The sequence below is a fragment of the Hyperolius riggenbachi genome, chromosome 11 (assembly GCF_040937935.1).
Source record: "Hyperolius riggenbachi isolate aHypRig1 chromosome 11, aHypRig1.pri, whole genome shotgun sequence".
NCBI lineage: Eukaryota > Metazoa > Chordata > Amphibia > Anura > Hyperoliidae > Hyperolius > Hyperolius riggenbachi.
In genome coordinates, this window is record NC_090656.1 from 188373656 (window position 1) to 188517834 (window position 144179).

Here is a 144179-nt window from a genome sequence, read left to right on the forward strand (position 1 = left end):
GTGCACCCTACTCTCCACCCACAGGCTACTTCCTCCCACCCATGTGCACCCTACTCTCCACCCACAGGCATCTTCCTCCCACCCAGTGGCACCCTCCTCCCTACCCATGGACACCCTACTCTGCACCCATAGGCACCCTCCTCCCCACCCAATGGCACCCACCTCCCCACCCACAATGGCACCCTCCTCCCCATCCATGGGCACCCTCCTCTCCACCTACTGGCACCCTCCTCCCCACCCAGTGGCACCCCCCCCCCACGGGCACCTTCCTCCCCCCCAGTGGCACCCTTCTCCCAACCCACTGGCACCCTCCTCCCTCCCATTGTCACGATCCTGCAAAAGCAGGGGTGCGGCTTAAGGCCGCACAGGGGGCGTGGCTTAAGTGTCCCTCTTTGGCATTTCCAAAAGTTGGGAGGTATGCCTAACCTGACTGCTGAGGAGGAGCAGGAGGAGCAGAGCGCCGCTGGCGTTGTACGGGGATGGCGGGTTGGGGAGGATGCCATGGCACAGGAAGAGGACAGGTATGTGATATGGGAGAACAAGGATGATAAAGATGTTGTTGCAAATGCCCACTTGTTCCCCATGCGTGTGCACATGTTGCGCTGCCTTCGCAGGGACCCCGGGTGATCCAGATGCCTTCAAGGGAGGACATCTGGATCATCTTGATGCTGGACCCACGTCTGAAGGGGAAGCTGGGAGAGTTCATGACACCATCCACCACCGAGCAACGCACAAGGGAGTTGCAGGAGTCTCTTGTGCGCAGACTACTGGAAGCATTCCCCCAGCCTTCCACCCCAACTGTAACTGCTCTGCCAACCCAGCAACAGGTGCCTGACACCGCCACCAGCAGCACAACAAACACCACCACCAGCAGCAGCAGCAACTGGTGCCCCGGGGACCTAAAGAGCCTAAGCAAGAGCCTGTTGGCAGTCCAGCAGCCCAGAGCAGAGGTGCCAGCCACAGTATCCACATCCAACCAGCACCAGCAGCAACTGACCAGCATGGTGGCTGACTACATGGGGTCATTCAGCGGGCTCAATGACACCGACAGCCCCGTGGACCCCTTAGAGTACTAGGTCAAGAGACTGGACATCTAGAGGGAGCTTGCCCAGTACACCCTGGAACTCCTGTCCTGCCGCCCTTCCAGTGTCCTCTCTGAGAGATGCTTCAGTGCGGCCAGTGGCGTGGTCACCGAGAAGCGCTCTCGGCTCTTCCACGCCTCTGTGGACAAACTCGCCTTCCTGAAAATCAACCAGGCTTGGGTGGAAGGTGAGTTCCTGGCCCCTATTGTTGGACACGGGGAAATTAAGTGGCTGCTAAAAGTTACAACAACCTACCTGCCTTGGTTCATTTTTGGGCTGTGGTACTACCAGTGAGTTGCCATGGTCCTTCTGTGCTGCCAAACTGACCGGCCGCTTTTTCCTCCTGACTCAGTCGCTTCTACACTGTACGTTCACACTGCCCGGGTCACTACCAACTCTGCTGTCATGTCAGCTGTCTGACTCTGCCCATTGGAGATCAGTCAGTGTGAGGCAGAGCTAGGAAGAGGATCTCTAGCAGAGCCCCTGCAGCTTCCAGTTGTTGGAGAACCTTCTCTGGATTCTACGTGGGACTTGGGGCAGTGTCAAGGCTGAGGACGTAAGAATGGGAGTAAGACTTTGTTTTGGTGGTTTTAGGCTCCCCTGAGCTGGAAGGCTCTGGGGGGCCTGAGCCAGAAGAGGCATCCCTGTCCTCCAGAATGGAGGCTCGTGAAGTTAGGGGAAATGGTTCCAGTATTGGTGGAATAGTGTTTTCATCTGTAGGTGAAACTGTAAGCAAGACTGTTGAATGGCATAAGAGCATTAAAGAAACTCAAGAAGCCTTAAGTGCTTTACAGTATGATCTTAAAAAACGTATTAGAAGTATGGGCAATCTTGCAAGCCGTCTTTTCTGAAAAGTAATATGCAGTTGGTTAAATTGCAAAAGCAAATAGAGGAGAAGAGTGTGTTGCTTAAGGAGATGAAAGAGAAATGTGGTGCTCTTGCTGAAAATATGGAGCACAAGCAGAGACTTTCTCAAGCAAATGGTACTTTTAGTGGAGGAATGGTTTCTGGAAACCAAGGAGAGTCTGCTTCTGGCAAACTGTTTTCGCAGAAAGTTTCGTCTGCTTTAAATATGAGTCAGTGTGTGGAGGATTCAGCAAGAAATGTTGTTCCAGTACAGACAGTACAATCAATGCAAGGAATGCAAAATGGATTGCAACAATATGCAAATAATTTACCGTATGGATCGCATATGCAACAATTTTCAGGACAATTTCAGAATAGTCCATATGGTGGATACAATGGAATGCAAAATATGTCTTATATACTGTATCTATATGGGCTTTAAGGAGGTGGATTTTTACGCCATTTTGGCTCCTGAAAATCCCCTCTCTTTTTTTGATGTCAGCTTTTTGTCCCCGACTGGTCTGGAAACTTTCTGGGAGAAATATGAAAAAATATGGAAAATGAGTAGTGAATAGAAGGGGCTGTCTCCCCAGACTGTGTCCAGACAGTCTTTGGAAAAAAAGATGACGATCGTGGTACCGAATTAGTCCATTCCGGTACATGATTTGTTGGTTTGGCTAAAAAAATTATGGAGTACCGTTAACTACTCCAGCGACGGTAATGGACAAATTCGGGAGCTGATGTTGAGATTGGATAGGGTGGGGAATGTTTAAAACATATCCCCACTTCTGTTTTCCTTCTCAATGTTGATAGAAAGATTCTGGCTAAAATAATTTTTTGCCATCTGAGTCAAGTGGCAAATGAGATGCTTTCTCACCAGCAGCACTGTTCTGTCCAGGGGAGAAGTACTTTTTCAGCCATATTAAATGTCCGGGAGATCTTGTAGAAGTGCAGGGCTGCTGGTTGGGGAAAGTATATATACTGGCGTTGGATCACGCAAAAGGTTTTGATCGTGTCAATCATGAGTATCTGTGGATGTTCCTTAGTAAGTATGGTCTGCCGGGGAGGTTTATTAATTGGCTTAAGATTTTGTATAAAGGTGCCGAGAGTTTCCCACTTGTTAATGGTTGGGTTGGACAAACCTTTGAGGTTATATCTGGGGTGCGCCAGGGGTGTCCTTTGAGTCCCCTGCTATATGTCTTTGCTATAGATCCTTTTATAAGAAGGATTGAAGGTGGAGCTTTGTGTGGGGTGCCCTCGGGCATAACTGGTGTACCTCCTCTCAAGGTGGTTGCATATGCTGATGATGACTGTGGTAATCTCAGGGCAAGAGGAGGCAGAAGGAGTTTGTTCTGAGATTGGCATCAGGTTCCAAGGTGAATCAGGACAAGTGTGAGGCTTTCTGGATGGGTAGGGAAAATGAGAACTTCGCGCTTCCAGTCTCTTTTCCAGCACCAAAAAAAAAATTTAAATCCTTTGCATAGAATTTGGTCCTGGTGATTATGGTCACCAAAATTGGGTAAGCAGACTAGAGTGTGCTGAGGCTACGGAGGTCCGCTGGAAAGGTGTGCAGTTGACTTTCAGAGAAAGGATTGACATTATCAAAACGTATTTGATTCCAATTATGTTATATGTCAGTTTTGTGTGTATTTTGCCAGTCTCTCTTCATACAAGAATCTACAGCTTGTTTTTCCAAATGCTTTGGGGAAATAAGATGAACCATGTAAAGAGGAACATCACTTATCGATCCAGGCAAGAGGGTGGCTTAGGAATGATTAACACAGTGGTTTTTTTTCTCCTTGTTATTTATTAAGAACAATTTTGGTAAAATGTATGTGGAGAAACTTCCTGGATGGATGGATGGGTATTTTCCAGTCTTGGTTTAAGCCTTTTCTCAGATGCTGAGAAGAGGGTGGTTTAGTGAAAAGATCGAGGGCTAGTAGTGATTATCTCCCGGCCTATGTTGCACCGTGTCTGAAAGTTCTTAGGCAATGGGAATTGATGAGGGAAGATATCATCTCGACCCCTAGGAAAGTCCTGGTGGAGAGAGTGATTGAAACCTTATTTCAAGATCCATTGGCTTTGGGAGATTGCCCAAGCCGATTATGTGCAAGGGATTGCGATTGCTGTGTGCTAATAAGATTCCTAACAAATTAAGGGATTTGGCTTACCTCTCGTTTCATGGCAGACTCTTTGTTAGGGGAAATTTGAAGGTCATAGGAGATCGGGATCGTGGTTGTCCTCATGAGGAGTGTGGTGGTGTGGAGGAGACCATGGACTATTTTCTGTTGGACTGTTCCTTTAGCAAAGAAGTCTATAAACAGGTGGGTAGGGCTCTGGGTATTCCTTTCCTTGAGTGGCTTAGTTATGCGGAGTGGTCATATGGAGCTTTCAATAACCGGGGGTCATTTAATTTGGACACTTTATTTTTAGTTAGTTTAGTCATTCGGTTTTACACTTGGAATGCACGGTGTCAAATTACGATTTATAAAAAAGTTCTCCCTGTTCAGGTGGTGGTGCATGACATCTTGGGTGAGGTTGGGAGAATTCGGGGTCTTGAGGAGGGGAGGTTGAGTCGGGAGGAATGGTGTCTGTGAACATCAGGCCTCCTTGATTTGGCTGAACCTTCTTATGGGTGAGCTAACTATTTCTTTTCACTTTAGTTAGATGATTCAAATTTGAAGAATGGCTTGCAAGCAAGAGAGGTGAGTGATTGTTTAGTCTTTCTTATATTGTTATTGTATAATGTAATATTGTATTTAGTGTATATCAGGGGCATCGCTAGCCCTATTTTGGGGGGTACGTGCCCCCAATCTGTCCTGGGGTGCCCCGGCACTGCCGCTGTCCCCTCCTGGCTGCCGCTGCAGCCCCCCCCCCCCCCCCCCGGCTGTCCCCGCGGCCAGAGCTTCAGACCTCGATCAGCCAGTGACCAGATACAGCGGGCGCTAGGACCTAGTGTACACTGCTGATATGCGGAAGTGACATCACTTCCGCATATACAGCATGGTGCGTCCGGCGCCCACTCTATCTGGTCGGGTCGCAGCGCTGATCGAGGTCTGCTGGCTGCGAGGTAAGGGGGGGGGAGGTCCTTGTCACTCACTCACTAACTACCTACCTAATGGGGGTCCCTGTCACTCACTATCGGGGGTCCCTGTCACTCATTAGCTAACGGGGGGCGCCTGTCACTCACTATCGGGGGCCCCTGTCACTCACTAACTGGGGTCCCTGTCACTCACTAGCTAACGGGGGTCCCTGTCACTTACTAACTGGGGTCCCTGTCACTCACTAGCTAATCTGTCCTGGGGTGCCCCGGATCCCCTCCCCAGGGGTGCCCGGCACTGCCCGCTGTCCCCTCCTGGCCGCCGCTGCCCCCCCCGGCCGCCGCTGCCCCCCCCCTCTGGCTGTCCCCGCGGCCAGAGCTTCAGACCTCGATCAGCCAGCGACCAGATACAGCGGGCACTAGGACCTAGCGTACACTGCTGATATGCGGAAGTGACATCACTTCCACATATACAGCATGGTGCGTCCGCCGCCCACTCTATCTGGTCGGGTCGCCCGCAGCGCTGATTGAGGTTTGCTGGCTGCGAGGTAAGGGGGGGCGGAGGTCCTTGTCACTCACTAACTACCTACCTAACGGGGGTCCCTGTCACTCACTATCGGGGGTCCCTGTCACTCACTAGCTAACAGGGGTCCCTGTCACTCACTAACTGGGGTCCCTGTCACTCACTATCAGGGGTCCCTGTCACTCACTAGCTAACGGGGGGTGCCTGTCACTCACTATCTAACGGGGGTCCCTGTCACTCACTATCTATCTGGGGTCCCTGTCACTCACTATCTATCTGGGGTCCCTGTCACTCACTAACTGGGGTCCCTGTCACTCACTATCTAATGGGGGTCCCTGTCACTCACTATCGGGGGTCCCTGTCACTCACTAGCTATTGGGGGTCCCTGTCACTCACTAACTGGGGTCCCTGTCACTCACTATCTGGGGTCCCTGTCACTCACTATCTAACGGGGGGGCGCCTGTCACTCACTATCTAACGGGGGTCCCTGTCACTCACTATCTATCGGGGGTCCCTGTCACTCACTAACTGGGGTCCCTGTCACTTACTATCGGGGGTCCATGTCACTCACTAGCTAACAGGGGGCGCCTGTCACTCACTATCTAACGGGGGTCCCTGTCACTCACTATCGGGGGTCCCTGTCACTCCCTAACTGGGGTCCCTGTCACTCACTAGCTAACGGGGGTCCCTGTCACTTACTAACTGGGGTTCCTGTCACTCACTATCGGCGGTCCCTGTCACTCACTAGCTAACGGGGGGGCGCCTGTCACTCACTATCTAACGGGGGTCCCTGTCACTCACTAGCTATCGGGGGTCCCTGTCACTCACTAACTGGGGTCCCTGTCACTCACTAACGGGGGTCCCTGTCACTTACTATCGGGGGTCCCTGTCACTCACTAGCTAATGGGGGTCCCTGTCACTCACTATCGGGGGCCCATGTCACTCACTAGCTAACGGGGGGCGCCTGTCACTCACTATCTAACGGGGGTCCCTGTCACTCACTATCTAACGGGGGTCCCTGTCACTCACTATCTAACGGGGGTCCCTGTCACTCACTATCTAACGGGGGTCCCTGTCACTCACTATCGGGGGTCCCTGTCACTCACTATCTAACGGGGGTCACTGTCACTCACTATCGGGGGTCCCTGTCACTCCCTAGCTAACAGGGGTCCCTGTCACTCACTATCGGGGGTCCCTGTCACTCACTATCTAACGGGGGTCCCTGTCACTCACTATCGGGGGTCCCTGTCACTCACTATCTAACGTGGGTCCCTGTCACTCACTATCGGGGGTCCCTGTCACTCACTAACTGCGGTCCCTGTCACTCACTATCAGGGGTCCCTGTTACTCACTAGCTAACGGGGGGCGCCTGTCACTCACTAGCTAACGGGGGTTCCAGACATCACTTCCACATATACAGCATGGTGCGTCCGCCGCCCACTCTATCTGGTCGGGTTGCCCGCAGCGCTGATTGAGGTCTGCTGGCTGCGAGGTAAGGGGGGGGGGGGGGGCGGAGGTCCTTGTCACTCACTAACTACCTACCTAACGGGGGTCCCTGTCACTCACTATCGGGGGTCCCTGTCACTCACTAGCTAACAGGGGTCCCTGTCACTCACTAACTGGGGTCCCTGTCACTCACTATCAGGGGTCCCTGTCACTCACTAGCTAACGGGGGGCGCCTGTCACTCACTATCTAACGGGGGTCCCTGTCACTCACTATCTATCGAGGGTCCCTGTCACTCACTAACTGGGGTCCCTGTCACTCACTAGCTAATGGGGGTCCCTGTCACTCACTAGCTAACGGGGGTCCCTGTCACTCACTAGCTAACGGGGGTCCCTGTCACTCACTATCTGGGGTCCCTGTCACTCACTAGCTAACGGGGGGCGCCTGTCACTCACTATCTAACGGGGGTCCCTGTCACTCACTATCTATCGGGGGTCCCTGTCACTCACTATCTATCGGGGGTCCCTGTCACTCACTAACTGGGGTCCCTGTCACTCACTAGCGGGGGTCCCTGTCACTCACTAGCTAACAGGGGGCGCCTGTCACTCACTATCTAACGGGGGTCCCTGTCACTCACTATCGGGGGTCCCTGTCACTCCCTAACTGGGGTCCCTGTCACTCACTAGCTAACGTGGGTCCCTGTCACTTACTAACTGGGGTCCCTGTCACTCACTATCGGGGGTCCCTGTCACTCACTAGCTAACGGGGGGGGGCGCCTGTCACTCACTATTTAACGAGGGGTCCCTGTCACTCACTAGCTATCGGGGGTCCCTGTCCCTCACTAACTGAGGTCCCTGTCACTCACTAACGGGGGTCCCTGTCACTTACTATCGGGGGTCCCTGTCACTCACTAACTGGGGTCCCTGTCACTCACTATCGGGGGCCCATGTCACTCACTAGCTAACGGGGGGTGCCTGTCACTCACTATCTAACGGGGGTCCCTGTCACTCACTATCTAACGGGGGTCCCTGTCACTCACTATCGGGGGTCCCTGTCACTCACTATCTAACGGGGGTCACTGTCACTCACTATCGGGGGTCCCTGTCACTCCCTAGCTAACAGGGGTCCCTGTCACTCACTAACTGGGGTCCCTGTCACTCACTAGCTAACGGGGGGGGGGGGGCGCCTGTCACTCACTATCTAACGGGGGGTCCCTGTCACTCACTATCGGGGGTCCCTGTCACTCACTAACTGCGGTCCCTGTCACTCACTATCAGGGGTCCCTGTTACTCACTAGCTAACGGGGGGCACCTGTCACTCACTAGCTAACAGGGGTTCCAGTCACTCACTATCTATCGGGGGTCCCTGTCACTCACTATCGGGGGTCCCTGTCACTCACTAGCTAACTGGGGTCCCTGTCACTCACTATCAGGGGGTCCCTGTCACTCACTATCAGGGGGTCCCTGTCACTCACTATCTATCGGGGGTCCCTGTCACTCACTATCGGGGGTCCCTGTCACTCACTAGCTAACCGGGGTCCCTGTCACTCACTAACTGGGGTCCCTGTCACTCACTATCAGGGGGTCCCTGTCACTATCTAACGGGGGTCACTGTCACTCACTATCGGGGGTCCCTGTCACTCCCTAGCTAACAGGGGTCCCTGTCACTCACTAACTGGGGTCCCTGTCACTCACTAGCTAACGGGGGGGGGGGGGGGGCGCCTGTCACTCACTATCTAACTGGGGGTCCCTGTCACTCACTATCGGGGGTCCCTGTCACTCACTAACTGCGGTCCCTGTCACTCACTATCAGGGGTCCCTGTTACTCACTAGCTAACGGGGGGCACCTGTCACTCACTAGCTAACAGGGGTTCCAGTCACTCACTATCTGGGGTCCCTGTCACTCACTATCGGGGGTCCCTGTCACTCACTAGCTAACCGGGGTCCCTGTCACTCACTAACTGGGGTCCCTGTCACTCACTATCAGGGGGTCCCTGTCACTCACTAGCTAACAGGGGGGCTCCTGTCACTCACTATCCAACGGGGGTCCCTGTCACTCACTATCTATTGGGGGTCCCTGTCACTCACTAACTGGGGTCCCTGTCACTCACTATCGGGGGTCCCTGTCACTCACTAGCTAACGGGGGGGCGCCTGTCACTATCTAATGGGGGTCCCTGTCACTCTCTATCGGGGGTCCCTGTCACTCACTAGCTAACAGGGGGCACCTGTCACTCACTATCTAACGGGGGTCCCTGTCACTCACTATCTTTCAGGGGTCTCTGTCACTCACTATTGGGGGTCCCTGTCACTCACTAGCTAATGGGGGTCCCTGTCACTCACTAACTGGGGTCCCTGTCACTCACTATCAGGGGTCCCTGTCACTCACTAGCTAACGGGGGGCGCCTGTCACTCACTATCTAACGGGGGTCCCTGTCACTCACTATCTATCGGGGGTCCCTGTCACTCACTAACTGGGGTCCCTGTCACTCACTATCTAATAGGGGTCCCTGTCACTCACTATCGGGGGTCCCTGTCACTCACTAACTGGGGTCCCTGTCACTCACTATCTGGGGTCCCTGTCACTCACTAGCTAACGGGGGGGCGCCTGTCACTCACTATCTAACGGGGGTCCCTGTCACTCACTATCTATCGGGGGTCCCTGTCACTCACTAACTTGGGTCCCTGTCGCTCACTATCGGGGGTCCATGTCACTCACTATCTAACGGGGGGCGCCTGTCACTCACTATCTAACGGGGGTCCCTGTCACTCACTATCGGGGGTCCCTGTCACTCACTAGCTAACAGGGGGCGCCTGTCACTCACTATCTATCGGGGGTCCCTGTCACTCACTATCGGGGGTCCCTGTCACTCCCTAACTGGGGTCCCTGTCACTCACTAGCTAACGTGGGTCCCTGTCACTTACAAACTGGGGTCCCTGTCACTCACTATCGGGGGTCCCTGTCACTCACTAGCTAACGGGGGGGGGGGGCGCCTGTCACTCACTATTTAACGAGGGGTCCCTGTCACTCACTAGCTATCGGGGGTCCCTGTCCCTCACTAACTGGGGTCCCTGTCACTCACTAACGGGGGTCCCTGTCACTTTCTATCGGGGGTCCCTGTCACTCACTAGCTAATGGGGGTCCCTGTCACTCACTAACTGGGGTCCCTGTCACTCACTATCGGGGGCCCATGTCACTCACTAGCTAACGGGGGGCGCCTGTCACTCACTATCTAACGGGGGTCCCTGTCACTCACTATCTAACGGGGGTCCCTGTCACTCACTATCGGGGGTCCCTGTCACTCACTATCTAACGGGGGTCACTGTCACTCACTATCGGGGGTCCCTGTCACTCCCTAGCTAACAGGGGTCCCTGTCACTCACTAACTGGGGTCCCTGTCACTCACTAGCTAACGGGGGGGGGGCGCCTGTCACTCACTATCTAACGGGGGTCCCTGTCACTCACTATCGGGGGTCCCTGTCACTCACTAACTGCGGTCCCTGTCACTCACTATCAGGGGTCCCTGTTACTCACTAGCTAACGGGGGGCGCCTGTCACTCACTAGCTAACGGGGGTTCCAGTCACTCACTATCTATCGGGGGTCCCTGTCACTCACTATCTAACCGGGGTCCCTGTCACTCACTATCAGGGGGTCCCTGTCACTCACTAGCTAACAGGGGGGCTCCTGTCACTCACTATCCAACGGGGGTCCCTGTCACTTACTAACTGGGGTCCCTGTCACTCACTATCGGGGGACCCTGTCACTCACTAGCTAACGGGGGGGCGCCTGTCACTATCTAATGGGGGTCCCTGTCACTCTCTATCGGGGGTCCCTGTCACTCACTAGCTAACAGGGGGCACCTGTCACTCACTATCTAACAGGGGTCCCTGTCACTCACTATCTTTCAGGGGTCCCTGTCACTCACTATTGGGTGTCCCTGTCACTCACTGGGGTCCCTGTCACTCACTATCTAACAGGGGTCCCTGTCACTTACTATCGGGGGTCCCTGTCACTCCCTAGCTAACAGGGGTCCCTGTCACTCACTAACTGGGGTCCCTGTCACTCACTATCGGGGGTCCATGTCACTCACTAGCTAACGGGGGGGGGGGCCTGTCACTCACTATCTAACGGGGGTCCCTGTCACTCACTATCGGGGGTCCCTGTCACTCACTAACTGCGGTCCCTGTCACTCACTATCAGGGGTCCCTGTCACTCACTAGCTAACGGGGGTTCCTGTCACTCACTATCTATCGGGGGTCCCTGTCACTCACTATTGGGGGTCCCTGTCACTCACTAGCTAACGGGGGTCCCTGTCACTCACTAACTGGGGTCCCTGTCACTCACTATCAGGGGGTCCCTGTCACTCACTAGCTAACAGGGGGCGCCTGTCACTCACTATCTAACAGGGGTCCCTGTCACTCACTATCTATTGGGGGTCCCTGTCACTCACTAACTGGGGTCCCTGTCACTCACTATCTAACGGGGGTCCCTGTCACTCACTATCGGGGGTCCCTGTCACTCACTAGCTAATGGGGGGGCGCCTGTCACTATCTAACGGGGGTCCCTGTCACTCTCTATCGGGGGTCCCTGTCACTCACTAGCTAACGGGGGGCACCTGTCAGTCACTATCTAACAGGGGTCCCTGTCACTCACTATCTATCAGGGGTCCCTGTCACTCACTAGCTAATGGGGGTCCCTTTCGCTCACTAACTGGGGTCCCTGTCACTCACTATCGGGGGTCCCTGTCACTCACTAGCTAACAGGAGTCCCTGTTACTCACTAACTGGGGTCCCTGTCACTCACTATCTAATGGGGGTCCCTGTCACTCACTATCGGGGGTCCCTGTCACTCACTAGCTAACGGGGGTCCCTGTCACTCACTATCTAACTGGGGTCCCTGTCACTCCCTAACTGGGGTCCCTGTCACTCACTAACTGGGGTCCCTGTCACTCACTAACTGGGGTCCCTGTCACTCACTATCTAACTGGGGTCCCTGTCACTCACTATCTAACTGGGGTCCCTGTCACTCACTATCTAACTGGGGTCCCTGTCACTCACTAACTGGGGTCCCTGTCACTAACTGGGGTCCCTGTCACTAACTGGGGTCCCTGTCACTAACTGGGGTCCCTGTCACTATCTAACTGGGGTCCCTGTCACTATCTAACTGGGGTCCCTGTCACTATCTAACTGGGGTCCCTGTCACTATCTAACGGGGGTCCCTGTCACTCACTAACTGGGGTCCCTGTCACTCACTAACTGGGGTCCCTGTCACTCACTAACTGGGGTCCCTGTCACTCACTAACTGGGGTCCCTGTCACTCACTAACTGGGGTCCCTGTCACTATCTAACTGGGGTCCCTGTAACTTCTCTAACGGGGGTCCCTGTCACTCACTATCTGGGGTCCCTGTCACTCACTAACTGGGGTCCCTGTCACTCACTAACTGGGGTCCCTGTCACTTACTAACTGGGGTCCCTGTCACTATCTAGCTGGGGTCCCTGTCCCTATCTAACTGGGGTCCCTGTCACTATCTAATGGGGGTCCCTGTCACTCACTATCTAACGGGGTTCCTGTCACTCACTATCTAACGGGGTCTCTGTCACTCACTATCTAACTGGGGTCCCTGTCACTCACTACCTAACTGGGGTCCCTGTCACTCACTACCTAACTGGGGGCACCTGTCACTCACTACCTAGCTGGAGGTGCCTGTCACTCACTACCTAACCTGGGGGGCGCCTGTCACTCACTACCTAACCTGGGGGGCACCTGTCACTCTCTAGCTAACCTGGGGGTCCCTGTCACTCACTACCTAACTTGGGGGGCTACCATATTAAAGAGGAGCTGTTAGGTATAGGGTCTAAACACATATATCAGTAGCTAAATATTGGCTCTACTTACATTACATATGCATTTCACTGTCCACGTTTGGACTTCACAGAATTTTTATATAGGATTTGCAGAGAACGATGCTCCTGACAGCTCATGGCAGGTTCCATGTTTGTCTGTCTCCTATGAAGCCAATTGTGATGTCATATCCTCCCTGCTTCCTGATGATTCGACTCACAAAAAAGATTCTAATGGACAACACTACTGTGCAGTGAATATTAATTAGCCATGTGGCTAGGAACAATAGCGGGCTCATGCAGTATACTCTGAAGATGTGCCCTGTGATTTTTCAGTGCTGTGAGTTTAAGCTGCTGCTGTTAGAAGCTGCTGTAACATGAGCCTGTGAAGCAGCCTTAGGGCGTGATAGGGAAATGAAGGGGATGACCCAAGGTAGTGAACTGGGGAGAAGCAGCCCCAGAATGCTTTGCAGTATCGGTTATGCATCCTGCCGGCCTCCTTACAGAGCTTGGGAATACAGCCTTGCTATTCAGCACACATCACAGTAAGATAGATTTTTAACTTCAGTATTGCCTTTTTGGCTTCCTTCTAAACAGTTTAACACAGGAGAATAGAGGTTTAAATTAGCTTTTGCAGCCTGACAGTTACTCTTTAAGGGGGTATTCTGCCTATTTATGTGAAATGCTGTCTATTTATGTGCCTCATGACTGCTGAATTTGTCTTGTTGGGAGCCTTATGATTTGTTGGGGGCCTCAAGATTGCTGAATTTGTCTTGTTGGGGGCCTCATGATTTGTTGGAGGCCCCATGAGTGCTGAATTTGTCTTGTTGGGGGCCTCATGATTTGTTGGAGGCCTCATGATTGCTGAATTTGTCATGTTGGGGGCATCATGATTACTGAATTTGTCATGTTGGGGGCCTCACGATTGCTGAATTTGTCATGTCGGGGGCCTCACGATTGCTGAATTTGTCATGTCGGGGGCCTCGCGATTGCTGAATTTGTCATGTCGGGGGGCCTCACGATTGCTAAATTTGTCATGTTGGGGGCCTCACGATTGCTAAATTTGTCTTGTTGGGGGCCTCACGATTGCTGAATTTGTCGTGTCGGGGGCCTCACGATTGCTGAATTTTTTTGTTGGGGGCCTCATGATTGCTGAATTTGTCTTGTTGGGGGTCACATGATTGCTAACTGCAAGACTATGGGAAAAGCTGAATCCTTATTATATGAGACAATAGCATTAAACCTACTTTTTTAGCTTTTTAAAACAGAAAATAAAACTGGGAGGTTCTAAAAAAATTTAATACATTTTTCAGGATTAGGATGGATGAAATTGTTTATCTTCACAGTTTATTTTCAACTTGGATTGTCCATAATGTTCATGTATGAGTTAAAACGTTTGTACAGCATTTAGTTCAAATTGCTGTTGCCACTTTGCGATAGATAAGTGACTTTTGGGTTGCAGTTTGGGCACTCGGCCTCCAAAAGGTTCGCCACCACTGTCCTAATCTAATGTCCCACCATTGCTAGGTTCATGTAAATTTGTCTCCACCCGTTACCACACCTACATTCTGGTCCATGGCCCACCCATTTTTCGGTGCGGCGCGATAAGCGCGCCGCACAATGTGATCCTTAAATTTTTGGCACGCTAGCTGCAGTGTGCTGAATTCTGCTGCCTACAGTATGTACAGTATACGCTGTTCTCTAGTGCCTGCACTGTGTGCTGATCTACCTCCAGTGTGTACAGTGTAAGGTGTTACTCTGTGCCTTTACTGATTGTAAACCAGCTTTATTGTATGCTGATCCCTGCTACTTTCAGTATGTACAGTATTAGCTGTAAAGCCTGGTATTGTATGTGCGTATACATCTTTGATCTATGCCTATACTGATTGTAAATTATCTAAATAAAGGACAGGGGCTCCATCCAATATTTCGATGGGCAGGCCCGTTATCTGTAGCTTACACCGCTGCTAAGTTCATGTACATTTGGCCCCACTCATGGCCATGCCCACTCACCTCATGGCCACGCCCACCTCCCCGCCTGGTGCCCACAGGTGCCCCCGATCTCCAAGGACTCTAGAAACGCCCCTGGTGTATATAGTGTAAATAGTTGTTTATGGCCTATTTGAAGCCAGGAAGGCTTATGTTTTGTTTTTCTTGGATTTCCTGACAGATGGACTTTTTTGATTTGATATGGACTTTTTGATTAAGCAAATGTGGAAAAACTTATTTTCGTTAAGATATTTTATTTGGTTATTTTTGTATAAAAGATGCTGAATTCTTAATAAAACTATTTCTGCTGCCATGTCATTGCTAATCGCTGCAAAAAATAAATAAATTATAAGAACCTCTCTGGGTCTTTTTGGCGTCAGCCACTCATCCTCCTCCAGTGGTACCATCACCGCCAAGTGCCATTGGGACTCACCTTCACCTCTGTGATTTCTTAACGTGTATTTCTCTGTATTTCCCTGTTTAAAACCACTTTCCAGTATTACCAATTAATTGCCCCATTTAAAGTGTTGATTTTACTTTAAAATCCTTTTTTTTGTTTAACCGGTTCAGCATCACAGTTTCGAAAACCTCATGCATCCGAGCCACGTTCACCTCCCATTCAATTGGCAATAACTTTATCACTACTTATCACAATTAATTGATCTATATCTCGTTTTTACCGCCACTATTTAGGCTTTCTTTGGGTGGTACATTTTGCTAAGAATTATTTTTTTCAAAATCCATTTTAACAGGAAGATTAAGAAAGAAATGAAAAAAAAATCATTTTTTCTCAGTTTTTGGCCATTATAGCTTGAAATTAATATACGCCACCGTAATTAAAACTAATGTATTTTATTTGCCCATTTGTCCCGCTTATTATACCATTTAAATTATTTCCCTATCACAATTTATGGTGACAATATTTTATTTAGAAGTAAAGGTACATTTTTTCAATTTGCGTCCATCACTATTTACAAGCTTATAATTTAAAATAATATAATAATATACTCTCTTGACATGCATATTTAAAAAGTTCAGACCCTTAGGTAACTATTTATGTTGTTTTTTTTTTTTATTGTAATTTTTTTCATTAAAAAATGTATTTGGGTAATTTTGGGTGTGGGAGGGAAACAGCTAATTTTAAATGAAAAATAATGTAATTGTTTAATAAAAAATGTGTGTGAGTGCAGTTTACTATTTGGTCACAAGATGGCCACAGTCAAAAAAGTCCTGGATGCGAACGATCTCGCATCCAGGAACTAAAAAGAAGACGGTGAAGTTTCCTGGGGGCAGAAATACCACGCTCTCTGAATAGAAAGTGTCAGTTTGTCTGAAGGGAAGTTGGATCTGTGAATGGGAATTATATTCCCATTCACTGATCAGGAGGCTAACAGCGGGCGGCGGGAGCGCGCGCGATCGCACCACACAGCAACAGCAGCAGTGCCTATCTGGACAAGCATAGTCGTCCAGATAAGCTGAACTGGTTAAGTTGTAGCCCCTTATCATCTTGATAATCCATGCAATTTGGGGGATTGTAGCATATATGGGGGCTTTGCTATTAACGTTAAAAGAAAATCCGGATCCGGTCGTGGATCCAGCCGTGATTGCGTCATTCACGACCTGAAAATTCGTGGCGTGGCGTGGACGTGTATCAAAATCTGGAACCAATCACGCCGGAGGCGGATTTTTTTTTTAGCTACGGCCATGGTTGCCGAATTCGTGGATCGGGACATCAGAGCACCACTGCCAACAAATGAAGCCTGCAATTATAATGAAATGAAATATTATAAAAAATACCTGCCATTATATGGCAAAGGCTTGCAAATTTCACCCGTGTCATATCAGGCCACAGCATGGGTTTGCAAATCGTCAGTTGTGTCATCTCTGTCACATCTGCCTCTGCTGCAAATCATTTTTTTCAGTTTTTTAAGTCTACAATACAAACATATTGCAGGAATTTCAACAGCGTAAAGGATTTGTGTAACATGGTTTACTGTCAAAGAGATTTACAACTTACCGTATAAAGTTTCGGAAGCTTCTTGGCCTCATATATATCGAGTATTACTATTCCTCTCGACTATGTATCAAGACTGAAAACCTTTTTGAATAAAACCAGACCAGCCTGCATGTAGGTAAAAAGCTATATAATCAAAACCTCCTTGTTGTGTGCACATTTATAATTAGAATATTTAAAGAGAACCTGAGATCCTATAATAGGGTGTATTTATACTTATCTGGCATAGTATGGATAGAGAGGCGCCAAATGGATAAAAGTATCTAAAAAGTTTAAAACATAAGGAGGCAGTAGTGGACTCACTTCCTCCAAGCAGACACAAAAATTGCTAATGTGTTTGTCAAATACAACAAGTTTATTTACATACTTTGGGGGACAATGCAACGCGTTTCGCAGGTTTGATCCCGCTTCATCGGGCAATAACAACGGAGCAATAGCATATGTGGTCAGTAGAAGAGCCAGGCACCTCTGTATCCATACTACGCTATATCAAGTCCACTCCTGGTGGAGGGGTGTTACCCCATTTTTTCCCCCTCATCTACGGAGAGCGACTTCTTAATCCTGAGTGGGGTTAGGTCTAATCTCACCACCTGCCTATACAGTGGTTGCCTTTGAGGTAAACCTGCTTTGTGAGCAGGGATGCTCTTCCGGATTCCGGATACCCGAACTACCTGGATATCCAAACTATTTTCTGGTATCCGACCTCGGATCCGGATTCCAGATAGCTGGATAGATCCGGAATGCACTATCTGAGCTAACTCGGATACCTATTAGTTATCCAGAATCCGGTCGGATACTTAGTTCGGGTACCCGGATCTGGATAGCGTAACCACGGAAATGACGTCCCAGCCGAAGCCCTAGCAACCAATCACAGAGAGGAACCCTGGCCAGCCCCTCCTGTAAATAATGATGAGAATCTCGTCCTTGCTTGTGACTGCTCACTGAGAGACCTCTCCAGTGGTGTTGGCTAAGCAAGTGCTGTATTACTGTGATAACCTAGCGTTTTGGCGCCTTAACACCTGTACTACATTATTTTATTTCATTTTTAGTTAGCTAGCTTGTATTTTGATTTTAGTTAGTGTGACAGTCAGACTCAGTGCTGCAGCTGCTAGGCTAGGTTAGGGCCTGCTGTGTGCACAGGCTAGGCCTGCTGCCAGCCTTAGCTACAGTATAGCCTGTAGGTTAGGGATTAGATTACTGAGTTATCGTGTAGTTAGTACTACTGTTTTTAGAGTACTACTGTGTTAGCTTTATTATTTACTAATTATTACTACAGCTTACTGCAGTGCTGCTGTGTCTTCTACTCTGCTGTCTGTCACTCCGTTAGGTGAATCTATTACTGTGCTGATTTTCTTTAAAGTACAAGTACCCCGATTTTAATAAAGTACAAGTACCCCACTTCATCTGTTGATAGACTTAGCGTTTATGCATCTGAGGAAGGATGGAAGTCCGTAACATGTAATGCAGTGCTTTGCTCCATAATACACAGCAACAGTTTTTGCAGCCAATTGTGTGCCGTCTCTTTTTCATTTGTCCATGAGGAATGTGGGCTCCCTCGATGTCCTCTTCGACCCCTCTGTTCTGGCGCTATGTCTCCTGGTAATCTGTCCAGACGCGGCCAGTCGCGGGCTTCTGTGAATGCGTGGCTCGGCTGCGTATGTACAAGTCGTTTGAAAAACGTGGTGTTTTTTGATTGTGGTAGGTTGTGCAGTTTGTGATTTTGTTTGCGCACGCAGTATTTACGTGAGTTGGTTGGCGTGTGTGTACCTGTAAACAACTCGCGTGGTTGGTCATGTTGTGCAGTTGGTTGTGCATGATGTTGGACATGTGTATGAGCATTTAAACAATGTTTCCTTTTGTTAATTGAAATATTTAGATCATTAAGTAGATGAAGTCTTTGTTTAAGAAGCCATTAGTGCAAAAAATTGAAGCATGTTTGTAGGGTGTACTGCCAGGGGCGTAACTAGAGGGGAGCAGCTCCTGCGACCGCAGGGGAGCCCAGAGCTGTGGGGGCCCCAACTACTAACAGACGGTCCAGGGGCATAACAGTAGACCTTGCAAGGGATACAACCACAGGGGGGGGGGGGGGGCAGTGGGTGAAGGGTAAAGGTTATTTTCCCTGTCCTGAGATACTGACAACTAAGGGCGCAGAGAGAAAAAGCTTTCTGCTCTCTGCACAATTGTGCAGCAGGGTCTTGTGTACAGCACCCTGTCTCCACTCCCTACCCAAGTGCTCTGTACTGTAGTGATGCTGTAGAAGCCTGCAGAGCCAGTTCTGCTCCATCAGAGATGGGCAGAGTGATTGTAATAATCTGAGGCTGGGAGCACACTCGATTTCTCTGTATGCGTTTTCTGCACACCATGGCCCATAAGCAATTAACTTTTTCTCCTGACTTTTTTCCTTGGTGATATTTTCACACTTTTCAATAAAATGCTTTTTAAACCACCAGCAAGTGAGAAAATGCTCAAAATAAAATTGATAGTACTTTGTCACCTACTTTGTGGTACTTTTTTAATTGCACAGTGTTGAAAAGTTGTTTAAAAGGGAAGTTGAAAAAATATCTCCTGGGGAAAACCCAAGTGAAAAAAATGAATTGCTTATGGCCCCATGTGTGTTTGCATGTGAGAATACATGCATGTTTTATCACAGAAGATAATGCCCCCCCTTCACTTTCTGCACAGGTAAACTGAGAACCAATGTTATTCATCTGGCTAGTGTACACTTGAATGTGTTTTCCCCATGCAGATAAAAATCTGACAGCAGTGAAGCACTGCAGGCACTATCTATATCAATTGATAGGTACTGGGAGCATTTTCTCTCACTGCTGTCAGTTTTTATCTGCATGGGGAAACACATTCAAGTGTTCACCAGCCGGATTAATAACATTGGTTTTCAGTTTATCTGTGCAGAAAGCGAGGAGGGGGTCCTATCCAATGTTTCGCAGGGGGGCCCAGTGTTTTCTAGTTACGCCCCTGCGACTGTTCCTCTGATACAGGGGACTGATCAGGTTTTCTGTGATCACACTTGTTATGGGTGTGACGATCCTGACGGCCAAACTTCTGTTATGACTCTTTATGAAACGGGACCCCAAAGCTGTCAAGGGTACCAAGTGGAGGCAATGGAAGAGATGTAAACATTGGGAGGGCCTCATCGAAGTTTTGCTGGAGGGCCCCATGAATTGTAGTTACGCTGCTGTGTACAGCTAGAACCTCAGGGCGATAATGGAGATTAAATATTTGAAACAACTATTACTCATTCTTACTGTCAGAGACTAGCATGGGAAAATCATCACGTCTTTTATATCACATGTCAGCAAATCCTATTTCTTACAAGTGTGACTCATGTTTTGTCGTGCTTCCAAATACTGCTCAAACTGTAACATTGGCAGTCAGCAAGAATAATCGTTACTAAGTACTGTAAATACAGTTTATATTCCAGTGCAGTCGTTTTCTACCATAGTCCTGTGTTTCCTTATGTTTGCTGTATCTTCTGTCTTGGAAAACATCTATATCAGCTTAACATCTACATCAGCTTTATTTCTGAACACGCAGTATAAATGTATGGGCACCATGTGACCGCACTTCCCTTTCTCTGTCTTTGCTATTAGCAAAGTGCATTATTTAAAGCAGGGGTCAGGAACCTTTTTGGCTGAGAGAGCCATAAACCCCACATATTTTAAAATGCAATTCTGTGAGAGCCATACAGTATGTTTCAAACTGGGACAGTGCACATGAGCAGCAGAGAGCTCACGTCCCTGTTGTCATAGTGATGTGCATACAGTTGATCTGCCGGGGAGCAGAAGTGTCTGACACATCTTCAGCTTCTCTTGGGTTTCAGCAACATCAGTAATTTCCTAGACAGGAGAAATACCGACTAACAGCTTGTACAATTAGCTAGCTGACTTGGGGGTTCATTCACTTTGTAGAACGAGATCCCCGCACTTTAGCCCAATAGGCTGCCTGTCAAGTGACAGGCAGCCTATTGGGCCAAACTTGACAGGCAGCCTATTGGGCCAGTCAAAGTGCGGGGATCTTGTCCTACAAAGTCACTGGACCTGACAGGGTCCAGAGTGGGACAATTGGAGCGGCCGTTTGTTTTGGGGTAGCGCGAATTAGTGCAGTTAGTGCATGCTACAGCAGTAGCGTGCCTACTTTGAAAATTTTATTTGCACTGCCACACTAAGCTGTGCTGCTTGAACAGTGTAGCTTAGTGAATCAACCCCTACTAATTTGTATGTGAGCCAGATGTAGCCATCGAAAGAGCCACATGTGGCTCCCGAGCCATAGGTTCCCTACTCCTGATTTAAAGCAAACCTGTTGCAAAAAAAAAAAAAGTCAAATGCTAACCAAAGTAGAGGGAAATCACTGAATGATCCAGAGGCTCCTGCTTTGCCCCACACCTGTTTGCCGGGGCCCTCTTCTTGTTTATGGCTGCATTCCCATATGTGTACAAGTGCAGCCGCGCTGCACAGGCTCAAGTACAGGCTGCACAGTAGCACTGAGCCACTCATGCATGGAGCAAAAACCCATGCATGCTCAGCTTTATATTACTATACAGGCTGGACTTGCACCTGCGCAGTACAGCCATGCTCGTGCACAGACTGGAGACAACAGCATGTTGACAACCTCTTGTAGAATATGGTCCCAGTGCTGGATCGGTGCAGTCAAGGAGGATGGTGGGAAGTCTCTGTATGTTTCTACTGCTGAGATAAGTATTACATTTTCCTTTTAATTTGCTCTTCAGGTACCCTTTAAAGAGAATCTGTATTGTTAAAATCACACAAAAGTAAACATACCAGTGCGTTAGGGGACATCTCCTATTACCCTCTGTCACAATTTCGCCGCTCCCCGCCGCATTAAAAGTAGTCAAAAACAGTTTTAAAAAGTTTGTTTATAAACAAACAAAATGGCCACCAAAACAGGAAGTAGATTGATGTACAATATGTCCACACATAGAAAATACATCCATACACAAGCAGGCTGTATACAGCTTTCCTTTTGAATCTCAAAAGATCATTTGTGTGTTTACCTTCTGTCCCCTTCTTCTCTCATGCACTGAACATTACAGGCTTCCTGCAGACAGCTCTGCCTGTGCCTGTGTTTGTAATCCCTCAGTATGTGTCAGCCAGCTACTTTCACAGCCTAACAGAGGAGGATTTTTATCCAGCTCTCTTCTATCACTGATAAGATAGCAGAGAAGCTGCTGGCTTATGTAAATAAAACACACACTGGAGTGTGCATAGAGGAACAGACCAGCACGGAAGAGTTGGCAGCCTTCCAGACACAGGCCGACAAGTCTGACAGGGGAAAGATACATTGATTTATTACAGAGACCTTGATAGTACAAAGTGCTGCAGTGAGCCAGAACAGATTAGAATAGGTTTAGGAACTTGTAGGATGGTAGAAAAAACGTTGTAATTTTTGTTACAGAGTCACTTTAAAGCAACTTGTTGCTTCAAAATCTAAAACAATTGGAAATTTGAGCAGATTTCTCTATCGTAGTCTGGGAACTTATCATAATTGCCAAGGTTTGAAACCATCATTCCGCAGCAGCTACTGACTAGATAAAGGGAAAGTTCAGAGTAGGAGCTGCTGCCCAACAGTCGTTGACTGACACAGATCAAAACTACTAATGTCTGCCGGGTGGCTATCAGCCACATAGGGTGGGTACTGCAGATTTGGAAGGGCACTGCACCACTGCTGCCTCCATCCGTCCATGAATATCATGCACAGAATAGGAGCAACTCACAGGTCGTGAATCTACCATCTGTCAGTCACATGTTTAAAGAGACTCTGTAACAAAATTTTCAGCCTTATTTCTTCTATCCTATAAGTTCCTATACCTGTTCTTATGTGGTCTGGATTACTGCAGACTTTTCTAGTTGTACGGTCTCTGTAATATATCTAATCTTCTTTTCTTTGTCAAGCTTTGTCGACCCAGGGAGGAATGGGCTGCCTCTGTTGTAATAAATACAAGTTATGCACGCCCCCTGCAGGCTCTGTGTGCTTTGTTTACTCCTCACAGACAACATCTCTGCTCTCAGTTTCAGCTTGTCTGTGATGCAGTTTGTGAGGCTGAGGGGAAAGGGAGCAGCCTGTCACATGCTGAGAAACTGAATCCCAGACTGGAGTGCAGATAATTCACTATGTAATAAAAACTTGTAGTATACTGTAACATGATATATATAAAAGACATACCAATCGAGTTCCTGTGATCTCCTTGATCCCTCTTTGCCGTTTCCGCGGCTCCCTACCGTGAGCCTGGCTTTTAATCGCCAGTTTTAGGCAGTGTTTACAAACAAAAAACATGCCCGCTAACCAGGAAGTGATGTTTGTGTGTATGTGTGTATATATATATATATATGTATATATATATATATATACACACACACACACACACACACACACACACACACACACACACACACACACACACACACACACACACACACACACATCACTTCCTGGTCAGCGGCCATGTTTTTTGTTTGTAAACACTGCCTAAAACTGGCGATTAAAAGCCAGGCTCGCGGTAGGGAGCCGCGGAAACGGCAAAGAGGGATCCAGGAGATCACAGTAACTCGATTGGTATGTCTTTTATTGTACAAATCGGACAGTACAGATTCTCTTTAAAGGGGAAATCTTAAGTGGGGGGAAAAAGTTGAGATTTACTTACCTGCTGTGACCCCATCTAAAGCCCAGACTGGCTTAGTCCCGAGCTACTGCACACAGGCGGCCCTGTGCCTCCTCTATTACGCTCCCAAAGCCAGACATATTCTGTGCATGCGCAATTGTAGGTTTTACAAATTGCACATGCGCAGAACACTGTTAGCACAATCGAGGAGTTGTACGTGGCTTGGACAGGACATCCAGTGACAGCAGCACAACGCAGCAGACCGGGAGGACAGCAAGGGACCTGAAGGACTACAGTGGTCTGGAAGAAGTTTCAGGTAAGTAAATCTCAACTTTTTTCCCCACTCTCAAGGGAGCATACATGCTTCCAATTATGATTGGCCAATCACTGACCAATTTTACCACCTCTATGTAGTATGAGAGTTTACCTACACAATCTACTCATAGTATTCAATATCTGTTGGCCCTGATACTACATGGAAGTGGTAAAATTGGTCCATGATTGGACACTCATAATTGAAATTGAGTACCAGCCTTTAGGTAAGGGCAATACATTTAAAAGAGAAGTAGCACAATGGTAGACAAAAAGCAGCCAAGGTGAGCTCAGGGCCAGTCCTCAAGCCCTAAATGAAGAGTACAATGAAAACAATAGGAGCACCTGGCGCTGAAAAACAACGATTGCTAATGTAGCTAACGATCAGTGTGATCTGTTAAATCAGTCCAGGAATGCTGTCTAATACAAATACAAAAAAAATATACAAAAAAAATAAAAAATTTCCGGAAAATTTTTTATGTAAATCAGTACCTCTAGGGGGTATATGCAATACCTCCCTACATGTACGTGCTGTCCTCCGTGCTGTGGGATGAATGGTCCGAGGTCCGCAGTGGTGGAGGAGCTCTATGTGCTCAGGAGATCGCACGGAGACGCCAAAACCGTCTCCTTCGCTTCCGCCAGTAGTGATGTCACCGCCTATCATCCGCATGCGTTCCAGGACTCTGCTGGTGTTTCCTGGTTATGGGGAGACAGAGGGGACAAACCACAATAGTGCAGACTGCGCCCAAGATTGACAGAACCCACATAAAGTCGCACTTACGGACAAATTCTTGAGTTTATTGCATATCTAAAAACACATTCCCGATCCGGATTTTAGCCATTTGCCTTCGTCAGGGGATTACATAATACATATTGCATAAGGTATATATAGGGTATACAACTCCTCCCACTTCCCATGCAATTAGCAGCCAGCATAACAGGAAGCGCGGAAGGGACAAACAACAATTCAGTATAACATTATTGCATAGCTCTGCAACACAATACAACCAATAAATATGTATAAAACAATCATAAAATCATACATATGAATCTATTACAAGAATAAATATGCAAATTCACAGTGTTGTGACCAATATAAAAATGCAAAAATGAATACAAATTATAAGAATACAAAATTATGCAAATCAATGACCAGTGTCATTCATCTTTTATAAAGCAATTGAGATCTATATGGGCATTTAAACACCCTGGTCGAGTTGGTAAATCCACTTTGTTTCCAACTGGGACAAGGTTTTGTTTTTTTCCGGAACACTGATTCAGCTATACTGCTAGTCCATATGCCTTTGTATTAGACAGCATTCCTAGACTGATTTAAAGAGACACTGAAGCGAAAAAAAATATATGATATAATGAATTGGTTGTGTACTATGAATAATTACTAGAAGATTAGCAGCAAAGAAAATATTCTCATATTTTTATTTTCAGGTATATAGTGTTTTTTCTAACATTGCATCACTCTATAATATGTGCAGATTGCACAACACTCAGCATTCAAAATGAGTCTTTCAGAGCAGTCTGTGAAGTAATGAACTCTCCTCTAGCAGAGGAAAAGTAAACAGTTCAATTACAGTTGAGATAATAAAAGTCAGATAACAGCCCTCTCCACGACTAAGTTAGTCGGAGAGCTTAATAGCTTTTTTGCATAGAGATACCAACTGGAGTTTCTCAACTCTTCCTGTACTGGAAACAATTACACTGATGTATCTGATCTTAATGTTTTTTTTCTTAGCTGCACTACACATACAAATCATAATATCATCATTTTTTTTTCGCTTCAGTGTCTCTTTAACAGATCACACTGATCGTTAACTACATTAGCAATCGTGGTTTTTCAGCGCTCCTATTGTTTTCTTTAGGTTAGGGCAATTTACTGTAAAGTGAATTTTACAATGGCAAAAAAATATCTTTTTTTATGCATGTGTTTACATATTTTTTGTATTTTTTTTATATAGTTTTTCACGATAGTGTTCCTTTACTGGTTGTTTAGGATAACAAATTTAAGCTCTTGTACATAGTTTATGGCTAGGTTCACACTGGTCCGCTTGCAGATCGGATCCAGTTTTAACGGATCCCCCTGAACGCAGATGGATCCGTTTTCTTGTCGGGTGAAGACAGCTGCTATTTTTAACATTGCTAGCCGTGGCTCCGATTTTGATCCAGGCTGAAAAACGGAGCCACGGATACGTTTTCGGAGCAAGTGTGAACCGGCCCTTAGTCATATGTAATGCTAGGAATACACAATAAATTTTTCGGCACATAGATGGCTCGATAGATAATTTCCCACAGGGCCGATCTGATTTTGATAGTTTTTCTGATCGATTCTCTGATCACTTCAATACAAATCGATCTGAAAAATGATCAGACCTGTCGGAAATTATCTACCAAGCCATCTATCTGCTGAAAAAAATTTGTTGTGTATTCCCAACTTAATTCACCAAGTGATCCCCTTCTCCCATCCCCCACCTTGGTGCTCCCTTTAGTTTTAAAGGAACCCTAAAGAAAATCTCATACTGCGTAAGCGTAGGGCGCTCCCGGTGATTGACTAGCTGAGTTGTCAGAAAAAAAACTGCGGGGGACCGGAGGATCGATTTGTCCCACCCCGGGCACAGGGTGGCTGCAGGGAGGCGGTAGAAGCACCAGGTAAGTTAAAGTGAACTTCCGGACTAAAAATCGTTTAACAGTTTCCGGACTAAAAGTGTTTCTTTAACAGTTTCACAGCATCAGAGCTTTGTTTTTCTTACCAAAGCATCATTTTTAGCTGCATTTTTAGCTAAGCTCCACCCATCGGGCTTTTTTTCCCTGATGCTGTGCAAAGCATGATGGGATTTCCTATGTTGTTGTTCACGTTGCCTAGCAACTGGGAGGGGTGATCAGCACACAGGACAGTTGGAACTGTGTCTCATGCTCCCGGTCACCTCCTTTCAACCAAAAAGATGGCTGCCCTCATGAAATCAAACATTTGCCTGTTCTTTTAAAACAGGGTGGGTAAGAGATTATATTACCTATCTATTTTAATTAACATAGCTAATGTAACTTAATGACAGTAAGTTTGTTTAGGCTGAAGTTCCTCTTTAAACTGGATTTTTTTAATTAGTTTAGGTTCACTTTAAGGTGCTTCATTTTGAAATCAACCTTGGCAGCGTCTGTGAAATTCTTGCAGTTTATGTAACAGTTTTAAATGGTAGATGAGATAAAAGTCTTGACAGTTTAGTGTTTGTGGCCTACAACAACCTGGCCCTGTGTGATTAAACTCCAGGCTTGTGATACATTCTTGGCATTCTGCTCTACAGGAAACCAGGTCCTGCTGTACACTGCACTTTTTCATCTACTGCCAGTTTTCTAAGTAGACCTGAAGTCTATGTGCAGATTTTCTTTTTATTCCCGAGACATTTCCCATGAGTAACCCCTTCTCTACCAGAACAATGTTTCTGCATCTAATAAATAGCAGTGCTGCATTGGTTTAAAGAGAGTCTGAAGCCTTAAAAATTATCTCTTTTTACTTGCCACACTTCTTCAGCAAAAAAATCATAGCTGAAACACTGGATTCCCGCAGCAGAACGATGTATTTATACCCCCCAAATCCCTGAAACAAAATTTGAGGATTGCTTTCTGGTGGAGGCAGAGCTTTGTGCATTAGCTCTGCCTCTGCTGGAGTCAATCTCCACTTCTCCCCGCCCCTCTCAGTCTACTTTCACTGAGAGGGGCGGGGAGAGTCGGAGATAAGCAGAGATTGACTCCAGCAGAGCTAAGCTCTTCCTCCCCTAGGCAGCAAAATCTACAACCTGGAAAGTTGTGGAATTTTGCCCTGTTTTTTGAGATTTGGCAGCAGTTATCAAACCTTAAAGTGTACCAGAGTTGTAAAAACAAGATTTGATACTCACAGCAAGATTTGATACTCACCCACAGCATAAACTCATCTGAGTCCCACGCCGTCCTCCCGCAGTCTGTCGTTCACGTCAGTCCGGGTATTGGAGGTCCGCGCATGTGCAGAAGACCCAGACTGGACCCGACTGAGCCTATTACCGGGGCTGATCACAGCTGAATGGCAGACCGTGGGAGGAGAGCATGGGACTCGGATGCGTTTATGTTGCAGGAGGAAGCTGCAGGTGAGTATCAAATCTTCTTTTTTTACAGCTCTGGTACACTTTAAATAAACCTAAGGTGCCCAGTTTACCTTACTAGGGGCTTCTTCTAGCCCCCTTCTGGTTCCTCGCTGTCGTTCCAGTCCGATCCATTCAGCAGCTGCCGCCTCTGAAAGCTGCATGCGCCGCCTGAGGCCAGAAGCCTCCCTAATTTTGCTCCTGTGGCTGGTTCTGCACCTGAACAGTTTGTAAAAATTGCCACTGTGCATGCACTGAATGCTCCTTGTGGCGGCACCAGGGGAGTGCTTTGGGGTGCTGAAGCACCCCCTAAAATTCTTCAAGCACCCACAGCGTGAACTGACTTTCGGCGTCTAATAGACGCCGTGTTAGTTCACCGGCAGCAGCAGCCCGCAGCTCCGGCAGAGGCAGAGCAGGGCTACAGTAAAATGGCATCCAAAGTCCTGCTCTGGAGACTTCGAGCCTGCAGTGCAGGGCTTCGGGCGCCATTTTCCCGTAGCCCTGCTCTCAGCGCGGGAGTTTCAATTGCTGGCTGCAGAGGATCGTGGAAGCTGCGCGCTGGACGGAGGTCGGGACAGGAGGTTTTCAGCAGGTGAGTAAATGGGTGTTTTTTTTAAATTTATTAACAGGTATATTTTCTGGGCAAGTCTGCCACATGATTGAAGGGTTTTCTGGTCAAGTCTGCCACACATGATTGAAGTGTTTTCTTATCAAGTCTGCCACACATGATTGAAGTGTTTTCTGATCAAGTCTGCCACATATGATTGAAGTGTTTTCTGATCAAGTCTGCCACATATGATTGAAGTGTTTTCTGGTTAAATCTGCCACATGATTGAAGTGTTTTCTGGTTAAATCTGCCACATGATTGAAGTGTTTTCTGATCAAGTCTGCCGACGCAATTGAACTTATTTTCTGGTCAAATCTGCCGACGTGATTGAACGTGATTTCTGGTTCAATCTGCCGACATGGTTGAAGTATTTTCTGGTCAAATCTGCCGACATGGTTGAAGTATTTTCTAGTCAAATCTGCCGACATGATTGAACGTATTTTCTGGTCAAATCTGCCGACATGATTGAACGTATTTTCTGGTCAAATCTGCCACATGGTTGAACGTATTTTCTGGTCAAATCTGCCACATGGTTGAAGGTATTTTCTGGGCAAATCTGCTGACATGATTGAACGTATTTTCTGGGCAAATCTGCTCACATTACGTGTATTTTCTTGAGAAAACCTGCACAATTATGTGAATTTTCTGGGGAAAGGGTCACCAAAACTTGGGCCCACTGTCTTTGCGTTACACTTTTAAAGGGAACCCGATGTGCTGGTCCTCTGCCTCTAATTCTTTCAACTATAGACCCTGAACAAGCATGCAGCAGGTTAGGGTCTTCTGACAATATTGTCAGAACTGACAAGATTAGCTGCATGTTTGTTTCTGGTGTAATTCAGTTCACTACTGCAACCAAATAGTTCAGCAGGGCTGCCAGGCAACGAGTATTGCTTAAAAGGAAATAAATATGGCAGCCTCCATATCACTCTCACCTCTGGTTCACATTAAATTACAGTTAGCTCCGCCCTCGTCCAGTCATGACCACGCCCATTTCTTTGCGCGCTGCAGGTTATAGCCACACCCATTTTTTGTGTGCGCCGCGGGTCATCAGCTACCCCAGAAGTTGGTCAAGCACCTGCATGGCACCCCCCCAAAAAAATCCTGGAGCTGCCACTGTCAAGGAAGCACCCAGCTCAGTAGCCCGCTTTTGGAGGGGCACAGCTGCTGAACAGATCGCTAACCACAATGTTGGTAATGCTTAACCACTTGCCGACCGCCCACAGCCCATGGGCGGCGGCAAAGTGGATGCCTTAAGGACCGCAATACGCCTTAGGGCGTTGCGTCCTTTTCCTATGCCGGGGGAGCGATCGCGTCATTGATGACGCGCGCTTCCCCCGGCAACTGGCTCCGCCCACCCGCCGTAACATCCCGCCGGCCATACGGAAGCGCCGGCGGGATGTTAACCCCGCGATCGCCGCTACAAAGTGTATAATACACTTTGTAATGTATACAAAGTGTATTATACAGGCTGCCTCCTGCCCTGGTGGTCCCAGTGTCGGAGGGACCACCAGGGCAGGCTGCAGCCACCCTAGTCTGCACCCAAACACACTGATCTGCCCCCCCCCCCCCGCCCACTGATCGCCCACAGCACCCCTCAGACCCCCCCCCTGCCCACCCCCCAGACCCCTGTTTGCACCCAATCACCCCCCCCAATAACCCATCAATCACTCCCTGTCACTATCTATCAACGCTATTTTTTTTTTTATCTCCCCCCCCTGCCCCCTGCCCCCTCCTGATCACCCCCCCACCCCTCAGATTCTCCCCAGGACCCCCCCCAGACCCCCCCCCCCCCTGTGTACTGTATGCATCTATCCCCCCTGATAACCTGTCAATCACCCATCAATCACCCATCAATCACCCATCAATCACCCATCAATCACCCCCTGTCACTGCCACCCAACAATCAGCCCCTAACCTGCCCCTTGCGGGCAATCTGATCACCCACCCACACCAATAGATCGCCCGCAGATCCGACATCAGATCACCTCCCAAATCCATTGTTTACATCTATTCTCTCCTCTAAACACCCACTAATTACCCATCAATCACCCATCAATCACCCCCTATCACCACCTGTCACTTTTACCTATCAGATCAGACCCTAATCTGCCCCTTGCGGGCACCCAATCACCCGCCCACACGCTCAGATTGCCCTCTGACCCCCCCTCCCCCCTTATCAATTCGCCAGTGCATTAATTACATCTGGTCTTCCCTGTAATAATCCACTGATCACCTGTCAATCACCTGCCAATCACCTATCACCCATCAATCACCCCCTGTCACCCCCTGTCACTGCCACCCATCAATCAGCCCCTAACCTGCCCCTTGCGGGCAATTTGATCACCCACCCACACCAATAGATCGCCCGCAGATCCGACATCAGATCACCTCCCAAATCCATTGTTTACATCTATTCTCTCCTCTAAACACCCACTAATTACCCATCAATCACCCCCTATCACCACCTGTCACTTTTACCTATCAGATCAGACCCTAATCTGCCCCTTGCGGGCACCCAATCACCCGCCAACACGCTCAGATTGCCCTCTGACCCCCCCTTATCAATTCGCCAGTGCATTAATTACATCTTTTCTTCCCTGTAATAACCCACTGATCACCTGTCAATTACCTGCCAATCACCTATCGCCCATCAATCACCCCCTGTCACTGCCACCCATCAATCAGCCCCTAACCTGCCCCTTGCGGGCAATCTGATCACCCACCCACACCATCCGATCGCCTGCAGACCCGCAGTCAGATCACCTCCCAAGTGCATTGCATCTGTTCTCTCCTCTAAACACCCACTAATTACCCATCAATCACCCCCTGTCACTGCTACCCATCAGATTAGACCCCCATCTGCCCCTAGGGCACCCAATCACCCGCCCACACCCTCAGACCCCAGCCCTGATCACCTCGCCATTGCATTACTTGCATCTATTCCCCCCACTAATCACACCTTGAGACACCCATCAATCACCTCCTGTCACTACCTGTCACCCCTTAGCACACCTACCCATCAGATCAGGCCCTAATTTGCCCCGTGTGGGCTCCTGATCACTCGGCCAAACCCTCAGATCCCCCTCAGACCCCCTTCCGATCACCTCCCCAGTGCATTGAGTGCATCTATTTTCCCCTCTAATCACCCCCTGAGACACCCATCAATCACCTCCTGTCACCCACCCTAGCACTCCTATCCATCAGATCAGGCCCAATACAACCTGTCATCTAAAAGGCCACCCTGCTTATGACCGGTTCCACAAAATTCGGCCCCTCATAGACCACCTGTCATCAAAATTTGCAGATGCTTATACCCCTGAACAGTCATTTTGAGACATTTGGTTTCCAGACTACTCACGGTTTTGGGCCCGTAAAATGCCAGGGCGGTATAGGAACCCCACAAGTGACCCCATTTTAGAAAAAAGACACCCCAAGGTATTCTGTTAGGTGTATGACGAGTTCATAGAAGATTTTATTCTTTGTCAAAAGTTAGCGGAAATTGATTTTTATTGTTTTTTTTTCACAAAGTGTCATTTTTCACTAACTTGTGACTAAAAATAAAATCTTCGATGACCTCGCCATACACCTAATGGAATACCTTGGGGTGTCTTCTTTCTAAAATGGGGTCACTTGTGGGGTTCCTATACTGCCCTGGCATTTTAGGGGCCCTAAACCGTGAGGAGTAGTCTAGAAAACAAATGCCTCAAAATGACCTGTGAATAGGACGTTGGGCCCCTTAGCGCACCTAGGCTGCAAAAAAAGTGTCACACATGTGGTATCGCCGTACTCAGGAGAAGTAGTATAATGTGTTTTGGGGTGTATTTTTACACATACCCATGCTGGGTGGGAGAAATCTCTCTGTAAATGGACAATTGTGTGTAAAAAAAATCAAACAATTGTCATGTACAGAGATATTTCTACCACCCAGCATGGGTATGTGTAAAAATACACCACAAAACACATTATACTACTTCTCCTGAGTACGGCGGTACCACATGTGTGGCACTTTTTTACACCCTAAGTGCGCTAAGGGGCCCAAAGTCCAATGAGTACCTTTAGGATTTCACAGGTCATTTTGCGACATTTAGTTTCAAGACTACTCCTCGCGGTTTAGGGCCCCTAAAATGCCAGGGCAGTATAGCAACCCCACAAATGACCCCATTCTAGAAAGGAGACACCCAAAGGTATTCCGTTAGGAGTATGGTGAGTTCATAGAAGATTTTATTTTTTGTCACAAGTTAGCGGAATATGACACATTGTGAAGAAAAACAATTCAAATCAATTTCCGCTAACTTGTGGCAAAAAATAAAATCTTCTATGAACTCACCATACTCCTAACGGAATACCTTGGGGTGTCTTCTTTGTAAAATGGGGTCATTAGTGGGGTTCCTATACTGCCCTGGCATTTTAGGGGCCCTAAACCGTGAGGAGTAGTCTTGAAACAAAAATGACCTGTGAAATCCTAAAGGTACTCATTGGACTTTGGGCCCTTTAGCGCAGTTAGGGTGCAAAAAAGTGCCACACATGTGGTATTGCCGTACTCGGGAGAAGTAGTATAATGTGTTTTGGGGTGTATTTTTACACATACCCATGCTGGGTGGGAGAAATACCTCTGTAAATGACAATCTTTTGATTTTTTTACACACAATTGTCCATTTACAGAGTTATTTCTCCCACCCAGCATGGGTATGTGTAAAAATACACCCCAAAACACATTGTACTACTTCTCCCGAGTACGGCGATACCACATGTGTGGCACTTTTTTGCACCCTAACTGCGCTAAAGGGCCCAAAGTCCAATGAGTACCTTTAGGATTTCACAGGTCATTTTGAGAAATTTCGTTTCAAGACTACTCCTCACGGTTTAGGGCCCCTTAAATGCCAGGGCAGTATAGGAACCCCACAAATTACCCCATTTTAGAAAGAAGACACCCCAAGGTATTCCGTTAGTAGTATGGCGAGTTCATAGAAGATTTTTTTTGTCACAAGTTAGCGGAAATTGATTTTAATTGTGTTTTTTCACAAAGTGTCATTTAGCGCAGTTAGGGTGCAAAAAAGTGCCACACATGTGGTATTGCCGTACTCAGGAGAAGTAGTATAATGTGTTTTGTGGTGTATTTTTACACATACCCATGCTGAGTGGGAGAAAGATCTCTGTAAATGGACAATTGTGTGTAAAAAAAATTAACAAATTGTCATTTACAGAGATATTTCTCCCACCCAGCATGGGTATGTGTAAAAATACACCCCAAAACACATTATACTACTTCTCCTGAGTACGGCAATACCACATGTGTGGCACTTTTTTGCAGCCTAACTGCGCTAAGGGGTCCAAAGTCCAATGAGCACCTTTAGGCTTTACAGGGGTGCTTACAATTTAGCACCCCCCAAAATGTCAGGACAGTAAACACACCCCACAAATGACCCCATTTTAGAAAGTAGACCCTTCAAGGTATTCAGAGAGGGGCATGGTGAGTCCGTGGCAGATTTCATTTTTTTTTGTCGCAAGTTAGAAGAAATGGAAACTTTTTTTTTTTTTCTCACAAAGTGTCATTTTCCGCTTACTTGTGACAAAAAATAATATCTTCTATGAACTCACTATGCCTCTCAGTGAATACTTTGGGATGTCTTCTTTCCAAAATGGTCATTTGGGGGGTATTTATACTATCCTGGAATTCTAGCCCCTCATGAAACATGACAGGGGGTCAGAAAAGTCAGAGATGCTTGAAAATGGGAAAATTCACTTTTTGCACCATAGTTTGTAAACGCTATAACTTTTACCCAAACCAATAAATATACACTGAATGGGTTTTTTTTTATCAAAAACATGTTTGTCCACATTTTTCGCGCTGCATGCATACAGAAATTTTACTTTATTTGAAAAATGTCAGCACAGAAAGTTAAAAAAATCATTTTTTTGCTGAATATAATAAAAAGTAAAAATCGCAGGAGCAATCAAATAGCACCAAAAGAAAGCTTTATTAGTGACAAGAAAAGGAGCCAAAATTCATTTAGGTGGTAGGTTGTATGAGCGAGCAATAAACCGTGAAAGCTGCAGTGGTCTGAATGGAAAAAAAGTGGCTCAAGTGGTAAAGTGTTTAATAAGCACAAAGAGAGAGACAACGCATTTTGCAAGTCGCAGCTCGCTTCCTCAGGTCAATACATTGTGACTATAAAAATACACGCAAGACATTCCTTACCACGTCATTGACTAAAGACAACGACTCCAAGCATTACCCAAACAATTGACAACCCCCCCCCCCCCCCCCCAAAAAAAAAACAGTAATACAACAAGACAGTATAAAAAGTGTAAGGGGGCCCATACACTGGTCGATTTCAGGCATCTATCGATCGATTGATTTTATAGAATCGATCAATGGATCAGTAATAGATTCTATCGATTGATTTGCGACCGATTTCGATGGATTTGATCTATCTGACAGGATGGAAAATCTAGGTCGATCTGCTGCTGATAGCAGATCGATAGCCCATAGAGTTGCATTGGATCTAATGGTCCAATAATGCTTTTAGATAGATTTCCAATAGATTTTATTCTGAAATCTATTGGAAATCTGTTCCTAGTGTGTGGCACACATCAGATAGATTCAACTTGATTCGACTTGACAGGCATCTGCCAGAAATCTATCTGATGGTCAAATCTGCTGTAAATTTATAAGTGTATGGCCACCTTTAATCATCTCAGATAGTCTCAGCCTAGTGCATTGTTACTCCTCACCTATCTCACTGGAAGCTGATCCATTGTGTGCTTTGCTTTTGTCACTCCTCCCCTTCCATAGCAACAGAATGGTTCGCATCTGTACTCTGCCCTGACCTATCACCTGAGGGACTGAGTCCCGATCCCTATAGGTGACAATATTCACTGCACTCTAAAACACAGCGGAAGATATCAGTACTTTATAATTACATAATAATAATGCAGACACTAATGTTAATTTTTAACGTAAAATATATAAGCCTCTACTTTCATAGCCATATGTATAGAATTATGTTGCACTTTAGGTCTCAATGAAGAAGCTGAGAAACTGGAAAAACATGTATATAAATAATGTACGCAGTCAAATATATTCTTGGCATGTTATAGTAAGCAATGAAATGAAAGCAAATAAAATCTATTTGTATTCTGCATTATGCAGATCAATCACTTTGTCTTGTACATAATAACAGAAAGGAGAAGGTGAAAGAGGAAGAAAACGAGCATGTTCAGCAAAACTATACTAACCAAAAAATGCCCACAGCCTGCAAAGCTGATTGTCAGCAAATTGTTAAACAGTTACAAAAGTCACTTAAAGGATTGTATAGAGGAGGGGTGCTCAAGGGTGTTCAACAGGTTAATATTATTTATATTTGGATGGTAAAACATTTTTACATGCCAAGGAATATCCAACTCATTATAAAAGTACTTTGACGACGCGTTTGCCCACAATATTTCTGCTTCCTCAGGTCTTGGAGTCAGCAAACTGCATGAGTGCCTCTGTCAAGATAATAGAGAATCTCTACCATATATTATCCCAGCTCTGGGACCAGTGAAAGGCATTGTTAAAATTGCTTTAATAAAGCTTGCTTTACCTGTGGTAAGTAGTCTTCTTTGGGAGGTAAATAATTCCCACTATCCTATATTAAACATTTTTCTAACTTAAAGGGAGATAAAAGGCACCTAGATGTTGATAAAACAGTGTTAAAAACAGTTAAGATAGAAGGGGTGAGGTGGCTTACCTCAAGAACTTTAATATGCACTTGGCACCGCATTTCGTGGGTCCCAGCCCACTTCCTCAGGCCGAATACAGTGACAGAGTTCTCTAAAGCCAGAGCTGAAGATGCTTCTTCTTCTAACTTTTTAACATACTTGGGTGCCCTCTAGACAGTGTTGTTATACTTCTTTAAAGAGAGTCTGTAACAAAATCTTCAGCCTTATTTCTTCTATCCTATAAGTTCCTATACCTGTTCTAATGTGGTCTGGATTACTGCAGCCTTTTCTAGTTGTACTGTCTCTGTAATATTACTAATCTTCTTTCCTTTGTCGAGCTTTGTCAAGCCATAAAGGAATGCTGTGATAGGGAGAAGTTATGCACTCCCCCTCCACGCCCCCTGCAGGCTTTGTGTGTGTGCTTTGTTTATTGCAGTTTTTGAGGCTAAGAGAGAAGGGAGCTGCTGCCTGTCACATGCAAACTGTGACACACACACACACCTACACACACACACACATCACTTCCTGGTTAGCAGCCATGTTTTTTGTTTGTAAACACTGCAGAAAAATGGCGATTAAAAGCCAGAATCGCCTCGGAGCAGCGGAAATGGCAAAGAGGGACCCAGGAGATCACAGTGACTCGATTGGTATGTTTTTTATTGTACAAATCGGACAGTACAGATTCTCTTTAAAGTTGCTTTTTATGTTCTTTGATAATTGCATCTCTTAGCTTGGGAGAGTGACCTTCAGAAACAAAAGAATCTAATACACCTGGGGGACCGATTTACACAATGGTTGTTTGGGGGAGCTTTTGAGAGTACCAGTTTCACACTAATTTAGACATTTCAATATACTACAGCATTGGTTCTGAATGTGTCTGCTTTAATTAATTCATTCATTTAAGGCAGACCTATGCTTCAGTTTTACTATTGACCATTCCTATTTTTGTCAACTAGACATATTTATCACAGCATAGTGTACCTCCTACCAAACATTCTCTCTTCCCCCATCTTCATTTGATCTCTGTGTTCTTCTGCAGTAGTCCTGAACAGAGATGATCAAAACATTGATAAATATACTGGTTAGCCCCACACAGGATGCTGAAGTTGGGATTATCAAATCGCTGACAATGGATCTAGGTAACCAACCACTGTGCTAAGTGTGCAGTGATTTGAACATTCCAAACTTCTTTCTCTCAGGTCAGGTGATGCTAACTAGAAGTTAAGTCGAGACGACTGATGGTAAACAATCAACTGTCACTAAGCAGGTGGTTTTGAGCGGCAAAGCTGGGTGCTGCTATAGCACTAATGCTATAGTGCGCAAGGGTAATTTGGGGGTCCAGCCCATATTACTTCTCCCTCTGAGTTACTATGACTTGGATGAGGAATAGTATTTAACGCCACTGGAAATTTGAGCCGCAACAGGGTAAACCGTCATTTAGCTCACCCTGCACCCAACTCACTGGTGGCATACTAACACGTATGCCAACTGTCAAGTGCTTTATTGACTGCAGAGAGAGAGCAGTATGTATTGCACACACTTCCTTCCCCTATAATCAATATTATGTATATTGTAAGTGCCTTAAAGCGGGATTGTCGCCATAAAAAAACAAATTTCAACAGCAACTGGTCTGAGTGTATTAAGTGATAAAGATGCTAATGCTAATTTTCGCTAAGAAGCTACTTTTTCTGCTGTTATGGTTTGGAGTTATCACATACCGTAGGAGCACTGGCCCTTTAATAGCCATTGCCATTCAGTTGCATGCTGGGGGTTCTTTTTATCTATAATGTATTCCTCCTCTTCCCTTTATTTCTCTGCCTAGCTTCCTAGCTGAAACATGATCCTCTGCTCACTTGTGTTTACAGCAAGGCTGAGGTCATTTAGCGATTGGAGGAGAAAAGAAAAAAAAGTTAAGGGAAGAAATGACATCATGATTTAGCCTCAAACTGTGGGCAAAAGACATGGCCCCCACCAGGAACAGAATTCTCTTAATTTACTATGTAAAATTCACTGAAATCAAAATGTGGACAGTACAATACATGTGTTATGCAAGTAGATAAAGTATTTATCTATTTATATATGAGTTTTTTTCCCTGGCATAGTATAGCTAATCCTCCTGCTTTAACTGAGTGACAGAGTTGCTTTAAAGTGTACTTGTAGCGAAAACAAGTGCTCCAAGTGGGTACTCACTTCAATAGAGAAATTCCTATGGATAATCCAGAGGCTTCCCCGTCCTCCTCCATGGGGCTATTTCAGTCTAGTGTCCTCCTGAAAACTGTCTACAAGCCCTTGTTAACGTACAGCAGTACGGGCCCAATTGTTCTCAACTTTTTCCATTGAAGCCCGAGCAAGTCCATGCTACTGCAGTGCAGCCAAGCTCAATTTCGCATGGTAATGTGGCTGCAAGCTTCGGCAGGACACAGTGTTGGAACAGTGGAAGTGGAGTGAGATGGGGAAGCCTCTGGAGTATCCCAGGATGCTCTGTCTCCAGTACTGCTCACAGGAAGTAGTGAGTGGCGGTGGAGACTGAGCAGCCCGGCAGCACGTGATCCCTACGTGGAGCCTGGAAGGTGAGTTTTCACTTACAACCCTTGCCGCTAACATACATTTCTCTAATGGAGGGAGGAGAATGAAGGGGGACCCACAGAGAGAGGGAGGAGTTGGGCCCCCCTCCCCATGGCTGAGTCCCAGTATGCTGCTGCTCCCCCTCCTTCGCTGTAATGCCCCAACCTGTGGGGGAGGGGGGCAGCTATACCTGGCTAACATATACTGGGGCACCTATGGCTGGCTAACATATACTGGGGCACCTATACCTAGCTAACATATACTGGGGCACCTATACCTAGCTAACATATACTGGGGCACCTGTGGCTGGCTACCTATACTAGGAGGCTAAATATTGCATCGCTAATTAAGTTCTAGAGCCCATGGGGGAGCAATGTAGCCTAGAAACAATCCTTCTCACTGCCTATCTATTTACTAGCTTCTTTACATAGGAAGGAGATCACTATTATTTACAACTGCTGGTGAGGATTGGAGTGTCACTAGGTCAGAGTGGCCAGATCTCTGTATCCATAAATCCCAGGCGGGTAACCAATTTGGCTTGTTGATGCACCTCATGGAGTAAATACCCAACCATGGTGAGCCTTAGGCCCCTTTTACATATTGTGCATTATGTCCTAAAAGGTCACACTGCACGTTTCTGATGTGGCATGACCATACAGTGAGGCATACTTCCAGGTGAAACGCAGATGACACTCAGATACTCTTGCTTCTTCACAACAGGATATGCCACGCCGCGCTCAATGTGATAGCGCCATAGGACTAACACTACTTCTGCGACGGGATGCGGCGGTGTTATGGGATGCGACGGACCAGGGTAAGTATGAAAGGGCCCTAAAACTTAATAAAACCTCTTTCTATTTTACCTGTAGTACAGGGGCAGGGCAAGACATTTCACTTCGTGTCGGAATTTTATCTTTGTGTTGGGTTGGGTGTGTGTGCGTGTCTGTTTGTCTATGTGTGTGTGTATTTATATAAGGTGAAAGATGAATCAAAGAACATTCATAAATCACACACAAAGAAGTTCAAAATTCTGCAGCTGTCATCAGCATGTAGCGTGAAACACACACCGCCTCCACTCTCATCACACCCAGCGGGGTTCATTTACTAAAGATAGAAAACGTATGTGACCCAACAAACACTAACTGCATTTTTTTAGAATGACTGCTAGACAGCAAAAATGTGCAATCCACATCTGAGTCACATCAGTGTCCTACATGGTGGGAGCTTCTGAAAGATTAGTAAGTCAATTGTTGTGACTGCAGGCAGGAAAACTTACGGTAGTTTAAAGGACAACTTGAAGCTAAAGGCAGGCAAAAAGGGTGCAAGACATTTGGGTGCCACTATAGGCTGCAACATGAATTACGGCAATAGCCGCGCTCAGAGGATAATTTGGGCGCCGACAAAAGACAATGACCAAATTATGAAAAAAAACTGTGCAATTGATGGCAGCCAAATTGCATTTTTCCCGAGTCCATGGTGGCCTGGAGGGGGAATAGTAAATGAAAGCCGCTTAGACTTTTACAGTAGGGTGAGATGTTTTCTGCTTCACCCTGCACACCAAATTTCCCCGTTTTTGAATGTATGCATGGAGGCTGCCATATTTATTTCCTTTTAAGCAATACCAGTTGCCTGACAGCCCTGCTGAACCTCTGTCTCTAATACATTTATAGCCATAGATCCTGAACAAGTATGCAGCAGATCAGGTGTTTCTGATATTATTGTCAGATCTGAAAAGATTAGTTGCATGCTTGTTTGTGAGGTTATTCAGATACTACTGTAGCCAAATAGATCAGTAGGGCTGCCTGGTAGCTGGTATTGTTTAAAGGAAACCCAAGGTGAGAGGAATATGGAGGCTGCCATATTTATTTCCTTGTAAACTATGCCATTTGCCAGGCAGCCCTGTTGATCTTCTGGCATAAGTAGTGTCTTAGTCAAAACCCTGGAACAAGCATATGACTAATCCAGTAAAATCTGAGTCAGAGTATCTGATCTGCTGCACGCTTGTTCAGGGTCTATGCCTAAAAGTATTAGAGACACGGAATCAGCAGGACTGCCAGGCAACTGGTATTGTTTAAAAGGAAATAAATATGGCAGCCTCCGTATCCCTCTCACCTCAAGTTCCCTTTAAAAATAAATAAATAAGCAGCCTTCATGTTCTTCTCAGAAGGGAAAAAATGTGACCCTAAAAAGTACTCACCTCGGGAGGGGGTAGCTTTTGGATCTTGCCATTCCAGCACCGAGGTCCCCTGAAGGGCTTGACATGGGCTTATTGATGGAGTGCGCCTGCACTGCGCAGGTGCAGAGAAAATCTCATTCTATGCATGTGCAGAACAGCGACGGGAGCATAATCAAGGAAGCGCGCATCCAGGGCCACACAGGCGCAGCGGCCACCGACTGGCCAGAAATGAAACTAGCTCGCTACAGGGGACTGGAGGATTGGTTTGTCCTGGCGCGGGCACAGGACCCCTGCAGGGGGGCAGTAGAAGCCCCAGGTTTTTTGTTTTTTTTATCCTCAGTTAAGGTTGCTTTTAAGGAGGGGGGATGCTGCCTAATTAGCGGGGGATCCTAGACTACGCCTGGCGGATCGGTTCAGCCGACTGATGGCCAAGAGCATTGTTCTCACCACTTTTCTCAACCCACTACATGACATCATGCTCACACCACTCCACCCCCTGATAGAAGAACACATGATTAGGCTGCAGGCCAACGATGGGTCTTTCAGCTTCAGCCATGCAATGTCGCCCAAGGGATCGGGTACTGATCTCCTACAGGCAACATGCCTCTTACATATGCACAAGGCTTAAAGGGACACTGCAGTAAAAAAAAAACCGTATGTAATCAACTGTATTAGTAGTAGTAAGGATAATTAATAGAACATTGAAAATAAAAATATGAGAATAGATGGAGTGCGCCTGTCTGGCTGAACTGTTTATACACTACTAGCCTGTATGATGGAAAGAAGGGGCCGGTGGGGGGTAATAAAAGATTGGAGAAGTAACAGGCGATTTCTTTTTTTACTAGTTATATAGATTTTTTTAATAACATTGCATCATTCTCTAATATTTGCCGTTTACACACTACACTCTGCATTTTACACTATGATACAGTACAGAGCTAATGACTCGCCGAACTTCTGTGCAGTAAAATCTTATCTGAAGTTGTCATTCACTGTTTCTTTGATGTATAATTGCTTGAGAAAATAGCACTGTAGCCGAGTTTGGTCAGAGAGCTCAGAGAAGCTCTTTTGCATAGATAACAACTGAAGTTTCTTAACTATTGCTGTACTGGAAACAATACGAGACTCGTACCTTTGCTACAGATGTTTTATTTCTTATCTGTACTACACATACAATTCAGTAGATCAGAAGTTTATTTTTACTTCAGATTCCTTTTAAGTCACATGACATGAAGGGTGATGGGGTGGGGCTGACCAGAGGCCACTACTATAACAACAGTGGCACAACAGGGCAATAGGGGTATGGGAGAGAAGGGTTCAAAGTCTGCTTTGGGGTCTTCAGCCTGTAGTTACACCACTGCTCCTGCCTCTTTTTATAAGCACTGAGAATGTAAGGTCCCTTTCACACAGGAGGATGAACAGCATGCTTGTTTAGGCTGCATTTTCATGCCACTGAAAGGAAGTTATTGTTTGGGGCTACCCATTAAATCACAATTGAGGATGGCCGTGCTCAGATGTGACTCCATAAGGAGGCCACCTCTCCACCGTTGCACTAGAGCAGTTGAAAAGCAGTGAATTCACTGCATTCAGCCTCCCATAAGAAAGTAGCCTTAGGCCTCTTTTCTACAGACAGCTGAACTGCTCACTTGTTGGGCTGTTCTGTCTGGCGGCTGCCAACCACAAGAGCCCTTTCAGCTGCAATTAAATGCAACCAAATGGAAGCATTTGGCAACACCACACTTGTCGTGTTTGACACGCGGTGGGATTATGTGATGGCAAAATACCGTTTCATTTTGCATCTGAAGATGACAAACGCCATGCTCATGTGCGATTCCATAGAGGAGCTGCTAGTCCACCACCCTTGCCGAGCAGTAGCTAGCTCCAGGCCAGCGAACGGTTGCAGCTGACAGGCGGTGAACTCACTGCCTTCAGCTTCCCGTGGAAAGAGCTTCTTTTTTTTTTTTTTTTTGCTGCAGAAAAGCACCAGAGCAGTTATGTGACCTCCCAGTACCAACAGTATATTACAGCTGCTGTTACAAGTTAGGAAGGTCACAGGTTTTGACCTGGGGAGGTTAGTGTTAGGATCTCTGCCCAAATAGCAAGTGGTACTGTTATTTCAGGTTCCAAGGGTCAAGGGTTGTGGGTGCGGATCTACGTGATTTTATGACTGTGTCTGAGATAGGCTAAAGTTACCAGTTAGAGTTAGCTAGGTGAACTGTAAAAATAAATCAGGACATAGCTTAGAGATAGAATTTCAATGGTGTAAGTTAGGTTTAGGAGACAAATATTGTCAGAGTGAAAGGTTTAGAGAGGAACTTTAAAGGACAACTGAAGTGAGAGGGATATGGAGGCTGCCATATTTATTTCCTTTTAAACAATACCAGTTGCCTGGCTATCCGGCGGATCCTCTGCCTCCTAATGCTTTTAGCCATAGACGCTGAACAAGCATGCAGCAGATCAGGTGTTTCTGACATTTTCAGATCTGACAAGATTAGCTGCATGTTTGTTTTTGGTGTTATTCACATCTACTGCAGCCAAATAGATCAGCAGGACTGCCAGGCAACTGGTATGGTTTAAAAGGAAATAAATATGGCAGCCTCCAGATCCCTCTTACTTCAGTTGTCCTTTAAAGTGAACTCGAGCCAAAGCTTCAGTTCAAAATCAGATACTGACCCGGAAAAGAGGGAAGTCTCAGGTTCCTATTGGGGTTTCCCTTGCTCGTCTGAAGCCCCTCGTTGCAGAGCGCAGCCCCCCTCCATATCCTTCTCCTTAAATCACGGCTGCGCAGAAGCTGTGTAAGCCCGCATGTACAGTAACACAGAGCCCGCGGCTCCGGCCTACTGCGTGCGCGCTCGGTCGGCTACTGCTATTGTATGTCCGTGATACAGGAAGAGGAGCTGCATGGCCCCGACGTGATTAGCAACAATGTTATCACTAATGGTTTTTTTTTTTTTTGGTGGGGGGAGGTGACGCTCCGCGACAGGGGACAATGGAATAGCGAGGGAAGCCTTAATAGGATCCTGAGGCTTCCCTTACCTAAGGTAAGTATTTGATATGTGCTGAGGTACTGTAAGTAAATAATAAACTCCCACTACGTCGTATACATGTGAAAAAGGCGCTGGGATATTTAAGTGCCATTTTCTAATCTATTCCCCTACTTATAACCTAATTATTTTAATCCCTGTGCAATTTGGGCTCCAACTATTGCTCACGTCCAAATTAAACCATTTTTTTAATTGTAACTGGGGCTCTTGCTATTGCAGCCACCCAAATTACCTAGTGGCATTTCTGGAACCATAGCTTACTTTACAGCCTATAGCTGCACCCACATTTCCTGTCTCCTCTCCCCCTTCCTTCCCATTACAGGAAATCGGTGATATTAGGGTTAAGCTCGCCAGCTTAATGAAAACAATGCAAAGCAAGCCCCCCCCCCCCCCCCCCATGAAAAAAAAAATACACATTCCCACTTTGAGAATAAGGATTTCCGGCCATGGAAGAGGGGTGCTTTAAGGATAAGGTCATTTTAGGGCCCAAGTTCCACCACAATTATGCCTCAGAACTTACCTCTACATGCTCAGAGTAGTTATCCCTGCATCCTGCTGGGCCCTGTGAGTGGTGAGCAGCCTCTTGTGCTTGACATGAATAAGAGGGATTTGCTTAGGGAAGAGGGGGGTGGGGTTGAAATGTCTTGCAGAGTCCTCACCATGTCATGGACTGTGCAGGCAGTGAAGCCCCACACTGTCTGGTTGAACTGTTTATACACTACTAGCCTGTATGATGGAAGGAGGGGGCGGTGGGGGTAACAAAGGATTGGAGAACAGGCGATTTTTTTTTTTACAAAATGGGACAAAATCAACACTTTCAGATGAATGATAGGTCTTAAAACCCATGTAAGGACTCTTTTTCACTTAAGTGATGTATTCACTGCCTGTCAGCTCCCCCAAGGAATTGCATGTTAGCAATATGGCTGCCTCGCTCAGCTGCTACATGAGATAGTTTTCGGCCGCGGAGTAATGCCACGTCACGTGTCAAACATAACACACGCAGGGTCACCAAACTCCTCCATTCAGCTGCATGTAATTGCAGCCAAAAGGTTGAACTGCCCGACAAACTAGCAGTTCAGCCACCGGTGGAAATAAGGTAACCAGTTCGAAATTCAAGGGGTTTATACTTGTCTTCCATAAGGAGTTACTGTTGCAAAATCACGCTGATGTCACCAACAGTTCAGGCAAGGAACCTATAACTGCACTCCAAAATGCACTGCTGAATATGCCATCCACTTATTATTCCAGCCAGGCTATGCACAGGACCACAACCCCTTGAATTTCAAATTGGTGCATTACTTGAATGAAACGAGCCCCCCCCCCCCCATACTTTGGGGAGCAAAACAACATCATTGTGGGTGCTCTAAGTTCTGTGTAGGGGGGAATGTCTGTTACGCAGGAGTGAATGTGGTTTGTCAGCTGACAATAGAGGCATACACGGCTGTGTATTTTAGAGGGGGGGGGGGGGGGGGTTGGGGAATAAGGGAATGCAATGTGCTATCTATTTTTGGTCTTTTTTCAATAAACTTTTGATACTGTAAGTATCAAAAGTCCCATTGGACCAGCTAAGAGTGTTCCACTACACTAAGGTCTCACACCCTTAGCTGGTCCTCTATGGTAAATTCAGTAATATGCCACTGCTGAGGTTACATATTTATATAAAGTTATGAGTGACATAAATAATAAAAAAAAAATAGAAAGCTAGACCGATCTCCAACCCGTGGCTATTTATTGCTGACTAGCTGCAGTCGCATACTACGCTGCACAAGGCATTAATGCACGTGTCATCCTGCTGCACTCACCATCTAATCAGCACCATTGTCAATTGCAGCCAGAGTGGGACAGCAGGTGGAATATGCAGGGTGACCAATCAGACTGCCCGAAGGCCAAACATACACACAGTGGCTGGCTTGGAAATCATTAATACAGTAACGCTCCAGTTACACAGAACTTTATCATCCGGAAGTCTCAACCAAATGCCAAAAGCTCTCTTACTGCTGCATGACTGACTTTTATGGCTGTGTGTGAGTTAAAGGACAACTGAAGTGAGAACTACAGTATATGGAGGCTGCCATATTCATTTCCTTTTATACAATACTGGTTGCCTGGCAGTCTTGTTGGTCTGTTAGGATGCAGTAGTGTCTAAATAATGCCAGAAACAAGCATGAAGCTAATCTTTCAGATCGGACAATGTCAAAAACACCTGATCTGCTGCATGCTTGTTCAGGGTCTATGGCTAAAAGTATTAGAGGCAGAGGATCAGCAGGACTGCCAGGCAACTGGTATGGCTTAAAAGGGAATAAATATGGCAGCCTCCATATCCGTCTTGCTTCAGTTGCCCTTTAAAGCAGGATGATTTTGAGGCTCTTCCGACTCCACTCCACACTAAAGGGCTGCAGAATTGTTTTTGCCCCCCCCCACCACCACCATTCAAGGCTGGTCAATATAATCAAAGCTCTGGCTTCAGAATCGCAGCTAGGCCACATTTTTCTGAATCACTGCAGGCATCTTGCCAGCCTATTACAAACTGCTCCAACACTCCTGGGGTCCATATATGGGCCACCAGGGCAGGAGATGTTAAATCAAGTCAAGTTTGTTTTTGTGTTTATACACTTTCACAGTAATACAGTATTTTAAAATGATTACAGAGTGTATGGTATGTAGAGTGGGGTATAGTACTGGATTAGCTAGGCCTCTTTTCCACAGACAGTTGATCTGTGTGTTCAGCAAGCAGTTACCAGGCAGCAGCAAGCAGTTGTGAGAGTTTGAGAGGCATTTCACTGCTTATCAACCGTCCGTGGAAAAGATGCCTCAAGCAACCAGAAAGCACACTTCTCTGGCATCATTCAATGCCCGTCTGTGCCGTATAACCAGAACTTTACTGTATAGATAATGACTGAAAATATTACACATCATACCAAGAACTCCTGGTCAGATTGCCAGAATACTGTGCCAGAAGGAAGATTCCATGTAAATGGAGGGCTATGGAATGGCCCACTCTGATGTCATTGGTGAAGGTGCTGAACCAGGTTATGCCACTACACAAATTGACATAGGAGCAGAAACTGTTCAATGAAGTTGTTGTGCTATGATATTTATTGACTTTCCGTGTGTCTATTGTGCCAATGTAAAATGGAGTCTTTTTCCATGTGCAGCTCATGTGTTGCTTCTAACAATAGCAAAGTGGCTGCTGTTGTGCTAGGAGTGGGTGTGGCTAAGGTTACAATAGACTGCAACAGGTTAGCTGTGGGGGGAGTTGGCTAGGAGATAAGCCAGCTCACATACAGGAGAGGGGCTGTTTTTCCTGTTCCAGATTGAGGGTGAAAGACACGCTTCTCTGGAGTTCTGTGTAAGGAGGGAGCACGTGTGAGCTTGGAAAGGAAAAGTCTCATCCTTTGAGGGTCCGTGGTCTGAGCAGGATTTTACCGTGATCATTTGTGAAAGATAAAGAATTCATTTGTGTTTAATTATTATTGTAAAGATTGTGTGTGTAGGTTTTCCTATTGGTGTTTGCAATTGTACAGTTCTGCTATTGAATTAGGCTTATGAAGTTGTCCACAATTCTTTGCATTTTCTGTAAGTATAAAACCTGACGTACTTCCTAGAAAATGTAAAGGATGCAGAACTTATGTGTGACCTGCTGACACAGGTGCTATGCGTACAAAACGTACATTACCAATAGAACCTCCTGAGATTCAGTAATCTAATTGAAGTGCCTTTAGTCTATTATCCAAATCAAGGATGGGATTGAGGAGATATTTTCCCCACAATCCTTGGTAAGGGTAACAAACAGCAGGAAGCAAAAGAACAGTGGAGGATTATTGTGAAAGGTTTAGGCAAGTAGTTGTGAAAGTAGGCGGAAGTTTTGATGATAAGGGAATGGGAAAGATGATGACCTTTAGTGTCTGCCAGCTCTATCCATAGAAAGGAAGAGAAGGTGAAGGCCGGGAAGGTTCAGAAGGTTATAATAGTAAGTGACAAGCAACAGGAAAGGCCACCCAGAGGAAGAGTTAAGTATGATCATAGTAGTGTCAAATGTTATAATTCCAGGTTGTATATAAAATATCAACGCTGCGTAATATGTTGGCGCTTTATAAATACAATAAATAAATAAAAATAAATATTGCTTGTGTTCTGCATTATCTTAAATATTTTCTTTTAGTAAACGTAAAGGGTTCTGTGGCCCTTTTTCAAAATGCAATTTAAATGAAGAGATATGTTCCTTTCATAAGTACTAATCTTTTTTCCCTGTCTCATGTAGAAACAGCTGTGCTGTCTCTCTCCTGCTCCTTTCTAATTATTGGTCTAGTTAGACCAATATACAGCTGTTCCTCCCTGCTATCTGCCTCTCCCTCCTCCTGCTGCACATCATCTGAGGAGTCATACCTGACATTTTTGCAAGCTCCAGCTAGCAGGGGGAGGGAGATCTGCCTCCTGTGGCTTCAGCTCAGCTCACAGCAATACACAGAGACTGTGTACTAACCCAAAAGCACTTTACATTGCAGCCATCTAGGCCCAAAGGTTTAAAAATGATATTTTATTAATTAAGTTATTTAATGGCAGCGGGGAGCAGCAAAAATAGGAGAAATGAAGAGGGGGAATAATGGTGGAAACAGTAATATGTTTATTTTAATGTGCTGTAAATTCACCACAGATCATCTTTAAGTTTCTATCAACAAGTGTGGGCTCCTAAGGCTCGGTTCACATTAGGTCTTGTCAACGGAACCAGCTGTACGGTTCCGTGGTCCGCTCCACTGAATGGACAAAAAAAGTGCAGCAGGTCAGGATTTTCCAGACCATTTGGCTCAGCAAAACGGAAAGTTTTGTAGCATAATAGGAACCTATGGAAAACGGATGTTTTACAGCACACTGGCTGTAAAAACGGACCGTTTTCCCGGATCCAGATGGCCGGATCCACAAAAAACGCAGATGTGAACCAGGCCTTAGCAATTATGGTGTATTGAACTAGTAATGCAATCATAGCATTACAGATAAACTTGGGTGCCATGGGAACAGGATTTGGAAGTACCAGGTATGGACTGATTGAAGAAGTGGCTGGTTGGGGGAGTTGGGAGCTGGATGGAGAAAGGTTGGGGAGAGGATAGAATTGCGGTCACCCTTCCTTTACTCGGATGTTAAAAATAAAACACACCAAATATTCACAATGCATATTTTAATATAAAAATACAGCATTTACATTTATGATACAGAAGGAAAAATTACACATTTGTACATAACATTTTTCCTTTTCATATGTGCCTCAGGTAGAAATGAAAGAAAAGAGTCTGTTGCAATCTTTAGCAAATAGTGTCATAGCATTTCACAGTTTAATTGCTATTATCACATTGTCAACATTGTTGCTCTACATAGAAAAACAAAAAAACACAACCGTTTGAAGGTAGGCAATAAAGTTGGCCCTCATCTAACTATAATATTAATACATGGGTGAAATTCAGGCTAATCACAGCAGGAAATTTCATATGCCAACTTCCCTCAGGAAACACAAAGAGGCTCAGTTACAAACACAGCAACGAAGATACCAAAGCAGCCAATCAGAATCCTTGTTTTTATGGAATTGCGCTAATCAAAGTTTGAGGCATTTGACTGGCCCAATTCCGATGCAAGTCAGAAAACCTCATCTCTTAGTAATTTGAGGTAACCTCTCCACTTTTCTTTGTAAACGAGCCTCCGAAGGTTTCCTACACTGTTATGGCATATGGTTCACAGGTGCAGCATAAGGAGTTGGTGACTTCTGGCATTCGGACCACCTTTAAAATAATGTTTGTTTGGCATGGCTTAACAATGCAAATACAGCTCAAACGCCAGTGCTTACATGCTGGGAATGTTGCCATCAGTCACTGCTATGGAAAAGCTTATCTTACCACTACACCAGCAGGTGTAATTTTATAAAGGTCCCCCAATATGTGCTTTACAGAAGAATGTTACTGCCTAACTCCATGCCATAGTATATATGGCACTATAGGTCTTCACCACTTGAAGAATAAGTGACTATGAAACCCCCCAGGGCTGCCTATTGTTCACAAAAGCCTGTAAAATGCAAGATGGCATCCCCCATGTAACTGAGAGCAGATTCTGGAACTCTGACCAGCAAGGTGGGGCGACCAGTAAAACAATATTATTCAGGCATGTAGAACACACAGTCTGGGAAAGTTTACTTCAGGTCGAATTTAAAGTGATCCCTTTCGAGCCTAATCTGTGGTGAATTTTTGCAGACAGGAGTTAGGCCGTAACATTGAGGATAAACTTAGTCAATATTCCTCTAACAAAAAAGGATATTATATAAATTGTCACCTATTTCACCTTAGAAATTTTAATACACAGTATTTCTGTAATTAATACAATTCTTAAAACCCCCATAGAGATTCATAGCCAAAAGATTATCAAGTAAAGAATCCGTTACATAACACTTTATATTTAAAATAATCAGTAATAGCGAAGGAATGAAAATCTCGATGCTGTGTGCAGACACATAATACTGACAGCATTGAGTGTCAGATCAGGCATAGAACTCAAGCTATGGCAGTGATCTTTTACTGTCGTGTTTTCAGCAGAGTTCATTTAGTTTCTTTAAAGCTGAACTCCAGGTAAAACGATGCCATTTGTGTCACAGTCTTACTCCCAGAACCACTGCGGTTCTGAAAAACCGAATGCAGATTGTAGGGCTGGTAGTATCCTGGTCAGCCTTCCATGCTTATTAGAGCAAATCGGACCATATCAGCCCTACCCATCCAGGCTGACCCATTCACAAGCACTGCATTGTGGGAAGAGCGCCTACACTGATGCAAAGCAGTGCACAATACAGTTACACCTTCAGGTAAAATATATCTCCATGTATCTCATTTACATATTGATATGTAGCCAAAAATGCATTCTTCTCATTTTTGCTGTCTCTTATCTCTGAGAAAATTTTATATATATATATATGTGTGTGTGTGTGTATAATAAAAAAAACAGCACATTGGCCGAGCAAAAGTGTAAAAAAAAAAAAAAGTTGTGGTCCAAGAATCTAAAGACTAAAAGACAAAAAGGCGTGGCTATGAAGTGGTTAAATATAACCTGTCAAGTCCGACACTAGTATACAGTATAATTATTTAAATGGCAAACCTGGAGTTCAACATCAGCATTGTAAAACCACCAGAATAAACTACGTAACACTAATTATTCCTTCTTATATTCACAGCAGAGTAATGCAAATTCACCCTTGAAAAGGCAAACATGCTATTAATACAAATGCTAGCTATTACTATGCTTAGACTAGCCACAGAAAACATGAATGTTGGCAAATAGAATCACATTTGTACAATGTAACCAGGTTTACAATGAGAGGTAAACTCTGCAGCATGATATGAAAGTCCCCCAAACCGAGTGCTGACACAATGAACGGGTACTGCATGGGGCAGCATCAATGGCTGAACAAACTACGGCAGTTAAGCTAACCTATCCTTGGGTGTAGCCAGGGTCGAACTGGGCCACAGTAGTACAGTTTTTTCCCTCAGTGGGCCCTACCTCCAGGTCTCTGGTGGCCCCCCCCCCCCCTCCTTGTCTGACAGAGCTCCAATTGCTGCCTACAGCACAAACATTCTCTTCTCAGTGCTGTAATCACTCATGCTGAGAGCAGTGGCGTCGCTAAGGAGCTGTAGGCCACGATGCAAGTTTTACAATGGGGCCCCCCAAGCACTCTATACATAACAATTGATATGACGCACCAAAACTTGCCAATGGCAACTACAGTGTCAGAGGTGCAAGAAGGGGATGGGAAATAGCTTGTTAATGATTACCACTGTTCAAAGTATCTATAGAAGTGATTATTATGAGCACAGGACCAATAGAGAGGTAATACTGTAGTTGAGGGAGGGCCCTTCGGGGCCCCTTTGGCCCAAGGGCCCTGATGCGGTTGCAACCTCTGCAAAGAAGGACATTACTTTATACTGAAGGAGGGGACTCTATGCAAAGTTTTGCTGGGCAGCAGTGTCTCTGAATTACAATGCTGCTAAGATCATGTACATTTGGCCCTGTCCATAATACATCATGACCACGCCCACCTTCTGGTGCATGGCCACGCCCTTTTTTCACCGCAATCATGGGATGTGTGGGCCCCAGGTTGAAATTTCTTTGGTGGGCCCCCAGTGTCCCAGTCCGACCTTGGGTGTAGCCATAGGCAACCTATAGTTCTGTAATGCAATATAAGGTACATCTAAATTCTAACACTAGGGTTAAGGGCATAACTACAAATCATGCCCTCCCAGCAGAACATTGATGGGCCCGCCTTTATGTTCACAACCCTTCCCTTGCCTCCCTTAGTGACCCTCACCCTTATACAAGGGTCATAAAACAAGTGTGGCCATCAGGATCTTCACACCCATAACATGTGTAGCCACAAAAACACCTCATCTGGAGTATCAGAGAAATGGAAGGTTAGTAGTTGGGACCCTCCCACAGCTCTGCCCCCCCTGTAGTCGCAGGGTCTGCTCGCCCCTAGTTACACCCCTGACGAGGGTAATGTTGACTCATACAGTGAGTGCCCTTGCATCATTTCTGCTCCTGACTCGGCACTTTCATATACTGACAAATTTACTTAACAGCTAAACTGTCAGTAAGCATTTTTTTTTTTAAACCAGCACTGATGCAGAATATCACAGTGACTGCATCACTCTAAATCCTTACCTGTGTGCCCAGGCAGACTCAGATTCTAAGAGCAAAGTGAACAAAGCCCTTATTTCTGTCCTAGCCTTTCCAATCATGCCTAACCCAATGCCAACAATTATGCTCCCTTCTCTCTCTCTCTCTCTCTTTTTTTTGCCTTTTTTTTTACGTGGGCTGCAAACTTATATACTGTATGGGGTATAATATAACTATGAATTACTATTTCTAAACAGCTGAGCCAGTTATGTCTGCACTAGATTGGTGTAACATACAGCAAGCCTCTGTATGGATTGCTGCACGTACAGACACGACCCCAGCAATTAAACAGCATCAGGGTAAAATTCCCCTGTCACATACCCTACATTTTTGCTTGCCTGGCTGTCCAACTGAGCAATGGGCGACTGTCCTGAAGTTCAACTTTCAAAGGTTGGAAATTTGAGAACTTGGAAATTTAAGTGGAAGCAAATGTTTCACTAAATCAGGCCCAGCTGCCAAATCTGTGGGCGATGTATAGAGAATATATAGGAACTTAAAGGGGGGTTCCAGCTAAGACTATTTCCTTACACAAAGGATTTTTTAAATGAAGGTCAGTGCCCATGTATGGCTTATCACACATGGCCTCTATATACCTTTGAAATGCATAACAGGACATCTATAAAGATAAGCAGTACCAATATATGCTTCTACATAGCAACTGGAATGTGCTTGTTGTCCTGTGTTGAAATCTATGCTGTTATTGGTTGCTGTGAGCAAAGTTTGCTTGTGTTCTATTCTTGGTACATTCCAGCTTGCTGGTTAAAAGGTGACAAAGCGTTCTGTATGCAGATCCCCCCCGGCATAATAAGACATAAGGACTGAGTCACTTTGGTCCTTCTGAGTATCTGCTATTCTGCTGGGCACCAGCCAGTAAGCCTTAAGGTGACATCCCATCCAGTGTTGGTGTAACATGATAAACATGATGTACATTTGGTAGAGATTTTCACTTCTAACGAGAATAGGAGTAAAAACTTCCAGGCATTAAAGTACAAAGGTACAAAACAGTGAGAAACATTACAATATACAGTATTAACCGCTTTTACAATATTTACATTTTCAAAATTAAAATACAAAAGTCCTGCTTCACAAGTTTCAGACTGAGCTTGTAAAAAATGCTGAGGTGGTTTATAGTCACATCTCTGAGGAAGCAGTCTATTCAATAAGGATGAGGTCACCGTAGCGCCTTTGTAGCAGAGATTAAAGTGGAACTAAACTAAGGCAGGTAGCTTGGTAACACAAGTTGCCTGGTCCATGCTTATACATTTAGAAAGGTTGTCCTACCCTTAGATGGGTGATGAAACTATATTGCTTGTAGCAACGCCCCCTCGATAAGAGTGGGTTGAGGTGACACAAATGGTCATGGGGGCGTGTCTTGCAGACGAGCTAATCTGTGGAAGTTTCTTGCATTGCTTTGGCAGAAGCCTGGATGGCATTTGGAGCTATGCTGATTGTGCTACAGATGTGTGCTCTTAGCATTGATGATAGCACAAATGGACCCAGTAAAAATTGCTGGAGGCACTTGGAAGACATACATATCGCCCATGAAATAGTTCATTCGCAGATAGAGTTCCTCCTTAATTCCAGCTACATCGTAGTATAGTGTGACATAACCACAGCACCTGCATTACATGTCATTACTTCCTGTTGCTGGAAATGGTTTAGCTGCTGTAGGTCTCTATAGGTCTAATAGCTACATCTGAGACCTAGAGACAATCAAAGTAATGACAGAGCTGTGTCCTTGAATTGGAACTCCAGTTTTGCCAAAAACTGAAAACATAGTTCAAAGTTGTTTGCAATATTAACTATCATAATCTATCTTGGGGAGGGGGGTATTGAGTTTTGGGAGCATGCAGCACTTGAGTATCTACTTTATGCTTTTGTATTTCTGAAGTAGATGCGTCTACAGATATTTTTGGCCATGTTGGCCTTCTTGCGGAGAGAATTATCATGAAAACTTAATTTAAAAAAAATCATCTAAATTTCAACTTGAAGGAAATTATTATTTCTAAAGTTTCCAAAACATTTAAGATTATATTTCTGGGCATTCTTTTTTTCCTTTATAGCTGGCTTTTCAAGTTTCCTCATGTCGCATTCTGTAATAAGCTCTTTGATCTTCCCCGGGCAGCTAGACAGAATTTGATGTCAGATTACAAGCACTTGCTTTTGGTTAACTGTACCAAGTCCTTTCTTCAGTGGAAAACTGGACATCTACGGGCTACCAAAAGTGATCAAAGTAAAAGGTAGGCCCTTCTACAAAAGCACTTAACTGGGAGGTAGCTATTTCATGGTCTATAGAACAAAAGGAACAGTCAAGGTTATGCAAATAAAGCTCTGTAGAGTTGACCTCTGATCTGGTTGGAATGTTTCAACAAAACTGTAGTTTCAATTTAGCTGATAATTACATTGTAGAGACACAAAGTCAAGTGAAAATTCCCGGCAGGGTGTCAGTGAGGAGATCAGTGGGGAAACCAAAGCTTAATTAGGCTTAATTAGGAATAACAAGCGGTGAAATACATAAGCCTAGCAACCTTTAGCATCAAATTTTTACTCCCGACCACCTGTAGACTGTCAGGATCAACCCCATTGGTGCAAAGATTTTTTGAAGGGAAAAAGAAGCAAGCACATGTCTGCAGATCTGCATCATCAGCTTTTCAGTGAACAGGTAGTCTCCTTGCAGCTAAAGCTATAGTGTTCCCAAGAGTCGAGAGATGCCTATGCAATATCGCCATAGGCAGCATACTCGTGAATACTTGCTCAAAAAGCGTAGATATCTTAAAAAAACAAAACAAACAAAACAAACTTCTGTCTTCTAGCTTTTAGAAATCAGTCTTGTAAACGTTCAACTAAATTACATTCACGTTGAAGATAAATGTTCCAAGAGAACATTATCGCACATATAAAAAAAAGTGTCTGAATGCAGAACCAGCAGCTGCCCATAGCAAACAGAAGCTCCCTATATTCTAATCTGCAGTGCATGAATGAAAGGAAAGGAGAGATCTGACTGGTTGCTAAGAAAACGTAGACCATTTGTTTCAGACACCATTGCTGAGCCCCACTATATCCAAGATACATTGGAGCTGGAAGGATTTCCAGTTCATGTCCATGAATTACAGCCCCAGCTTCCTCTTTTGCAAGAAGTAGGCATCAAATCTCGCCGTGGCATATTCCTGAAAGGAGAAAAAGATAATTACAGTTAACAGTATGCTCTCCATATGCAATGTGACCCATACTACTCAATCTCTATAGCATAGGTTAATAGGAGTCCTGTTTATCGCTTTGTTACAATCAATTACACAAAGTGAGGCTGCAACGGTGCAAGATATTTGCATGACCGATTTTAGTTCTGTTTTAAAATACTCGCATGCCACATCTGTGTGGTTCAAACATGGCTCTTCGTAATCCATCTATATATATATATATATATAATAGAGTAAGTGCCCCAACCTTCAAGCAAGAAGAAGAAGTAGCGCCCTGCCCCCAGGGCCGGTCCAAGCAAGAAGAAGGGGCTGGTCCAAGCAAGAAGAAGAAGTAGTGTCAAATCAAACCAAGGGCAAAGAGGGATAATTTGCATATTCAGTAGCAGTGCATTGTGGGTAACCACAAATGTTCACTTATAGCTGAATTATTGCAGTTTTGCTTCTGTTTTAAGAAGGAAAATTACACCAAGCTTTGCATTTTTTAGTAGGAGGGCTTTTTGGTCTCTTTTATCCTCCTATACATTCTTAGTAGTTTGGGTCACCCTGAGCTGCTTGGTTACTCTGTTGTACTGGTCCAAGCCCCATCTCATACAGCCTTATCAATCTCTGCTATGTACTGTTGAGGACCAAATGTCTGAAATAGGCTATCACATGTGGGTTTGATATGACTGTGTAAAACTTAAAGCTATAGGCTTGCTTGATTTGCCAAGGGTGAAAAGGAATAATTTGCATATTTAGTGCAGTGCATTGTGGGTAATCACAAATGTTCACTTAGAGCTGAATTATTGCAGATTTTCTTCTGTTTTAAGAAGGCAAATTACACCAAGCTTTGATTTTTTTAGTAGAAGGTCTTTTTGGTTCCTTTTAGCCACCTATACATTCCGAGTGGTTTGGGTCACCCTGATCTGCTTGGTTACCTTGTTGTACTGGTCCAAGCCCTATCTCATACAGCCATATCAATCCTTGCCATGTACAGATGAGGACCAAAAGTCTGAAACAGGCTGTCACATGCGGGTTTGATATGGCTGTGTAAAATTTAAAGCTATAGGCTTGCTATACACCAGTGGTTCTGGATGCTTGCTTGGCTTACTAAGGGTGAAAAGGAATTATTTGCATATTTAGTAGCAGTGCATTGTGGGTAACCACAAATGTTCACTTATAGATGAATTATTGCATATTTCCTTCTGTTTTAGGAAGGCAAATAACACCAAGCTTTGCTTTTTTAGTAGGAGGGCTTTTTGGTTCCTTTTATCCCCCTATACATTCCGAGTGGTTTGGGTCACCCTGAGCTGCTTGGTTACTCTGTTGTACTGGTCCAAGCCCTATCTCATACAGCCGTATCAATCCGTGCTATGTACTGATGTGGACCAAAAGTCTGAAACAGGCTGTCTACATGTGGGTTTGATATGACTGTAAAATTTAAAGTTATATGCTTGCTATACACCAGCGCCTCTGGATGCTTGCTTGGCTTGCCAAGGGGGAAAAGGGGTAATTTGCATATTTAGTAGCAGTGCATTGTGGGTAACCACAAATGTTCACTTATAGCTGAATTATTGCAGATTTCCTTCTGTTGTAAAAAGGCAAATTACACCAATACAGTGTGCGGCATTGCAGGAAGTGACGACAGTGGAATGCACAATGGAACACGGAAGAGGTGAGTCATCCCCGCCCGCTGCCTCTTACTAATAGTGGCAGCTGCTACTGTGCTTAAGCAGGAGGGGGAGCGCACATGGGGGACCCAGGTGAGGGGGGGGGTTCCTGCTGAGCTTAAGCTGGAGGGGGAGGGTTCCTGTTGAGCTTAAGCTGGAGGTAGAGCACACATGGGGGACCCAGTTGAGGGGGGGTCCAACCCCCCTCCCCGCCGCTGTGCCCAATACCCCCTTCCTGTCCTCTACCCTCTTATGCGGCGTATGCTACGCCGCGGGTCGGCTAGTACATAGTATTTCCTGAAGTACTGATAACATCACTACAGGAATAAGGAGTGTAGAGACAATATCTATCGGAAAGGGAGAGGAAGGACCTCTAAAAGAATGTTTTGGAACATTTTTTTGAAGCACATAGGGGACACATTGCAGTTAGTTTACTTTCAGTATATACATAAAGTATCAGCTTGTAATTTACATACAGTGTTAGGCTGACATGCCACCATCTTAAAAGGGGTTTATGATCAGTAATGCAAGTATACTGCACTATTTATCAGGGCCCTATCTTAAGCTTAAAGGGCACCTGAGGTGACATTTGACATGATCAGATAGACATGTGTATGTACAGGGCCAAGCACCCAAATAACTATGCTTTTTTTTTACTTTATCTGCCTGAAAGAGTTAAAAATCAGGTATGCAAGTGACAGTTTCTGTCCCTCACTGATACAGAATTACAGCCATAAAACACTTTCCAGGCAGAAAATGGCCTCAGAGCAGAAGAGAGATAAAAAAAAAAGGACAATAGTTCATAGATTTTAGCTCTGGCATACGCCACTAAATGTGCCATTGAGAAGAGGCCAAGAAACATTAAATACCTAAAAATTAGATTAGATTAAGTCATTTTTAGGAGAAGGAGGATTGATATAATTGTTTATCTCAATTTTTTTTCCACCTTGGATGTCCTTTAAGCAAACTAAAACCCTACACTTTTTTGTTCCCACCTAACACTAAACAGTGCGTCCCTTTAGCTTTTCCTCCCGCAGCTATTTCTGGAAGGAACTTGCATGACTTTTGCCCCTCCCTTTTCAGTAGATTGGATGGAGGCGTGGCTAAATTATGGTTTAGAACATGATTGAAGCAACAAGCATCTCTATAAAGTATTATCTATGAAAAAGTGACTTTTGCGTATATATTTCACACAGTGGTATATTGAGTGTTTTATACTGCTTCTGTAGAATGAATATAGGCTGATAGAATGTTCAGTATTGTGGTCCTTTCCATGCAATCTCTCTAAAAATCTCCTTACACACAATCTATACAAAATTACAACTATTACGATCAGCCACAAGAACGAGCAATACTTTCAGCAATGCTGCACATCTCGGTTTAGAACATTTTAAGACAATGGGCGTGATTCACAAAGCTTTTTCACCTGTTTTTTTCTTTGTTTTCACCTTATTTATGTTACATTTTTAAGCTTCCACAGAGCAAAAATATAATTAAGGTAAGAAAAGTAATATTGAAATGAAGTTAATTAGGTGCAATTTACTTTAAATGATTATTTTGCTTGTAAATGTCCCGAAAGATTATTTTTATCAATTAGGCGATAAATAAGTAATGTATGAGAAGTTTTGTGAATAGAGCCCAATGTGTTGAGGCATGTAGGGCATTAGTACTTACCATATAGCCAAACTCAATGGCGGAGATTTTTGCTTGTACAATGGACCAAAGAGCCCAGAAGAAGTGGGAAGCGAGTGCAAACCTAATAGGAATAAAGAAAAAGCAAAAATACCTAAGAATTGAGCAATACACACTTTCCCCCTACTTCACTCCATACGAATAGGTTCGCATTGTACGCTCTCGACCCACGCACCAGCACAGTGCCGCTTGTGCATGGCTTTTTCCTCCACGCTACTGAACAAGCCTTCCTGCGCTCATACAGGGTCAGGTGTGGGTCCAGGAGGAAGAGGGTCCCATCTGGTGGGCTGCAGGAGGATCAGGGGAGCCTCTTAGTCATCCAAATGCTTTCCTTTACCTTTTTATTTGGGGGGGGGGGGGGTGGACTCACAGGTGTGCTTTCAACCCAAAATCTACTTACCTGGTGCTTTCTCCAGCCCCTGGCAGCCTATCTCCCTTGCAGAAGTCCAGCTCCCAGCCAGGCATCTTCTGCTCCTGCTGTTGCGCTCCTGCAGCTGAAAGCATTCTGTGCTGAATGCTCCAGGGCACGTGAGCGTGATCGTGCAGAAGATGCCGACCTGGTGAGGTCTGCATCTGCAACGGAGGGGACCGCAGGACACTGGCTGGGAGATGAGATTCTGCAAGGGAGATAGGCTGCCAGGGGCTGGAAAAAACCTCCCCAGGTAAGTAGATTTGTTTCTTTTTAACCTCGGCCCTGTCTTTTAACAAGTAGCATATCAATCAAGGGATTTTATCTGATTGCTATTTGGAGTTAAGATTTCCCCCCTTTTAGAGTTAATTGGCCAACACTTTAATGATTGCTCGCCTGCTCTGGATTGGTGGTGGGTTGCTAAATGTCTGTTCTTGAACTTTGCTGACAATGCATTGTTCATCCAAAATAACCAACACATCAGATACCCTGAGGCCCCTTTCACACTAGAGTGTTTTTATTGTTTTATGTTACCAGTTTTTACCACAGGGTAAGGCTAAAGTAATGAAAGTCTAAGGGCCCGTTTCCACTTGTGCCACACGCGTCAGTGAGACACGAGGCGGCACTTCCGGGTGTGCGGGAACGCAGGTGAATCCCAGAAGCCGTCCCATGCACGGCTATGGGATTAGCAGCCTCCCGCGCGAAAACTGTGGGCAGTGTCGGCCAAATCACTAGAGTAAGCTATTCGGCCGGCGGCACCATAGTTTCCTATGGCAGAGCTTCCCTGCGCGATTTGCCTGCTGGGAAACTGCGGATTCAGAGCGGTTTCCGGTGGAAACGGGCCCTAAGAGACATTTCATATCTGATGTGGTGTATCGCACCGGAAGTATTGCATCTGACACAAACTCATCAGCGCATTAGGAGTCAACATCAGCGGTGACTTGCAGTGACTGGAAGTCATGCAAGTCAATGGCACTACTTTCGCATTGCATTGCGCATGCACAGACGCATAGTTTGTCAGTACACTTCCTTGCTATTTGTATTTTGGTCACAGGAAGTGAGCCTCACTTATAGTTTTGTTTGCTGCCAGAAAATTACATTACGGCACATCAACGTAGGTGTTTATGAAGCCACTTTTCGGCGTTGTATTGCAATCATTCAATCACACCGCAACTTAAATTAGGGCTGCTAATGTGAAACTGCCCTAAGGCTACACAGATGCTAGATTTTCCTCCACCAAAGACAATGCTTTGTGATAGTCCTGTATGTGAATTTAGTGTCGGTGCCGGGGTCCCACAAGGTCTTTTGGCGACACACATGTACTGGATCACCAGACAACAAACCAGCACTACTGTCTGGTGTGTATCACTCATTGGCCCACCAAAATAATAGAACAGATTGCTCAGCTGCTATTTTTAAAGTGGATCCGAGATAAACTTTTACTCATTGCATAATTGTGTTCCTTTCATATAGTTTATATGGCATTCCTCAAGCCAAATACTTTTTTTTGTTTTAATACTCTAATTCCCTATAAACTAAACAAGCCTCACAGCTCCTTTTGTGCCTTGGCACTGTGGCAAGGGCTTATGGGAGCTCAGTCTGGGCAGGAGGAGGATTACTAGCTAGAGATTTCAGAGGCAGAGGAGAGGAGGAGAAGGGAGGGGACTGAATTTACACACAGGCAAGCTGATAGCATCTCCAGCCCTCAGCCTGTGACAAACAGAACATGGCTGCCCACATTGTAGCCCAGGAATAAGTAATCATAAAATGTTGAAGCGGTTTGCAGCTAGATATGTTGTGTAAACTATCTACACTTTAAAAGTTACTGGTTATAGTTAGTTTTTCATCTCGGATCCACTTTAACCTCCTTGACGGTAACCCCGTACTACACACAGGGTAGCGGCCGCGGAGGATCACATGGCCCCAGGACAATTTTTATAAAAAAAAATAAATAAAATGGTGCAATACGCTTTAGCTAGCGTTTCGCTAGCTACGGGTATGATCAAAGTTGCTCCGGTCCCCCGCAATAGCTTCCGGTATACGTACCTCCCAGCGTTCCCACGCCGGAGCAGCTGCTCAATCGGCTCCAGGCTTCGCGATGACGTTGATCGGGATTGCGGATGACGTCATCTCCGATTGTCGCCATAGCAATGCCGGAAGCCGATCGGGAAACTACGCTTTTTCGTGGGATCGTGGCGAGGTACGTATAGCCGGCGGTGATCGGCGGGCATGGGGGGGGGGGACCAGAGCAAGTTTGGACATAAAAAATTTTGGGACAAAAAACCTCCCGGCGGAACGCAGCCTCAGAAACTGCGTACCGCCAAGGGTGTTAAAGAGGAACTGTAACTTCAAAACGTCCCCTGGGGGGTACTCACCTCGGGTGGGGGAAGCCTCCGGATCCTAATGAGGCTTCCCACGCCGTCCTCCGTCCCTCAGGGGTCTCGCTGCAGCCCTCCGTGCAGCGATGACGTCAATATTTACCTTCCCGGCTCCTGCGCAGGCGCTCTGACGGCTGTCGGCTCCGAAGTAGGCGGAAATACCCGCCCGCAAGTTCCTGGCGCCTGCGCAGTAGAGCGGACCCGACAGAGATCGGGTATTTCCGTCTATTTCCGAGCCGAAAGCAGCCACAGCGCCCCCGCTGGAGCCAGCAAAGGTAAATATTGAATCTACAGTCGGGTCTGTCGCCGGCTGTTCGGAGGGCTGCAGTAAGACCCCCGTGGGACAGAGGACGGCGTGGGAAGCCTCATTAGGATCCGGAGGTTTCCCCCACCCGAGGTGAGTACCCCCCAGGGGAGGTTTATGATGTTACAGAGTCTCTTTAAAGAGTAACCCGCTCACCTGTTAATCTCAATTAACATTTCTTGCTCCATTTTACTTCTCTCCTCATTGCTCAGGTTCTCAAACCCTGGCTGAAACTCGGCCATGTAGCTGGAAATGAAGTGGAGCTGAAAGACACAACACAACACCCGTTAGACAGCTGGCACTGGCAACAAAGAACAAACCTTCCAGGCAGCACTCAGAGCAGTCACTGCTAACCAACCAGAGACCTCCAGCACACAGAGTGGTCTCTGTGCTGGAGGCCTCTGTACATTTCTCCGACATATTGGCTTGAGAAAGGAGGAACTTTTTCCGAACTGTCGCTGCTTTGACATGTCTATGTGTCTTAACTTATTAAAGAGCATAATTACATTTTGATGATGCCGACCTCGACTATCTACTAATGGAAAACGGAGCCAGGAGTGCTTACCCACTGACCATGGCACATCACTTTGAATCTACTACAGGAGTGCTATCCACAAGTACTTGTGAACTTGCACCAGTTACATTAGATTTTTCCTGCCGTACTCAATCGCATCCTAACTGGGCATACCAAATAAGGTCCACACATGCCCAGTAAAATGAAGGGCCCCTTCATGGAGGAAAAAAAGCCATGCACAAGTGGCTTTATTCTACTGGGCATGCACAGACCTTACTCACAAATGCCCAGTTGGAAATCCACTCGTCCAAGGTCTGAAGCGCAGCCAAAGGAACTTATTTGACTAGCACACGTGGAATAGGTTTCAACTTTAGAGGGGGACCCTTTGCTGCAATGTTGCGCTTTAAAGTAAACCGGAGACCTCAAAGTAAGGATTTGATACTTACCCAGGGCTTCTTCCCGCACCCATAAATACATCCGAGTCCCTCGCCATCCTCCAGCAGTCTGCCCTTCAGCCCCGGCATCTGACTCAGTTGTGTCAGTCCAAGTCTACTATGCATGCATGGTAGGTCCGCGCATGTGCAGAAGACCCAGAGTGGACCCGACTGAGTCAGTTACTGGGGCTGATCGCGGCTGAATGGCAGACCGCGGGAGGACGGCGTTGGACTGAGATTTGTTTATGGGGCTGGAGGAAGCCCCGGGAAAGTATCAAATCTTTACTTTACGAGGTCTCTGGTACACTTAAAGAAGATCTGGGACACCTCTGAACCATCCACTACTGAGGTAAGTAATATATCCATGTGTACCTCCACCCTCTCCCATATTGCTTATGTATTGTTTCACTGTTTATCTCCCCCCTTTGCCCATGGCAAACACCTATTGTGTGAATGCCAATACTGTCCATACATTATTCATCACAGTGAAACTTTACTGCAGGCGTGTTTCAATGATCACTAGAACTTATAATACATTACAGTTTACCTTTCCTCCCCCTAGGCATTAATATAGTGGGGCTAGTGAGTTTTCTCCCTATCCATTCTCACGTATCTATTATAACAAATCACACAATAGGTATTTATAGCAGCGAGAAGTGGGGTAAACAATGACAATTCTTGTTGCTGAGCGATGAGAGGGAAAGGTACACACTGCCACAGTACACGTTTGCATGGGAGGAGGGTAAGATAACACTCAGAACACTATTTTACCGGTAGTGTACCAGAGTATAAACCAACATGTTTTGTAGGGCATTTTGGGAGTAAAAGCAATCTGTTTATGCAGGAGTATATACAGAAGTGTTCTGCAGTTCACAAAGGCTGGATCCTTGTCTGAGGCGGTCGTTATTGCCTGCCTCAGCTGACTTTGGTCATACGTGTGTATGTACCAAACAGAAAATCTGGGGGAGGGTTACTTGCCTTGGGATCCTAAGGAGTCTCCCTTCAACCTCCGCAGTAGCCCCGATCCAGCGCTGGGACCCCCGTACAGCTGCAGACGCCAATATTTACCTTTTGGAGTTAGCACAGGTGCAGTACAGCGGACCCCGACCGGGTCCAGCTATTCGGCTATTTCTGCCAGAGCCTAAGAGAAAAATATGGTGCTGGATCCAAAAAGTAGATATCACTCCCTGTTACCAGCCTTACCGCGCCTGGGAGCTTCCTCCGGCAAGCTTATTAGCGGATCTTCGAGAGAGGCAGCACTGGATTGGGGCTACTGCAGAGGCATTAGGACACAGAGGCTTCCCCCTCCGGAAGGAAGTAATCCCAGGGGCACTTTTTTATTACAGGATCTCAAACCTTTGATTTGCTTGCTTGCTTGCTCGGGGTCTGTGACTAAGGGCCAGTTTCCACCTCGCCAGCGTGTGTTTTGTAGGATGCACGCCTGTACTTGGTAGGATGCGAGCACACAGCTGAATTGCTCGGCTTAGGTTTTGTACGCGTGCTGCAGAAAACTGCAGCATGCAGTCCAGAACTGAAGTGCAATTTGGACGGCAAAGCATTGGAGGGATAGTTTCCCCGACCGATTCGCCTGTAGGGAAACGCTGCAGATCCAGGCTGGGCCTATTGGAAACGGGCCCTAAAGTATTAGAGGCAGAAGATCAGCAGGACAGCCATGCAATGTAGCATCCTCCATGTCCCTCTCAAGCCATTCTGATGCGGTTTTCAACCACTGCCATTCAGTGTAAACTCATACCTGTTGTTTCTTGGTGGGGTAATTTGAGAAAGTGGCTTTAAAGAATGGAAACTTCTCATTGGTGTAGTCATACATCCATTCACAGAAGTGATTGCCAATGTCAAAACCCCTGCAGGGCAAAAAAAAAAGTTATGAAGCAACTTCCCGTAACAGTACAGATAGCTTATAAATATGTGTCAGGGTCATGGTCGTGTCACAGCGGAACAAGTGTTGTAAGGGCCCTTTTCCACCAGCGCGTTTGCGCTGGCTGAATCGCAAAACCGCAAACCGCTAGCGATTTTACAATCGCTACGGTTTGCTTTTTAACATAGGAATCGCGGTAGGTAATTTCCACTACCGCGATTTGTTTATTACTTGATCGCGATCGCGCCGCGGAGCGACTTTTGCCGCGATTTTGCTATGCAGTGCATAGCATAACAAAATCGCGGCCGCGAACGTCGGGGAATCGGCGGTAATTGCGATTCAGCAATCGCTAGCGTTCAGCGTGAACGCTAGCGATTGCTAGTGGAAAAGGGCCCTAAGAGTGCTAGCTGATCAGCAGCTGCAGGTTAATAAGCTTGGCGACAAGAGTTTATAATCCTATCAGATGACCAACGTGCATATCTGTAATGTGATCTACTTGTAGATCACTCATTCATGTGCCAACAGGCTGTGAAATTAAGCTGCTTAAGATTGATATCATTAGGAGTTGTCTAGCACTTTGCATCCAGATATATTTTAATCAAACGCATACTAGTTCCTCCCTATAACAACTTGACCGAAAATCGAATTCTGTGGATGTGTTAAAGATGCACTGTAGTGACAAAATAGAAAGCAGTAAATTATTCAAGAGCATACCCACTTTAAAAGGTAATTTTCATGGTTTCAGTATCAGAAACATTTAGTAGATCTATATATTCTTGTATATTCATATATAGCCCAACCGTCACAGTGATGTTTAGCCTAGGCTATTTAGCTCTGTGGAATTATCCCAGAGCATTCTAGGAGACCAGACATTACTTTCGCTGGCTTCGGAATTCTCAAACATATGCTCCGCAGAGCTGCACCTGACAGGACTAAAGATGTTGCCACCTTTGATAAAATTTGAGAATGTAAATCAGGGTGAGGAAAGACTGACAAATGGGCAAACATTGACTAAATTATTTATAAAATTAATCTTAAAATTTTTTAAATTCTATGTTATTTTCACCGCTGCGCCTCTTTGATATCAGTCTTTGCAATATGCAAAGTTTATACGGCACTCCACACGTGACCTCTGACACTGACACCATGGTAACGTCTCTTGGGATGAAAACTGCACATTCCAAATCACAGAGAACTCAGGCAAAAGCTCCCACAGCTCTCATAATCCGCTTGCGATTAGGGGACACTTTGTACAACCACGAGAAAACTAGAATGAGATAAACTAATAATATTTCAAACCATAAAAAGGAGCAGGATAGCGGTTTACCCCCAAGGAATGAAGGTACAAGGCTTATGTAAAGCAGTGAGGTTTATTAAGGCATTAGGACGGCACGTTTCACAGGCTGCTCCACATTTCATCAGATAATTAGTAGAAGCCAAGGAGCAATAAATTATATGAGCTTTCTGTGAGGTAAGGCTACGTGGCTTGCACCAATAGCCTGAGGAAGTAGGGCGTGGCACACTACTTACACCGTCTATACAGCTAAACAATCACTCCACCACTTTCTAGCCAAAACCACTGACGGTCTCAGGTGACATTCTAGCATGACAACCAGCTGATCTGACGTCATGGCCACCACCATCCAGAATTTGTCACCATTAATCACATGTGACTGGTAGTTACTAAAGCGAAGTTCCTCCAGCTCATATGTTGCGTATTATTTGTAGATTTCAGTCTTTCATGGGGAACAGGACTTGCACGACTGTGACCTGCATAACTCACTCTTCTCTGTGTACGTGAAAATTATTTTTTTTTTGAAAGTTTGTTCTGCTTCCAACTGTCATTTTTCAGTTTTGACTAATGACACCAGTTTTGTTTGAAAGCACTGCCATGTTTCCCACTGTACAAGAAATATTACTGGTTGTTATAGTAAACAAGTTACCAGTATCACATGACTAGAGCTGCCAAGAAATGGCCAATAGGAGCGGCATGGCGAGAAAGGCAGGGCAGGCACAATTTACTGCTTGAATTGCTCTCCACACACAGGAGAAAATGCAATTTCAAAGCAAACAAAAATGATATTGACAGCCATGGAGAATCATAAGATGGTAATCTGCATAGCTCCCAACTGTCCCACTTTTGGAGGGACAGTCCCTCTTTTGGGAGCCCTGTCCCTCTGTCCTACTCATTTGTCCCTCTTTCAGGACTTTGTCCCTCTTTCTATGTAAATATATACATTGCTCTACTAAAAAAATGTGTTTGACTCTAAACTTTATTCCCATCCTTTAAATTGATATGTTACTCATTTTAAAAAGTTAATATGAAGAAAAATGAACCAGGATAGAAAAGAACAGTGTGGTTTGAATTATAAAACAACATATTGTTCTTATGAAATCTTTATGGTATGCATCACTAGGGGTGTGATGGGGCGGGATCAGAGGTGTGGCTTAAGTGTCCCCCTTTCTCATCTCAAAAAGTTGGGAGGTATGAATCTTTAAAAGGTTTTCACAGGTACGCCTTACTTCTCAATTCTGGGCATAAGGTCACTTTAACCTCATCAAAAGTCAATAATGAACAATTCTATTCTGTCTTTCATGAAATGCCCGAAAGCCAATCCCAGTTAATACAGCATGTCTCCCGGTAAAGCCAATAACTTAGAAACACTAAAAAACAAACTTCTACAGGTCGGCCAAATACAGTGGAACCTTGGTTTGCAAGCATAATTTGTTCTGCAAATATGCTTGTAATCCAAAGCATTCATATCAAAGCGAATTTCCCAATAAGAATTAATAAAAACTCCACAATCCAAACCCAGTTTTAGAATAATATTTAATACAAAGTACTGTATAAAATAAAAATGTAAACTAAAAGAATCCTAGCTGTCTGGTACCCCAACCTTTCTTTGTGTGGCTTTAACAAGGAACTTATCCAATGACCGTTGCTTTGGCCTACTTTAGAGGATTTCAAGAAAAGGTGACTTTGTACAGTCCCTACACTCAGATTAAGTACAACCCTGCAGCGTCCAAGGGAGAAGAATCACTGGCCCAGTTGTGATGACGTGACACAAGTATATGTTTTTTGCTTGTATATCAAGTCAAAATGTCTCAAAATTTTTTGCTTGTTTTGCAAAGCGCTCTCAAACCAAGTTACTTTCAGTCCAAGATTTTACTGTACAAGGTGACAGTTCTTTCCAATGTTGACTCTTACCGGTAATTGTAGCTGCTGTATTCAAAGTCTATCAACATCAGCTTCTGGTTTTCAGAGTTCTCTCTTCCGGCTAATAGAAGGACGTTACCTGCAAAGATAGCAGAATTTAAAAACCTGTTTCCGAAAGCTAAATTGAAGCATTACCTCAGTTTTGAAAAAGGTAAAGCTGAAATGTGACATTCATTATTAGAGCAGTTTTAAGTGACTTGCTTGCGAGATAAACTCATGGAGGGGCTTGGGGCAGGACAGATATCACCACAAGACCCATCTCTATGTACATAAATGACAGCCTAGGGGAGCAGCCATAGGTTGAGCAAGTGCGGGGAACAGTTGGGGAACAGTTGGGGAACAGCTGTGCCTCCTCCCTGCTTACCTATCCTTGGCCCTGATACAGGCATCTATCCTCTAGATCAGGCACTGTTGTGGACACACTTGTGATTGGCGGGAAAAATTATGGCCACCCTTGTTACATGACCCTGGCAGATGGGCCTGCAGACTGTGAGGCTCACAAAATGGGGAGGGGAAGGTGCGAGCATTGGTGGGATGTCCATTACCATTTTGGTGGCAGTCCTATGATTTGTAGTATCTAATAGCAGCTCTCACGTATGGGGTGTAATAGACTTTCATTACTGTGAAAGGGTAAGCAGATTTCATTTAATATAACCATATTTTAAAGCGAAAAAAATGGGGCAGGCGTTGGACCAAAGGACTGGTTTTAAAGTCTTACCTTCCTGACAGTCGTTGTGACAGAACACAACAGGGGAAGCAGTTGCCTCTAGTAGAGATCTACAAAACACAGGAAGAAAATACCAGGAATGAAACATGAATACACATAGGGGACATTTCACTTTCTTCTGACTGCAACATTGAATTTTACTTTAAAGTGGATCCGAGATAACCTTTTACTCATTGCAGAATTGTGTTCCTTTCATATAGTTTATAGGGCATTCCTCAAGCCAAATACTTTTTTGTTTTGCTTTAATACTCTAATTCCCTATAAACTAAACAAGCCTCGCCCACAGCTTTCTCCAAAGAGCCTTGGTACTCTCAGACTCATGTAGAAAGGGCTTATGGGAGGTCAGTCTGGACAGGAGGAGAGAGGAGGTGTTACTAGTCACAGATTACAGAGGCAGAGGGGAGGAGGAGAGGGGACTGAATTTACACACAGGAAAGCTGATAGCATCTCCAGCCCTCAGGCCTGTGACAATGTGACAAACAGAACATGGCTGCCCTCATTGTATCCAGGGCCGGCTCTAGACTTTTCGCCGCCTGAGGCAAACTTCGGAAAAACGCCCGATCCCCCCCCCCCCCCCAAGCCGTGGGTGGAGGGCCGCTGAGCTGGAGGGGATAGCGGGCAGGAAGGGGGTATTGGGCACAGTGGTGGGGAGGGGGGGGGGGGGGTCGGACTCCCCCCTCCCTCGCCTGGGTCCCCCTATCTGCGCTCCCCCTCCAGCTTTTAATCACTACTGGTAAGAGGCAGCGGGCGGGTAGGACTCACCTCTTCTGCGTTCCAGCGTGCGTTCCACTGTTGTCACTTCCTGCAATGCCGTCCACTTACAATACAGTGGGCGGCATTGCAGGAAGTGACGACAACAGAACGCACGCTGGAACGTGGAAGAGGTGAGTCGTCCCCGCCCGCTGCCTCTTACCAGTAGCGGCTAAAAGCTGGAGGGGGAGCGCAGATAGGGGGACCCAGGCAAGGGGGGGGGGGTCCGACTCCCCCTCCCCACCGCTGTGCCCAATACCCCCTTCCTGCCCCGCTACCCCTTCCAGCTCGGCAGCCTCCCACACCCACTGGCAGGCGGGTGCCGCCCCCCCAGAAGTGACGCCTGAGACATTTGTTTCACCCCGCCTCATGGGTGGACCGGCCCAGATTGTATCACAGGAATAAATAATCATAATCTTTTGCAGCTGTTTGCAGCTAGACTAAACTTTAGATAATATATATATATAAACAAGGTACTTGTTATAGTTAGTTTTTCATCTTGGATCTGCTTTAATGAGGCACCGTAGTGACACAGTAGAATGTAGTAACTTATTCAAGATACCCACTTTTATGTTAATTATCCTCCTATTAGCACCACAAACACTTCCTATAGCTATATACAGGGCCGGTTCTAGACTTTTTGTCACCTGAAACACATTTTGAGGACGCTCCCTCCCTTCCTCACCCCCTTCTCTTGTGCAAAGCCGGACTGGAGAGAAGTCCTGCCTCCTCTCTGACTACAGCAGCGCCTCATGTGACCCGGCAGCACGTAACAGGTCACATTAGGCACAGGTGTAGCCATGTTTGCTGGACGGCGGGTGGAGATCCCCTTGATGGAACATTGAGAGCAGGTGAGTGAAGTGACGCCGTTCATCTAGGGAGGGGAGACGGAGTGTGAGGAGGGGGACGTTTACGTAGGGAAACGACCTCTTGCCACCCTCTAATTGATGCCACAATTCACATTGCATATAGCTTAGGCTGTTAATACTCTGTTACACAAAGTTAACATTCCGCAGAAGTGCACCTGACAGCAGTAAAGATTTCGCCCCCTGTGATAAGTTTCAGAATGTAAATCAGGGCGAGCAAAGATTTTATAATGGGCACAAAGACTGACAAAATAATTCCTAAAGTAATGCTGTAAAAAAAAAAAAAAATTCTATTTTATTCATTGTTATTTTCATTGCAGGTCCTCTTTAAGACTAACTATAGGTGTAGCGTCAGAGGGTTTTTTCAGTTTGTTTCTTTTACTATGAATTACGCAAGCCTGCATACCTATTACATGGCCAGCTCCATGATTTGCAATGTTCAGAACATACAAATGACATAACAGTTACTTCTACAAGAAAACAACATACCGAAGAGAAGCCATTTCCTTGGGCAGATTGTAGCTTAAAAATTTGTTGAGTTTCCTGGTGTGCGATTCTTTTGTGAACTTAATTTTTAAGACTTGCTTTAAGTACCTGCAACATAAGATCAACCATGTGAGTTCTGACCACGTGTAACTCCCGCTACTGTTTCTAAGCATGAGAAGTTAGTCATACAAGTTCTAGTACAAAGAAAAAGCCAGTTATGTCTTTCCCTGAGTCAATGAGAAAAGTAGGCGGCTCATAAAAATCATAACACCTGTATATTTACTCCAAATTAATAAGGATCAACCCATTACTTTGGGTGTATCGCCAGCTCTCGAATAGTGACTCTACAAGAATCTATGAGGACTGAACTATGGGACTTGTCACTTAATGTTTTTAAGGGTCCTTTTCCACTGGTGTGGTGCGATTTGTAACAATGCTCCCAATCAGAGTAGAAAAGCAGATATAGCCGTTGTGCACTTCCAGGATTACCACGGTAGTCACAATAACACACTGCAGCTTCTGCATTACCCGGGGCACTTCAGTCTCATCGCTGGCACTGTGTCGTGTTCCATTGCCTGCAATAGCCACTGCAACAAGCTGCAGGACAAAGTACCGCGACGCAATGCGGCAAGTGCAAAAGGACCCTAAAGGTGTGACCTCTGGAGCTGTAATTCAGATTTCACTGCTAACCAAGTCACAGACCTGGATCACTATAGTCGGAGCTCCCATACTGCACGCTCATTAGCAATTATATCTCCGTGACCAGATTTAACTCGCCCAGGAAGCTGAAAACTGACTAGTTGTGAGAAAAGGCTACAGTTCCAGTTCTAAAGAAAAACACAGTAATACATGACTATACGATCCAGGCCACTGACCTTGCATCTTTATTAAGAATTTTAGGGTAATCTTAGTTTTAGTTAGTGCTGCAACTTAAGTTATAGACATTCTATTTTTTACATTTATGCCATAGCTGCATGAACACTTTTTAAATTTACTTTTCTATGAACTCTAACTATTAACTAGAGCTTACTTTTGGATTATGGCTTATATTCCAAGTATCCTCAAAAATCATGCTAGGGCTTATTTTCAAGGTAAGGCTTATTTTCAGAGAAACTGTAAATGTATACGTTTTAGATTTATACAAAAAATAAGTAGTAAGAAATGGAAAAATAAAAGTAATCTACTGTGTGGTTACTTTGAGGCTAGCTTGGCAGCTGTTAGTTTAGTGTGGCAGGTCATATGCAGTACCTGTGAAGAAGACAATCTCTACATTCAGAAGCAGAGCTAGCAGACACCGGATACCTTAACATGGTAACATTACTTTACTGCCACAGTGTAGCATTTACTTTATTAAAGCTGATGCCAGACCAAGCAAGTTAAATTATAACATTTGTACTGAATAATGAAACCCTTTGGCAACAAACTTAAAGTCTCACTTAAAAAGTGCATTACAGGCAGTGTGCTCCCTTTTCCCTCTGCTGCAGCTGAGTAACAACATGGACAAAGCCACTCCCCCAGCCCTCCACCATAGTTACAAGCTACTCCTGTAAACTTGTTAGGATTGACAGCACAGCTCCCCCACCCCGTAAGCCAAACAGTTAAATATAATACACAGTGATCGTGCTTGTAAATTAGGTTTAAGTTTTAATTTAAATGTGTAGTAAAGATAGAGTCAAGAGAATATGTAAAGATATAAAAAGTTTGGTTAAAAAGAAAAAATGTTGAGAATGAATATTGAGAGAGAGTTAACATACTTTTCCATAGTACCAAAGAGCCACTTGGGTTCCTTGTTGAACGGCATACTCATTCCATGAAAACGAGCCATTTTCTCGGCTATTTCAGCAGATATATCCGGCAAGCTCAGCTCATCGGTTTCAAGCTTCCGGCTCTGAAAAGTAAGGACATTTTTATAACAATCAAAAAAAAAAAATTTCGTTTGGCAAAACCATAAAGTACAAGACAAACTGTGATGAATCCGACAGTCAGATGCTTAACATTTCGTTTTGCGTGCATAGGTAATGCAGATTGTATGTGGCTATGAACTGGACCAATCCAAATTGCATACAATTTTTTATCAAATTTACATGCAAGCTGGAATGACCGCCTCTAATGGTCAACAAGGCCATAAGGCAAAAGCACTGAGTGAAAAGATGTGTTGCCTGGAACCCACTGAAAACCGCAAACGCGAAACGCTACCGCTAGAGTTTTGTCTGAGCGTTTTGCAAGCGGATTCATGCGCGTTTGCGGTCGCGTTTTGCAACAGTGTATTTTTTTGCTCAGCGGTTGCGTAGCATTTTGCGTTTTTATCCTGATTGGTCCTGTGAATAATTTTTCATTTTGTTACAGTGTGCTGAACCGCAAAACGCTAGCAAAACCGCTCAGTTTAGGTTTTGCTGAGCGTTTCTGCTAGCGTTTCAATACTTTACATTGAAGCGCTAACGCTCCCAAAATGCTGCACGTCCTGCGTTTGCGTTTCTGGGGAACGCAAACGCTCCTGTGGAAGTTGCCCCATCCATTAACATTGGCCCAGCGTTTTGGCAAAGTGCTAGCGGATCGCAACGCTGCCAAAACGCTGCCAAAAGCGCTCCTGTGGGTTCCAGCCCTTATTTTCTATCATCAGATTTTCAGAAGGTAAAAGTCAATTTAGGTTGGGGATTGAACTTCATTCCAATCAGCAGCCAGCAACACCCCCTTTCCCATTTTCATATATGTGTAGCTTATATTGTGGTAAAACCCCTCCCACAGTGTGATGTCGGGGCCATGGTCCTAACAGTTTCCTGACTGTGAACCTCATTGCATTGTGGGAAACGAGTTTCCAATTGCCATGCAAGCAGAAACTCCCTTTATGCATATATGCAAATATATATACCTTACATACACACACATTCAACCTTTTAACCTATTACATTGTTAGTGGGTGTGTTTTTAGATTCAAACTCAAATTTTTACTGTTCCAATACAAAATGCACACACCTGAATATTCATTTATCCAACTTGTACTGATTAAGCTACTCGCTCATTAGCGAAACCTATTCCATAGCTCCCAACTGTCCCTTTTTCGGAGGGACAGTCCCTTTTTGGGAGCCCTGTCCCTCTGTCCCTGTATCATCCTCATTTGTCCCTCTTTCAGGACTTTGTCACTCTTTCTATATAAATATATACATTTCTATACTAAAAATGTGTTTGATTGACTCTAAACTTTATTCCCATCCTTTAAATTGATATATTACTAATTTTAAAATGTTATTATGAAGGAAAATGAACCAGGATAGAAAGGACCAGTGTGGTTTGAATTATAAAAAAAACATATTTTCTTATGAAATTTTTATGGTATGCGTGACTAGAGGTGTGGTGGGGGTGTGGCCAGGGGCGTGGCTTAAGTGTCCCTTTTTCTCATCTCAAAAAGTTGGGAGGTATGCCTATTCTAAACATAATTAGAGTGTGGTTGAAAGTGCTGTATCTCCTGCACCACACCCTGGATGATTTATATAACTCACAGATACGAATCAGCAGGAAAAATACAAACTGCATCCATCTGCATAGGTTATAGGTGATCCAGGGCACATGTATGTATGTATTTAAAAAGTTTAGCTTGTTTAACCCCCCCCCCCCCCCCCCTCATTTGTGTCTAATCACTAGTTGTAATCAGATCTTTCCCAAGTCAGGTGGCTGCCTGTTGCAGAGATAGCAGATAAGCTCATTTAAAAGCACTGGCTGTTAACAATATGTCTGCTTCCATGAATCAGGAAGTAAACTGTATCAGCAGCTTCCTGCAGGCATAATCATGTGACCAAAACCCACAGAAGATGAAGGCTTTTTAGCTTCAAAACAAATATTACTTTTTTTATAGTGCAGTTTATGCTATAGAGAGTTGTGTCTTTTAGACACACTATATATGGTGACTGTAGCTGCACTTAATGTGAACACATACTTTGCTTTGCCATTCCTATTATACAATTTCCCTTAAAAAACACAAAAACAAACTAAGAATGTAAACCTATTAATAAAGGCAGTAATCTGTAGAAGCAGCTACACTGGGATAAAGAACAAATCTGAGATTTATTCAGCATTCTATCATCAAGACTGACTGAAAAAAAAAAACAGCCTATTTCTTATAAGCAATACTAATAAAGGTGCCTTGAGGAGACACAAGTCACTTGCTGCTACATGAAACGCAGTGGAACGATCCACGTGACAGCACAGTAGTCAGACTGATTCCACTCCATCTACAGCCAAAAAGCTTCCCATTCAGTCAGTTTCTGGCACCTCCCCACTGGAAACCAAGGAGTGAGTCAGTAGCCAAATGCAGTTACATAACATTCAACACACTATTTCACAACCCTGATTCATACAGCGTTCGCCAACACTAGCAGGCAGCATCCTGTCTGATCTCACCGGAATGTATTCTTCTAGGCGTCCCTGTGGAAAGATGCCATACAGCTTCGGACCAAGGCATCGTTCGGCCAAGATTGCAAACATGACACTTTCCATCACCATGGCTGCAGCACCCTGTTGATAAAAGACTGGGGTTAAGCATAAAGACTACACAAGATACATGTACCACTTATAGGATAACCTTCCTTCTAAATCTATCTTCATACAAAGCTAGGAGTCCTCAACAATCAATGTTTTATTGATTTTGCTCCTAAAAATGGCGTAAGACCATAGATGAGCCCTCATTTGTGTCCGCACAAAACGTGTCTGCGCCCTCAACACTTGCCCTGCTAGTACTACACTAAGGTCCTTTTCTTTTAAAGGAATACTTAAGCCCCCCCCAAAAAAATGATATTTACTCACCCGGGGCATCCCTCAGCCCCCTGAAGCTGGATGGTGCCCTTGCAGCCCCGCTCCGATCGTCCTGTCCCCGCCGGTGGCTACTTCCAGGTGCGGCGACAGCCGCCGACAGGCTGGGAATGCGGCTGATTCTCCGCGTTCCCAGCCGCTATATCACCCTCTATGCTGCTATAGCATATATATATATATATATATATGCTATAGCAGCATAGAGGGTGATATAGCGGCTGGGAACGCGGAGAATCAGCCGCATTCCCAGCCTGTCGGCGGCTGTCGCCGAACCTGGAAGTAGCCGCCGGCAGGGACAGAACGATCGGAGCGGGGCTGCGAGGGCACCATACAGCTTCAGGGGGCTGAGGGATGCCCCGGGTGAGTAAATATTTTCTTTTTTTGGCTTAAGTATTCCTTTAAACAACATCTAGTATAAAGAAAAGGACATTATGTATAAGCATGTGCTCTTATCTGTAAAGCTGGTCAGATCAGAAAAACAATGAATCTCCCAGATAATGATTAATTTTTTGGTCTGTATGGAGATGCAAATATTTGAGTTCATGCAGGATTGTGTCCATTCTGTATGCAGCTTGAAAATGGACCAATCATGTCCCACCAAGGTTGAATTTGACTGGACCATTTTCAAGCTGCATATATTTGCATAACAAATGTACCTAATTGGTACTGCGTGGCGCACGATTGCATAAGGCCCCGTTCACACTTGCGTTTTTGGGAAAAACGGACCGGATGTCCGGAACGGATCCGGACCCATATAGTTCCTATCTGGATCCGGTCTGTTTGCATACGTTTTCAATTAGGTATGAATACGGCTGCGATCCGGATCTGTTTTTTTAAAGAGATATACACATTATATAAATTCCTGGGGTCTGGGAGGTCAGCAGAAGCTGCACCTGTAGAATCAGGTCCTCCGCTGTGTAGGGCCTCACCTCCACGTCCGACATACTGCCAAAGAGCTCCAGTACAAAGTCACTGCTGCTCCACTCCAGAAATGCTGGGCCCATGTGTCCCCATCCAAAATGGACGCTAGAAACCGCATAGGAAGTGGGGTAGAACGTCCAGTTTTTATAGCCAGTGTGTTCTGTGCTTTCCGTTTCCCATTGGTTTCTATTGCCGGACGGTGCAGTCAGGCTCCGGTCCGGGTGCATCGGCCGGATGATCCGGACCTTAAAAATAGCGCATATTGGAAAAGTGTCCGGAGTCCGGTCCGTACGGAACGGACGCGTGTGTATGGTCGCATAGACTTTGCTTTGCCAAACGTCCGTTCCGTTTGTACAGTATACGGTCCGGATCCGGCCGGCGAATCCGGACAGCGAACGCTAATGTGAACCGGGCCTTAGAGTCTATGGCACCGCAACAATTATAGATTGTTGCGGTAGCAGTGCACATGTGCCAATTGGCAGTAGTCCAGTCACATACTTTCTGTCCAGCACAGAGCATGTCACTGAGGTGGAGGGGGGAAAAAAGAAAATGACCCTATTGGTGTAGATTGAAAGTCCAGTCTGGTCGCCTCAATATTGTGGCCAGCAGTGATTGGAATCCGGAGTTCCGGTAGCGGCAGCGGAAGGAGGAACACGGCGAGATCTCAGCAGCTGCCTGCGCCTATTGCGTCATCTATGTACTAACCTTTGGTACTTTTAAATTTAGTTATATGTTGTAGGCATTGGGGATCATCTCGAGCACCTTCACTGTAGGCCAGAGGGGGGAGCTGGTGAGAGACAAGTGTACTTATACATGTAAGTATAGTTATCTGTCTATATACTATACTTACATGTATAAGTACACTTGTACTTCGATCAGAGAGGGATCTATCTGTTGGTCGAATCTGATGGCAAATCGACCAGTGTATGGATTTTTTCTTTTTTTACTGTCTAAGGCCTCTTGCACACTGCAAGCAATTCAGATTCAGATTCCGCTTTTTAATCTGTTTTTACTTCCGATTCCGATTTGCAGTTTGCTCCCTGCACACTGCAAATCGGAATCTGAATCGGATGTAAAAACTGATTAAAAAGCGGAATCTGAATCGGAATCGCGTGCAGTGTGCAAGAGGCCTAAATATCACTAAAATCAAAACGTGGACAGTGCAATACATATGTAAGTAGAGCAAGTATTTATCTACTTATATATGTGGGTTTTTTTCTGAGATAGTATGCCTGACAGCTCCTTTTTAAAGATCTGCCTATATGGAACACAGTACAGGCTGCACAGTGGAAGCGATCTGAGAGTGGAACAAGGATAGAGCCAGCATGGGAGCTGTTTTTATTGCCTGTGTAAACAGTATGTAGTAAGTGGCATGGTACAGTAGCAATGAGACCTTTCTGTATTAATCAATAATACATTTACAGCTACATTAAATAGTTTCAGTAAAGATAGATATAAAAGGTTGGTTATCCTTTAAGTAAACACAAACTGTTTGACAGCCTCCTGACTAAACTAGGCCACATGCCTCAGCTGAGAGGGGTTACAGTAATGTCACAGACGTGTCAGATTAGCTGCATGCAGACAGCAGAATTGGTCAATGAAGCATTTAGCCTGCTTATCTTAATCCAGGCAACACCAGAGCAGCCCATTAAAGAAAACCGGGTAGACAAAACAGCTTAGCTTAGTGATACAGGACGTATTTACCCTTATTAGATCACGCATGGAGGTTACCTGGAAATAAAGGAGCAATGGGATAAATACCAGACTGATTTTATGCCAAGGACACTTGCTACATTCCTGCTTGTATCCATATTTGCTAATGTAATACAGAGGGGTAACTAGGAAACAACAAACGTCTGATGGTGCCCCCCAAACCAAGGCAAACATGTACAATGACTTTCCCTTCTAATGGATATGCAAAGTTGTCTCGTACTCTCCAATGGAAATGCCACAGTGTTGGTATCAGAGTGCTCCAGGAAACAATGGAGGATAAAGCCTTCTACCTCAATCAAATGCTGGCACCTCAAAAATTGATATTTTATTCCAAGACAATGAACCGAGAAGCCAACATTTCCACACAATGCCAGGCCCCTTTATCAAGCCAAAAATTGCTCATTGGCAATCAGTTGTCTGCAACTCACATGGAGCACATCACAGCAGTGATTTTTGCCTTGATAAAGTGGCCCATCTCGGTCCTGAAACATTCTCAGTTCATGGTCTTGAAATAAAATATACATTTCTAAGGAAGCTTATTATAGATATAAATGGACATGACAGTGTATGCTCACAAGCAATGTACAATGCAAAGAGCACATGGACAAAGAGGTCACATCATAGAGCTTATGTACTTTGCCTTGGGTCAGGTATCCTTTAAAGCTTAAGGGATACCCAGAGGCATTGCTACCCCCAAAAATCAGTGGCACATGCCCCAGATCTATTCTAGGGTGTCCCTGATGTCCCCCAGGAAGCAGTACTCACCTCCGGCCATCTGATTCTTGGCTGCTAGGGAGCGAGTCGCCAGCTGCAGAGGATGTCTCCAGACTTGGAGAGTGGATGGTAGAGAGGAGTAGTTCCTCCTGCTGTGCTACTGTGCTGGGTGGGAGAGGAACAGCGAGGACACACACTATGCATCCTCCCTATAGAGGCTCAAGGCAACACAGCTTCCAGCATGTCACCACAACAACCAGCATGGTCCATAGAGGTACCACAGCACCGAGCATGTCCCATATGTTTAAGTGTCACTGCCTATTTATGTGATATGCTGCATTTTGTTTTTTGTCTTGGCAGGCCTACTTAGACCGCTGTTAAGTTCATGTAAATTTGACCCCACCCATTACCACACCCACATTCTGGAGCATGGTCACACCCATTTTACATTTAGAGTGCCCAGAAGTTCCCCGGATCTCGTAAGGTATCCATACACTGGTCGATTTGCCATCAGATTCGACCAACAGATAGATCCCTCTCTGATTGAATCTGATCAGAGAGGGATTGTATGGCTACCTTTACTGCAAACAGATTGTGAACCGATTTCAGCCTGAAACCGTTCACAATCTGTTGGGGTGGTGGTGGTGCTGCCGCCGCTCCCCCCGCCCGCATACATTACCTGCTCCGCCGGTGCGACTCCAGTCCCCCGGTCACCGCTGCTCCGTCTCCGCTCTGGTCTCCAGGTCCGGCATGCTTTACTTCTTCCTGCCCGGCAGGAAGTTTAAACAGTAGAGCGCCCTCTACTGTTTAAACTTCCTGCCGGGCAGGAGGAACTGAAGCATGCCGGAGACCAGCGCGGACACGGAGCAGCGGTGACCGGGGTAGTCACGCCGGCGGAGCAGGTAATGTATTGGCGCTCTATTGAGTCGGTCGTTGGGCACTCGAACGCCGCTAAAGACGCGCTCCCTACCCGCAGGCGATTGACGGTAATTTTCCGCACAGAGCGATCGACGGACGAAATGGATCGAAATTCGGCGTGTAATAGCGCGAACGATTGGCAGCAGATTCGATCCCAGTGATCGAATCTGCTGTCGAAACGGCGGCAAATCGGGCCAGTGTATGGCCAGCTTTAGGATCCTAGCAACGCCCCTGAATACCTCACCCAAAGCAAAGTACCTAAGCTAAGCACAAAGTTTAAGCCATAGACAACTAATTCTGGGTCAGAACTAGCTACTTGTACAACACAAGCGTACACAATTTTCTGTGAAACTCAATGGGATGAAAAATATATATGCTTGCAAAATCCGGCATAAATAGTCTGTTAAACAATTTACTTTACAGCTTCTATGGGGCCTATCCAGAAACTGACATCATAAGGACCCTATGAAAAAAGGCCAACATAGGGGCCTTTGCTGCGTGTGTACTTCATCTAATAAAACATAAAATGTTTATGAACTTTAAGAAACTATCACATGGTTAAAGGGATTCATGTGCTTTGAATTTATGCAGAATGTTCCTCTGTTTTAGAAGCGTTTAATGCCCATTACTAATGCATTCCTTGGGCCTCACAAACACTGACCCCGCAAGCCAGCACGGCCTTATGACCGAGATGGAGCATTAAGCACAAATGTTTATTATGGTGCTACATGCTGTGAATTTCCACAGCCCTGCTAAAGATTCTCCACTAGTCTGACAACCTGAACCCTGAGCTTGGCAGCGAACCGTCCAAAAGTAAACTGTTCAGTAATGCATGAGAGACTCAGTAATGCAGCAAGTGGTACAACCTGTATTCCAGTTAGTTGGGTGAATAAATAGAGAAATACCATTCTTCAGTGGAATTTGTCCATGAAAGCCAAGCATTTTATTTTCAGGAATCATACTGGGCCCAATCCAATTCTCTTTTTGTCCTAAGTTTTCATAGCTTACCAATAAAATGCCTTTTAAAGGATACCAGAGCTGGAACCGATACGCATCAGAGGTAGTCAACCCCGCCGCTCCTTCGTCCTCTCCTTAGTGCTCTAATACCTCTGCGCCAGCTCAGTCAAGGCCGCTGGAGTCGGGCAGTAGTGCGCAGGCGCATGCGGCCAGGAGTGCTCTGCGCGTGCACAAGACGGCACAATGACATCATCGTGCACATGACGGCACAATGACATCATCGTGCACATGAGCAGAGAGCTCCTGGCCGCTCCCCCGTTTTTAATATCAATTTCAGCTCTGGTTTCCTTTAAGCCACAGCAAGATAGAAAATACTCTGAACAATTCTGACCATACTTTTTCACCTACTTTTGGTACGTTTTCAATTGCAAAGTACTGAAAGTTTTTTTTGTTTGTTTTTTTTAAACAGAAGATGAAAAATGATCTCCTAGGAGAAAACTTTGCAGAAAAAGTGAATTGGATCGGGCCACTATCCGTACTGATATCTTGAACTAGGGCCCAAATGATGTAATCCATTTGAATTGTGGATGTTACTTCTATCCAACACTGGTATGCCACCCCAGAATGTATAAGCTGTTAATCTGTGCCTGTGCTGACAGTAAACCAGGTACAGAGTGTGCTTATCCCTAAATTGGAAAATGTGTTCCCTTTCCCCTCTGTGGTAAATAATCAGTCTGCACTACAGGAATTTTTAAAGGAGTTTTCTGCAGAAAAAGCGATAGGGCAAAACTGAAATTCATCTGGCCTTATCACTGGGGAAAGGCCAGCAACAGCAGGGAAGACTTGTATTAACTCTAGAAGTGAGATGATCACAAACCTTTAAAGAGTGTATTGTAGCTTTATTTTTGGGCAGATTTATCAACATTCAAAGCAATTAGTGGTAGAAATCTGGACTCTGGAACACTGTTGCCTAAAAACTTCCCAAATTGCTGAATAAGGCCTCTTTCACACCAGAAACTGAATGCCTTAAATCACTGTCTGTCAGCTGCTCCTGTTGCACCAGCCAGGTGCTTGCTAGCACTGGGAATGGCAGTGTAGAGGCAGGCACCACAAAGGGTCACCTATAAGAGTAGCTGCACTCAGATAGGCCTAGTGCACACCAGAGCGGTTTGGCTGCGTTTTGCGATCTGCTTGCGGCTGCGGATACGCTTGGGTAATGTATTTCAATGGGCTGGTGCACACCAGAGCGGGAGGCGTTTTGCAGAAACGCATACTCCCGGGGTGAGGCATTTTTTGGATTGTGGATGCGTTTCTGCCTCAATGTTAAGTATAGGAAAAACGCAAACCGCTCTGAAAAATGCCTGTTCAGAGCGGTTTTGCCGGCGCTTTTGTTACAGAAGCTGTTCAGTAACAGCTTTACTGTAAGAATATATGAAATCTACTACTCCAAAACCGCTACACAAAACCGCAAAACGCTAGCTGAAACACTACAGAAAAAGAAGAAAAAGCGTTTCAAAATCTGCTAGCATTTTGCGGATCTGCTAGCGGTTTTTGGTGTGCACCAGGCCATAATGCATTTTTTGGCACTGGGTAACCATACCGCCGGGTCAAGCACTGACACAGGTGGGGTTAGTAACACCGCCATTCCGCTGCACCATATTGTGGACAGATGGCGCTCATGATCAGCAGACAGGAAGGCTGAACTGCCCGAAGAGCACAGTTCAGCCTCCTGTGTGAAAGAAGCCTAAGGGCCCTTTTCCACTAGCAAGCGTGATCACAAGCGCAAATCACCTGCGCTTGCGATCACGCAGGCTCCTTTTTCCACTGTCTGCGTTCTGCTGTACTGCCGTCGGGAGTGTAACGCGATTGTGACGAGAATCACGCAGGACGGCGATCGCGTTTCGGCAAAAACGATTCACGATCGAAGCGCCGTAGTGGAAAAAAAGCACTGCGATTAGAAAAACGGCTGCGATGTGCTTTTTAAATCGGATCGCAGCCAGTGGAAAAGGGCCCTTAAGGACAACTGTAGTCTTAAGAATATGGAGGCTGCCATATTTATTCCCTTTTAAACAATACCAGTTGCCTGGCAGTCCTGCTGCTCTATTTGGCTGCAGTAGTGTCTGAATACCACCATTAACAAGTACACAGCTAATTTTGTCAGATCTGACAATTTCAGAGACACCTGATCTGCTGCATGCTTGTTCAGGGTCTATGGCTAAAGGTATTAGAGGCAAAGGATAAGCAGGTAACTGGTATTGCTTATAAAGAAATAAATATGGCAGCCTCCATATCTCTCTCACTTCAGTTTTCCTTTAGTAATGAGCCTCCTGTGTGAAAGAGGCGTTAGTAATTAGCTATAGAGAGGAGGAGCCATCGTTACTCATTTTATCACACCTAAATTAATCCAAAGACTGGCAGCAAACTTGGACACTCCCATATCACAGCTGCAGTTATGAACTGCTTTATATACTTCAGCTTTCTTGCCTGTAAAATGTGACTTTACTTATCCCTGCAATCTACAGAATTGAAGGGACTGCTCTTTTTCCAGTATGGGTGGATAAGGATAGTCAATGAGAGGCAAATAATTCAGAGTTAAGGCAAGATTTTGCAAAAGTATGCAACTTGGTTGAAATCCCATTGGTCCTTTTTTTTAGCCGCATACATTTTCATAATCCTGCATCAGCTTGGAATTATTTGCATTGCATCTCTAAAAATAGGGAGTTTCACTTTAAAATCGGTTCTTGAACAAAGCATTCCCATCATGCACCAGAGATTATCATTGCACTGAATGGCCACACGGCAGTCTCTTTGCAATAGGACATCTATGAAGAATGAAGACAAAAGAAGATTTTACAGCCGACTTTATTGAAGCTTTATGTGAGGCTTTCCTCGGTTTCACTGGTTTCCTTCGGCTTTGAAGATTAATATTCGAGATTTGGGACAGGATTTGTCTCTAGGATGCTCAGAATACTTACTTGAAAGAAATTCTCCCTCTGGGTCTCTTGGGTTTCTCCTTTGTTACAAGACATCTGTAGAGATCATAAAGAAGTCGTTATTTTCAGCATCAAGAACATCATCCACTTATCTGAAAAATCACTAAATTCCCTGTCTGCTCAAATCTTAACCATATAAAAAAAAAAGTGCCACAATCAATTTAGACTTTAAACTGTAAGCTATCAGAAAGCCCTCGACTTTCTTTAGAAGAGGTTAAATTCTTTAAAAGGTTCACAAACTTCAAAAACTCCTAGTAGAACTAGAAGTGATTTTACTGGAATCTGTCTGCTATCCACGTGAAAATAAACTAGCATTGAAACTGTTCAAATTGTTTAGTTAAGGAAGCTAACCTATAGAACATAAGACCTCAGCTTATAACAATTGAAGTATATGCAGCTATGAAGTGTCTGGTGACCATTGAAGATAAAACAACAATGTAGAAACTTACCAGAGGTTTAAAATGTTACCACCTTATGGTATGAAGAGATGTCTAGCAGCAATAGGTTGTTGGTAAATCTGTACCACAACTGCAGCCAATGTTATGCAATGGAGTTAGTGTGAACTATGTCACACCAGAAACAACCTGAAGCTCCACAGACCAGGACTATAGCGATTATATCGGCTTCTACAGCAGTAGATCAGATGGTGCTACAGAAGTCTGTGGAGCTTTGAGTTGTGGCTGGCATGGTGAGCAGCAACGCAGCTGGATTTACCGTAATTAGTGGCAATTGTGCAAGAAATTTACAAGAGATACGTTGCTGCTACAAATCCCTGCATGGGTGATGTTGGCCTAAGAAGACTCCACTGGGGTGCCAACGCAAAACCTAAATCTGAATTCTTGCCATTATATGTGGTAATTAAAGCCCAACTCAAACTAAAAATGTCACACTTCATTTTTTGAGAAGGTAGAGTAGGGCAACATTCTGGGGTTTTTGAGTTCCCATCTGAGAGAATATCCATAGCTTCCTGTCTTGACAGAAAGTAAATGTTGCATGGTGGCCATTTTGAGCAAGGGCTGGAGAAATAAGGAATTCAGGAGCCAGCTCTTTTGGAAATAGAAAACCTCAAAAAGTTAGAAGCCAGCCATTATTTATGGACCCTTGGCTATGTGACTCCTGAGATTTGTCCAGCCCTGGTTAAGAGTCTTATCGTTGCACTACTGGACCTCATTTTGTCTGCAGACCCACCATGGTTCATGGTAAAGACATGGAGGTCACAGGGACCGGAAGTGAAGATGAATCCTCCCCAGTGAGGAAACCACAGAGAGGACCTGATGGGAATTCAAATCTTTACCAGAAATGTCCAAAACTAAAAGCTTTGGCTAGAAGTGTTAGACTTTGTTTACCACATCATCTGTATATAACTTGGTTACATATAACTTATTTTAGGAGGTTTTCAAGTTTTGCTCAACTTATAGCAGGATACAGCAGGTCAAGTTTACATCTACTTCCTGAATGGCCCATAAGGAATACATCAGAAACCAGGTTATCTGAAGAAAACACTTGTATGTCCAATAAACTGTAGCTTCTAAAACTGGTATGTGCGAAGAATAAAACATTCTTTCCATATTTTGCCTAAGACTACTGGAGTTATGCTTCACCTAGTTTCACTACACTATGGGCTATTATACGTGGCAACAGATACCAAGACTGTATGTTACATACCTGGCAAACTGATGTACTGGTACATAAGGGAATCAATTTTTTAGTTTTACATATTAATGGGACTCAGGTTCATGCATAGTATATCCATGTATGTGGAAGACAATTACAAAGATTCTTATTTTATGGCATTCTCCTCAGGGTCATCCTTCCTCTAAAACAACCATATACTCCTAAAATCCAATGGGAATGTCAGAGATATCAACTGGCCTTCAATAACCTGGTCCCTGGGGACTTTTGTAGGACCACTGTGTCATTATGGCAGACTAGTTTACTGCAGTGTTATCTGGGTAGGGTTCCGGAGTAAAGTTTGCTTCACACCACAGGTAAGATGGCGTGGCCATTACAGTGATAAACCCGCCTATCCTTTCCTAATTAGGTTACAGAAGTCACTAGCACTGACGCAAGCCCACCCTAAGGTCCAGGTTCCTACCACAACTCCAAAAACCGTTAGGTTTGACAATCTAGGCCAGTTCTAAAGGAAGCCAGTTATTTTACCACATTGCCACTGGGGGATGGAAATCGGTCCTTACACTATCAGATATCCTTTACAGTAAGGACTTGTGTAGACAACTGGTCTGACTGTGTTTGAACTTCGGTCATTCGAATGTTGCATGTTCCATTTTGTTGAGTTTGTAAAACCACAAATTCAATACAACCGCAGTACAAGTGTAATATAAACAAAACATGAACGGTGCATTCATACCACAGTAATGCTAAGGGCAATGTCACATGGGAGGCTAAATTACTGTGACTGGTAACTATAACTAGACTTCAGTGCCTTTTAATAGAGTGGTTAGTAATAACTACTTGCTTGTGTGTTATGGTCTTTAACTAAGAATATGAGCTGAAACAAAGATTTGTTTCACAGCCTGACTGACTCTCATGGGAGGAGCTCTTGACTGTTAAAGCTCTGAGCAGACTCTCAAGAAACCCGGAGAGGGAGGAGCAGATGAACATTACCTTCAGAAAGCAGAAGCGGTTTGGCAAGTCATTTCCAGAAATGACATGACCTATTACTTAGCTGTTAGTATGTGGGCACTGGCTAAACTCAGAAGTACTGCTAAAGCATGTAATAAGCAAACTAATTCAGATCTCCATAAAGGGAAATTTAGGATCTAATGCTGGGTACACACTGAGATTTTCTGGCCGATTTACTGTCAGATCGATTATTTCCAACATGTCCGATTTGCTTTCCGAGCATTTTCCGATCGATTTCTGATAACTTTAATAGGAAATAGATCAGAAAATACTCGGAAATCAGAAAGCAAATCGGACATGTTGGAAATAATTGATCTGACAGTAAATCGGTCAGAAAATCTCATAGTGTGTACCTAGCATAAGGAAACTTCTAAAATAACTCAATCCTTGAGAAAAAGTAAAGTTCAGGAAGACCTGGTTTCTGATTATAGTCCATTATAGGCCTCAATTACTTTATGGAAGCCAACTTGAAACCAAAATGACCCAAGCAATTCCGCTGCATAGCAATATTGTTACATTAGATCAGTGGCCAAAAATCTCATCCATCTAAAAGATTTGAAATTGGTGCATGAATTAAAGGATCTCCAAATAGTTAGGAAGAGCATAATTCCATTAAAGTCTACAGGATGGTAGCCCTTCTACACCAACCACATACATCATTTTAGTTACAAATATCTGTGTTTAAAACGTAAATAAGCAATTTAGGTATAATTTACACGCAAAGAGATATAGGAATGGTAGAATGAGACTCAGCTGCTTTATGGGATGGATGTAAATTCAGAGACTGAAATTATGGTTTTTAGTCTTAAACAGTGTGAAAGCAAAACTGTTGCTTTGATCATTTTGGGTTGGCAGCATTCCCGTGAAGGATATAGAACAAATTGGGACATGCATCATCAACCAATACTTATCGAACTAAAAATAATAAAACAACAATATATACAGTATAAAGCAAACAAAGCATTACAGAATGCGCCAATTTCAGAGATCTCATACTATACCGTGTATCGTGTCTGTCACCTGGAAACCAGAGTGTGCAAGGCACGATGGCATGGGTAATGGGTACGCCTGCAGCAAAGAACACATGCACATACAACTAAAGAGGTATAAAACCCATCCCAACCAGAATATCCACCCACATAACCCACCCAATCACACTTGATAAAGAAGCTAAAAAATTAACCAAAGCTTCCGTACTCCATATAATCACACATGTGTAGTGTGCACGGTTATAGCCTACATGCTGGAACATTATTAAAACCAGACAGAGGAATACACAAAGTTATAACCTCAAATACAGCTTTATGTTTTTAAATGTCCAATTAAAAACCGCAAATAGTGCCTTTTGTAGAGGAAGCCTTAAGGCCCATACACACGTCGGATTTTTCTGAACGACGGGTCGTTTGAACGTTTCGTCGTTCAGTCGTTCGCACGTCAAATCCGACGTGTGTACAGACTATCGTTCGGGTGATAAGACTGGTTTCCAGCGATCCGCCGGGCGGATCGCTGGAAACCAGTCTTATCACGCGAACGATAGTCCGTACACACGTCTGATTCCGCGTGCGAACGACTGAACGACGGGACGTTCAAACGACCCGTCGTTCAGAAAAATCCGACGTGTGTATGGGCCTTTAGCCATGTGCCTACTACAGGATGCTTCCTCCTGGTTCTGGCCCTCCATATTGCAGACTTCTGGCGTGGACCAGTAGAGATAGAATCAATAGTATTAAATAAAAGTCAATCTCCAGGAAAAAACTAAAATCCTTCACAGAACAGTACTCTTGTATTAAAACATATACATATTGGAGATTGTAATGTGGTAGCAAAAGATCCACAGATGGCCTTCACCCGCTTATCTTATCACAAAAGGAAGTGACTCATGCTGCCAGCTCACAAAAGTGAAATGACTCATGCTGCCAGCTCACATTTTAGTTAAAGTGGATCCGAGGTGAACTTTTACTTATTGCATAATTGTGTTCCTTTCCTATTGTTTATAGGGCATTCCTCAAGCCAAATACTTTTTTGTTTTTGTTTTAATTCTCCAATTCCCTATAAACTAAATAAACCACACCCACAGGTTTTCAGAGAGCCCTGGCAGTAGCAAGGGCTCATGGGAGCTCAGTCTAGGCAGAGGGAGGTGTTACTAGCCATTGATTTCAGAGGCAGAGGGGAGGAGGTAGGATTAGTTTTTTTTTTACAGTTTCCAACTGCCAAAAAACCATACAGCAGCTACATCACCTGCCAACAGTAAAAATGTCACCATGTGATAAAATGTCAGAATGTAAATTGGGGATTTAAAAGATTTTACAATGGACAAACACTGGCTAAATTATTTATACATAATTATTGTAAAAATTAAGCACTTTTTTATTACATTATTTTCACTGGAGTTCCTCTTTAAGACTATGGTAGAGAAATTAACTAACCGAGGTAGGGACTAGGTTATGAGCTCCTCTGAGGGACAGTTCATGACAATACCATGTACTCTGTAAATTGTTATAAAATATGTCAGTGGTATATAAATACACAACAACTCTTATTACACACACCCTGCTGGAGTTGATATCATCTTGCAGGGTGAGGTTTCGGTCCTATGTTCACACCCATTGCAGCTCCTTTAAAGACTGGTTATATGAATTGACAACATGCGTCATTTGCTTCAGACCTTCAGAAAATGTAGGCTTTCTAACTTTTGTTGCTTAATTAAAAACGCCAACATATGCATACTTCAGATTTTATATGGGGGTACTGTCTGCTGAATGTTTTTTTTCATGGAGTTTCACTTTAAAACATAAAAGTATCCTAGCAAGGACATTAAAATCCATTATGAATTTGGGTGGCATGATTTGCTGCTGCTTCCAAAATATATTTATAAACATTGTGGGTAGGCGGAGTTTATTAATCATGGGTGGGGCAGAACCCCAGCTCAGTGTGCTAGGACTACATAATTCATAAAAAGTGGGTTCACATTAGCTACTTAATGTTATGTCACCTGGCTCTGTAGGAGTTATTGGTGTGCCATTTCTGTTACCTTTAGTGGAATGCCCCGTCTGGTAGGGTTACCTGACTGTAGCTTCTCCCACATAACAAAAAGGTATTTATAAAGACTATATCAATTAAATGTTAAAGCTGTTAATAAGCAGGGGGTGAGGGGGCTATAACTATGTCTATTACTCTGCCCCAAAAGTATATTCCAACACCACAGGGCAAATTAAATAAGCAATAAATGTACTCCGAAGGTGGTCTTGTACCAAGCCAATTTTTTTTTTTAAATTGACTAAAGCAGTCAATATGATTAAACTATCGAAAATAGTAACAATTCAAATTTACAGATTACCAGCCACAACAGTTTTCAACTTCAGTGTCTTGTGATTTAGTCCGAAGTCCTTACCTAATTCCTAGATATGAGAAAAAGATACAGATTTGCCTGCTCTCATAGTAAGAAAAATAGAACAGAAAAATGGTATCTTGACATAAAACAAAAATAAATAAAATAAAAGGCTACCTGTTCCATAATCCTGTTGGTTGGACGCAGAAGATAGGCAATACTGATACAAAGCCAAAACAATTGCATGTGCATGCTTTAATGTAACTTATTAGCCTGAAGCACAAAGTTATACAGGGACAACATTGAGCGGGGCTTTCCCACAGAAAATAGTTTCTGTATTTTTACAATTTGTTTATACAAGTCTCTGTAGAGGAGAAGAATTAGAATTACATACTCTGTGGAAAATTATGAAGACAAGGAGGTTGGTATGAAGCAAAGCCATCTCATCATCCACCAATGCACGTCATTGCTTTCAGAGTCCTATTGAAGGAGCTGGATGGATTAGACTGCTTAGATAGTCATCATTCTGAAGCAGAACTCTGGGCAGCAACCCAAACAACTTGATATATGGTCCTAGAGCAGCTATACTATAAATATACTGAATGGGCGGGGCAGAACCCGCCCTCATTATACTAAAAAGTCTAAGCTCTGACATTGTCTCCCAACACGGGAAGTACAAAAAAAAGAAAAGAAAAAAAGAGCATTTTGTCACCGCCAGTTTCCACTCACCTTATGAAAATGCTAGTGTTTATAAAACAGATTTAAAGTGCAACTCCTTTTAAAAGGTTTTATCATTGCGTAGGAAAGCATATATGAGATAAAAATCCCTTCTGACATGTTTGTATAAAAATCTGTAAAATACATGTTCCCATTGAGGAGATTTTCCCATTGAGAAAATGTTACACTGATCCCTTTCAATACTAAACTGCTTTTATTACTGTGTCACTGTTCTGCGACTATGCCACTGGATAGCAAGTGATGGTAAATCTCACCAACCAGAACCCAGAAAAATCAAATCTTTCTCTCCAATAAAAAGTTCTGTCTGGAGAACCACTTTAATGTATAGACATATACAAAATGTATTTGAAAGTGATGCCCGGAGTTCTGCTTCCTATTCCAGCAGGTTACCAAAAGGCCATTTTATATTGATTTGTTTAGACCAGTTGTGGGCCTAAAACCATTGTGTTCCTGTGCAGCAGCTGGTTGGTTTCCTGTGCCTCAGCTTACTTCCTCTGCCTCAGCCTAGTAAGTTACCTCACAGTCATAGTAACTGTCTCATACTGGTGTGTGACTGTGTAGTTCCACAACAGCTGGGAGCAAAAAAGGAGGGTCAGGTAGAACAGGGTTGACTAATACTAAAATGTCTATTTATAAAGTGGTGATCGGATTTCAGATTGCCACTTTTGTTGTTCGCCATCAGATCATCCTTTTAAAGAGAACCTAAAAAGGGAGAGGGATACAGAGGCTGCCATATTTATTTCCTTTTAAACACTGCATATTGTCTGGCTGTCCTGCTGATCCTCTGCTCTACTTTTAGCCACAGACCCTGAACAAGCATGCAAATGAGATGCTGCAACTGAAGCCTGTCTGTATTAGCTGCATGCTTGTTTCAGGTGTGTGATTCAGACACTATTTCAGCCAGAGAATAGCAGGATAGCTAGTCAACTGGTATTGCTTAAAAGGAATTAATGGGAACCTAAAGCGAGGCTTCCATATTTAAGTTTGCTTTAACAAAGATCCATTAACTGGTGGTGATGTGATAAATAACAGTGGCAATCGGTGCTTTAATTGCCTATCGCAATTGCCCCAAAAGTGGCAATCCAACGTTAAATTGCCTTGAATGGAACCTCAGATTGTACTTCCAGAACTGCAGTGGATTGTGGGGCAGGCACAGTCGTTATGATGGGGGCTCTCTCTCGTAGTTTAGTGACCCGCAAGTGAAACAGTTCTTCACTTTCTTTCTGCCTTTTCAAAGTGGTAAATAACTTTTAGTGAGCTAGTGATTGTCACAGACACATGGAAAACACAATTATGGGACAATCCCTTATAAGAATGGAAGGCGGAGCCAGTCTTTATTGGTCAAGTTTAATCTAGTATTTGTATGTAACTTAAGTGTATAATAAAAGTAGGTCGGCATCAAGAATAAGAGGAATGCTACACGGCAGCGTGGGGGCTCTGCGCATACCTGGGTGTGGTTGTCAATGGAAAAAATACTAGAGATCTATCAGATTAGTCACTTATGTAGACATTTTTTAACTGGATTGAAGTCTTGCCACAGTGCTCAGGCGAGCTGGACTCTGACCACATGACTGACTGAATGGGGAAATTCACAGCAGGAAATACAGGAGTTGCCAAAGTCAGTCAATTACAGCTATAAAAGCTGATTATGCGGTATAAATAACAGCAAAATCAATTTCATTAGCAGCCAAACATGTGTGAAGATAGCTGTACTTTGAAATCTTTATTTTCAAAACTACTTTCTAAAGTGTTAAAAGAATGCAAATTTACCTCACCGTAATCCAATAAAAACGAAAAGGAAGTCATACCATAGATTTTCAATAAATGTGGCAAGCAAATAATTCCGTAATAAAAATAAATGAGGAAATGTTGACTGCTTTACCGCCTTGCGCTCCTCAGTATTCAGGCTGTGGTTAAATAGATATTTCATTCGATTCTTATGGGTTGATCAAATCGAACATCTGTGAAGTGTATGGGGTGGGTAAATGTTGACCACACCCCCTAACAGTACAGACAGCATCATGAAGTCCAAAAACTCTTGCCCACAGATTTCTGTTAATGCCCGTAAGCTGGTCAACAGGATTACATTTTTTAGAGCTGCAGCTTGATGGATACTAAAAATGGTAAGACTTGGGCAATTTGGTTAGTAAGCGGTCAGACGGCATATTTAAATTAAGTATACATGCTGGGTGAAACTCGCCCGTTCTGCGGACAGTCCCCCAAGAGATCGAGGGCCAGTATTACCTGTGGAAATCTTTCAAATGTAAAAACGCCATTATTGCAAAACTGCTAGCCTGAGGATATGCTGTTGACTGCCCAACCGCCAACTGAACTCAGAGAGGATGGGAAATAAGCTGCACTACAGTGGAAAACACATCTGGCTCATTTGCCATACATTTTGCTTCAATTCACTGTTTAGAGTCAAGTACCAGCCCGTTATTTGCCTTGTTCAAGTTTGGATACAGCTGGGCTTTAATTAAGAAAAAAAATCTGGCATTGGCATTATTGATCAGTATCTATTGATCTAGATTTTTTTTCACTTTTCAATATATTTAATTTTTATTGAAACTTTTACAGTGGGCCCAAACGAATATACTAAACTGCTTGTACTTTGCTGCAAGATACACGTGCTGGTGGTCGCATCTGAGATTTTGGAGATTTAAAGAGACAGTCACAAACATTTATAAGAATCTGAATAACGCCTAATAATTGGTATCATAATAAAAAGTTTTAAGAGGCACCTCAAACGCTGGCTTGATTTTCTTCAGGCACTGTATTCGGCCTGAGGAAGTAAGCTGAGAGCCACGATACGTGTTGGAAAGTGCATATTGCAGTACATTACATATTATTTTGATCGTGTCATCATTGAGGTAAACCACCTCAAACTTTTTTGATTTGAATTGCTTTTAACATAGTTTTATCATACCCCTCTTTCTCCACCTTTGTGTTACTAACCATCCTTCAGGAGGGTTATTCTATTTGGCCAGGTGGCTTAACACCACCTTGCTGGTCACCCGAGTGGAGTCAGGTTTGTGTATCTCCACCTGACTACACAGTGGTTGGTTGCCCATCTGCAATCTTCCTTTGTGAGTACATTTCATTGACTCTACAACACTTTCTTCTTGTCATGACTTACTGCACTATCGGGGCTCCCGATGTCTGAGTTTTTTGTTTTTATCCCGTTATCCCCTTTTTTAACCCCACCTACGCACTTTAACAGAGAGGCACAGTTGTGTTCCTGTCTGTCCATTTGCTTTGAATGCATTAGAGAAGTACTTAATCAGCTGCCTGAGTGCCTAAAGGTGGGTACACACGTCAGATAAAAGTCTTTGGAAAATGAAAGATCACAGACCAATTTTACTCCCTTTCATGTAGTATGAGAACCATACTCTACACAGTCTATTCTATGGAACTGAACTCCCCATCAGATAAAAAGCTTTGCAAGATGCTGCACACAAAGACCGCTGTACACATGCAACAGATCAGTATCTGCAAAAGATCTGTTCCTGCAAAAGATCCATTCCTGCAAAACGCATTCATAGTCTATGATATCTGCAGACCTCATACACACCTTGTTTAATGAACAATTATCTGTAGATCAGATCCACCAGGTTGGATCTTCAGATCGGCAGATAATTGGCTGATCTGCAGATGAATGTCCATTAAACAAGGTGTGTATGGGATCTGCAGATATCATAGACTATGAATGCATTTTGCAGGAATGGATCTTTTGCAGGAACAGATCTTTTGCAGATACTGATCTGTTGAATGTGTACAGCATCTTTGTGTGCAGCATCTTGCAAAGATTTTTATCTGATGGGGAGTTCGGCTCCATAGAATAGACTGTGTAGAGTATGGCTCTCATACTACATGAAAGGGGGTAAAATTGGTCTGTGATCTTTCATTTTCCAAAGACTTTTATCTGACGTGTGTACGCACCTTTACTTTTCTAGAAGTTACATTTTAAATGTGTCTGCTGTACACAGAAGGCAAGCTTGCCTTCACTAGTGGCAAACATTTTTTCTGGTCTGAAGGCCCCACGAACCACCTGCAGGGCCATGATGTTGTCATTTACACACAAAAAAAAGTTGACGTGTGCAGTGTTCTAGAACAGTGTTTCTCAACATTTTGTTTGTATGTACCCATTTTAAAACCCTGTACTCATCCAGTACCCCCTAGCATAGTAAACATTATCATAAGTACCCCTTAACAAGTATATATTTAATCATAGTACATGATAATTTGCTCTAAACAATTTCCAAGCATTGACTATTGCTCTTAATGAGCTAAAATACTAATTTGGGGTTTATATAGGATTTATCTTTTTCTAAAACTCTAAATTTGTTATTTGTGGTTAAGTTATATTAAAGTGAACCAGAGACAAAGCACCCTCATGTATTTTACCATATATATCAGTGGGAACATTAGAGAAAACACCTACCCTGCTCTGTTTCATTCTTCACTGTTCAGCTTGCTTCTTATCAGCCCTGATAAAATCTCTCACTGAGCATTCAGTCTGGCTTTGCTATAATGACCCAGCTATAATGATTCCTGAGCAGAGCCACAAGGGGGCAGGCTTGGGCTTGAAAAGACAGACTCCGCTATAATGATTCCTGAGCAAAGTCAGACTGAATGCTCAGTCGGGGATTTTATCAGGGCTGTAAACAAGCAGGTTGAACAGTGAAGAATGAAACAGAGAGCAGGGTAGGTGTTTTCTCTAATGTTCCCACTGATATATATGGTAAAATACACAAGGGTGCTTCATCTCTGGTTCACTTTAAGCCCCAGTACCCCCTGGAACCTTGAAAAGTACCCCCTGGGGTACACGTACCACATGTTGAGAACCTAGGTTCTAGAACACATTAAAGTGACACTGAAGCGAAAAAAACTTATATATATATATAATTTAATATATTTTCAGTTATATAGCTTTTTTAATATTGCATCATTTTGTCATATTTTCAGTTTACAAACTACACTCTGTATTTTAAACTATGAAACAGAGCAGAGCTAATGACCCCTTTAAACTTCCCTGTAGTTAAATCTTATGTAAAGCAGTCTTTCAGTGTTTCTTTGATGTATAAGTGCTTCAGAAAACAGCACTGTCTTTGACCCAAGTTGGGTCTGAGAGCTAAGAGAAGCTCTTTTGTATAGATAATAATTGAAGTTTATCAACTCTTCCAATACTGGAAAATAATAGGAGACTCCTTTCTTTGCTACCTATTTTATATTTGTTAGCTGTACTAAACAATTCATGTTCTCATAAGTTTATTTTCACTTCAGATTTCCTTTAACTGCCTTCAAACTTTGTATGAGACTTTTCTGAATGTACGAAGCTCTGTTCTTCTGTGGGAATATATTTGGAGGCACTGAACGCAGGCAATACATCAGTCTTATTGGGGTCCTTCTAGCCTGACAGGAGATGAATACGTGACAGGACAAATATTTGTTCCAGGCAGGTAAAACTCTCCTGTCAGATCAGTTTTAGAGGGAAGAAATTCAGATTATTACAAATGCATGTTGTGACTCGTTCTTCATAAAGGAACATTCCCCACTGAACTATGACAATGTGAATCTTGACAGCTTCTAAACATTGCATGAAAATAACGTAGCCTGTGGGGGAAAAGTCAGATTGTATGTTTGACACTTACCCAGACCTAACAAACACACATTAAAGGCCTTTACCTCTAAACCATGACCAAGCTACGCTCTGCAGCCAGCTCTTCCGAACTACAACTCCAATCATCCACAGCCAGAATGACTGCATCTAGAAAGCACAGCGTTATCACCTTGGCAATGTCATGACAGGCAGGCAGTTGGCAACGCAAGTTAGTACAGACATTTTACACACGGCAGATATCTAGCCTCAGCACAAGTTCTACTGATAATGCATGAGCAGTAACCCATTCATCAGTTATGTACAGTATAACCAGCTGTTGTCACAATGATATTCCATTTCCTGTGGAGAGGCCAAATTATTTTTACCTCAGAAAACCAACGCTGATTTGTTAATAAATGGATTATGGGCTGGTTCACACAGGCGTCTGCCCGGCTTTATGTGGCGTCGCGTTTGGTGGTGGTGCGGCTACGCGTTCCGGCTTTCAGCAGCCTTCACGTAGCTTTTGGATGCAGTCTGCGTTTTTCTTCCCCTAGGGAAACATTACCTGTGGCAGTTAACTGCCCCAGGACGCTACATGTAGCATCCAGGGTCGCCTTGAACGCCAGGGAAAATTGGGACCCGAACGCCTTGTTCACGTAAACGCCAGTAAAAGCCTGGTACAAACACTCCCATTCACTTGAATGGGAGCGTTTAACACCAAGACCCGAACGCTGACGGTAAACGCTCCACAGACGCCCATCTGAACCAGCCCTAAAGAAGAAGCACCTATTAAAAATAGGCAAAAGCATGAATTAAAAGAAGTATATCTATAGTATCGAATATACTCCATGGCTGGACATGCCGGCTGGCATCCATTTACTGAGGGTTTTTTTTACGTATCTCCTCCTGGTGTGCACCATGTAGTGTCAGAGTGGGATCATCCACAAGGCAAGTCTAGGCAGTTGCCTAGGGGCCCCGATGGATGCTAGCCACCACCAAGTCTTACTAAAAAAAAGCCAGGTGATCATCAGGGGGCTAAAACTACTATCTTGACTAGGGCTCCATTTCTTCTTAATCATGGGTGGGTGGGGGTAAAACAGTCTATTAATGGTTACAACTAATCAAAGCACATATATAGAGGTGATCATAACCAGCACAGCACGAGTTAATAAAGCGATTGAAGGGGGGCCTGGTGCAGTCGCTGTCTCTGCCTCCCCTATTGTTATGCCACTTTACATTTATATGGCTACAAGCCAGACTGCTTCAATACAGAGCAAGTACATGGTCAGCTGAGCAGCCAGGAGTCCATTGTTATACTCCTATACCAGAAGTTAAATTCTGTCAGACTTTTAAATGGGGAAAGGGGTGTGGCCTATGCCTTGGAAAGTAGAAGCTGATAGTCATTTTCAGAAGTGACATAACCGGTAACTGGACATTGGTCGTGGACATAAATATAAAGGGAGACATCTAGAGTATGTAATCGGCATACTCTGTGGTACAGTTATCTTTAGTTTGGTGACATACAGTTAAGTATCAGGCTTAGTAGCATTAAATACACAATGTTCCGGTGTTTACAGTAAGTCAGTTCAATGAGATGAACTTGCGAATGCACCATTTACCTTGTATGACATTTCTGCTTCAAAAGGGCACAAGCCCTTCTAAGCACAGATAAGCATTTAAAAAAAAAAAAAAAAAAAAAAGCTACAGCCCATCAAACAAGACAGCAAGCCGAAAACCAGCTAAGCTAAATACAGCTCAACACTTCTGTACCCATTACAAGCTTACCTTTCCAACAAGAAAATACGGTTTTACTGGTTTAGCCAGATTCACCCACCTGCAGAATAGCGCCATACAAGCGCAGAAGCACGTTCCGCGGCTCATCACCCACAGTCTTCTCATCCTCTGGCAAGGAGCACAGAAATAGCATGTTGCTTAGCCCACCCCTACAACGTGAAAAGTCAAAACAAAAGAGGATTTAAATGGGAACTCTGAAATGTCACTGGATTGGGCACACAGAAGAAATATTTGTCATTTATATGCATTAATATTTTTTTAGCAATCCACTGCTCAGCTGTAGTGAAAATAACACATCTGTAGGTGCTTGTGCATGGAACTGTTACCATACAAATCAGACAACTATTAGTTTATATGCAGCTTAAAGGATACCTTAGTCCTTAATGGATTCGGTAATTGACACCTTGCACACATGGCCACCAGGTACCCAAGCAGTCATACTGTGCATGCGTGTGTAGTATGTCCGGGTCAGAGGGCGTGCATGCCGGCTAAGTCTTCCCACGGTGGTGCGTGTGAACTCCCGCAGACATACTGCATTGACCCAGGCTTCGGAACGGCGCCAGTTATAGATGAACGTAGATAAACGTCGGGCCACGGGAGGTGTGGAAAGCCTATGCATACCTCACCACACACACAGGGTGTAAATTATCGAATCCATTAAAGACTAAGGTATCCTTTAAAGGTGAACTGAAGTAAGAGGTATATGGAGGCTGCCATATTTATTGCCTTTTAATTAATACCAGTTGCCTGGCAGCCCTGTTGGTCTATTTCTCTGCAGTAGTATCTGGATAACACCAGAAACAAGCATGCAGCTAATCTTGTCAGATCAGACTTTAAAGACAGAAACACCTGATCTGCTGCAGGCTTGTTCAGGCCCTATGGCTAATAGTATTACAGGCAGAGGATCAGCAGGGCTGCCAGGCAATTGGTATTGCTTAAAAGGAAATAAACATGGCAGCCTCCAAATACCTCTCTCTTCAGTTCCCCTTTAAGGACTACTTCACAGTGCTCAGTTGCAGAATAATTCTGCATGACATCTCACTGCCCATACACTGTACTGCGTTGTAACTGGCTTTCTAGCAACTTGTCCGCAGATGAAGAACTACTTTTGTAAATACTTAGAAACGTTGGCAAAACAAATCATAAAAGATAATTTTGGGTGGCCAAAGTAAAAAGTATGTACTGCCAGAAAACATCTCCCAGGGACAGCAGAGTTAGGAAACACTTTGCTACTTTTTACTTTTTATAACCACAACAGCTTTTTTGATTAATCTGTTGAATCACTATTTCTATGACAGAACACAGCCATTCCCGCTACTATAAAAGCAGATATCTACTGTGTTTATCCACTGTCACCCAAATCTCCCACAAACCGGTCAGAAGCAAAGTACAATTACTTTGGCTGGGAATTAAATGAGGCCTCTTGGCTTAGCAATGTTATTTCTCCAGGGTCAATGCCCTTTTGTAAATCTGACCCAATTAACAATGAAAACCAGCACTTGTGGGGCCATAATAAAAAGGTGTGTTCACTCTTTGAAACCAAGGTCTGTTTGTGGAGAACTTATTGACATGCAGATGTCTCCAGCAGGGAAGGTCACTAGTCTGGTCAGGTAACAAACATCAAAGGAGGAAGCTAATGTTGTGGACAGACTTTAGAAGATAGTGGTGATGTGCAAATTTATATTGTACCACTAGCACATGTAGATGGTGCCTTTGTCAATTCCCTTCAGCTACTCACAGTTGACTGAGCAGCATGCTTTGTATGGTATAGAGAGGTGTGGGAAAGGTACTAGCTGTACAGGGGGCTGCTACACTCCAGCAGCTCCATGGCAACTGTTTCTGGCAGTTAGATGTTCAGATCAATAACGGGACTGGAGTGACGTATCACAATTAGGGATGATCAATGAAATGCACATATTTTCCCGTTTATGCAAATTAATGTACATTTTTATGCAAATATATGCAGCTTAAAAATGGACCAATCAAGTCCCACCCAGGTTTAAATTGATTGGTCCGTTTTCAAGCTGCATACATTTGCATAAAAATGTGCATACATTTGCAAAAAAAAAAACCTCAGAAATATTTGCAGATCATTGATTTTCCCTAATCAAAATGTGAGGGCCCCATGCAAGTACTTCCACCACAGTGGTTCTCATCAGCTAGCATACAAAAGTTTACCAGCTGTGCCAGACCCAAATATAACTATTCCACTACCAAATGCGAAAGTGCGGTGGACAGGTAAAGTATAACCAATCTTGTAAGTGTTGACAAGCCCGTTCTGGAAAACTTGTTAAGCAGCCCCTTCATTTGTGATGCAATATCCCTATGTAAATGCTCCTGATATTCAATCTCACTACTTTATTGCCAGGAGTATTATGCTGGCAAATGGACGTATAATCAGCAGACTGAGCTATAGGTCTTTAACATGCATACGTATTATCGACCGCCATTTAAGTTGGGCCCCGGATTAGGCTGCTAGTATTAAAATACCGGCTTGCCCGGCACCTATCCTAACCTGAACCCCCCATGGAGGTACACATAACCCCCCCAAACACACACCTAACCTCAACCCCCCGAAAAGTTACATGTTGTGGGCAAAATAGCAATTTTACAACCAATCATCTCTTAAATTCTATGTAGTAGCCGGCCGGCAACTACTTGGATCGGAAATAGGCCTCTATGAGATGCCTGCCGGTGGCAGCGCCAAAGCAACCTGATCAGTCTGACACATGACCCATCCTTTGTGCAGAGCACATTGTACTGATATTTTTGACAACATAACTTTTGACATTCTACAAATGGACAATTCCTTTTGGAGAAAAGCGGAAATTGTGCCGTGAAGGAGCCCAATTTCTAAATACTAGACAAAGAACATGAAGAGAGAGTCTAACAAATATTATGTCCTCTCCTACCATTGTAGCATGTTTATAATAGCTGTGACTGCACTCGAGGCAAATTATCCTGTGCAACCTGCACAGCGCAGAGGGGAGGTTATGGACACATTGTTGGCTTCCTGAAACAGCATCCTGATAAAGGTGTGTGCCAAAGCAAACGTCGTCACATCACCTGCTACAGCGTCTTTGGAAATGGATATCTGGAACACCACTAATCTCACGTTACCTGCCCAAAATGTTCAGAGATATGCCTTGCATTCCCAGACTATGTAAACTTAAATTAAAGGCCCATACACACGTCGGATTTTAGCGAACGACCCGTCGTTTGAACGTTCCGTCGTTCGGACGTTTTCGCGTGAAATCCGACGTGTGTACAGACTATCGTTCGGGTGATAAGACTGGTGACCAGCGATCCGCCCGGCGGATCGTTGGTCACCAGTCTTATCTCCCGAACGATAGTCTGTACACACGTCGGATTTCACGCGAAAACGTCCGAACGACGGAACGTTCAAACGACGGGTCGTTCGCTAAAATCCGACGTGTGTATGGGCCTTATGTTGCTTGCTATTGTTCACACAACTGATAAGTCTTCAATCCAACTTTTGGATTGCCGTCTTATCAGTCTTATCAGTTGTGTGAACCATAGCAAGCAAATTTTTTTTTTGTTTGTTTCAACTTGTTTCACAACAAAAGTTGTTTTTGTAATTGTGCTGCATAAAAGACCACTGTTGAGTGTGTGTATGGAGCTTAAAGGGACTCAGACGAACGATCTCTAAAAAATGAAAAAAGATGTTATACATACCTGGGGCTTCCTCCAGCCCCATAAGTCTGGATCGCTCCCACGCCAACGTCCTTCGCTGCCTCTATCTCGGTACCGGGTCCCGTCACTTCCGCCGGACGGGACCAGTCTTCCACATGCACAGGTGCTCCCTCCGGCTCTGTACGCATGCGCCTGCGCAGTACGGAGGGAGCGCACTGCGCTTGCGTCGACTGGCCGAAATGACAGCAGAGAAAGGTGGCGTGGGAGCAATCCAGGCTGATGGGGCTGGAGGAAGCCCCAGGTATGTATAACATCTTTTTTCTGTGTTCTCTGGTTCTCTTTAAGGGCGGAAAAAGACTTATACAAACCTACCCCCAATGGAGTTTTGTAATTATGTGGGCTTTTTGGGGGCAGCGTGCGTTTACTTAACAACCAGGGCCTGCTGTGTAGACCACCTTGTCCATATGGAAGTCTCCATCTTTTGGGTGCCTGTGACGCATGTTCAAATTCCCACAGTGACTTTGACCCTGGAAACTGCACTGCATTCTGGGAGACGCAATTCATTGATGTGGTTAAATCTACCGGACAGGAGATGTAATCACAATAATGGGAAATACACCTCCTGGCATGCATTGCATGTCCCTGGCATACATTGCAAATGCAAGGGACATAGGACATTACTGTGGGAACCTGTGGTGCTGCGGCACAGGGAGAGATAAAACTGAGGCAGGGGCGTAACAATAGGCCCTGCAGCGCCTGCGCCCGCGGGGGGGCCCGCTCGGGCCGTTTTTTGGGGGCTGGAGGGGTGGCAGCATGAGGGGAAAGCCTTGCCCACAGTCGGCGGGGAGAGGGGAAGTTCCCCCCTCTCCCTCACCTCGGGGCTCTCCCCTCTGCGCCCCCCTCCAGCTAGTGAATGTGTGTGGGCAGCGGGCAGCAGCGGCGGCGAGATACATACCTTCTTCCTTGCGTTCCATCGCCGCCTTCTCGCTCTAGCGGCTGACGTCACTTCCGGAAGCGGAAGTGAAGTCAGCCGCTAGAGCGAGAAGTAGAGATGGGAAGTTCGGATCTTTTCAATGATCCGGATGATTCGAATCGGATCATTGAAAAGATCCAGATCTTTGATCCGAATCTCGGATCATTTTACTACCGAAGCATTGGGGGGTTGAAATGACTAGCAGGGCAGGAGAAGGAGAGGGGGGTGGACACACAGAGAAGGGGAGAAGATGCACAGAGGGCAGGGAGTGGACAGAGAAGGGAGGAGGGAAGCAGAGAGCAGAAATGTTTGCTTGCACACAATACCCACATGCTGCAATCATATGCTTTACATATATTTCACCTACATGTTCATCTGTATACCTTGAATGGAAACGTCGCACAGTGAAAGAAAGCATTCCCCAAAGATAAGTGCAGCTGTGCCGAGTGCAGGAGGATCATATTACGCTGCAATCACAGTGCCTGCAAAGTTACTGAGCTATGCTGAGCTGAGCCAGTTTCCAATGTGTTCACTCTGTGCACAACTACGGAACAGACAGCCTATAATGGGCAGCACATTGCAACCAGTATGTGTGCTCTACACATATCTGGCAGTGGCACCGATGTCCTCTCTACCTGTCCCTGCAAGGCTGGCTCCCCTGAGTCCCCTCCAACAGAGCGACCCATCTCTGCTCTGCTTCCAGGACCCCGCAGCCCGCTGAGAGGGGGTGTGTCGCTCCTGGCCCCGCCCCTTTTGCGAACCGAATCACTCATTTTGATGATTCGACTCACAAAATAGATTCGGATCAAAGATCCGAATCGTTCATGATCCGGACAACACTAGCGAGAAGGCGGCGATGGAACGCAAGGAAGAAGGTATGTATCCCGCCGCCGCCGCTGCCCGCTGCCCACACACATTCACTAGCTGGAGGGGGGCGCAGAGGGGAGAGCCCCGAGGTGAGGGAGAGGGGGGAACTTCCCCTCTCCCCGCCGACTGTGGGCAAGGCTTTCCCCTCATGCTGCCACCCCTCCAGCCCCCAAAAACCGGCCACGAGCGGGCCCCGGGAGGGGGGGGCGCTCTGAAATTCTGCAGGGGGATTTTCAGGTGTCTGCTGCCCACATTACGATTTTCAGGTGTCTGCTGCCCACATTATGATTTTCTGGTGTCTGCTGCCCACATTGCGATTTTCTGGTGTCTGCTGCCCACATTACGATTTTCTTGTCACTGCTGCCCACATTGCGATTTTCAGGTGTCTGCTGCCCACATTACGATTTTCAGGTGTCTGCTGCCCACATTACGATTTTCAGGTGTCTGCTGCCCACATTACGATTTTCAGGTGTCTGCTGCCCACATTACGATTTTCAGGTGTCTGCTGCCCACATTACGATTTTCAGGTGTCTGCTGCCCACATTACGATTTTCAGGTGTCTGCTGCCCACATTACGATTTTCAGGTGTCTGCTGCCCACATTACGATTTTCAGGTGTCTGCTGCCCACATTACGATTTTCAGGTGTCTGCTGCCCACATTGCGATTTTCTGGTGACTGCTGCCCACATTGCGATTTTCTGGTGACTGCTGCCCACATTAGGATTTTCTGGTGTCTGCTGCCCACATTGCGATTTTCTGGTGTCTGCTGCCCACATTACGATTTTCAGGTTTCTGCTGCCCACATTACGATTTTCAGGTTTCTGCTGCCCACATTACGATTTTCAGGTTTCTGCTGCCCACATTACGATTTTCAGGTGTCTGCTGCCCACATTGCGATTTTCAGGTGTCTGCTGCCCACATTACGATTTTCAGGTGCCTGCTGCCCACATTACGATTTTCAGGTGCCTGCTGCCCACATTACGATTTTCAGGTGTCTGCTGCCCACATTACGATTTTCAGGTGTCTGCTGCCCACATTACGATTTTCTGGTCACTGCTGCCCACATTGCGATTTTCTGGTGACTGCTGCCCACATTAAGATTTTCTGGTGTCTGCTGCCCACATTACGATTTTCTGGTCACTGCTGCCCACATTGCGATTTTCTGGTGTCTGCTGCCCACATTACGATTTTCAGGTTTCTGCTGCCCACATTACGATTTTCAGGTGTCTGCTGCCCACATTGCGATTTTCAGGTGTCTGCTGCCCACATTGCGATTTTCAGGTGCCTGCTGCCCACATTGCGATTTTCAGGTGTCTGCTGCCCACATTACGATTTTCAGGTGTCTGCTGCCCACATTGCGATTTTCTGGTGACTGATGCCCACATTGCGATTTTCTGGTGACTGCTGCCCACATGGCGATTTTCTGGTGACTGCTGCCCACATGGCGATTTTCTGGTGACTGCTGCCCACATGGCGATTTTCTGGTGAACTCTGCCCACATTACGATTTTCTGTCCCACATTACGATATTCTGGTGAACGCTGCCCACATTACGATTGTCTGGTGAATGCTGTCCACGTTACAATTTTCTGGTGACTGCTGCTCACGTTACGATTTTCTGGTGAACTCTGCCCACATTATGATTTTCTGGTGAACTCTGCCCACATTATGATTTTCTGGTGAACTCTGCCCACATTATGATTTTCGGGCCCACATTACGATTGTCTGGTAAAATGCTGCCCACTTTACAATTAATTTACAGTGAAACGCTGCCCCATTACGATTCTTTGGCACCTATGGGGGGGGGGGCACATCCAAATATTCGCAGGGGGGCCCAGTGATTTCTAGTTACGCCCCTGAACTTCGGTGACCATATATATTAAGGGCTACTGATCTGCACCCCACAAAACCCACACAATTAAACTCATCTTAGCAGTGGCGTAGTAATGGGGGTGCAGGGGTTGCGACCGCATCAAGGTCCATGGGCCACAGGGGCCACGTAGGACCCTCCCTCAACCACAGTATTAGCTCTCTATTGGTCCTGTGCTGGTAATATTCACTTTTTATAGATGCTTTAAATAGTATTAATCATTAAACTGTCCCCATCCCCTTCTTGCACCTCTGACACTGTGGTTGCCCTTGGCAGGTTTTGGTGCGCCATATCAATTGTTATGTATAGAGTGCTTATGGGGCCCCAATGTAAAACTTGCACCAGGGCACATAGCTCCTTAGCTACGCAACTGCCCCTTACGGAGAGGTTTGTTTAAAAAGTTCACCTGCTAGTCAGCTATTCACACAGAAAGCAAATAAAGCAGCACAAATAATTTTTTAGGCGTTGATGGTATAAAAAAAAACACGCCCAACCAGAGAAGTGTAAAGCATTCAATAGCAATTATTGTCCATTTATACAGCTTTGACAGTTTGTGGCAATTCAGAGCATATCAAACAAGAAAACAATTAGTCATTGTCACTTCCTAAACAAATTTTATAATCATCTGTGTCAAACTATCACTGGACCTGACAGCTGTGGGGTGTGACTGCAAGTTCAAAAAATGTAGGTGAGCAGTTAATCAGCGCTTTAAGCGCAATTCTAAAAATATGGTAACACTGCAACTCAAACGTCATTTTTATTATACTTATTAGGAAAGTATGTCTTTTTTGTTTTACCCAAAAGCCTCATCTACTCATCTACACGGGTAGATGAGGCTGCGATCCGGTGGCTCGATCAGCCGCCGGATCGCCTCTTGCGCGTCCCCGCCGCGTCCCCGCTCGCCGCGTGTGCACCGCATTCGATTCCCCGCCGGCGCCGCTTATCTTCCGCTCCATTCCCTGCCATTGTCCCCTCGTGGGGAGCGAACAGGGAATCGGCGCTGCGGAGATCCGTCCTGTCGGATCTTATCAATCGAGCCGCATCAGCTCGATTGATAAGGAGCATAGTGGCCGCATCTACGCATGTAGGTGCGGCTAAAGATCATCTCTTTCACAGATGCTATGATGTTTGCATTGCAGTATTACCATATTTTTAGAATTGCGCTTAAAGGAATACTATCGATACCCAAGTGTACAAATAATGTCTAAGTAGCTGTGTAAACATTTTCCTACTTTTCATGTTAAATATCAGAGGCAAAAGCTGTAATTTATTGAGAGTAGGATTTAGCTATATTGGGACAAATCAATTGCAGAAGGGGTGTCTGCTTCAATGCACAGCCAGAGTTGTATATCAGACTACAGAAAGCAAATATTAAACTCTGAAAGCAAAAACAGTATGACAATTAGTTACATTTCCTCTGCTCTCTTCAGACACTTCAGTCAGAAACACAGGACACAGGAGCTGCAGCTGTTGGGAGCTCTCTCTCTTTCTCTCTCTGTCACACACAGAGCTACACATCAAGTGTGAGGGGAATTTCCCCTCTCCTCATGGCTCAGTCAGCCATCAGTTTTGGCGTCAGTAAACTTTGAAAGTATTTTGCTAACAGTAAACAAAGAAGTTGCTACTAAAATGTATACACCAGTACTTAGCAGTGCTTTTCAAACAATTCCTGTGTCAATTGAAAAAAATATGTGAATCGATAGTATTCCTTTAACTACTTTAGTAGCAAGCTAATTGAAATATATGCCCTGTTTTGTCAGTCACCTGGCTGGCAGGGCATAGATTTCAATTAGCCGCTGCTGCGCGCATCCGCAGTTTCCGTCACTCCCGCCGCTGAATCCCGACATCTCTCTTGCTTGCTCTTCCTGTCTCTATGGCGGCAGAGCCCTGTGAGCGGGTCAGGAGCAGATTTTATTGGTTTCTGACCGGCTCACAGGAACTCTGCCATCATAGAGATGGCAGAGTAGGTGGCCCAGGTTCCCGACGTGCGGCGGGTAACTGCGGCGATTCGTCGTTATCCGTTGGGATTCCGCCGTTTCTGTACCAGCGGTCTCTGGTCCTTAAGGGGGCAGAGACCGCTGGTACTTAAAGGACCTCTGTCGCGAAAATCTTAATTTAAAATACATGTTAACATACACAAATAAGAAGTAGGTTTCTTCCGGAGCCATAAATTACTTTTCTCCTATGTTGCTGACACACAGAGCCTGTTTCCACTACACGCAGCTTTGATGCAGAATGGATGCAGAAAAACTGACTCCAATGAATTCCTATGGGCCTGTTTCCACTAAACGCGATTATTCTGATGCAGATTTTCCCATAGGCATTCATTGGAGTCAGTTTTTCTGCATCCAATCTGCATCAAATCTGCGTGTAGTGGAAACAGGCCCTTACAGTAAGTAGTAGAAATCTGACAGAGCCAACAGATATTGGACTAGCCCATATTCTTCTGGGGGTTATCAGGGTTTTCTTTATTTTTAAAAGCACTTGAATGAATGGAAGTTGCTCTTTCCAACTGCCACAAAAGTGTGCAGCGAGCGGGGAGGCTGGCCAGCATTTTTGTATAAATCTTTTTCAGGGAATGTCTTTATAAAGAATAAAGGCCATGCTGAGAATCCCCCATGAAGAGATGGACTAGTCCAAAACCTGTCGGTAATGTCAGATTTCCACGACCTACTGTAAGTGACAGCAACATAGAAGAAAAGTAATGTATGGCTCATTTTCTTCTGGAAGAAATATACTACTTATTTGTATGTGTTTTAAATTTTAAGATTTTCGCGACAGTTCCTCTTTAAAGGGAAAATAAACTGAGAAGGATATGGATTTTACCTTTTAAAATAATACCAGTTGCCTGATTCTCCTGCTGATTCTGTGTATCTAATACTTTCAGCCACAGCCCCTGAACAAGCATGCAGATCAGGTGCTCTGACTGAAGTCAGACTGGATTAGCTGCATGCTTGTTTCAAGTCTGTGATTCAGCCACCACTGCAGTCAAAGAGAGCAGCAGGACTGCCAGGCAACTGGTATTGTTTCAAATGAAACATTCATATCCCTCTCAGTTTAGGTTCCCTTTAAAGGGATACTGTAGGGGGGGGGGGGGGTCGGGGGAAAATGAGCTGAACATACCCGGGGCTTCTAATGGTCCCCCGCAGACATCCTGTGCCCGCGCAGCCACTCACCGATGCTCCGGCCCCACCTCCAGTTCACTTCTGGAATTTCTGACTTTAAAGTCAGAAAACCACTGCGCCTGCGTTGCCGTGTCCTCGCTCCCGCTGATGTCACCAGGAGTGTACTGCGCAGACACAGACCATACTGGGCCTGCGCTGTGCGCTCTTGATGACATCAGCGGGATCGAGGACACGGCAACGCAGGCGCAGTGGTTTTCTGACTTTAAAGTCTGAAATTCTAGAAGTGAACTGGAGGCGGTGCCGGAGCATCGGTGAGTGGCTGCGCGGGCACAGGATGTCTGCGGGGGACCATTAGAAGCCCCGGGTAAGTTCAACTCATTTTCCCCCGACCCCCCTACAGTATTCCTTTAAGTGGTTAAAGTGCTCATTAACTGCTCACCTACATTTTTCTAGCTGGATCCTGTAGAGGCTTCTCTGGACCCCGTAAAGCAGGGCTTCCCAACTCCGTCCTCAAGTACTATCAGCAGTGCATGTTTTGTAGAAATCCACAGAGGTAGTTAATTAGCTCTGCTGAGACCTCACCTGTGAATGAATGGTTGTGGTTTTCTGCAAAACAAGTACTGTTGGTGGGCCTTGAGGAGAGAGTTGGGAAGCCCTGCTGTAGAGGCTTCTTGTGTCCTCCTCGCTGGGACCCTCCGGAACATCAGGACTGTGCTCCTCTTTTGGCACATGCCGCACCCGTGCAACCCAAGGAGTGTTATTAGTATCTTGGCAATTTTCATTTACCGTGTGAAGAAAACTTGGTTCTAGACTACTTTAGGGGACCCAGCAGGAAACCTCTTAGGGAACAGCGTCTGAGGAAGCCATTCATTGGGCGAACCGTGATAGCGGAGGTAAGTGCCCAGAGGGCTTGTCCTTTGGAGGGATTCTTCTCACATATTATCCCACTGCCTACTTTCTCCATTTACTTTGATTCACCCAGTTTCTGGGTTTGCTTTTACTGGTTTTTTTTTTACTTACCATTACTTCACGTGGTCTGGTACATTTTTACTTCTCTGAACTTGGTGTGTATATACACTTTTTGCACTAGCACTTTATTTTCAACTTCATTGCACTATCTTTGGCATTTTTCCATTTAATATTTTTTTTAGGTATTGCATATTATCGTATGTCACTCATTGCACTTGTATGTAGTGGCTGGATGGTGTATTGGTTAAGGGCTCTGCCTCTGACACAGGAGACCAGGGTTCGAATCTCGGCTCTGCCTGTTCAGTAAGCCAGCACTAATTCAGTAGGAGACCTTGGGCAACTCTCCCTAACACTGCTACTGCCTATAGAGCGCGCCCTAGTGGCTGCTGCTCTGGCGCTTTGAGTCCGCCAGGAGAAAAGCGCGATATAAATGTTATTTGTCTTGTATGTATCCCCCTAAGGTTCGTTGTGGTGCATTGGTTATTTCATATACATTTATATAACTTATATGCCCTACCTCCTTGATTGTTGGTTTTAATTGTTTGATGATTGTTCAATAAAAAGATGGATTATTGTTTTTTTGCCTATACCAGTTTGGTGCTGTGTTTTTGAGGTTCTCTTTTCCTAGTTGTGTTGTACCGTTCTGCACATTCCGGTAGCTTATATGGCATTTTTATTGCGATATCCCACAGCAATTTTTAATAAGGAGATGGTGCTTACCCAAATGTTTGTGTGGTGTTTCATAGGGAACAGCGCTCTAATGCCTCCTCTACACCATTCAATTTCAGGCGCAATCGATCGAATTCGATTAGATCGATTAATTCAAACATGTCCGATCGGGATTTGATCGATCGTGTGATCGATTTTGGCTAGTTTTGCAAATCGATCACACGATCGATCAAATCCCGATCGGCCATGTCGAATTTAATCGATCTAATCGAATTCGATCCAATCGAATTTGATCGATCGCACCTGAAATGTAATGGTGTAGACGGGGCTTAATCACAGCACGAAGCATTGTGATTGGCAGATAATAGTGTGGGCGTGGTCTACTACAACCTATCTGAAACCTAGCAGTTCGAGAGGGTGCAGTCCACCCAATTCCTTTAAGCGGAATTTTCCCATCATGTTTCCTGTTGAGTCCCCTGAACTAGACTAGCACCCAAAGCTGTAGCAATGTGACAAGGCTACTGTTTCTGCTTGTAACACATGATACTATGTGTCATTGTGTCATGAAGGTTACATTTGATGTGTCACCCTTGAGAAGCTGGTAACCTCTTGCTCTGCACTTGCACAGAGGACTACTCGGATTCGGAAGGCTCATGACTCATCTGTCCGTGTGACTAATTAATCAGCAGTTAATTTAATCCTCCGTTTTAAAATCCAAAAAACCCTGCGCATAATTCTGGTTTTGCCTATTGCACTTCTGCTTTCTGGGGCACAAGAAAAACCAAATGTTCTGCCTATCCCTAGCAGTTGCTAACTGCATACCTCCAGACTAGGAGAGGAGAAATAGGGACATCTGAAAGCATACATATTCGGTTTAAGGCCACACCCCCTCCCATGTAAGGCAATGATGACATGACGCATTTTCATTTTTTAGATAGTTTCCTTTCCTCCATTACTAATGTTCCTGTATACAGTATTAGCATTTAGAGAAAAGTAAAGCAATCATTTGTGAATTTGATATATTACTTAGCTCAATGCACCCCATAGTGCAGGGAAATACGTGTATTAGTAGAGATATGTATATTATGACAAAATAATGATAGTTAGGCAGGGGTACACACTTGGGTGACTTGCATGCGTTTCCCCACAATGCGTAATCACAAGTAATGCTTTCCTATGGGGCAGCTGTGTTATCAGGAGCCATCGGCAATTCTGTATAGCGTTTAAAGGTTGCCAAAAGTGAAAGGGATATGGATGCTGACACATTAATTTCCTTTTAAAGGGCACATCCGAGAACAATTAAAATAGAAAAATCCACTTGCCTGGGGCTTCCTCCAGCCCCTGCCAGCCGTCCTGTGCCCTCGCCGCAGCTCCACTCACCGCTGGTGGCCCGGGGTCCCCTCCAGCGCACGATGTCCACTGCGCCAGCGGCTCTCATAGTCGCGCTAACGTCATCTGGACTGTACAGCCCGGATGACGTCAGTGCGACTCAGTGAGTCACACGCTGAAGCACAGGAAGATGCCGACCTGGCGAGGTCAGCATCTCCACCGGAGGGGAACGGGAGCCAACGGAGCTGCAGCGAGGGCACAGGTTAGTTACTCGGACCTTCCCTTTGAACAATGCAGATTGCATGGCTGTCCTGCTGATCCTCTGCCTCTAATACTCATAGCCATGGACTCTGAACAAGCATGCAGATCAGATGTTTCTGACAGAGGTGTGGCTGGATTAGCGGCATGCGTGCCGATTCAGACACTACGGCAGCCAAAGATATCAGCAGGCCTGCCAGGCAATTGGTATTGTTTAAGGGAAATAAATAAGGCAACCTCCATATCCTTTATTGCGTCTGAAACTGGGACTGCCATTTAATTTGCTGGACGTCTTCTAGCACTTGTCAGCAAAGCAGGATCATCCACAAGGCAACCCAAGCAGATGCCTGGGGCCCAGTGAGTGCCATGGGGCCCCACCTGCCACTTCTTCTGTCCAGTCTCCTCCCAACTCAAAGTGACCATCAGAAATGAGCCAAAGCCTTGCCTAGGGGCCCATCATGGTCCCCTGTGGAAAGTATGGAGTCCCCATTGACAACCTAAAAACAGATCATAAAGCAGCAGCAGCGCATCAGGAGCACAGAGCAGAGCTACAGCCCCCAGGAGTAATCATGCCCCCCCTGTAATTAGTGCACACGTGAATCCCCCATGTGAGTACACAGAGACAGCAATACTGACCGTATGACAGTGATGTGGAAGCGCTCCTCCTCCAGGAACCTCCAGGCCCCGGGCAGGAATTCCTTACACCAGCGGTAAGCCTTGCGCCTAGTGCGGGCATCAGGCTCATCCTCCAGGCCTCGGTTATTGTCCTCCTTCTCCCGATTGTCCACCAGCACGGCCTCCCCGATCCTCTGGCCGTTCACCAGTCCGCCAGCCGAGCTGATCAGCAAGCCCAGAGCATCGGGCAGCTCATCCCCGCAGGCAAACTTGGTTTTCATCTTAATATTGAATGAATGAAAGTAACTGTAATCAACTTGTACCTAGACGGGCTTATGAGATGAGACGCGTCTGTATATATGAAATTTACTAACGTTATTTCGGAAACCACAGATTCAATAACACTGCTGGTGTCGTCCAATCTGCACTGAGGGCTTTTGGCTGCGTTACAGCCTTATATAGTGACTGTGAGCATCACCGTCACAAAGGCCAATGGAACGCTGGACGAGTAGAGCCGCGCCCCCAGCTGCTGCGCCCAGATCACTGGGGTTCTATTAGCTTCTCATACAGTTATCCTCGTGACACGTGTGGCCGCCTCTGGTATTACACGCTAGCTCCACCGAGTCTTTGAGGAGGAGGACGGCTACTGCAGCAGTTGCTATAGCGACCGTCCAACGTCTTCACACTGCAAAGAATTTGGCTTGGCAGGGCAACAATCGTGAAGCAAGTTAAACAAAGCCATGCTCTATGTGATGGCAGCAGCCTGATTCAACAAATGATTCGATTTTTAGCCATACCAGTGTTGGGAGATGTGTCAAATGATTCGATTTTTAGCCATACCAGTGTTGGGAGATGTGTGAGAAAGTGACATAATGGGGACGATGCTGGAGGAATGGGTTGATCGGATAGGTGGAGTCTGGGGGCGGGACTAGGATATGGGGAGTATCAGCAGCAGCAAGCTGGAGCAGTTGGCAAAGAGGCAATAGCAATAGCATACTGTCCCTCTTTTGGAGAGACAGCCCCTCTTTGGGAACCTCTTGTCCCTTTTTCAGGACTGATGTACAGATCTATGTAATGTGTTTTTCTACTAAAGAAATGTATTTAATTGACTTTAAAGGATTATCCCATCCTTTACATTGATATATTTCTTATTTTCAAATGTTAATATGAAGCAAATGAGCTGGGATAAAAAGGACCAGTGTGTTTTGAATCGTAAAACAACATATTTTTCTTATGAAAGCTTTATGGTATACATAATTAGGCCTTGTTCACATTGCAGGTATTGCCGTCCGGATTTCGGCAACGCGTGTAGGAGGCAGACACGCACCACATCAGATGTGCATAGATTACACTGTCTGATGTTCACACTACATGCGTTCCGGACCAGTGCGTTCCGCGAACGCATGCTGCACGCATTTTTTCCCAAAACGCGCGGCTGACCTATTCACTACACAACGCATGCAAACGCAGCCGGCATACGTTTGTACACGTTGCGTTCAATCACACAGCCATATTCGTTTGGTGATATGAATGGGGCCTTAGGTATGTGGCGGGGGCTTGATTAGGGGTGTGCCAGGGGCGTGACTTAAATGTCACTCTTTCTTATCTCAAAAAGTTGGGAGTTGTGGGCAATAGCAAAAGTTAAAAAAATGGGGAAAAGAGAACCTGAGGTGGGTTTTAGGAATGCTATTAGGACACAGAGGCTGGTTCTGCATACTATTACCAGCCTCTGTGTCTGTACTGTGCTCCCCCCAACCCCACCACCTTTGTGCTGCCTGTCACCGCGCTCCCCCGCCTATATCGCGCTGCTCCGCGGCTGCGTCCCTTCCCTCCCTGTCTCCGTAAGCTGATTGGAGGGAAGGGACGCAGACGGGGAGCGGCGCTATAGAGGAGGCGGGGGACCGGCGGTGACAGGCAGCACAAAGGTAAACAGCCTGCTAGCGACAAGGTACATGTCACATACCACGGCTGTTTTTTTTCTGGGGGACAGCAGAGTGCAGGGGGGACCTGGGGGAACCCAGTACAGACACAGAGGCTGGTTATAGTATGCAGAACCAGCCTCTGTGTCCTAATAGCATTCTTAAAACCCACCTCGGGTTCTCTTTTAATACAAGGATTCATTGGAATTTTGTCTTTTAGATGGCATGTTCCTGCATGCCGGATCTACATCTGAGACTGGACTTCAGGGACTACATCTGAGACTGGACTTCAGGGACTACATCTGAGACTGGACTTCAAGGAGTGCTTCCCTGATTAGTCTGGCTTCAGATCCCCAGGGGGAAAGGACATTAGACTTACCAATGCTCACCTTGTGCTTATTGATAGCTACATACTTAATTTAAATTCATGTCCTTTTCTCACAGTTGATGGCAAAGAGTGTGTAGATATATTATCTTATATTATATTGCAATCATCAACTGGTGAATGAAGTAAGCTTTCAGAATATCATAAAATATTTTTTTCTTGGAGCTCACATCTTGTGTGAAAGCTGCCATCTTTAGGCCCGGTTGCCACAGGCAGAAAAAACGGTACTAATGTTAACCTATTTATCTGTTCACATTAGTCTGTTAGAATGGATCCGTTCCGCACGATCCGCTGAACAGACTGCAGAGCTCATTAACTACCTCTGTGGATTTCCACAAAACATGCACTGTTGGTGGGCCCTAAGAACAGGGTTGGGGAACACTGCGCTTAAAGAGAGTCTGAAGCCAGATTAAAATGGCTTTTTAGCTTATATTCAGCAGGGGCATGTTTGTCCCTGCTAAAACACCTCGATCCCACAGCATAACGAGGGGTCTTTACCCCCCAAATCCCCCCTGCAAAATCCACGACCAACTTGGTCGTGGATTTTGCTGCCCCTGTGCGCTACCGTGTGCGGCGGGGCTACGAGCTGCAGCCCTGCCTCACACACGTCTATCAGCGGCTGATCTCCGCCTCTCCCCCGCCCCTCTCAGCGAAGGCAAACTGAGGGGCGGGGGAGAGGCGGAGATCCGCCGCTGATAGACGTGTGTGAGGCAGGGCTGCAGCTTATAAACCCGCCTCACACGGAAGCGCTCCCCGGAGGCAGCAGGGGGGATTTGGGGGGTAAAGACCTCTCGTTATGCTGCGGGATAGCGGCGTTTTAGCAGGGGCAAACATGCCCCTGCTGAATATTAGCTAAAAAGCCATTTTTAATCTGGCTTCAGACTCTCTTTAAAAGAGAATTGTAAGGCATGGTGAGGACATTGAGGCCAGTTGACCGTTATACTGCACAGTAAGCAACCAGCAGCTGTTTATTCAACAGCCGATTTGCCAGGTATCCTACATAATAAAACCCCTGTGTGTGTCCCTGCTTCCAGACTTGGCAGTTTACTGTCTTTGAACCTCATTGCATTGGGGGAAATAACAGCTTTTTCCAACTGCCAAGTAAGCAACATCTCCCTGTGTGCATATACTTCGTACATCAGTGGGGGACGGGTGAGCAGGACATGGCCTAGCGCCCGTGCTTTAACGGGCGGTCCTTTTTACTAGTACTATATACAGTACCAAGTAACTGGAAGTTGTAACCTGTATGGCGGCTTAGTATGGGCGGGGCAGTTGTAGGGAGCGGCCTAATGCTACAGTTCTACTGTGAGCACAGATTTTGGGTGACGAAGGCTCTGTGGGAGTTGTTGTGGTGGGGTCTTTGCGACGGTTGTGGTGTTGGGTGCTCTGCAGCGGTTGTGGTGTTCGATTGTTTTGAGAATCGGGGTTTACTGTTATATATAGGAGGTGGTATTTTGGGACAGTCAGAATTGCTGATTTCAGAATCCAACAAAATGTACACAGAATTCCAAACAAATTCTGAATTTAGCGAATTCAAAGCATTGCAAAATTATACGTTATTGCAAATATATTTTCGCACTAATTTTTAGTACCAATTTGTGATGATATGTTTACAAAAATGCCTCGTTCACATCATACGTGCTGCCGTGTGCATTTTAGCAGCACATATGATGTGCGACACGCAAGAACGGCAGAAGTGCATAGACAGCACTTCTGCCTTTCAGATCATATGCGCTGCGCAGCAGTGCGATGTGCTATCGCCCTCCTGCATGCATTTTTTGGCCAAGCGCAGCGCTGACCCCGTCTCTGTAGTGAATGGGATCAGCAGCGAAAAGAGCGACGCAGAGGACGTGCGATCGTGCACGTTGCGTTCCGATTGCACAGCCAGATTGCACAGCCATTCTGTGCTAATGATGTGCACAAGCCCTAAGATTTAATAGGTTTCACTTAGAATTTTTGCATTTTTTGCATTTCTTTTATGGAATTCTCTTTCAATATTTTCAGAACTGACAAAATTAGCTGCATGCTGAATTCTGGTGTACATCAGACACAAAGAGATCAGCAGGGCTGCCAGGCAACTGGTATTGTTTAAATGGAAATAAATCAGGCAGCCTTCATATCACTCTCACCTCGGGTTCACTTTAATAACATTGTCAGCTTTTGCAATCCATTGTGATCCAGCATAATAGACAAATAAATCAGTTTTGTGTTGTAATGTTAATTGAGCCTAATAAGAGGAAGACTACAATTATTTCCCTTGCAGATTAAAGCCTGGTACATACCGTACCTTCAATTTTGATTGGCCAATCAGTGACCAATTTCACCTCCTCTATGTAATATGAGAGTTTACCTACACAATCTGTTTATAGTATTCAAAATCTGTTGACCTTCATACTAAATGGAGGTGGTCAAATGGCGGTCATTAGTCAATCAAAATTGCAGGTGTGTACCAAGCTTCAGGTTAGCTGCCCATCAATCTCAGATGTACTCAGGAATGGATCGTCAAAGAAGACATAAACACTTTCCTAGTAGATTGCCTCAGTTTCAAATTCAGTTCCAATTTTGGGTTGATTGGATTTTCACCTTAAGTTTCAAATGGTTTCTAGTGATGTCTGTTTCCATCAAGTTTCCACCCAAAATGATTGATTCCTTTCTGAAAAGAATCTATTCAGCTGGAATTCATTCCTGTTCAATACTTTACATCAATCTTTGTTTCTACCTTTTTTTGCTCCTTTTCCGCTATTCAGATATTTTTCCGCCCTTAGGTGGGTAATTCAGGTTCAGGCGTTTTTTGATATTCAAGATGTGGCAGTTATTTGCAAGCTTGTGCTTGAAAAAATTTATTCAGCCACCACATGGTCTTGTGATGTTGGAAGCCGTCCACGGTTTTTATAGTACCCTGTCTTCCATCAGGTCCGTGCTGTTCTGACATAGTGTTGACATGCGGCTCTTCCGAGTTTGTAACTTGTGGTTTTCTGGGAGGGGGTTGTTGGGGGTTTTAGACTTTTCTGCCTTTGGGCAGCTTTTTGGGCGGTTTTCTGCATTTGGGATATAGTGCTTTTTCACAAGCTCACGATTGGTTGAATTGTTTTAGAACCTGTTTTCCATCAGGTCTGCCTGTGTTGGGTGGGGTTTTAACATAGAGAGCCTCTTTGATTGGTTGGCGGTGATCAGACTGTTATCTGATTGGCTCACTTGCTGGAGCCTGAGTATAAATAGGGCTGTTGAATTGTTTTATTTTTGTCAGAGGGCGAGTCACCTTGAAAAAGAGAGGAGACGCCTCTTAAAATGCCACATTATGACCAGTTCATAAACTCTCACATGTGAGTGTGCCTATTTATCTGTAGAAATGTATAAAAAACATTTATTGTAATTTGAAGACTTCTTTAAACTTCTGCGAATGCCTGCATGCACGATGTTCCAAATAAACTAATTCTCTCTCTCTCTCTCTCTCTCTCTCTCTCTCTCTCTCTCTCTCTCTCTTTCTTCTTTCTCTCTCTCTTCTCTTCTCTCTCTCTCTCTTCTCTTTCTCTTCTCTCTCTCTCTCTCTCTCTCTCTCTCTCTCTCTCTCTCCCTCTCTCTTTCTTCTTTCTTTCTCTCTCTCTCTCTCTCTCTCTCTCTCTCTCTCTCTCTCCTTTCTCTCTCTTTCTCTCTCTCTCCCTCCCTCTCTCTCTCTCTTTCTTCTCTCTCTCTCTCTCTCTCTCTCTCTCTCTCTCTCTCTCTCTCTCTCTCTCTCTCTCTCGCTCTCTTTCTTCTCTCCCTCTCTCTCTCTTTTTCTTCTCTCTCTCTCTCTCTCTCTCTCTCTCTCTCTCTCTCATTTACATGATACATGAGTACAATTATAGAACACAACATGCTTATGCACATTTTTACCTTTTTTGACTCCATTCACTTTTTATGCCAAGCCATGACGTTTCAAATAAACTAATTCTCTCTCTCTCTCTTTCTTCTTTCTCTCTCTCTCTCTCGCTCTCTTTCTTCTCTCTCTCTCTCTCTCTCTCTCTCTCTCTCTCTCTCTCTCTCTCTCTCCTTTCTCCTCTCTCTCTCCTTCTCTCTCTCTCTCTCTCTCTCTTTCTTCTCTCTCTCTCCCCCCCCCCCCTCTCTCTCTCTCTCTCTCGTTTACATGATACATGAGTACAATTATAGAACACAACATGCTTATGCACATTTTTACCTTTTTTGACTCCATTCACGTTTTATGCCAAGCCTGGACCTGGCCAATGAGCTGCCTTCATTGAGGTCACTGGACATTGCCTAGTACAAGATCAAGGTAACTTTTCCTGAGTCCTGTTTAACTAATGTCAGATAAAGGTTTATTGGCACCAGTGAGTCAATACTCCCTACTGGCAGAGGCAGAACACACTGCAAATGCAATAATCAATGTAGATGTGTCTATTAAAATCATCATTAGCAGTGAAAATGCTCACGGAAGTAGGTAGTAACTCTGTAACTATTACAAAATTCCTGCTGTTGAAGTAGATTTTAAAAATTAAAATCTATCTGTCTCATCACAAGCATCACAAGGTGACAACATTGCAATTACACTTCTGTGTCTACATGACTCCCCTTCCAAATGTCCTACACTGACCTTAAACTGAACCTGAACTCTGGTTGTCATTTTTTTTTCCTAAACACTGTTTTTTTTATTGAACATTTTCAATATCAATACAGAGATAGTAGTAATTAGTCAACAGTATACATTTACATTTACCCAAATTTATCCTCATACCTCAAGAAGGCAGAAACTTTTTTCCGGCAGCGTATTAGTCTCATATGCTGGGTTATATCTACGGTATTTCTCATAGCCTAATTTCTCATATCCTAATAAGCACAGGGTGCATATTGTTCATAAAATACAGCATATGCAAGCCAATATTAATTGTGCATAAATTTGTGGGGGCTTCAGGCAGTATGTAAAAACATAAACAAAACCTTTGAATAAGTACATAGTGCTAACAATACAGATATTCATGTTATAAACAACCAGCTTGGTGAAAAAGTGGCCAAGGGATCATGCAAACTGGAACATATATTTCTAGAATTTTCAGTAAGAAGTTCAAGGCAAGACTCCCTAGCACTGCAGGGTGGCCTCTTGTGTGCATCCCAGTGGCTGCAGCTCTTGAGCGCTTTGAGTCCTACAGGAGAAAAGCGCTATACAAAAGTTCGGATCATTATTATTATTATTAGAATTGAGACAGAGAGTGCAAAACATTTTGCACTCTCCATCCTCAGCAGTAATGATTGTCAACGTCTAGGAGAACTCATGGAGAAGCATGTGATCAGTTTGGTCAGGTGATAGATATGTACGTTTCTGATTTGCTAGTCAAGATCATGTGCTAAAGCGGGATGTGATTACAGCGAATCAGAACTTTGCAAATTATCAGTGGATTTTTTTTCACACCTCATATATCGGGCCCTTTTCCACTTGCGGCGTTTGCGATGCTGAATCGCAAAATCACAAACCGCTAGTGATTTCTTAAATCGCTACGGTTTGCTAAATAACATAGGAATCGCGGTAGGTTATTTACACTACACTACAGCATAGCAAAATCGTGAACGCAATCGCCGGAACTTACCTGCACTTTGCGATTCAGCAATCGCCAGCGTTCAGCATGAACGCTAGCGATTGCTAGTGGAAAACGGCCCTTAAAGCGGAATATAACCCTGCATTTCAACTTTGCTCTAAAACATTATTTACAGTATATTATATGCAACCAGCATTTTTTTTTTACTAGACCAGCATTGGAAGGGTTACACAGAGCTTTAAAGTTCCTGGAGAGAACTGCAGACGCATCCGAAGCTTACATAGATACATTTTGTTTACATAAATGTATCTAAGTGTGGAATGTGACTCACTCTCTCTGAGGGCTCTTTCACACCAGAGCCCTTTTTCCGCGTTTTAACGCAAAGTCTATACTTTGCGTTAACCAAGGTAAAAGGAAAGTCCATAGACTTTCCTTTTACCTTTCACACCCGACGCTGCATTTCGATACGTTGCGGTACAACGCGTCCCGGCGCATTTAATCGTTGGGAATCGCCGTTTCCCCTTCGGGTTAATTAACTACTACCGCCGCTACTCAGCGTCGCACCGGAGTTTCCCGACGACATGCCGAAACGCGTGTAGGAGCCTTTCTCCTGCACGCTTTCAGTGTGTAACTGGCCTGACTGAGAAGGAGCTGGAGGACAGCCAAAGAGTGTGTAACATTTATCACTTGTTACATTCTATTTAGTTAAATGTATCTATCTGAACTTCTGCATATCTCTCCACGGAACTTTAAACCTCTGTGTTTAACCCTTCCAATGCTGGTCTAGTAAAAAAAAAAATGCTAGTTGCATATAATATGCTGTAAATAATGTTTTAGAGCAAAGTTGAAATGCAGGGTTATATTCCGCTTTAATTGAAAGAGACACTGAAGCCACTTTAAAAACTTGATTTTATTTGTTATTTAGCTTAAGGAATATGGCCAGTGCTAAAATGCTGCATTCCTGCGGCAGAACAGGGGTTTTATGACCCCCAAATCCTCGGGGCAAAAACCAGGGAACGCTTTCTGGTAGAGGCAGAGCTTAGCGATGTAGCTCTGCCTCTACTTGCGTCAATCCCAGCTGATCACCGCCTCTCCCCGCCCCTTTCAGTCTTCTTTCACTGAGAGAGGCACGGAGAGGTGGCGATCAGCGGAGGATTGATGCGACTGGAGGCAGAGCTACAGCGCTAAGCTCTGCCTCTCCGGGCAGCAAAATCAACGACTTTGAAAGTCGTGAATTTTTGTCCCCAGATTTGGGGGTTATAAAACCCTCTTTCTGCTGTAGGAATGCGGCATTTTAGCGCTGGCCATATTCCTTAAAGGAGTCATCGGGCAAAAAAAAAATGAGTTTCACTTACCTGGGGCTTCTACCAGCCCCATGCAGCCATCCTGTGCCCTCGTAGTCACTAACTGCTGCTCTGGTCCCCCTCTGTCAGCTCGTTTAGTTTTTGCCAAGCTCGAGGTCGGCGGGCCGCATTGCGTACGTTTTTACGCATTTCCGCTGGTGCAGGAACATTAACGCATACATTTTTACGCATTAGCGGTTTAACGCGTTACGCATTAGCGGTTAAACTAAACAAGCTGACGGAGGGGGACCAGAGCAGCAGTGAGTGACTACGAGGGCACAGGATGGCTGCATGGGGCTGGTAGAAGCCCCAGGTAAGTAAAACTCATTTTTTTTTTGCCTGATGAATCCTTTAAGCTAAATAACAGGTAAAATCACGTTTTTAATGTGGCTTCAGTGTCTCTTTAAAGGGAATCTGAAATGTGAAAACGCACTTCAGGCTAGATGCATAACTAAGTAGAGGGAAGACTCTGGGTCTCATAGAGCCTTGCTGGTCCTCAGTTCGTCTCATTTCTGTGCCGTCCCCGGTTGAAGTTATTCCTGGACCATGCATTCATGTGAATCCAATTACTGTGAATCCTCTCCAGTACAAGCCCTGGAGAGTTAATTGGGCAGGGAAACCAAGGCACAATGGTGAAGTAAATTTAGAAGATGGACCTCTGTTTCCAGATCACTCCTCTCCACACAATTTCAGTTTGTTGTTTTTGGCAAGTTGCTTGTAAATGGATGAATAATGGAATATTTCACAATATTTTTACTGGTCGTTAGATGGTTATCCACGGTGTATGGCTACCATTGTGTTTGTCCATATGAGGTGGAATTCACTCAGACATGAGATAATGTAAAGCAAATGATCTATTATCTCTCTATATAAGATGAGCACTGGCATGCATAATTACCGGGCTCAACCTTGCAGATTGTGCATGTCATTCCCTATTGAAAATAGAGGGGATCGTGTCCCCTTGAGCTTTACTTTGAGGAAATACAATTGTAGTTGGTCAATAATAGCAGCAGTGGAGTATTGTACTGTGGTAGCTATCAGTACAAGCAGGGCCAGATTTACCATAAGGCACTGTAGGCACGTGCCTACAGGCGCCTGATGATGGATAGGTGGTTCACTCTTCTCCCTGAGTGCCACCCTCCCTCCTTCCCTAATCAGAGTCCTGATTAGAGTGTACATGAGAGGTTACTCACCCTGCTCTTGGCATTCCACTGACCAGATTTCCCTTCAGTCAGGGGCACCTCTAGCTACCTAATACTGAGGGTACTTAAAGAGACTCCGTAACAAAAATTGCATCCTGTTTTTTATCATCCTACAAGTTCCAAAAGCTATTCTAATGTGTTCTGGCTTACTGCAACACTTTCTGCTATCACAGTCTCTGTAATAAATCAATGTATCTTTCCCTTGTCAGACTTGTCAGCCTGTGTCTGGAAGGCTGCCAAGTTCTTCAGTGTTGTGGTTCTGCTTTGCACTCCCCCCTCAGGGGGGAAAGAAACACACAAATGATCTCTTGAGATTCAAAAGGAAGGCTGTATACAGCCTGCTTGTGTATGGATGTATTTTCTATGTGTGGACATACTGTACATCAACCTACTTCCTGTTTTGGTGGCCATTTTGTTTGTTTATAAACAAACTTTTTAAAACTGTTTTTAACCACGTTTAATGCGGCAGGGAGCGGCGTAATTGTGACAGAGGGTAATAGGAGATGTCCCCTAACGCACTGGTATGTTTACTTTTGTGCGATTTTAACAATACAGATTCTCTTTAAGTTCTGGCTACCTAATGCTAAGGGGCACTTGTAGCTACCTATGATGGGTAAGGGAGTGGTGACAGCTGGGACAGCCAGCACACTTGCGGTGCAGTTTGGGGTTTGTGGGTTCATGAAGGTCGAAGTCTAAGGTGCCAGGACAGCTGTGCCTATAATCTCCGGGCCTGAGTACAAGAAAGAATTTTGAATCTGAATGATACCATTTATTGGCTAACTTAAAAGAAAAGGAGTAAGCTTTCTGCTATGAAGCCTTCCTCAGACTTGATTAACTGGGAGGTAGTGGTCAATACTACGACCTTGGCCATTTTCCTTTTAATAGACTTGCACAGAAATCTTCTGAAGAGCTGATTGAACAGCTATTGTTGTACCTGATCCAGTGCTCTCTGTGGCCATCAATCATTCAAACAGGACATATACACCTTTAGAGGTTTACCACTACACAGTGATTAGCAAAAAAAATGTGGCCCATGTTCACAAAACAAACAAAAAGGGGCTTTTCTGTTGCAAGCTAACACACCAAAAATGTTTTGTTTTATTTTTGTTTTGCAATCATGACTGCTTAGGCCCGGTTCACATTAGCGGTTGCTATCCGGAATCGCCGTGCCGGAGCCGTGCCGGAGCCGGACCGCATGCGGACCGGAGGAAACGGACGCACGGCATAGCAATGAAAGTCTATGCGACCGTTCACATGCGTCCGTTTCGTCCGGACCGGAGCCGGACCGGAGCCGGACTCCGGCGTCCGTTCCAACATGCGCTATTTTTTGGTCCGGCTGACGTATCCGGACCGGAGCCGGAATGTTGCATCCGGCCAATGGAAACCAATGAGAACCGGAGAGCGCACAACACACTGGCTATAAAAACCGGATGTTATACCACACTTCCTATGCTGACTCTATGGTATAGTGGCCATTTTGGATGGGGACCACATGGCACCAGCGTTCACAGAGTGGAGCAGCAGTGACTTCATGCTGGAGCTCTTTGGCAGCAACATGTCTGACGATATGTCTGATAACGAGGGGGTGAGGCCCTACACATCAGAAGACCTCATCCTACAGGTGCAGCAGGTACCAGCCCTGTGGGACAAGGGGGATGCGGACCACAGCAACATCAAAAAATGCAGAGGCCTGTGGAAAAAAATTGCCAAGCTGTATGTGGAGGACTTTGAGCACTTGAGCAAGAGACAGCAAGGCACAGAGGGTATGTTGACTAGAACTTTTTTGGGGGGGCTTGTGGTTAGCTTGTGATGTATTCCACTTTTGCTATGGATTTGTGTCACCCACGTGTTGCCCACCCACCTGTTCCCCACCCACCTGTACCCCACCTGTGATGTATCCCACCCACCTGTGATGTATCCCACCCACCTGTACCCCACCTGTGATGTATCCCACCCACCTGTGATGTATCCCACCCACCTGTGATGTATCCCACCCACCTGTACCCCACCTGTGATGTATCCCACCCACCTGTACCCCACCTGTGATGTATCCCACCCACCTGTACCCCACCTGTGATGTATCCCACCCACCTGTGATGTATCCCACCCACCTGTACCCCACCTGTGATGTATCCCACCCACCTGTAACCCACCTGTGATGTATCCCACCCACCTGTGATGTATCCCACCCACCTGTACCCCACCTGTGATGTATCCCACCCACCTGTACCCCACCTGTGATGTATCCCACCCACCTGTGATGTATCCCACCCACCTGTACCCCACCTGTGATGTATCCCACCCACCTGTGATGTATCCCACCCACCTGTACCCCACCTGTGATGTATCCCACCCACCTGTGATGTATCCCACCCACCTGTACCCCACCTGTGATGTATCCCACCCACCTGTACCCCACCTGTGATGTATCCCACCCACCTGTGATGTATCCCACCCACATGTACCCCACCTGTGATGTATCCCACCCACCTGTGATGTATCCCACCCACCTGTACCCCACCTGTGATGTATCCCACCCACCTGTGATGTATCCCACCCACCTGTACCCCACCTGTGATGTATCCCACCCACCTGTGATGTATCCCACCCACCTGTGATGTATCCCACCCACCTGTACCCCACCTGTGATGTATCCCACCCACCTGTGATGTATCCCACCCACCTGTACCCCACCTGTGATGTATCCCACCCACCTGTGATGTATCCCACCCACCTGTACCCCACCTGTGATGTATCCCACCCACCTGTACCCCACCTGTGATGTATCCCACCCACCTGTGATGTATCCCACCCACCTGTACCCCACCTGTGATGTATCCCACCCACCTGTACCCCACCTGTGATGTATCCCACCCACCTGTGATGTATCCCACCCACCTGTATCCCACCTGTGATGTATCCCACCCACCTGTGATGTATCCCACCCACCTGTACCCCACCTGTGATGTATCCCACCCACCTGTACCCCACCTGTGATGTATCCCACCCACCTGTACCCCACCTGTGATGTATCCCACCCACCTGTGATGTATCCCACCCACCTGTATCCCACCTGTGATGTATCCCACCCACCTGTGATGTATCCCACCCACCTGTACCCCACCTGTGATGTATCCCACCCACCTGTGATGTATCCCACCCACCTGTACCCCACCTGTGATGTATCCCACCCACCTGTGATGTATCCCACCCACCTGTACCCCACCTGTGATGTATCCCACCCACCTGTGATGTCTCCCACCCACCTGCGATGTACCCCACCTGTGCACATAAAACATACACAATGACCAATTATTAAACATCAATTTATTGTAAAAAATTAAGACATTTAAAATCACTTAAAAACTTGAAACTCCAAAATAAACACATTTCAACAAAACATATTAAAAACCAAACATTCACCCTCGTCCTGGTGGTGTGGTAAAATAAAGTCTCAGTTGGTCCCTGTTCCGCAGTGACACTACCCTTGGCCTGGTTGCATACCTCCGCAGGGGCATTAGTGGAAGCACATTCGGGGGTTCCGGAGTCTCTCTTTCCTCCTGCCGCACAAAGTTGTGGAGGATGCATGCTGCCTTCACCACGACAACTGCATTGCCCGGTTTCAGCAGCATGGGCGTGTGGAACACCCTCCACTTTGACACCAGGATCCCAAATGTGCACTCCACCATTCTCCTTGCACGGCTCAACCGAGCATTGAAGTGTAGCTGGCTGGCATCAAGTCCCCTGTCTGGGTACGGACGCATTACATGGTCGGACAGGGCGAAGGCCTCGTCCCCCACAAACACATAGGGGTAGGCCGGTGCCCTTGTCCCAGGCCAGGGTCTGTCACGGGGGAGACGCAGTCTGCCTTCCTCCATCAGCCGGCAAAGGGTCGTACGCTGGAAAATTCCAGAGTCATTGGAACTACCGTACGACCCCACGTCCACGTACACAAACTTGTAGTCCGCATCTGCCACTGCCATTAGAACAATGCTAAAGTATTTTTTATAGTTGAAATAATGGCTGCCACTCCCCACGGGTTTCTGAATCCGGATGTGTTTCCCATCCAGTGCGCCAACACAATTAGGAAACTTGCACTCGGTCCAGAAGCCCTGGGCGATCTCCCATTTCGTGGTGTCTGGCACAGGCATGTATCTGGCCCTCAGTCGCGTCCAAAGGATCCTCGAAGTCCTCACGACGATGCCTGCCACCGTGCTCTTCCCAATACGAAATGTGACATGTAGCGATGTATATGTTTGTCCAGTTGCGATGTACCTACAAGAGAAATAATCGAAATCAATTTTTCATGTCGTTACAGGAGAAAGGTTCAAGACAAGGTGGCGCAAAATACGTGATGCATACGTGAAATGGCTACGGAAGAAAAAACTTGCCGAACGAAGTGGCAGTGGCGGGGGAAAGCGACAAAAAGACTACCAATTTGCCAAGCAATTGTCTTTCATCAATGCAAGCCTGGAACCTAGACTGTAAGTACCACTACTGTGGGCAGGAACTGAGAGCTCATTTTTTAGCAGACAACTACCATGACTTCGGCCATGTATTGCTATAAACTGGCCTCAATTCCCATGGCTAGCGAACTTTTCTCACAAGCTTTATCAAATGTTTGGTAGAAACGGTTGATAAAGTGTTTGCTAGTGTTTGCTAGCTCTGTGAATTGACGCCACATGCTGTTTGGCACACCAATAAATATTGTTTTTATCTACAGGACTGAAGACAATTTGGAGCAAGAGGAACCGACCCAGGAGGCACGGTTCAGCAGTGAGGAGAGCTTGGTGGATGATGACGTCGCCGATGTAACCTATTTCCCCGAGGAGAGGAGTAGGAGGAGGGAGTCCTTAGCTATCCCAGCTCTCTCCTTTGATGATGACTTGGTAGAAGAGAGCTTGGATGTTGAGGTTGCAGGACCGAGTGTGGAAGAAGCTGCACCTCCACAATCGACCGCTATGGAAGCTCCAGGGGAACAAGAACAAAGTGAGGAGCACCAAGAGACTGCAGCACAACCAGCGCGCAGGGCAACCCCGACACAGGCCAGAGGACGGGAAGATGCTGCCACACCACCAGTGAGGACCACCCCACCAGTGAGGCGTCGAGGTACCCTCCCCCCAACAAGGAGAGAGACAGAGTCCGAGATGTCCGGGGCTGTCTCCGGACTTCTCGGGATTCTTCAGAGCCACCAAACTCTCATAACCCGGCAGTTGCAAGATGAGGACAGGGGCCATATCATGGAGCAGTACAAGTCCCACATCACTTCACTGCAATGTGAGCTCGACGCTGTACATGGGCACTACAGGGACGAGCTTAAAATGATGCATGAGATGCACAGAGGAGAAATCGACCAACTGCGTGCGCAGCATCATCAGTCGGTGGGCCAGCTGCAGAACATGATGCAGCAAATGCATCAACAAAGCAAGGAACTACTGAAATTGCAGGCACACCCGTGTTTTCACACTGTGATGTCTCTAATACCATATTTGGAAAAGGTGCCTTCCCAAAACATGATGGCGTGCCATTCCACTTTGCTGGAGGTGATCAAACAACACATGGACACGCCATTATTGCAACCACCAATTTTTAGACCCCCACAACCAACAGCGGTGCCCACCTGGCAATCATCACAGATGTACACCGGCTACAGAGGCAGTCAATATGGGCCACCGCTGTCAGGGTCCAGCTCATCCACGACCAGCACCCAAGAGAGTCCAGATTTCCAGGCAGCAACTCCCACCTTTTCTAGTAGTGGTGCCGATCAAATTTGAAAAAAAAAGTCAAATTGTTCCTGGACATGCTCCTCTGAATACCTCCGATCCTCGGAGGAAGGATACCATCCCAGGGCTTTTTAGCCCAACCTTTTCCCTGCCCCATCTCCTTCAACCAAGGTTCAGAGGTGTTCAGATGACCATGTCAGGGAACTTTTGTTTTTGCTGGACTTGAACTTTAGGGCCTGGTGTCCCCGAAAGACACTACCTGGGTCACAACCTTGTGCCTGTTGCACTGCACCTGTAGTCCTGCACCTGTGCCTTTGATTCCTCTTGTTCCTTACTTTGTTGTTCCTAATCACTTGCACAAGACCCTTGGAGCCATGGGTGAAGGACACCTTCACTGGTCGGTGAGAGACCTAGCCTTTTCACTGACCTGTGTCCTTCATCCATGGCTCAGAGGGTCATGTGCCAGTGGTTAGGTTTTTAAAGCACTTCAATTTTAGGGCCTGGTGTCCCGAAAGACACTACCTGGGTCACAACCTTGTGCCTGTTGCACTGCACCTGTAGTCCTGCACCTGTGCCTTTGATTCCTCTTGTTCCTTACTTTGTTGTTCCTAATCACTTGCACAAGACTCTTGGAGCCATGGGTGAAGGACACCTTCACTGGTCGGTGAGAGGCCTAGCCTTTTCACTGACCTGTGTCCTTCATCCATGGCTCAGAGGGTCATGTGCCAGTGGTTAGGTTTTTGAAGCACTTCAATTTATTAGGGCCTGGTGTCCCCGAAAGACACTACCTGGGTCACAACCTTGTGCCTGTTGCACTGCACCTGTAGTCCTGCTCCTCTGCCATCGGTTCCTCTTGCTCCTCACTTTGTTCTTGTTCCTAATCACTTGCACAAGACCCTTGAAACCATGGATGAAGGACACCTACACTGGTCGGTGAGAGGCCTAGCCTTTTCACTGACCTGTGTCCTTCATCCATGGCTCAGAGGGTCATGTGCCAGTGGTTAGGTTTTTGAAGCACTTCAATTTATTAGGGCCTGGTGTCCCCGAAAGACACTACCTGGGTCACAACCTTGTGCCTGTTGCACTGCACCTGTAGTCCTGCTCCTCTGCCATCGGTTCCTCTTGCTCCTCACTTTGTTCTTGTTCCTAATCACTTGCACAAGACCCTTGGAGCCATGGGTGAAGGACACCTTGACTGGTCGGTGAGAGGCTTAGCCTTTTCACTGACCTGTGTCCTTCATCCATGGCTCAGAGGGTCATGTGCCAGTGGTTAGGTTTTTAAAGCACTTCAATTTATTAGGGCCTGGTGTCCCCGAAAGACACTACCTGGGTCACAACCTTGTGCCTGTTGCACTGCACCTGTAGTCATGCACCTCTGCCATCGGTTCCTCTTGCTCCTCACTTTGTTCTTGTTCCTAACCACTTGCACAAGACCCTTTGAACCATGGATGAAGGACACCTTGACTGGTCGGTGAGAGGCCTAGCCTTTTCACTGACCTGTGTCCTTCATCCATGGCTCAGAGGGTCCTGTGCCAGTGGTTAGGTTTTAGAAGCACTAATAATTTAGGGCCTGGTGTCCCCGAAAGACACTACCTGTAGTCCTGCTCCTCTGCCATCGGTTCCTCTTGCTCCTCACTTTGTTCTTGTTCCTAATCACTTGCACAAGACCCTTGAAACCATGGATGAAGGACACCTACACTGGTCGGTGAGAGGCCTAGCCTTTTCACTGACCTGTGTCCTTCATCCATGGCTCAGAGGGTTATGTGCCAGTGGTTAGGTTTTTGAAGCACTTCAATTTATTAGGGCCTGGTGTCCCCGAAAGACACTACCTGGGTCACAACCTTGTGCCTGTTGCACTGCACCTGTAGTCCTGCTCCTCTGCCATCGGTTCCTCTTGCTCCTCACTTTGTTCTTGTTCCTAATCACTTGCACAAGACCCTTGAAACCATGGATGAAGGACACCTACACTGGTCGGTGAGAGGCCTAGCCTTTTCACTGACCTGTGTCCTTCATCCATGGCTCAGAGGGTCATGTGCCAGTGGTTAGGTTTTTAAAGCACTTCAATTTATTAGGGCCTGGTGTCCCCGAAAGACACTACCTGGGTCACAACCTTGTGCCTGTTGCACTGCACCTGTAGTCATGCACCTCTGCCATCGGTTCCTCTTGCTCCTCACTTTGTTCTTGTTCCTAACCACTTGCACAAGACCCTTGGAGCCATGGATGAAGGACACCTTGACTGGTCGGTGAGAGGCCTAGCCTTTTCACTGACCTGTGTCCTTCATCCATGGCTCAGAGGGTCCTGTGCCAGTGGTTAGGTTTTAGAAGCACTAAAAATTTAGGGCCTGGTGTCCCTGAAAGACACTACCTGTAGTCCTGCTCCTCTGCCATCGGTTCCTCTTGCTCCTCACTTTGTTCTTGTTCCTAATCACTTGCACAAGACCCTTGGAGCCATGGATGAAGGACACCTACACTGGTCGGTGAGAGGCCTAGCCTTTTCACTGACCTGTGTCCTTCATCCATGGCTCAGAGGGTCCTGTGCCAGTGGTTAGGTTTTTGAAGCACTTTAATATTAGGGACTGGTGTCCCCGAAAGACACTTGGGCAGCTATGCCCTGCAACTCTTCCAGCACAAAGTTGGTGGTTGGTGTTCCTTAAAACTGACCGGGCTATACCATAGATATGTTATTTTTTGTCTTCCATGTTGGAAGAATGTTTCCATGTTGGAAAGTGGTTGTTTTTGCAATAAAAAAATTTGTTTTTACATACCTCAGTGTGATGAGTAGTTGTTCTTGTGGTGTGACTGCTCTCCTGAACGTGGTATCCTTCTTCCTAAGGTCATCCTTCACCATCTCCAAAAGGGTATCAAACCTGTCAGGAGATGGAAAGGAAGAAGCTGTAAAGTATGTTGTGGGACAAGGTGTTGGGTGGAGGATGGGGGAGGTGTGTTTACAGAGGTTTGGGAGTGTTGTGGAGGGTGGGGGTGTAGTGTATAGCTAGGTATACAGGGGTGTGGGGGTCAGGGTGGTGTGTTTAGCTAGGTATACAGGGATGAGGTGTTGTGGGGGTGAGGGTGGGGTGTTTAGGAATGGTGGGGGTTGGTGTATTTAGGCCTAGATACTTACAGGGGAATAGACATCCGAGTGTAGCTGTAGAACTTCTGTGGGTGTCGTCTGAGGTCCCGGTAGAGGGCCTGGAACTCTCCCTTCCTCTGCCTCCTGGCTAGTAGAGGGTGCACCCACCATCTCCTGCGAGGAGCACGCCTTCTCCCCACATAGTAGTAGGTAAACAACAGGAAGGAGAGAATTCCCAGGTAATAAGCGTAAAAAATGACTGGATCCATGGTCCCAACTGCTGTCTCTGTATCCAAGGATGGTCTCCACACGTCCAGCTGTCTCCAACAATGACCCCAGAGCTTCTGCTGACCTCCCAGAACCCCAGGTATTTATACAGGTTGTTATCTCTTTAAGAATCCGGATCCGGACCGCAACCGTGTTCATACCGCACAGAAACCGTATGCAACCGGACCGGATCCGGACAGGAACCGTACGGTTCAGGTCCGATCCGGCTCCGGTGCGGTCCGGACATCCGGTGCGGTTTTTGCAAAACCGCAAGTGTGAACGGGGCCTTACAGTGAAGGAAGTAAGTATTCTTAACCTCCTTATATAGCATACCGCTCTGTGGTCTCAGGAGTCCCCCATAAATAAATAAATGTGCTAAATGGCTATAAACGCTCTAGCTAGCACTAGGCTAGCTAGCACAAGTCTCCGGCACCCTCCGATCCCCGCCGCTCCCCCATTTAAACATTACCCCCCCTTGATCCAGCGATCGCGCAGGCTCCCGGCACAGCTCCGGTCTCTCTATGGGGAAGATCGGATTTGCACATGATGTCATGACGTCGGCGACGTCATAACGTCATCTGCGATCCTCCCCATAGAGAGACCGGAGCTGTCTGGGGAGGCTGCGCGATCGCTGGATCCAGGGGGGGTAATGTATAAACGGGGGAGCGGCGGGGATCGGAGGGTGCCGGAGACTTGTGCTAGCTAGCCTAGTGCTAGCTAGAGCGTTTATAGCCATTTAGCACATTTATTTTAAAATCGTAAAAAAGTAACAAAACCTCCTGAGAGGCGTAAGACTCAGGAGGTTAAAACATTCTCATTCACATTTCTTGTTGTAAATCATTTTGCAGAATGCAGAATCTATATGGGATTTTTTTTACAGTATTAGGACATACTGTATAAGCTTGGCTACTGGACTAAAAGGCTGCTATTGTCCCCTTGTGGTGGAACTGCAGTATTACATGAATATGTCAGAAATGTAGCAGATGGAAAGCAGAAGGGGTTTTTCTGAGTTGTCCTTGTAGATATTTTATAGACACAGAAGTAAGTAAAGTATTATAAATATAATATTTGGAAAGCAGGAATTAATATGGCAAAATTAAAGACCACCTTAAAAGATACATCTGGCAAAGTAACAAAAAAGCAAATTTACTTACCTAGGTCTTCCTCCAGCCCCTGGAAGCCTATGTGTTCCTTGCTGCCGTTCCACTCTCAGGCAGTTTCCTGGGACCCCCTGCTTAGCAGCCGCTGACCCAGCCAGGTCTGTGGCCTCTTCACATGTGCAAGTGCGTGGCTGCGCCGCTCTTGCTCCTGTTGCTGGGAGCGTTCTGACCTGTGCAGAACGCTAGCGGCAGCGCATGTGTAGAGGCCACGTCGGTGGCTGCTACAGCAGACTGAGCCCGACTGACCCCCGTACCGGGGATTGATTGTGGCTGAACGGAGGATTCCATGAGGACTGCAAAGGACTCATCCATGCTTGTGGGGCTGGAGGAAGCCCCGGGTAAGTAAAAAAAAAACGGCCACTTGACTCATCTCTGAGTCTCTTTAAGAAGCTGGTTGCTTTGTGTTGATTACAAGCCAATTGTTTTTCTGATAGCTGAGCAACAGGTCAGATTACTCTGGAGTACAGAGAGGTGAATTCCGGTATTTAGCATTTCACTTGTTCACTTTTATCACACACTGCCTGGTCCTAAGCTGCTTGGTGAATGGATCTGTACACGTCTCTGTCTGCACTATTCAGACACCCCCTCTGGTCTCTGGAGTGACAAGCTGGGATCTAATCTCTGCCCTCTGCAAGGGACGGGAGCTCTCTCTCCCTCTCACACAGGACAAGTCAGGTCTATGATTATCTGACCCTACAGTGACTGAAACTTGTGTGAGATGCTGAGGCACTGCGCTCTGACAGCAGCAAATGCTTGAAATTCCAGAATTCTGCTAGCTTGCACCTAATCTGCATTACCCCCTAACTAAACTCCTCCCCCCCCCCACCTTCTTCTCCCACTCTCCCTAATGGTCAAGACTCATGATTTAAAGACCTGTAGCTACACATTGTCTGGCGCTAGTCTACTTTAGGGGGCCCGGCATGAAACCTCATAGCGATATTCCCGTAACTTGATCGGGTGACTACAACCCTCTCAAATTACTAGGTTTCAGATAGGTTGTAGTAAACTCTGCCCATGCTATTCGGCCAAACACAATGCTTCATGCTGTAGGGAGAACTGATCCCTATGAGGTTTCCTGTTGAGTCTCTCAATTAAACCCCCTTCAATAATGTTCCCTCATAATCTGTGGTGCTGTCCCCCAAGTATTGCAGAATCCTTAGTGTAGCCATGTCCACAATGTGCCACCCCAGTATTGCCATGTCCCCATGGTCTCCTGAGTGCAGCTATGTCTTTCCAGAGTCCCTAGTAAAGCCATGACACCCCCCCCCCCCCCTCCTTTCGCCATGTGTCTACTTTATTGCCATATACCCCTAGTAACCCCACTGTGTTTTGGCCCAGATTAGAACATAGGACCCTATTGCTGCAAGGCTAGAATGCTGTCTTCTATCCACTGTCTCTTGCTGTGTCTACCCTTTACTTCATCCTTCTCTACTCTCCTCCTCCCCTTCCAGTGTATAAACGTTCTACTCCTCTCTTCCTCTCTCACCCTATCTTTTCTTCCTTCCCTTTGATATCTCCCTCTAGAAAAGTATTCTAATAGTGTGACACCCTAATTATTATACGGTAAGTATTTATATAGCATAGTCTTATGTCCCACCATATTATTATGTACAGTATTTCTGTAGCACTGACATCTTCTGCAGCACTTTACAGAGTACAAAGTCATGTCACTGACTGTCCTCAGAGGAGCTCACAGTCTAATCCTAACATAGTCATAGTATAATACCCTACCATATTATTATTATTATGTATTTATATAGCACTGACACCTCCAGCACTTTACAGAGTATATAGTCATGTCAATAACTGTCCCTCAGAGGGCCTCACAGTCTAATCCCTACCATAGTTATATGTCCAATGTAATCTAAGGCCAATTTAGAGGGAAGCCAATTTATCTGTGTTTTTGGGAGTAAACTGGAGTGCCCGGAGAAAATGTTTTGGTTTTTTTTTGTTACTATGCTGCAGTACTATTCATACTGTGGCAGAGTTTTGTCTTATAAATATGAGCATTATACTTCTTTAAATGGTCTTTGCTTAACGTAGCAAGTTGCATTAAAAGAAAAAAAGTTGGAACGCATACCTGTTGAACACACTTTACTACTATGATGCTGGGGATACACGGTACGTTTCTGTACCGCGTATCGACCAGCTGATCCTGCCAGCTAATAATATTCTGCTGGCCCGATCAAGCCGCTCAACCCCCACCCGCTTGATTCCCGCCGGCGGACAATGGCAGGGAATCGAGCGGTGATAAGGAAGCGCCGGCGGGGACGAGCGGCAATCGATCCGTGCGGACGAGCGGGGATGCGCCGGCATCGAGCCGCTGGCACATAAAACGAGCCATGTATGCCCGGCATAATAGATTATTGCTGGATACATTCTTTTACTGTTTTGGGCCCCACCAGCCAGGGACGGATATAGACCAAGTTGCCCCAAGTTGCGCCTGGGGCAAGGTCAGGTTTTGGCGCCTAAACTACCATTCCCCATTGCCGCCTTTTTAAGAATTCAACAAACTGCGCCTGGGGCAAAAGACCCGCTTGACCCCCCCCCCCCCCCCAGATCCGTCCCTGCCACCAGCTTACAATTGTGCCCTCTTCCCCAAAATAAATCTGAAGCTGGAGCTGTCAGTGCATGGAGGACTTTTAGATTGGTTTCTAAGTGCAGAAAGTAGCTGCTACCCTTTGCTAATGTTAGGCAGCATTTCGACCAGCGATCACTTCCGCTTACGTCACTTTGGCTGGAGCGCCAACCCCCCAGCAGCTGTTCTACGGGAGATTACCACTGTACATCTCCCCACTGAGACGTCCTTTTGTGCTAAGCTGCAGCCTCCAGGATCCCCAGCAGTGCTGTAGGCTGCAATAGGGAGATACACACAGGCATCAGTAACCAGTATGGCAGTGCAATCTGATGCCACGTGCTTTCCCAATCTGACAATGCAGTGTGCTGTCCTTTTGCGGTAAGCCGCATCACGCAGAATCCCCAGCAATGCTGTAGGATTCAATAAAGGGGGACAAATGGGGACAGGGGTCAGGTGGGGACTGCCCGGGCAGAAATTGGTGCATTCGAACCATAAGTCGCAGGGACTGTTTCTTGTGGGAGAAAAAGTGTGTCCTATTGTCCAAAAGATACGGTAAATAAGAATAATAACAAAATAAATGGGTGATAGAAAATTGTGGTTAATAGGAATAAAATAGCCTCTAGAAAGCCACAGGTTTCACTACGTAACATGGACTGTTTGGCACAAATATACAGAGACCACAGTTGACTTTTTCTGATGGAAACAGAATGTGTGAAATCAACTTGTACATAACAATAGCTGCTTTCTGGTGAGAATGGAATGTGTTGTTGAGGGATGGAGACATCTGCCAAATAAGATATTCTTTCAAATGTCCAAGTAACCTTGAAATACTCAAGCTGATTGTCTAAAGCCACACGCTAGATGAAACTCCGCCAAGGCAGATGTCAACGATGGTTGAGAGCATTGTTCTTCTAACTTCAAGTGTCCTATATGCTGGGGATACACGGTATGTTTCTGTACCGTGTATCGACCAGCTGATCCGGCCAGCTGATAATATTCAGCTGGCCCGATCAAGCCGCTCGACCCACGCCTGCTCGATTTCCGTCGGCGGACAATAGCGGGGAATCGAGCGCTGATAAGGAAGCGCCGGCGGGGGCAAGCGGTAATCAATCCGCGCGCACGTGCGGACGAGCGGGGACGCAGCTGGGGTCGATCCGGCGGCTAATCGAGCCGTGTATCCCCAGCATTACGGTATGGTCTGCTATTACAGAATGAAACATTGCAGCCTTTAGGTTAGCCAATGCTGAACAAATCATTATTATTATTTATTGGATTTATATAGAGCCACCATATTATGCAGTTCTAGACAAAAAATAAGGTTACAGACCATCACAACACAATACAGGTAATAAGCAATAAGATACACAATGTCAGATTGTGCACTGGGGTAGTAGTCTCAGTAATTCAAGTTCATGTTATTCTGTGGGCTAAATGCATAAACAAGTATGGAACGCAAGGAGGGAGGGACCTGCCAAAGGCTTACAATCTAAAGAAGGTGATTGGATAAGAGAGGGGCTGCATCAAGAGGTTCTTAGCAGAGAGAGAGGGCATTGGCAAGGTGGGGTAGGCCTTTTTGAAGAGGTGAGTTTTGAGGGATTGTTTGAAGGTGCTGAAGGATTGGGCAATCCTGATGGGCAGTGGGAGAGAGTTCCACAGGATGGGAGTGGCTCTAGTGAAGTCCTATAATCGCGCATGGAAGTGTAAGATGCATGGGGTGGTTAAAAGATGGTCGTTGGAGGAGTGGAATGGGTGGCCAGGTGTGTATCTACTGACCAGCATCAGGTTTATCAAGACAAGTGTGCAGAAAACTGTGAAGAATAAAAGTGGATATAGCATATATGAGTCCAATCAGTGTGACTTCAATTGACTTTGCCGTGGCTTACTCATATCTCATATTGTTAGAGAACCAGTGCAGGTAATTGCATATAAAGGAGAAACACAATCAACACTTAACTCCATTATCACACTTTGATTTGTTATTGGCAATAAAGACATTAAGGCAACACCATCACCATGAACCAAACTCCTTCAGACCAAAAACATCAATAAAAGACTTCTTTTTGGCCATACACTCGTTATGCTGGGCATACACGACGCGATAATGCGCCGGTATCGAGCCAGCGGCTCGATGCCGGCGCGTCCCCGCTCGTCCGCGTGGGCGTGTGGATCAATTCCCGCTCATCCCCGCGGGCACTTCCTTATCAGTGCTTCATTTTTCCCCATTGTCCGCCCGCGGAGATCGAGCCGGGAATCGATCCACGCGGTGATCGGACACGTCGGAAATTATCAATCGAGCCATCAGCGGCTCGATTGATAAGAAAATACACCACCGTGTATGCCCAGCATTAGATTAGCAGCAGATAGATCATCAGTAGATTTTTTGATCTTGTGTTCAGGTGTTTAGGAACATTTTTTACTAGGAACAGATTTCCAATAGATTTCATTATGAAATCTATTGATCTATGAAATCTATTCAGTATGAAATCTATTGATCAGTATGAAATCTAATCGATCTGATGGCATTTTTTTGCCATCAGATTTCCATTAGGCCCAATGCAAATTGTTAAGCCATCTCCAGAGATAAGCCAAATTTTTCCAACATGTCAGATCGATTGTAATCGATCGAAATCGACCGCAAATCGATCGATCGGTCAACCGATTTGCGACCGATCGATCTATCGATAGGCCAAAAATCTCATGAGTGTATGAGCCGCTTAAGTCCCCAGCAAGGAAGGAAATAGTCAACTCTGACGTTCATTTTTGTTACCTACATTATAGTACTTTTTTAATTGCTAGGTGCTGAAAGTTAGTTTGTACACAAGATGAATGAATTCTTTCCAGGGAAAAAACTCAGGAGAAAAGATAATTGAATTGGGCCCTCTACGCACAAACTCACACAAGTAATTTACGCTTGCATTTATATATAACTTGAGTCTTTAAATTAGAAAATGATATCAAAACAGAAAACGTAGATTTTGATTTCTCTGGAGGGTTCACAATTCATCTTAACTTCTAATGATCCTATTCCCTGGACAAAACAGAACATTTGTTGATGGTGAAGAGATTGTCTCCATGGGATTGTAAGTGGTTTTAGCATTTCTGTAAATCCCAGAATGTACTCCCTTATCCCAGGTAACCTCCCAGACAGATTGCATTCTGGTTTTAGAGCGCCATACAAATGCTAGCATTATTATTAATATTATACCACCAACATAGACCTGCCCAGAGTGGAAACCCTTCAAGATCAAACGTTGAGGTTATTAGGTATCAAAAATTTCTTTATTTGGCAAGGTAAAAAACAGTATAATGGTGCATCATACATAATAAAGAAACAACAAAAAGGACACAATGGTCCTAATAATGAACATAATTAAGAAGAATGCAGTATAATAACATTATATAAATTAACAGGGTATAAAGTAGCATGTTGAACACACATAGAAGCCAGGGTGACAATGCTTGAAATCCTATTCATGGTAGTCATGTAATGTTACAGAGGGGAGCAATATTCCGGTCTCATTTAGTTATTTTTTATTTAGATGATAGTTTATGTCACAAAAGGAGGAGGAGTTAGGGGTCCCCAAAGGAAACAAAAGAATTTAGGAGTGCTCTAAGTAATTGAAGCAGCAGGGCCTCTAAGGTTATCCATGGGAGCCATGTGTTTTCAAAGGATTACATTTATCATCTATTCTGGCGTTAATACGTTCAGAAATCATAACTGAGTCTTTATTACTCATAACTTTATTGAATGATAAAAGTGGAGACCTCCAAGAGGCCGCTATATGGACTTTGGTGGCATTAGCAATATGTTGTGTAAGTCTATGTTCGGGGCGAGTCATATGGGTAGGTTTATGCCCCAGAAAAAGGGTTCCGGAGTCAATAGCGATTGCCCTGCCAAAGACCCTGGTAAGGAGGGTGTTTACTTTAGACAGTGGTGTAGCTAAGGCGCAGTGGGCCCCGATGCAAGTTTTACAATAGGGCCCCCCAAGCACTATATACATAACAGTTAATATGGCGCACCAAAACCTGCCAATGGCAACTACAGTGTCAGAGGTGTAAGAAGGGAATGGGGAACAGTTTGTTAATGACTACTACTATTCAATGTATCTATAGAAGTGATCATTATGAGCACAGGACCAATGTAGAGCTAATACTGTAGTTGAGGCAGGGCCCTTCGGGGCCCCTCTGGCCCAAGGGCCCGATGCGGTCGCTACCTCTGCACCCCCTATTGCTACGCCCCTGACTTTAGACCAAAGCCTAGAAGCCTTAGGATAAATCCAGAAAATGTGAATCAGAGAACCTTCAGCATAGCAACCTCTGAAGCAAAATTTAGAGTTGCTTGAATCAATTTGGTGAAGTCTCAGGGGTGTAAAGTAGAAGTTGTAATGATACTTCTATATGGGTGCTATACAGGCTGCCCCTGGCAAGGGTTGAGAAGGACTCCCCACATTTCTCAACATCCAGTTCAAAGCCCAAATCAGTCTCCCATTTGGATACAAAGGGAACTTATTGTGGGGGTTGATTTTGAAGCGAATATAAAAGAGAAATTAGACCTTTTTGGAATGGGTCTGACAAGCAGGTAACTTCAAAGTGTGTGAATGGATTGTCTGCTATGTTAACTGAGAAAGTGCGAAGATAGTGTAGAATCTGATATAGTCTAAATAGTTCAGTGTTTGGAATGTTATACTTGGAGACCAGCTGTCTGCTGGCATGGATCTTGTTAAAAGTGCCTGGATAGTATGTATATTTTGGGAAGACCACCCATTAAAGGCCCCTGGGTTAGTGCCAATAGGAAAATTTAGGGTTATGCAATAGTGGGAGAAGTGTAGGAATTGGAGATTGCAATTTGAGAGTGTAGCGAACCTTGTTCCATATGGAAAGGGTATGGTCTGTTAGAGGGGAGATTTCCTTTAGTTTTTTTATGGCTGCTTTTAGAGGCCCATAAAAAGCCCTTCCATGAATAAGGGTGTAGCATCTCGTTTTCAATTTCTACCCAAGCTGGCAGCTGGTCTCCACCATATACAAGTGGGATTTGGGCAAGTTGAGAGGCAACATAGTATTTTCTCAAATGGGGGACAGAGAGTCCTCCATCACTTTTATGCCAAAACATGCAAGCTTTGGGGATGCGTGGCTTTTTATGATCCCAGATAAATGAAACAAATCCTTTCTGGAGTAAGAGAATATCTTTTCGTATAAGAGGAATTGCGAGCACTCTAAAATAATAGGTTCATTTAGGGAGGAGGTTCATTTTGACTGCTCCTATACGGCCTATCCACGATAATTTATAGGTATGCCAGGTATCTAGATCTTGAAGCAGGCCAGGAGTGACCCGAGCATAATTCCATTCATATAGTTTGGAATTGGAATTGCAAACATTAATGCCAAGATATCTGAGGAAGTGTGGGTGATATTGAAATTTATAGGTAGATGCTATTTGTGTAATCTCAGAGTGAGAGATGTAACACAAAATCATCCCTGTCTTATCTATGTTGATGTTTAACCCAGAAACTTCCTCAGACTTCTTAGGGGCTTGCAGTAGATTTGGAATAGTTATATTTGGCTGCTGGATTGTCATTAGAATGTCATCAGAAAATAAGCTAAATTTAGGCTGTATTCTGCCCAGGTCATATCCATGAATTCCCGTATCCCGACCTAAGTGTGAGGCAAGAGGTTCCATGGCTAAGGCAAATAATGCCGGAGAGAGGGGACACCCCTGACGGGTTCCTCTATGTATAGGAATTGCTGCAGGAGACTCACATGGTAGTTTAAGGGGTGCTGGGTTGCTTTACAAAAAAACTATTTAAATTATCTGGGTATAAACCTAACTAATAATAGGAATAGCCTATATAGATATAATTATCCAAATTTGTTTAAAAAAATTAAAGAAAATATGAAAAATTGGGCAGCAATGTGTTTATCTTGGACAGGTAGGATGAATGCATTTAAAATGATTTCATTGCCTCAGATATTGTATTTATTTCGATCCTTACATATTCCTATTATAGATACAGATCTTAAGGATCTTCAGAATGCTTTGAGTAGATTTATTTGGAAAGATAAAAAACCTAGGATTAATATTAATGTAACATTTTATCACAAAAACTTTGGAGGATTATCTGTTCCCAACCTGAAAAAATATTATTTAGCATGTCAAATTTCTCAATTGTCTGCTATAGAAGCTAATGTGGACTCCCCTAGATGGGTTGAAATGGAATCTTCTTTATTATCGCCTTTAAATTGGCAAGGTTTAATGTGGGCCAATAGTCCAAAAAATTCAATAAATATTTTGCCTAGTACTCAACACTCTCTGATTTTATGGAGGGCAAATAGGTTTAGATTTAATCTACAAAATAAAGTATCCCCACTAATTGAAATTACCGGATGCCCAGATCTCCCAAAGAAACTTTGGTTGAAAAATCTCTTATGGAGGTTGGGTCTACAAACTCCTTTCTCAAAATTGCATCATTTCTGTAAATTTGGAAAATTGCTTACATTGAGAAATATACAGAAAAAGTGGTCATTGTCTTTCAAAAATTTTTTGGAATTTTCGCCCTTTTATAATTTTTGGAATCGATATCTGAAAACTAGAAATTTACAGGAACCAACTCAATTTGAGAGGGTTTGTATGTTACAACCTTTAAGGAAAGGAAAGATCTCATTTATATATTCTAGCATGATCAATCCTAGACCTGACTTTAAACACAAATTTATGATTAGATGGGAGGAAGATTTAGGGATGGAAAAATCTTCTATAGAATGGTTTGATGCATGTACTTTATTATCTAACAATAGTTTATATTATTCAATTTTAGAAACATCCCTTAAATTACTTCATAGAGCATACATAACGCCACATATGATGCATCATTTCAGTAATAGCAACTCTGCACGGTGTTTCAGGAATTGTGGAGCAAGGGGAGACCTCATTCATGTTTGGTGGTCATGTCTAGTGTTGGGCGAACAGTGTTCGCCACTGTTCGGGTTCTGCAGAACATCACCCTGTTCGGGTGATGTTCGAGTTCGGCCGAACACCTGATGGTGTTCGGCCAAACTGTTCGGCCATATGGCCGAACTAAGAGCGCATGGCCGAACGTTACCCGAACGTTCGGCTAGCGCTGTGATTGGCCGAATGGGTCACGTGTAGTGGTGGGCGAACATCTAGATGTTCGGGTTCGGGCCGAACATGGCCGCGATGTTCGGGTGTTCGAGCCGAACTCCGAACATAATGGAAGTCAATGGGGACCCGAACTTTCGTGCTTTGTAAAGCCTCCTTACATGCTACATACCCCAAATTTACAGGGTATGTGCACCTTGGGAGTGGGTACAAGAGGAAAAAAATTTTAAGCAAAAAGAGCTTATAGTTTTTGAGAAAATCGATTTTAAAGTTTCAAAGGGAAAACTGTCTTTTAAATGCGGGAAATGTCTGTTTTCTTTGCACAGGTAACATGCTTTTTGTCGGCATGCAGTCATAAATGTAATACATATAAGAGGTTCCAGGAAAAGGGACCGGTAACGCTAACCCAGCAGCAGCACACGTGATGGAACAGGAGGAGGGTGGCGCAGGAGGAGAAGGCCACGCTTTGAGACACAACAACCCAGGCCTTGCATGAGGACAAGAAGCGTGCGGATAGCAATTTGCATTTTGTCGCCATGCAGTCATAAATGTAATACAGATGAGAGGTTCAATAAACAGGGACCGGAAACGCTAACCCATCACAGATGTTCATGTTACTTGGTTGGGGTCCGGGAGTGTTGCGTAGTCGTTTCCAATCCAGGATTGATTCATTTTAATTTGAGTCAGACGGTCTGCATTTTCTGTGGAGAGGCGGATACCCCGATCTGTGACGATGCCTCCGGCAGCACTGAAACAGCGTTCCGACATAACGCTGGCTGCCGGGCAAGCCAGCACCTCTATTGCGTACATTGCCAGTTTGTGCCAGGTGTCTAGCTTCGATACCCAATAGTTGAAGGGTGCAGATGGATTGTTCAACACAGCTATGCCATCTGACATGTAGTCCTTGACCATCTTCTCCAGGCGAAAGGTGTTGGAGGTGGATCTGCACGCTTGCTGTTCTGTGTGCTGCTGCATGGGTGTCAGAAAATGTTCCCACTCCAAGGACACTGCCGATACCATTCCCTTTTGGGCACTAGCTGCGGCTTGTGTTGTTTGCTGCCCTCCTGGTCGTCCTGGGTTTGCGGAAGTCAGTCTGTCGGTGTACAACTGGCTAGAGGAAGGGGAGGATGTCAATCTCCTCTCTAAAGTCTCCACAAGGGCCTGCTGGTATTCTTCCATTTTGACCTGTCTGACTCTTTCTTCAAGCAGTTTTGGAACATTGTGTTTGTACCGTGGATCCAGAAGGGTATAAACCCAGTAATTGGTGTTGTCCAGAATGCGCACAATGCGTGGGTCGCGTTCAAT

At 45.1% G+C, this 144179-nt stretch overlaps 1 protein-coding gene across 2 annotated transcripts; it reads right to left on the reverse strand.

The window, feature by feature from the left end:
• Positions 1-49098: 49098 nt before the first annotated feature.
• CHKA (choline kinase alpha) lies at positions 49099-113051 on the reverse strand. Of its 2 annotated transcripts, XM_068260583.1 has the most exons (13): positions 112610-113051; positions 98301-98409; positions 84141-84194; positions 78568-78594; positions 75535-75648; positions 72894-73027; positions 71143-71247; positions 69029-69087; positions 68302-68389; positions 64971-65079; positions 62426-62532; positions 59161-59242; positions 49099-55807 (listed from the first exon to the last, which is right to left on the reverse strand). In XM_068260583.1, exons 1-13 carry the CDS (start codon positions 112867-112869, stop codon positions 55748-55750), a joined length of 1308 nt encoding a protein of 435 aa, XP_068116684.1. In that variant the 5' UTR covers positions 112870-113051; the 3' UTR covers positions 49099-55747. The 2 variants fall into 2 exon arrangements, with proteins under 2 accessions (XP_068116684.1, XP_068116685.1); XM_068260584.1 differs by lacking the exon at positions 78568-78594 and having other exon boundaries at positions 112610-113050.
• Positions 113052-144179: the final 31128 nt, after the last annotated feature.

Bases quoted from the DNA above. Each gene is read 5' to 3' on its own strand.
- CHKA (XM_068260583.1), bottom strand. From the start codon at position 112,869: ATGAAAACCAAGTTTGCCTGCGGGGATGAGCTGCCCGATGCTCTGGGC. The intron at 98,410-112,609 runs GTCAGTATTGCT...TTCACGTTGTAG, and splicing joins TTCCACATCACTGTCATACG to GGGTGGGCTAAGCAACATGC. The intron at 68,390-69,028 runs GTAAGACTTTAA...CTATCTTTGCAG, and splicing joins TCACAACGACTGTCAGGAAG to GTAACGTCCTTCTATTAGCC.